At 49.0% G+C, this 118,086-nt stretch overlaps 1 protein-coding gene across 1 annotated transcript; it reads right to left on the bottom strand.

Annotated features, from left to right (window-relative positions):
* Positions 1-38,518: 38,518 nt before the first annotated feature.
* ZNF652 (zinc finger protein 652) lies at positions 38,519-97,769 on the bottom strand. Its single transcript, XM_055130428.1, has 6 exons — positions 97,375-97,769; positions 57,041-58,220; positions 54,421-54,568; positions 53,987-54,102; positions 52,986-53,130; positions 38,519-47,949 (listed from the first exon to the last, which is right to left on the bottom strand). The coding sequence occupies exons 2-6, from the start codon at positions 57,962-57,964 to the stop codon at positions 47,432-47,434; spliced, it is 1,851 nt and encodes a 616-aa protein (XP_054986403.1). The 5' UTR covers positions 57,965-58,220; positions 97,375-97,769; the 3' UTR covers positions 38,519-47,431.
* Between the last annotated feature and the right edge of the window lie 20,317 nt (positions 97,770-118,086).

The raw sequence follows: 118,086 nt of genomic DNA, 5'->3' as shown, positions 1-118,086 counted from the left end.
TGCTTGCCTCGCCTGTGCCTAACCCCAGTTATATCCTCAGCATCACTGAGGTCCCCCAACACCTCCAGGAGTGATCCCTGAGCACAGAGCCAGAAATAAGTCCTGAGCACCACACCCCTGAAAATAATAATTAAAAATAAAATACAGGGGGCCGGAGCGATAGCACAGCGGGTAGGGCGTTTGCCTTGCACGTGGCCGACCCGGGTTCGATCCCCGGCATCCCATATGGTCCCCCAAGCACTGCCAGGAGCAATTCCTGAGTGCAAAGCCAGGAGTAACCCCTGAGCATCGCTGGGTGTCACCCAAAAAAAAGCAGAAACAAAATACATACTTTCGCCTCTCAAAGTACCAGTGAGCAAGCAAGTTGAAATGAACTGGAAGAAAAGAAAGAAGAAAAGTGTCTGCTATAGAGGCAGGCTGGGGGTGGGGGGTGATGGGAGGGAAACTGGTCACTGGTGGTGGGAAAGGGACACTGGTGGAGGGATGGGATATGCATGACTGAGACCTGATCAGGCACAGCTTTTCAACTCACAGTGACTCAATTTTAAAAAAATGAATTGGAGAGTAGGGCAATAATCCCAAAGCTGGCCAGAGTGCATGCCTTGCACATGGGAGGCTTGGGTTTGATTCCTGGCACCCATAGCTTACTGCCCAATCTCCCCAGCACCGTGAGGAGTGGCCTCTGAGCATTTTAGGTTGTGTCTCCCCCATTTAAAAAAAAAAAGTGGAATAAAACTTCATCCAACCCCAGGAACAAAACCTCACCAGGAGCCACAGGACTTCCTCCTCCTGCGCAAGGCTTATCTTGGGACTTGGGCCAATGATCCGGCAGAGGAAAAGTGGAGATTATAGTCATCCTTGACGACAGGGACAGGTCCCAAGTGAGCCCTGACTCAGGTGCCCCGCATGAACCTTTGTAGGGCCCACTTGAGAGTGGAGCGATTAAAAAAAAAAAAATGGCTGGAACAATAGAACAGCAGGTAGGGCGTCTGCCTTGCATGCAGCTGACCCAGGTTCAATTTCCAGCATCCCATATGGTCCCCTGAGCACCGCCAGGACTAACTCCTGAGTGCAGAGCCAGGAGTAACTCCTGAGCATCGCCAGATGTGAGCCCCCAAAAAAACCTTTTTTTTTTTTTTTTACATTTTTTTTTTTATTGAGTCACCATGTGGAAAGTTACAAAGTTTTCAGGTTTAAATCTCAGTTATAGGGGCTGGAGCGATAGCACAGCGGGTAGGGCGTTTGCCTTGCACGTGGCCGACCCGGGTTCGATCCCCGGCATCCCATATGGTCCCCCAAGCACCGCCAGGAGTAATTCCTGAGTGAAGAGCCAGGAGTAACCCCTGAGCATCGCTGGGTATGACCCAAAAAGCAAAATAAATAAATAAATAAATAAATCTCAGTTATACAATGCTCGAATACCCATCCCTTCACCAGTGCACATATTCCACCACCAAGAATCCCAGTATAGCTCCACCCCACACCCCCACACCCCTAACCCCCCCACGCCCCTAGCCCCCCCACCCTTAGTCCCCCGCTCCCCGCCTGTGTAACTAATAAATTTCACTTTACTTTCATTTTGATTGCATACAATATTTCAACAAAACTCACTATTATTGTTTGGAGAGTCTCTCCCCTAAAGTCAGGCCTGCTGAAAAGGAAGCATTAGATAATTTGTATTCCATTGCTGAGGATGAAGAGGTATGAGGTCGAGTGACCCCACTTAGCGGCCTCTCGGTAAAAAAAACTTTTTTTTTTAAAGAGTAGAACTCTTGCCCAAGATTTTTTTTTTTTGCTTTTTGGGTCACACCCCAGCGATGCTCAGGGGTTACTCCTGGCTTTGCACTCAGGAATTACTCCTGGCGGTGCTTGGGGGACCATATGGGATGCCGGGGATCGAACCCGGGTCGGCCGCGTGCAAGGCAAACGCCCTACCCGCTGTGCTATCGCTCCGGCCCCTCTTTTCTTTTTTAAATTTGAGGAGTCAGAGCTCTTTATTTATTTATTTACTTACTTATTTTTTCAAGTCACAGATGGCAATGCTCAGGGCTTACTCCTGGCTCTTTATTCAGGAATTATTTCTGACGGTGCTCAGGGGACCATATGGGATGCCGGGGATCGAACTCAGATCAGCTGTGTGCGAGGAAAATAGCCTCCCCCAAGATTTCTATGTTAGCTCCTGATGGCCAGGAGGCGTGGATAAGAGGCCCAGGGGACAGGAGGGTATAAAGGCAGGAGGACTGGAGACCCAGAGCACAGCAACACTTCTGGTCGGCAGGAGAAGCAACAGCAAGAGCACTGGGCAGTAGAGGGCTTCAGGTCCTGGCCATGTGCTCTCCCTGGGCACTGATGGACTACAGCACAGTGCCCACAGGAAGTCTGGCAAGTAGGTTCCAGTATCTCACTTTTGACAAAGAGAGCATTAAGAGCTTGGTGAGGGCCAGAGCTATAGCACGGTGGGTAGGTGCTGCATACATACATAGGTGCTTGCCTTGCATCTGGCCGACCCAGGTTCCATCCCCGGCACTCCATATGGTCCCCGAGCACCACTAGGCATCACCCCTGAGAACAGAGCCAGAAGTTAGCCCTGAGCACCAGCAGGTGTGGCCCCCCAAACAAACAAAAAAACAATGGCTCAAGGCCCAGGCAGGTGCTAGTCAGAGCAAAGGCTACAGTCTGACTTCAGGGCCTGCGGGCTGGACCAGTGAGCCCTTGGGGGTCCTGCTCTGCAAGAACTCTGTCAGAAACTCTCCGGACATGGTGCAAGGTTTAGGGGCCAGCAAGCCGCTTTTCAGGTCTCTCTTCTCCTACCTAGAGCGGGGCTGCTTCACACCTCTCTTCTCATAACCTCTGTGCACCCCCCAAAATGCAGCATGGGCCGGCACTGACAGGGATCCCTCAGATTCATGAGGGACTGCATTTTGAATTAATTTTGGGCGGTTGCACTGTTCAGTGACCTTTCGCTGTTGCCACATTTTTTTACTGCCTACGTGGTCAGATGCTTGACCCCATATGGGGCCACAAACCACACAAGAAGGCTAAGGAGGAGTCCATGGAAGGGTCAGAGATGGTGCCGCAGCGGGGCACTGACCCTGCAAGCAGCTGACCCAGATTCAATCCCCAGCACCATATAGTAACCGCCCCCCCGCCCCCCTACCCCCCGCAATAGAAAAGGTATAAGCCTTGAGTAGTGTGGGGTTTGATGACTCTAGGAGCTAGAGAGATAGTAGTGGGTAGGGCAGTAGGACTTTTCCTCCTCTTCCTCCTCCTCTTCTTCCTCTTCCCCTTCCTCCTCTTCCTCCTCCTCCTCCTCCTCCTCCTCTTCCTCCTCTTCCTCCTCTTCCTCCTCTCCTTCCTTCTCCTCCTCCCCCTTCTTTTCCTTTCTTCTCCTTTGTTTTCTTTTTTGGGTAGGGCATTTTTCTTGCACATAGCCAACCCGTGTTCAATCCCTGGCACCCCCATATGATTCACCCCAAGCCCACCAGGATTGATTCCTGAGCACAGACCCAGGAGTAAGCCCAGAGCGCTGTTCAGGTGAGACCTTAAAAGCCCCCTTCCCTCACCTGCCCAAAATAAAGCAGCACTTGAAGAGGTGGGACAGCGCTCTATTCTTTTATTTTTTCAGAAACTGGCAATTGGACCCTGAATGTGGTAGAGGGACAGGATGGGGTGGTGGGGGAAACACTTTCCTTGCTTACACAAGGATACTTGCTTACATTAGGGTACTGCACCCCCTAATGCTGACTGCGATCCTCAGCACCGGCAGTCCAGCCTGCAGTGACCGGCTGTGGACTCGATCCTCAATGCGCACTGCTGGACGCACGTGCCTTCATCCCAGTCTGCCGCCTCCAGTCGAATAGCAGTAAATGCAGTAAAAGACCAGACACCCAGAAATCCCTATGGTTCCCCCCCCCCCCCCCGTCTTCAGAAGCAGTCTGCGTCTCCTTCCCTGTCTCCTCAGGAAGAGTAGAAGTAGAGTTCACGGCTGGAGACACAGATGGTACAGATGCAAGTTCAGGTCCTTGCCTTGCGTTTGCATTTGACCACTGACCCCATTTGATCCCTGTCTGCATATGGTCCCCCAGCTCTGCCAGGAGTGCCCCTGAGCACAGAGCCAGGAGTAGTCCCCTTCCCCCAAGCACCGCTGAGTATGGTACAACTCCCCCCCCCACTTAAGAGAACCAGAGCTCAGCATGACCCCCACACACCCACCCCTGGACTTAGGGGGATGGTTCTTATAAGCACAGACGCTCCCAGCTTGCAGCCATAAAGCTCGTGGAGCGAGCACCTGGCTGGAGGCTGAGGACAGCTCTGAGCACTGTTGTGGGCACTAGGCGAGCTGAGTCCTGCTGTCCAGATCTACCACAAGTCTTGGCTCTGGGAAAGCTGACTGGATCTGGTGAGTGAAGGTTCTGGAAGTGGCTGGAAAGATCCCAGGCACTGCGTGGTCCCAGAGCACTGCTGGGAGCTATCCAGGTCAGAGCTGGGAGCAGGCCTTGAACATGGTTGGGTGTAGCCCAAAACACAAACAGCAGCTCAGGGAGAAGCACAAACTTCTACCCCCTCCTGGCAGCACTCCGGGCCAGATCACGCTGACAGTCATTTTGCAATGGCAGCCGTGGCACCAGCTGCCAGAGGAAGAGTCTCTCAGCTTCTCTTCAAACTGATGATATGCATGCCAGTACTTTTGAAATAATAAACAGGGGCCAATACAGCCATCAGTGCCGAGGGCCCAGGGCTGCTCCTGGCAGTCTGGCCGAGCTCAGGCCCTGCCGGCCCTGGGGTCACCCAGCATATGGCACAGTTGTGCTCAGAGGCCCCTGGGCCACGCGGTGCCGGAGACAGAGCCCAGCCCTCCAACGTGCCAGCCACGTACCCCGCCACGCGAGTTCTCTCCCCTGCCTCCCTTTTCCCACCTGGAGATCTCTCCCGTTCCATTGGAAGGCACAGTTGTGCCATCAAAAGGGGTCCCCCTGTCGGGATTTGAGGACAATCTGTCCATCACTGAACACAGGCCCAGGACACACAACGGCAGGGCGGGTACGGGGCGTGTGCTGACACTAGATCCTCACCCTGCTGCTTGAGCCACGGGCCTGTCGCCCTCGCCCTCGGCAACATTTCTTGGGAGGCAGCGGGATTTGGGCCTCACCCTGCCTAGGGCCTCCGCCTGACTCTGTGCTCGGGGATCCCTCCTGCCGAGGCTTGGGGTAGGGACGTATGGGTATTGGGGATCAAACTGAGTCCACTGCATTCAAGGCAAGTGTCTTCACCCCTGTACTGTCTCCAGCCTGACATTTCCCCTCCCCACTTTTTTTTTTTTCCCAATAGGGACCTCCCGGGCTGGAGCGACAGCACAGCGTGTAGGGCGTTTGCCTTGCATGCGGCAGACCCGGATTTGATCTCTGGCATCCCATATCATCCCCCAGCACCGCCAGGAGTAATTCCTGAGTGCAGAGCCAGTGTGATCCCGAAAGAAAAACAAATAAATAAATAGGAACCTGCCCAGGGGTGCTTGTGGACCCAGGACCACTCTCGGCAGTGCCCAACCCGGCTTCCCAGGTCCTGTGTGCTGTGTGCCCACCTTCTGGGCAGTGCTCAAGAGCCATGTGGTACCAGACCTGGTGCAAGGGAGGTGTGAGCTTTACCCCTTCACGTTTTATCCCATTCCAGAGTTGCATTCTTACTCAGTATTCCACGGGGAGTTGCCTTCCAAGGCTGCGAGTCAGCGCCCCGCCCCTGTCCTCGGGAGAGTCTAGTGATTCCCAGGTCCAAGGCTCAGTTCTCCCAAGCGGTGTGTGCGGCTCCTGCTCTCCATCTTCCTCCAGGACAGGCTTTGCACGTTCCTGCTTCCACTCACTCCGTCCCTGCTGATCGCACCGGGTGATGGGACTTTGCACGAGACCCAGACCCTGCTGATGAGCCCCTGAGCAGCCAGAAGGCCTTCCTGAAGAGTGTCAGGATTTGGAGAGACTGTACAGGGGTTAAGTCTCATGCCTTGCACGCAGCTGACCCCAGTTCGATTCCTAGCACCACCGAGAGTCAGCCCTGAGCAGCACCATGGGTGGCCCCCAAACAAAACAAGCCAACAAGCACAGAGCACTAAGCCTAATTACTAAAAGCATGTCTGAGAAGGGGTACCTGTGTCACTGTGGCCACCACCTCAGCAGGTGAGGAGCCTGTGGGATGGGGGGGCACGCATCCCAAAGCGCCCCGTCCACACCCCTCTCTCCCCTGTCCCACCCCCGCCTGTTCTCAGCTGTCTCTGCTGGCTGGCTGTCCTCACATCTGTGCTCTCCCTCCCCCTCCGAAGCCCGGAGACACCCCAAACAGCTCCGCCACCCACATCTTTCCCTCCCTGTCCTCCCCTTCACAGCCGCCGCTGCCTACCCTGACATGGCCTGCGGAGCCATGTGCCTGGGAGCAGCCAGGGGGCGAACCACGCACAAGAGACCCCCCACCCCCACCCCTGTCTGCTTCCCAGTACTGTGGCCCATTAGGGGAGGTGGGGAAAGCAGCTGCCCTGAGCCGGAAACCCACCAGAGCTGACCCAGTTACACTCTCTGATGGCACTCAGATTCAAAGACCAGAAGGCAGTCCCTTCAGTCCCTTGATCTCGCAAAGGCCACATTCAAGAGGACAGGCACTTTCATGTCTGCCCCTGGTGTCCCCAGTCACCTCTCCTCTGGAAGCTCCCCCTTGGTCTCTGCTCTCACCACATCAGCCTGTCACATTCCCAAAGGTGCCACCTCAGGCCCTTTGCACATGCAGATGCCTCTGCCCAGTGACTTTTCACCCTTCCCTGTCCTCTCCCTGAGTCAGGGCCTAGCTCATAAGTCCCTTCTGGAAGGAAACTTGGAGCTCTGGGGCCAGCCCAAAGGGCTCAAGCGTGTGGTTTGCATGCAAGAGGCGCAGGTTTGATCCCTGATACCACCTGGGTCTCCAAACACCCCCCAGGAGCAACTCCCCAAACACCACAGTGGAAGAAACAAGGGGTAGCTTGACACTGGTCGAGCTCAATAAAATAGAATGAAATAATGAAAGGAAGACTGGAGAGAGTGTGTGCAGAGGACTGAGCTTTGCAACCTGGCACCTTGAGCACTGCTGAATGTGGCCTCCAAATGAGAACAAACAAAACCTAAAATAAGAGAAGTCTCGGGGCTGGAGCAATAGCACAGTGGGTAGGGCGTTTGCCTTGCACGCGGACGATCCAGGTTCGATTCCCAGCATCCCATATGGTCCCCTGAGCACCGCCAGGAGTAATTCCTGAGTGCAGAGCCAGGAGTGCAACCCCCTGAGCATTACCATGTGTGACCCCCCCAAAAAATTAAAAAAAAAAAAGAGAAACCTCTCTGCTCGCCTCCCAGATCAGGGTCCCCCGTAATCCCCCATCTCTGAAGCACACTATACCGTGCTCAGACAGTGGCTAGGCTGTTCCACCCTGCCACACTGTCACTGCCAGCTCCAAGAGGAGATGTTTGTTCCTATAGCATCCCCATATTTGGTGATGGGGTGATTTACGATTGTCCTTCTCCTTTTCCTCCTCCTCGTCGTCCTCCTCTCATTTTCCTCTCCCTTCTTCCTTCTTTTTCTTCCTCCTCCTTCTCCTTCTCCCTTCTCTTTCTCCTCCTCCTTTTTCTTCTTTTCCATTTTTGGGCCACCCACCCATCTTGGGGACTACACAGAGGCTACTCTCAGCTTGGTGCTCAAGGGTCACTCCTGGTGATGTCCAGGAATGGGACCTAGGCCTCCTGCATACAAAGCATGTGCTCCAATCCATCTGAGCTCTCTGTCTGTCTGTCTGTCTGTCTCTGTCTCTCTCTCCCCCAATTGCAGGGTTCTTAATCTAGTGTACTTGTATTGGGGTGCAGACTTTGCGCTGCGAGGAGACACACCTGCACCCACAGCCACTGTATGTCCCAGATCAGGACCGACAGAGCAAGGTGGTCGGCACTGGTGCTGGAAGCTGCTTCCCACCCGGCCGAGTGGACTAGCAAAGGCCAGGCCAGGCCCTCCTGTTCAAGGTCTGCTCTGCTCGGCTGAGGCCTGGAGGGCAGCTTGATGGGAACATTCAGTTCCTTTCGCTTGGTCCCACTGCTCGTGCCAGAGTAAGAGCCCAGCCCAGAGGAGGGGCACGTCTTTCTCGGGCACCGGGAGCGTCAGATGCTCTCTGCTTCTAAACACTGAGAGGGATCAGAGAAGATCGAGGTCGGACAGTTCCTAAGGTACCCAAGACCCATTAAACACAGGCCTCTTGTCTCCGAGCACGGGCCCAAACACAGCTTTTCTTTTTGGGTCACACCTGGCAATGCTCAGAGGTTACTCCTGGCTCTACACTCAGGAATTACTCTGGCGGTGCTCGGGGGACCATATGGGATGCTGGGAATCGAACTTGGGTCAGCCGCGTGCAAGGCTCCAGCCCCAAACACAGCCCTTCTGAAGCCAGTTTTCCTGAGATAATTTCACCAGGGCAAAGACCAGCTGCGGACCCGCCAAGGTGCCAAGAGTCTGGCCTTGGGGGGTGGTTGTTTGGCTCCGGTGTCCTCTCTAATTGTGTGTGAGTGCATCTATTGACGACAGTCCTTGGTCCTCACCTTCAAGGAGGCCACGGCCCCCTGGATTTTCAGTCCAGTCTGTGCCTTGTCCATGGGGCCTGGGCTTATATTCCGCCTTCTGTGAGTTTGTGTACAAATGAGGCTTTGGGTATAAACTCCAAGTTTCCATGTCTACCCCCACCCCTGCCACCCGGGTCACCTGCAGTCTGGCGCTCCCCATCTCCCCATTCAGGCATGACCCAGGCCCATGTCCATCCCAGACCCCCAAGACACAAAACGGTGTGTGTGGGGGACCACCTGACATGTCCAAGGCTCACAACTCGAGATGGTTCCCCTCGGGCACTTCCCTGGAGGGCTGGACAGACACACACCCTCACAGCCACACCCCCAGCTCCTGACCCCCCCCAAGAGACCCTTCAGCCGCCCCTCTGGCATCAGGAAACCCGTGGTACGACCAAGGTAGCGGCTGTATTTCCTGAGTCCCTGTGTGGCAGACACCCGGCACCTTATCTCTGCCCATCCCAGGCCTGGGTGGCCTGCCCGTCCCCACCCAGGCCTGGGACTGTAGGAACTTATGCAAGTCACAGGAGTGAGAAGAGGCAGAGCTGGATAAGGAGAGGCCTGGTGGGGACTGGCGGGGGGTGGTTTGAAGAAAGCTGAAAAACTTTCAAGTCTTCGGGGGAAGGCAGGAGGCTCGGGGCTCTTAGCCACTTAGGAGAGCTGAAGCCCAGGCAGGCATTAGGCTGACGTCATTTCTCCCTTCTGTCCCCAGGAATTTCTGGAGCATCTTCTCTGTGCCTATGACCCTGGGACAGGGCTCGAGGGGGGTCAGCCTCCAAGATGACGCCAACACTGCCCACATCCTGATGTCCACAGGGAGGGCCTGGGAGAGCTGCAGCGTGGGTGGAAGCAGAGGTACAGCTCTGCCAGCGTGATTGTGGCGGGCATAGCTCATGTTGCTCTCACTCTTTTGCTCACCTCCCCCTCCCCCCCTTTTTATTTTCTCACCGTGCTGGGGGGTGAACCCAGGGCCTCCCCCACACAAAGCAGGCCCTCTGTTGTTGAGCCACACTCCCTGGCCTGCACTCACTCATTCTGGATCCCAAGCTATAAAATGGAGGGCGGCCCTCGAGGCAGGCCTACAAAATAAGATCTGAGGCCTGTCACCTACCCGTGACGGAACCCACACATCTTGAGGCTCTGCTCCAGCCCAGACCAGCCCTAGTGGGGATTTGTGGCCTCCAGAAACTTCCTTGCACCCAGATTTGATCCCCAGCACCACTTAGGGTCTGCCAGAAATGATCCCTGAGCTCAGAGCCGGGAGTGAGCCCTAAGCACCACCAGGTATAGTCCCCAGACAAATACAGCAAAAGCAAACGAACAAAACTGCTGAGAGAAGTTGTGCTGTATCCCGCTGCTTGTGCCCCAGTGATCTGTGACTCACAGTAAAGAACCCAACCAGACATGAGTCTGTAAACAGAATCAGTGTGGCTCTTACATTCTGTACACAGAAACAGACCAGAGAGAAAATCAGAAAGTAGGGCCAGGCATGCATCCCCAGCATCCCTCTCCAAGAAAGAAAGAGTGAAAGAGAGAAAGAGAGAGAGGGAGGTAAGGAGGGAAGGAGAGAGGAAGGAAGGAAGGAAGGAAGGAATGAAGGAAGGAAGGAAGGAAGGAAGGAAGGAAGGAAGGAAGGAAGGAAGGAAGGAAGGAAAGAAGGAGGGAGGGAGGGAGGGAGGGAAGGAAGGAAGGAAGGAAGGAAGGAAGGAAGGAAGGAAGGAAGGAAGGAAGGAAGGAAGGAAGGAAGGAAGGAAGGAGGGAAGGAGGGAGGGAGGGAGGGAGGGGGAAGGGAGGGAGGGAGGGAGGAAAGAAAGGAAGGAGCGAGGGAGGGAGGGAAGGAGAGAGGGAGGGAGGAAAGGGAGAAAGAAGGAAGGAAGGAAGGAAGGAAGGAAGGAAGGAAGGAAGGAAGGAAGGAAGGAAGGAAGGAAGGAAGGAAGGAAGGAAGGAAGGAGGGAGAGAGGGAGGGAAGGAGAGAAGGAGGGAGGAAAGGAAGGAAGGAAGAAGGAAGGAAGGAAGGAAGGAAGGAAGGAAGGAAGGAAGGAAGGAAGGAAGGAAGGAAGGAAGGAAGGAAGGAGGGAGGGAGGGAGGGAGGAAGAAGGAAGGAAGGAAGGAAGGAAGGAGGGAGGGAGGGAGGGAGGGAGGGAAGAAAGGAAGGAAGGAGTGAGGGAGGGAGGAAAGGAAGGAAGGAAAAAGGAAGGAAGGAAGGAAGGAAGGAAGGAAGGAAGGAAGGAAGGAAGGAAGGAAGGAAGGAAGGAAGGGAGGAAGGGAGGGAGGGAGGGAGGAAGGAAGGAAGGAAGGAGGGAGAGAGGGAGGGAAGGGAGGGAAGGGAGAGAACATTCCAGATCATGTGACAAACCCTCAACTCAAACTGGCTACTTTGCTCCTACACCGACAGGCCTCCCTGGACCTGGCTTGGGCTCCTCCTTGCACAGTGGGTACAGGAGAGGGAGGCGGGAAGCTGGGCTGGCGCCATCCTCCTCGCTGAGCCCCAGGCTCCTGCCTCCCTTCCTGAGCTGGGTCTCCGCCCTCGGAGCTGGAGGGGGTTGCATGTAGTAAGCTCACTTTTGCTGCCTCCAGTTTGGGGCTGGAGGTGGTCTTGGAACAGATGCCAGCAGGGGAGACAGTGGAAGAAGCCTTCGGAGGACATCTAGGTGCAGGAAGACTCCATTCTGGAATCTTCTGGTTATTCGTGGAGATCAAGGGTCGGGTAATCTTGCTTCGGCCTCGCAGCTGCACTTGTAGGTTCTTGGCACATTCGCTTCCGGGAGCAAGCAAGATGCAGTGTGTGTGTGTGGGGGGGGGGTGGGGGTGTGTGTGTGTGTGTGTGGTGTTGCTGTTGCTGTTTGGCGCAAGGGGGAGTGGGAGAAAGGGGACACAGAGAGAGCTGTCACCTGGGAGGCACACACTTGACCACGGAGCCACAGCTCAAGCGTGTCTCTGGTCCCAGAAAAGTGCCAGACAGAGACGGGGCCCGCCAGTAGCATGCACCCACGCTTCCTCCCAGACTTCCTCCCAGAACTGCTGCCAGGAAGGGACCCGCAGCCGCGGAAGCCCTCGCCGGGTGTCCTCCTGTCCCTCACCCCAGGCCTACCTATCCTGCCCACGTGCTCAGCGCCCCAGGGACACCCCACATGCACGCCGCACGCTCAGCCACTGTATGTCCCAGATCAGGACCGACAGACGGGGAGCAATCCTGAAGCTGCAGCGGACAAAGGGACAGAACTCTGGAGACCGGGCTTCCTAGAAAACCCACAGGCACAAGGCAGCCAATCCTTGTGCCTGTGGGTCGTCGGAGACGTCGGAGACTGCGTCCGGTTACGCCTTTGTGCCTCCTTCAGCAGCTTGTCCCGGATGCCTGCTGTGGCCGAGACCAGGTGAGCAGATCCCAGGAACACCATGGACAGTGGCCTCCTACCCTGCCCAAGGGAGAAGTGCCTGGGTGGTGGGGTGGGGGCTTCAGAGCTGTCACGTCTGCTTCAAAAGCTGCAGGAATCACCAGGAGATTCCAGAATGAAGCCACAGTTACTGAGCCCGGGAGCCAGCAAAGCAGGAGCCGAGACTGGAGAAAGGGCACCACGGGTGCTAGAAACTCATCTTTCTTGGAGTTTGAAGCTACATCTGGCCATGCTCAGGGGATACTCCTGGCTTTGTATAAGAGATTGCTTCTGCAGAGCTCAGCGGACCCTACGTGGTGCCTGGGATGGAACCGGGGTCACCTGCCACGTGCCAGGCCAGAGCCCTCCCCGCCGAGCTCTCTCTCTCTCTCTCTCTCTCCAGCCCGGAAACTTCTGCTGCTATTGCCTGCCCAGCCCTTTCTCCTTCCCTGACCCTGTGGCTAAGCCTTTGGGTGACCATGGCCAGGCCACCCCTTCCCCGCCCCGCGGGAGGCTAATGACAGGCTCTGGCCTCCCTGTGCCCCAGCCCGCTCGACTGACTCCAGGCTCAGGTCTGAGGGAGGCTATATGGGGCTCTTGTGGCCGAGGGTTCCCTCCCACCCTGCCCACATCAGGCCGGCCTCTCGGGGGCTGGAGGGCTTCTCTGTATCTCCAGGGTGGCAAGGGGCCCCTCCCCAGACCCAAAGCACCCAAGATAACAGGGCAGCGTAGAAGCTGTTTATGAACACGCCGCCTCATGGGGGTGGGCAGGGCTGGAGGACAGGGACGGCCGCCGCCGATAGCAACCGGGGTGGGGAGGGAAATTATAGCTCCCAGAATAGCGGGGCCACGGGGAGTGGCAGGGCGCCCTCCGGAGGAAGCCCTGGCCGCTTGCCAGGCAAGACTGGGCTCCAGGCCCTGCCGCAGGCCGAGGTAGGGTGACCACAGCAGCCCTCTGCCCGTGGGGTGCCACGGATCCTTGGCCAGGCAGACAGGCGCTGGGGACAGGCAGTGGCTGGGAAAGAGCCAACCTGATGTGACTTGCTGTTTCATTTTGCCATTTGCGAGGCTTGGAAGGGCCGCACCTCGTGGTGCTTAGTGGCTACTCTCAGTTCAGTGCTTGTGCTGTGTCCTGGTTCTTGAGTGCAAAGTGTGTGCCCCAGCCCATTGGGCCATCTCCTCTGTCCACGTGTGACCTTCTGGAAGAATGGAAAGTGGTCAGGAGAGGGCAAGGCGGGTGGTGGGAGCAGGAACACCTCACCCTCCCCGGTCGGAGACGCCGTGGCCCATTGCTGTGGATGCTTCCCATCAGGCATAACCGACACACGAGCAGCCACTTCGGGCTTTGCTCTGCCCGGCCACCTCCAGGGTAGGGTCCGGCCACCTCCAGGGTAGGGTCCTCCCTCGCAGCTCCTCAGAGGTGGGAATCAACACCCCTCATGGATGACACCAGCATGGCCCATGGAGGTCAAGTACGTGACACAGAGAGGACGAGTAGCCGTGGACCTAGCTTGTGAGTCCGGTTCGTGGAGGGAATCCATTCGGATCCCTCGCATTCCCTTGTCTCCTCTGTCGCATGGGGCCTAGAATCACACGGGGGCTGTGTGACGTGCTGGGGACTCCGAAGGCCCAGCTGAACAGTGTGGTTTCCGCACTGAAGCCTTAGTGTTCTCTGTAAAAGGGGGGCCTCAGGATGGAGCGATAGCACAGCGGGGAGGGCGTTTGCCTTGCACGTAGCTGACCCAGGTTCAATCCCAGCATCCCATATGGTCCTCTGAGTACTGCCAGGAATAAGTCCCGAGTGCAGAGCCAGACCCAAAAAGAAAGAAATTATATATATATATGTATATATATATATGTATACATACATATAATAAAATAAAAGGGGGTCATCTTAGGTCCTTCCTAGGGTCCTCAGAGAATGTGATGAGAATATAAGTGAGAGAAGGTGTTTGTGTCTTGAAGGCTGAGTCCACCTCAGAAAGACCCTTCTCAAAGAAAAAAAAAAAAAAAGACCCTTCTCAGGCCTCTCGAGCTTGTGACTTCATGTGTATGTGTAAGCTGACTATTTATAAAAAACAAAGATGTCCGGCCCTGGGGCTGGAGAGACAGTGGGGAGGGCCTTTGCCTTGCACGTAGCTGGCCCAGGCTCAATCCCCCCCCCCCCAAGATGCCCCCCCAAGCTCTGCCAGAAGTGATCCTGGAGCGCAGAAGTACAGAGCCAGGAGCAAGACCTGAGTCACACTGGGTGTAGCCCCAAAACAGACACACTTTAAAAATGACTTCCAACCCGCAAGGGGTACTCACAAACGCACAGTGTCCCCCATGAGCAGTCTTTAAGAAGAAGAACCACACCCCCGACCCCCACCATGGGACCTTGGGCATGGTGGCTTATATATAAATATTGAAGCAGGGGCGCAATTGAGCATGGTGCTCGGAGGCTACTCCCGGCTCAGTGCTCAGTGGGTCTGCTGGGGAGCAACCCCAGGCCTGCAATATAAAGCACAGACTCAGCCGTGAGCTCGCTGTTCCCCTCTAAGGTGGCTTAAAGCCAGGCACACCTGTGTCCCTGTTTCCGTTTTCTCTGTGACTCAGCTGCCATAAAAACAGTGTTCACTTCCCCTGCATGGACCTGAGTTGCTGATTTTTTATTTTATTTTATTTTATTTTATTTTATTTTTGCTTTTTGGGTTACACCCAGTGATGCTCAGAATTACCCCTGGTGGTGCTCTGGGGACCATATGGGATGCTGGGAATCGAACCCGGGTCGGCCTCATGCAATACAAACGCCCTACCCACTGTGCTATCGCTCGAGCCCCTGAGTTGCTGATCTTAAACCAAGTTCTGAGGCCCCCTCATGTTGCCGGGACCAGCTACTTCCTGTGCTCAGGCTCTTGCCCAGGCACTGAGCTGGCCCCGGCTGACCCTGGTCCCCAGGCTGCAGCTGCCTCTCGGAGTCTCCTGCGCTCCCAGATGTGTTACCTCATGTCGTGCAAGATCCGCCACTTGGTCCCGGGGGAAGTGGTGCAACTCCAGAGGCTGGAACCTGCTGATTCATTGTGGGGGGGGGGGGAGCCAAGGGCAGGTTAAGGGCGCTGAGCAAGGGACACTTGGCCGGTGGCCTCACCAACACTGCCACCATGCCTGCCTATCTACTCTCCATCCTGGCCCCTGATTCAGCCCTGGAGACTGAGCACAGCGCAGGGAGCACGGTAGGGCCCTCCACCAGTCTCTCCAACCCTGCGGTGAGTGGACCCTTCTGAGGCCGGCTTGTCCCTCTGTTTCCAAGAGCCTTATTGTCCAACTGGAGTTGCTGGTTCAACCTGGCACGTGGTGCCTTCTGATGAGATTAGAATTGGGCTGTTCTGCCAGTGCCGTGGTGAAATCACACCAAGTTGTCTATGAAATCACAGCTCCGGGCCCACGTGCACACCCTCCGGGCCCCGTGGGATTCAGGTCTGGCGTGAGAAGCTACCTACAAGCCGATATGGGGGAAGTTGGGGTGGGGAGGGTTGTGGGACGGCAGCTTAGGAGGGGGAGGGAGAAGGAGCCATGAGTGTGGATGGGTGGTGAGACCACAGTGGGAGACAGTCTCGCTGATAAGGCACAGTGGGGGATCCTGCATGCAGAGCTGGAGGAAGAGGCTTCCGGAGAGGAGAATGTGGGGTCAGGAGGCCAGCACGCAGGCGGAGAAACGGAGTCGGGTGGGCTGTGACTGCTCGAAGGGTAGAGGTGTGATTTGTGGAGAAGCCCCTGGAAGTATTGGCGGATCTACGGCAAACACCTCCCTCAGCAGGGCCGGAGAGACAACACAGGGGCAGGGTAATTGCCTTGCATGCTGCCAACCCCAGTTAGATTCCCAGCACCACAGACGGTCCCTCAAGCATGTTAGGAAAGATGCCCAGAGAGCCTGAGTAGTCCCTGAGTACCACCAAGTATGCCCAACTCCCCCAGTGCCCCTCCCCCCACAGCCAAAGAATCTTGCTTAATGGGAACATAAGATCCTCAAGCAAGGAGCCTGATTAAGCTGGGGTGAAGGATTTGGGTCGTCATGTGCCACTTCTTTTTTTTGGCTCCTAAGTTTTATTTAAGAACTCATACAAAACATTCCAGATAAGAGATCTTTCCTCCTTCTCTTCCTCCTGCTCCTCCTCCTCTATCTCCTTCTCCTCCTCTTCTTCCTCCTCCTCTTCCTCCTCCTCCTCTTCCTTCTCTTCCTCCTCTTCCTCCTCCTCCTCCTCCTTCTCCTCCCCCTCCTCCGCCCCCTTCTCTTCCTCCTCCTCCTCCTTCTCCTCCCCCTCTTCCTCTTCCTCCTCCTCCTCTTCCTCTTCCTCATCTTTGTCCTGGAAGTAACGCAGCTTGTAGCTCTCTTTGCTCTTGGCCATCACCTGCAACCATCACATAGGTTATTCCTCTTCAAATATTTTCTGGTGGGATATTTCAAATACCTTTTGGAAAAAGACCCCTCCAATGTGACAGTGATCTTGCTCTTGCTCCCTTTGATGGTGACCGCCACCCAGATTCGCAGCTTTGCTGTTCACTTTGACTTGCTCCTGAAGAAACTGTTCAAAATTCGCAGCATCCATGATCCCACCTTCCACAGGGTGGGGGCAGTCCAAGGGGGAACTTCAGAACTTGCGTCGGGGGCGACCCCGCTTCCCCTGGAAGGTTCCTTTCCTCCAGTCCAGGCTGCCCACGTCCAGAGCCCACTCGCTTGCCTGCCCAGCCCCCCACGCACCCTTCTATTGTCCTCCTGCCCTTGTGTGAGCATAGGAGGGCAGGCACGAGCTTTCCACAGCTCGGAATGGATGCTAAGGATGCTAAGAGGTGCTCGGCAGGTCTCCAGGGAAACGTGGGCTTCCACCAGGAGGCAGAGGCTGAGGCTGCCTCTTTTCTCAGGGCCTCCTGACCCCATGCAGCTTCTCCCTACAGTTGTCCTCCATGGTAGCCTAAAGGGATCCGGGCCCTGGGAAGCCCCGGGGTTCACAGGCAGAGTTGGGCTGGAACTTCCGATTCCCTTCTCCCACCTGGGATTTGGCTATCTGAGTACCAGATTGCGGATGTCACTCACGATGAAACTGTGGTCAACCCCAGAGTTCCAGGGAGAGGCCACCAGGACTGCCCTCAGGCCAGGGAGGCCCCTGAGTTATTCCCCAGTGTCACTCCACCCCTACTTCCTCTCAGCCAGAACTCTGCTTTTGTTTATTTCACATGTATGTTTTCTAGGTCCTGTGTCACTGGGAAAGAGGACTGGCTACTAAGGAAACACGCAGTCTGCAAGACATTGGTGGAGACGAGGGGCTGGAGTCTGGTTCTGGATAGGACAGGCGTGGGCTGAGGTCTGGCCTCTTCTCTCCTCTCCAGACGGGTGAGGACCCCCCAGCCTCAGAACCGGAAGCTGCCGGAGATGGAGCAGTGGGTGAGGCGCCTGCCTGAATGCAGCCAACCTGGGCTGGTCCCTGGCACTGTAGTGCATAAGGTCCCTGAGCCCCACCAGAAATGCTCCCTGGGACAGTCAGGAATAAGTCCTGCGTGCCATCAGATGTGGCCCTGAGCACCCCAGAAAAAGTGGGGCTCTTTCACTTCAGTGCACAACACAGACTTGAGTCTGCAGACCTCATCTTGAGAAACATTTAGAATAAATTCCTAAAATTTTTTAGAATAAACTTCATATTTGATGGAGTTCAGACAGTAGGCAACAAATCATAGAGAGTAATATATGCATAATATATATATATATGTCACTGTCACTGTCATCCCATTGCTCATTGATTTGCTCGAGCGGGCACCAGTAACATCTCCATTGTGAGACTTGTTGTTACTGTTTTTGGCATATCGAATACGCCACGGGTAGCCTGCCAGGCTCTGCTGTGTGGTCAAGATACTCTCAGTAGCTTGCCAGGCTCTCCGAGAGGGGAAGAGGAATTGAACCCGGGTCGGCCTCGTGGAAGGCAAATGCCTTGCCCACTGCACTATCACTCCAGCCCATACACACACACACACACACACACACACACACACACACACACACACACACACACACACACACACCTACGTCTACTGAGAGTATCCTGCCCGCACGGGCAGAACCTGGCAAGCTACCCGTGGCGTATTCGATATGCCAAAAGCAGTAATGATGGGTCTCATTCCCCTGACCCTGAAAGAGCCTCCAATCATTGGGAAATCGAGTAAGGAGAGGCTGCTAAAATATCAGGGCTGGGAGGAATAGAGACGTTATTACTGGTGCCCGCTTGAGTAAATCGAGGAACAACAAGATAACCATGACAGTGATAGTGAAATTCCTAGGGTCAGAGAGATATTATAGTATAGGGTTGGGTGCTCGTCTTGAACACAGTTGAGTGATCTCTGAGTACCGAGCCAGGAGTAAGCCCTGGCACAGCTGGGTGTAGTACCCCAAAACAATCAACAACAAAAAATAAATACAATAAAAAGTAAATTCCTTCCAGAGAGGGGCCAGAGCAGTAGTATACAGGTAGGGTTCTTACCTTGCTTGTGGCCGACCCTGGTTCCATCCCTGGCACCCCATATGGTCGCTCAAGGACCATCAAGAGGGATTCCTGAGCAAAGAACTTGGGACTAAGCCCTGAGGAGCACCACTAAGTGTGGCTTAAAAAAAAAAAAAAGAAGATAGACTATTGTATTTTGAGAAGGATATATTATATGATAAACTAATAAGATAAGAGGAATGGAAGGTCTGAGGCAAAGGTGGGAAGAACACTTCTTTTTACTATATTCACCTAATCATTTGCATGCATAAATAAATGTACATTTACTTGAAAAATAAATTTAAGGGGCTGGAGCGATAGCACAGCAAGTAGGGCATTTGCCTTGCAGGCAGCCCACCTGGGTTCGATCCCCAGCATCCCATACGGTCCCCTGAGCACCGCCAGGAGTAATTCTTGAGTGCAGAGCCAGGAGTAACCCCTGTGCATCGCCAGGTGTGACCCAAAAAGCAAAATAATAATAATAATAAATAAATTTAAGATATCTAGAACTTCCTTCAAATTTAAGGTTAGGAATCAAACACCCCAGGCCAGAATGGTAGCACAGCGGTAGGTCATATGCCTTGCACACAGCTGACCTGGATTCAATCCCTGGCACCATCTATGGTCTCCCCAACTCTCAGGGCCATGAGTGATCCCTGAGAGCAAAGACAGGAATAAGCCCTGAGCACCACTGAGTTTGACCCCAAGCCCCAAAACAAATAAACAAGAACAAAATGCCCCAAATCTGAAACACACACTGGGTCTCCAGTAGAGGAGTGGCATGAAAACTGGGCGAAGGGTGGCAGATCCACCTGCCCATGTTTCCCTGGGGGAGGTGCCAAAGATGATAGAACAAAACCGAACCAACCAACCGACCCAGCTCCCCCGAGGGCTGTCTCTGTACTCGGCTTCTGCACTCTCGCTGGGGCGCGTTGCTTTACGGGGACCGCCTGGGGCAGTGGCACTAATCTGGGTCCTGACTGTTCCCTGCCTCCAGTCAATTCCTCCAAGGCAAAGACCATGTCCAGTTCCTCCAGTCCCTGTGCATGGACCAGGTGCCAATGCTGAGAAAAGTGGCCTCCGAGGCTGCCCCGTGCAGCTCGGCTTCCCGCTGTCCCGCCGGCACACATGCCCGACGGGCGGGGGAGGAAACAGGCTCTTGTCTTGCCTACCATTTGATACTCTGTGCTGTGCGCTACGCCAAGTCACTTCTCCGGGTTGCCTGTAAAGCCAAACAGGCCCACAGGCTGGGAACCCTGGAGCCAGCTCACGGCGGCTCAGCGGTCAGGAGTCAGAGTTAACCCCGCTTCTGAACTGAAATATCTGGTGGCTATCAGCATCTCCCTCTCTTTAAAAACAAAACTGGGGGGTGGGTGGGCTGGGCTGGAGAGATAGTACAGTGGGTAGGGTGCTTGGCTTGCAGGTGGCTGACCTGGGTTCCATTCCCAGCACCCTATATGGTCTTCCGAGCTTGCCAGGAGTAATTCCTGAGCACAGAGCCTGGGGTAACCCCTGAGCATCACGATGTATGGCCCAAAAACCTTAAAAAAATGAGGGGCTAGATGCTCTGGGGTGGCTCCCCATTGTGCCGGGCATGGGGTGACAATGCTTTGCCAGAGAGTAAACCCAGATTTCCTGCATGAAAGCATTTGATTTGACCTCTGGTACATTGCCTGACTTCTTTCTTTTGTTTTTGTTTTTTGGGCCACACCTGGCACTGCTCAGGGCTTATTCCTAGCTCTGCACTCAGGGGTTACTGCTGGTGGTGCTTGGGGAACAATATGGGATGCTGGGGTTCAAACCTGGGTTGGTTACATGCAAGGCAAGAGCCCTGCCTGCTGTTCTCTCTCTCCCCCCACTCTGTCCGTCTGTCTGTCTTTTTCTGCATGCTGTATTGTCTCTGTCTCTGTCTGTCTGTCCATCTCTCTCTCTGGCTCTGCCTGCTGTAGTCTCTCCATCTCTGTCTCTGTCTGTCTCTCTGTCTTTCTCTTATTTTTTAATTTTTATTTTAATTAGTTATTAATTTTTTGCTTTTTGGGTCACACCCAGCAATGCTCAGGGGTCACTCCTGGCTCTGCACTCAGGAATTAACTCCTGGCTGTGCTCAGGGGACCATATGGGATGCTGGGAATCGAACCCGGGTCGGCTGTGTGCAAGGCAAACACCCTACCCGCTGTACTATCACTTCAGCCCCCTCTCTTTCTCATTTAGAGGGGGCTCCAAGTGGTGCTCAGGGAGCTCTGGGGCCAGCTTGGCCGCACCCACCCACGGACGTGTGGTGCCAACCCTTCGGGGAGCTTCACTCCAGCCCTTGAATCATCTCCCCAGCTCAGCAGGGATTCTTGCAAAGGGCTGCTTTTTCTCTCCTTGCTCTTGGTCATCATTAGGAATGTAGCAGGACAGAGAAGACAGGACAGGTCAAGGCATATCTGGATGACTAATTAATAATTCTTGGGAACCAGTGTCCACAGGTGCTGGGAGGTTAGTATAACTGTGGTGGGGGCAAAGGAGGATCAACTTGATGCCAGGCAGCGGCCTGCAGAGAAGGGATGAGTCAGGACTCTGGACGCCGGCTTCCCCGGGGTCAGGCCCGTCATACTTAGAGGAAGAAAGCGGTGCCCTCAGTGGGGAAGGGGACTGCTCAGGTTCCGCTGTGAGACCACTCAGGCGGCCTTTAGCTGGCGACCTCAATAGAAATGTTATTTACCTATTGATTGAGGGTTTTGGGGGGGGTGGACTGGGCCACACCTGGAGGGGCTCAGGTTTACTCCAGGCTCTGTGCCCAGGGATCATTCTGGGCCGTGCTCAGGGAATCACATGCAGCTCTGGGGATTGAACCTGGGTCAGCTGTGTGCAAGGCAAGCACTTTGCCCACTCTACTATTTCTTGGCCCAAAAGACAAATTTTATGTGTTTACTTATTTTTGAGGGGCATTTGGTTTTTAGAGGGGCCACACCCTGAGCTGTTCCCTGCTCAAGGGGGTTGCTCTCAGCAGTTCTCAGGAGCCCATGTGCTGTAAGGGGACAGAATCCAGGTCTCCCACATTTAAAGCCTGCCCCCAGCCCATTAAGTCACCTTGCCAAGTCCAGAGATCTGACTAAGGACAGTGACCTCTTACAGACAGCGCGGGGCAGGGAAAGGCAGAGAAGTAAGAATTGGGGGCTGGAGTGAAAGTGCAGTGGGTAGAGCATTTGCCTTGCATGTGGCCAGTGGCATCCCATAAGGTCATCCATGCACCACCAGGAGTAATTCTTGAGTGCAGAGTAATTCCTAAGTAAACCCTTGAGCATCACCAGGTATGGCCCGAAAACTAAAAGAAGGGGGGTTGGGGGGGAAGAAAAGAAAAAAGATGTCGGGTGAGAGGTGGGGGAGGTAACCAGGGTGGAGGGGCAGAATCAGGTACCCCTGGCCACCAATCTTCCCGGCTTGGGGCTTGGGGTTCCAGGAGGCATTCCAGTCTGTCAACAGCGGCTGCAGCCAGAAAAAGAGCGTTTGGGGAGGTCAGATTCCGTTTTCTGGAGCCCATTCCGGAGTGTCAGACAGACGAAGGATAACAAGTCCCTCTCGCTTCCCTTATTGTCTCACTCGTGCTTTTGGGGGGGCCAAGTGACCAGCACACCCCTCAGTTTTGCCGTCCGTGCAGTAGGGTCACAGCCGCAGGCAGGCCAGGGCGGGCCTAGGAAGAGCAAGGAGGGGCGCGCGGATTTGCGCCTGGTTTTCCTGCAGCCCCGTTTGTTTCTCGCCCTCCCCCCACGGCCTGTGCCCCCAGAGGCATCTGGAAATTCATCAGAGCCAGCCAGTCTGGGAGCGAAACAATCGGCCGCCCTGACGGACGGCGCGGGGCGCGTCTCCCCGCGGCGCCGCCCGGGCTCCGCGCGCGTTGCCCTGGCCACCCCGTCCCCGAGCCGCGCCCCCGGGCCCCAGCGGCGCGTGTCACGTCCAGGAAGGACGCGCTCGGCCGACGGGCAGTGACCCAGCCCGGCCCCGCCTCTGCCGGCGCCACGTCCCGGGAGTGACGCCCGCCCTCCGGGGACTGCTCCCTGCCCGGGACCCGCCAGCCGGGCCTCGCCCCCCCTGCCCTCCACCCCGCCAGACAGACGCGGTAGCCTCCCGGGACGCGGGGTGCGGGCTCCTGGTTGGAGGGTGCGTGTTTCTCACCGACCGCCTGGACTTAACTGAGAGTGGACAGTCGGGGAAGGGGAGGGGAGTTCAAAAGCCAATGGGGAGGGCCAGAGAGTAGAGTGGGTCCCCAGCACCCCAGATGGTCCCCCGACATTGCCAGGAGTGATCCATGAGCACGGAGCCAGGAGTAACCCTGGAAATTGCCAGGGTCCCATCCCTCCCCAAAAAAAGCAAGTGGAACAAAAAAATCTTAATCCCCTTCCTGCCACTACCCTAGGTTGGGTCTGGGAGCAGAGGGGAGAATCAAACCCCAGGCCTAATGAAAGACGTCCTGGCCAGCCCTGTCTCCAACGCTCCTGCTCACCTCTCCACAAGGCCTGGGGTGTGGGTGGAGGCGGGATCTGATTGAACTGCTAAGCTTTGTCCACTGTCCCCACCAGTGACCTGCAGTCCCTGGCTGGTTTTGGCAGCCTGGCAGCAGTGGCCTCCCCAAAGCCCACTCCTCCCCTTCCCGTTCCCCCCACCCATGCCGTTTTCTTCCCTGGCACGGAGGAGTGGCAGAAATGCCCAGAGACCTGGTATGACCCCTCCGGCTGTGTTTTTCCTCTACCTTCAACACTGGGCCTGAGCTAGGAAGGTGGGGGTGGGAGGCGGAGTTGGGTCCTCCCCTATCCTCTGCTTCTTCTAGACAGGGGCCTAGCGTCTTCCTTTCTACCCGCAGGTACTTCTCAAGCTGTCGTCCCAGTTTTATTTATGTCATCTATTTGTTTATTTTATTTATGGTTCCCTGGGGGCGGAGGGAAGTTCCAGCGGTGTTTTTTTTGTTTTGTTTTGTGGTGGTGGTTGTGGGGGGGATGGAACCCAGGGCCTCCCACGTGTGTGGCCTATGATCTGCCGCTGGGCCACGTGCCCAGCCCCCTGGGGTTATATTTAGTTGTTCCTTCGTGCCCAGCCTTTCTGTGGCGACGTGTCAGACCCTCCCAAGGAGGAGCCCCTGCCTGAAAGTTCCACATCAGAAGTGGCTCTGAGCTCCGGCCCTGCTGGCAGACGGCTCAGGAAGCCTCCGTGTGCTCAGGCCTTTCCCGGAGGGTCGGGATGCCCGGGAGGGGTGGCTGAGAGTCTGGGTGAGCCCCGCCCACATGTGTGGTGGAGTCCATCACTCCACCCCCTTGGTATTCTTCGCCTCCATCCCCGTTAGGAGAGCTGCCCTGACTCCCCGCTTACTAGCCCAGCTCCGTTTCCTAGGGAGTTGCTCCTCTGGGTCAGATGTTTGGGACAGACCTTGGCAGGCGCCCAGAGGAAGGCCGGGTGCATCTGACCCCTGTGTCCTTGTGCAGTGGTTTATTTTGTTTGTTTGTTTCTGTTTGGGGGCCACACCTGATGATGCTTAGGGGACTCAGAAATCACTCCCAGCACCGTATGGTATGCCGGGGATGGAACCCGGGTCTGTGGCGTGCAAGGCAAGCGCTTTTCCTGCTATCCTATCGCTCCGGCCCCCTGGGCCAAGAGATCAGAGGTCAGCCATTTCCAGTTTATTCAGAGGCACGTTTCATGTTGGTTTAGGTTTTTTTCTTTAGTTTGATTGCTTTGGGGCCGTACCCTGCTGCTTACTCCTGATTCTGTAGGCTCCTGGGTCACTTCTGGTGGGCTCAGGGGATCAGATGGCATTCCAGGGCAAGGCAAACACCCACTGTACTACCTAGCTCCTTGTTTGTTTGTTTTAGGGCCACATCTAACAGTGCTCAAGGGTCACTCCTGCTTGGTGCTGTGGGAGTTTCAAAGACGAGTGTCAGTGAAATGAACTTGGAAACCTGTTGCTCTTTTCTGGAGATCAACTTCTGTATTGGTTCCTCTCCTTTAAAATATCACCAAAGTAGATTGCCCCATAGTATGTGGACTGGAATAAGAGCAATACTAGTATGATGGGGAAAGGATGAGAAAGAAGTGCTAGGGGAGGCCTGAACCGGCTCCCCCCAGGGCTGGAGCTCGTGGTCAGTCATGAACTTGCTGTGTGACCTTGAGGGGTCACTTTTCTGCAGGAGTCGGTTTCGTCCCTGATAAGACCAGGCTGAGGTCAGAGGTGCAGGGGACAGGAGCAGGGAAAGGAGTTCTGGCCAGGAATCTGGAGCCTGCCCACGTGAGACGGGAAAACAGTGTCTGCATGTGATCCAAGGCCCACACCCACACCTTTTGTTCTTTGAGTGAGAAAACAAAGAAAATTCTAGAACTGTCTAGAACACCAACAGGAAGGAAGGAGGAGAGGTCTGAGCAGAGGGGGTAGAGCCCTGGGGGTAGGGGGGCTGGTTTGGGGGAAGCAGAGGGGACTGGTTCTGAGGGTTAATGGCCAAGTTGATGGGGAAGACTGCACGGCCCTCATCCTCACTGGAGTAGGTTCCCATGGGATGAGAAGCTCAGCACCCCCCATCTCCCACCTTCCCCATCCAGGGGTCTCCTGAGCTCACGTCCCCAGCTCTCTATGGCCTCTCCCTGGGCTCTGGAAAGTTGGATCGCAAGGAGGTGGAAAAAGCCAAATCCTTTGAAAAAGGGCCTGTTCTTTCACTCAAAACAGGGCTGTGGGTCTCCGGAGATCCAGCGCAAACATGTCACTTCATCCCGAGCTCCCACTTCTATTCATCCTCCTCATGACCGCAGACTGGGCAGGAAGATGCCGCTCCCGGCAATAAAAGTCTTCATATATGACTGGTGAATGTTTGAGGTTCTAATTTTGTCGCTCTCTGGGCTGAGCAATATTTTGAGGTGTAGAATGGCCTGAGATATTATTTGCCAAGGGACCGTCCGTCCTCCACCTCAGCCCGCCTGCATTTCTGGTCAGAGTTTGGCTGCCACGGGCCTGTGCTGGGTCCATGCATCGCCCACCCAGCCCACAGGAGTGAAGGGTCATTTCCCTGCACTTCCCTGGCCCCCTCCGAGCAGCTCTGTGACTTCAGAAACGAATTTCGTGTGTGTGTGTGTGTGTGTGTGTGTGTGTGAGAGAGAGAGAGAGAGTGTATGTGTGTGTGTGTGTGTGTGTGCCTTTTCCTTTGGAGGTCTCACTGGCTCTCCATGGGGCCGTTGCCGACTCTGGGCTGGCAGGGAGGGTCCCTGTCACCTGGGATGGAGACCAGAGCTGCTGCTGCAGAGAATCTGCTCGGCCTGTGGCACCGTCTCTCCAGCACCCCTGCTCTCCGAATACCCCTGACCCCTCTCCAGGGCTTTCATGTCTGTGGTCCTAGCCTAGGGGGAACCTTCCTTGGGACTCAACCCGAGAGTCTGTGCCTCTGCTTCTGAGCCCTCCACGGGCTTCGTCTGGCTGCTTCACCGTGAGGGCGGCGTGAGTACCCCAGCCCCAGTCCCAGGGTCCTGCGGGTTCCCGTCACTCAAGACAGAGATAGAGGGGCTAGAGCGATAGCACAGCGGGTAGGGCATTGCCTTGCACGCGCCGACCCAGGTTCGATTCCCAGCATCCCGTATGGTCCCCTGAGCACTGCCAGGGGTGACCCCTGTGCATTGCCGGGTGTGACCAAAAAAGAAAAAAAAAAAAGACAGAGATAGAAGGAGGTGGACAGATAGCACAGTGGGGAGGGCACTAGCCTTGCCAGCACCCCATAGGGTCCCCCAATTCCTGTCAGACTATCTCTGAGCTCAGAGCCAGGACTAAGCCCTGAGCACCAGCAAATAGATTTTAAAAACCTCAGGGCTCTGTGGGTTGAGCACAGACATTGCACACGGGAGCCCAGGGTTCGAGCCCATCATGACACGGACTCCCCTGAACACTGCCAGGGGCCCTTAGCCACTTGTCAGGAGGAGCCCCTGAACACTGCCAAGAGTGGGCCCTGCCAAATCCAAGAAATCTCAGGGCCCAACCTTGATTTTGCGGTAGGCTCATGGTAGATGAGAATTCCACCGTGTGAGGAGCTGGGCTTTTCTGTGAGGGAGCTGGGGAGGAAATAACAGTGCTCAAGGAATGGGCTCTGGGGGTGCTCCCGACAGTGCCCAGGGGCCCCCGTGGTGCCTCCTCCAAGCCACGCGCCCCAGTGCTTTGAGCAATCTCTCTGGCCGGCTCTGCTCCTTTTGTTTGCTTGTGTTGTGGGCCACACCCTGCAGTGCTCCTGGCTTACTTCTGACCCTGTCCAGGGGTCACTCCTGTCAATCCTCACGGAACCGGCCCTAGGTGGTGCTGGGGCCAAACCCGGGTCAGCTGCACGCAAGGCAAGCGCCTGCCCCACGGTGCTAGCTCTCTGCCCCATCCTCACTCTTTTTTTACTTTATTATTTTTTTAAATTAATTTATTCTTTTATTGAATCACCATGTGGAAAGTTACAAAGCTTTCAGGTTTAAGTCTCAGTCATACAATGCTCGAACACCCATCCCTTCACCAGTGCACATATTCCACCACCAAGAATCACAGTATACCTCCCCCCTCCCCCACGCCTCCCCAGCCCCCCACCCCGCCTGTGAAACTGATAAATTTCACTTTACTTTCACTTTACTTTGATTACATTCAATATTTCAAAAAAAAAACCTCACTATTATTGTTTGGAGTTTCTTTTTTTACTTTAAAGTCCTGATCCTCAGTTTTGCTGCTCTGTGGCTGCAGAAGAGAGTTTTTCTCGTAAGCTGCCAAGCCAGTGCCTTTTCTCCTGCCGCCTGACTGACGAGCACGAACAGCTGCTTCCAACCATGCCCAAGGAGCCTCTCGCAGGCCAGACAGAGTTCTGCTAAGGGCATCGCATCCCGGTGCCAGGAACATAACCCTGGGAGTAGTCACTCGTCAGAGTAACAAGAGAAGGAAGTAGGACATAGAATCATGCGGTTGGGGAGCAGATTTTTTTTTTAATTTTTTTTTTTTTTTTGGTGTGTGTGTGGGGGGATGCAGCTTTAGAATTCTGCTTACCACAGTCTAGCTGCTTCTTTTTTTTTTTCTTTTTGGGTCACATCTGGCTTTGCACTCAGGAATCACTCCTGGCGATGCTCAGGGGACCATATGGGATGCTGGGAATCGAACCCAGTCAGCCGTGTGCAAGGCAAACTCCCTACCCGCTGGCTATAGCTCCAGCCCCAGTCTTGCTTCTTGAACTCCCCAAATTGACATCCCTCCCCAAAGCAAATTAGATTCCCGCCCCTACAAGGTTTAATCCCTGAGGGCTTAATTCTGTTACAGCATCAACTAAGAGTTCAACACCTCATCTAGATAGTATCAACTCTAGAGCCCCCAGATTTCATGATCTAAATCAGGTACAGATGAATTCCCTGGTTTTAACGCACTTCGTGCAGCTCCTGGACGTCATCCTCTCCAATAGAGATACTGTGAAGCTGCAGCAGGAAGAGAGCCTGGCCGTGTACTTTTGGGAAATAGTAGTCCAAAGGCATGAAGACCACATTCCTTTGACATGCAAATCCTAAGGTCTTTGGGGAGGAGAAACTGAGGAACCACCCAGATGCAGAAATCCAAGGCCCCACCCAGAAAAAATTAGAAGTTACAGAAAAATCAATGAGATTTACGGACAATGAGAAGACCATGAGATTATGAGAAGAGATTATGAGAATGATGAGGTTATGAGAATGATGAGATTATGGGAAGACCATCATCAATTCAAAGCTTTCCTATGCCTAAACACTATATTCACTTTTGTTTTTGTTTTTCGGGCTACACCCAGTGGTGCTCAGAGTTTATTCTTAGCTTTGTACTCAGGGATCACTCCTGGCAAGGCTTGGGGGGACCATGTGTGGTACCAGGGATTGAACTCAGGTTAGCCTCATGCAGGGCACGCACCCTGCCCACTTTGGCAATGGAGAGTATGCAAAACTCCAGGAAAAATGACTTGGAAGAAATGTATAAAATTTCCTCCCCCGAACCATTCAGGGCTTGCTCTTCAAGCCTGTGTCCCCCCTTGAACAGGATCTCACTTGCTTTCTCTTTCAAGCCTCTGCTTTTCCCATTCTGGTCAGGTCTGTGTTCTCTCTTGAATACTTGCTTCCTTTCTCTCCCCTCATATCTATGTAAGTTTTAATTAAAAAAATGATTTTGCTTCACTATGTCGCCTCCTTCTGAAATTCTTTCCTCTGAAAGAAGAAGACAAAGGCCAGAGTGATAGTATAGCGGGCAGGGCGTTTGCCTTGCACGCGACTGACCCGGGTTCGATTCCCAGCATCCCATATGGTCCCCCAAGCACTGCCAGGAATAATTCCTGAGTGCAGAGCCAGGAGGAACCCCTGAGCATTGCTGGGTGTGACACAAAAAGCAAAAGAAAAAAAAAAAGAAGAAGGCGACAGACCTGGAACGTCTGTGCCAAGGTTAGGCCTGACTTTCCTTCCGTACACAGAGCAATTCCTCCCTCCAGCCTGAGTCCGCTGCTCCCCCAGGAACTGGGTGACGGGGCTCAGCTCCCACAAGGTGCAGAACAAGCGGGCCTTGTGGGGCTGTGTCCTGGCTCTGTTGGTGCTTGTGGCCGACTTTGCCAAGTCCTGACCCACACCAGGCATTTCCCCAGGTGCAGGTGATGGAGATGGGTTGAGCAGAGAGGCAGAACCACTCTTCTTGAGTCTACCCAATATTTCTTTTTCTTTTTGGGTCACACCCAGTGATGCTCAGGGGTTCCTCCTGGCTCTGCAGTCAGGAGTCATTCTCAGGAATTCCTGGCGGTGCTCAGGGGAACATACAGGATACTGGGAATCGAACTCGGCTCGGCCGAGTGCAAGACAAACTCCCTACCCGCTGTGCTATCGCTCCATCCCTGAGCCTACCCACTTTTACCCAGCAACAAAGCTAAAGGAAGACGTCTTATGCCACACCCGCCCCCAGCTCCTCCAAAACAGCTCTGGTACAGGCACAGAGCAGGCCTGGTTCACAGCAGGGAGAGGGCGCGTGCAAGGCCACTGCCAGTGGGGAGGAACCTGGTTTCAAGGCCCGGGGCTGAGCCCTCCTGCTCTTGACTGCACCTGGGGCCTTGGAGCCAAGCCCTGAGTCACTCTACTTTCTTGGAAGGTAGCATTTGCAGCTGAAAGCTCTATCAGTTGATTTCTGTCCACAAACATGGGGTGGGTGGTGGGGGGGAAGGGGTGTATGGAAGACAGAGAGCTACTACGGGGGTTAGTGCACTTGCCTTGCACCCAGTTGGGCCCAGTTAGACCCCCAGCCCCACAGATGGACCTCTGAGCCCCACTGGGAGTGATCCCTGAGCACCTCTTGGTCTGGTCCACTCCCATCCCCAAACAAATTTTTTTGCAGTACCCAAAAACCTCCTTTTGTTTTTGACGGTCTCTTTTTTTTTTTTTTTTTTGCTTTTTGGGTCACACCCAGCGATGCTCAGGGGTTACTCCTGGCTCTGAACTCAGGAATTACTCCTGGCGGTGCTTGGGGGACCATATGGGATGCCGGGGATCGAACCTGGGTCGGCCGCGTGCAAGGCAAACGCCCTACCCGCTGTGCTATCGCTCCAGCCCCTGACGGTCTCTTTTAATCCAAGTTCAGTGTTTCCGTGGGTGTACACGTCTCAATAATCTCACGGACTTTGCATGAATTGTGCAGGAGATCTGAACAAAAGATTCACCCACACATCTTCCTGGGCTGATCCCCTCTTGGGGTTGATTTCTACTGAGAAAGCTGTGGGCACAGATGGGTGCTACCGAGAGGACTCCTCACTTGAGCTCTGTAAAGGATACCCCTGGGATAGAGTAACTTGGGTCTCTGCCCCCCAAATTTCTCTATGCTGAAGTCCTAACCCTCCAGTTCCTCAAAATGTGACCTTATTTCACGGTTGGAGCAAGAGTACAGCAGAGGACACTTGTCGTGCACACAGCCAACCTGGGTTCGATCCCTGGCCCCCATACAGTTCCCCGAGCCACCAGGAGTGATCTCTGAGAGAAAAGCCAGGAATCAGCCCCGAGCACAGCCAGGTGTAGCAAGCAAACAAACAAACAAATAAATTAAAATAAAAAAACACCAAAAGAGGATGTATCTTTATTTGAAAATAAGTTGTGGGGACAGCAGTTAAGCTCAATTCCACCTGGACACCTGGATTAGGGTGGACAGTCCAAAATGGTTACTGTCCTTCTGGAAAAGGGAATTGTGGGCTTGTAGGGCACATCCTTCATGTGTGAGTCCCTGGCTTCGATCCTTGGTACCAGAAAAAAAAAAAAATGAGAAGAGGGGGCAGGGAGTTGGAGCACAGACATGCCCACAGGAAGAACGCCATGTGAAGCTGGTGGCAATGCTTCTGTGAGCCGAGGAACAGCGCAGATGGCCTGTGTTCTGCCAAACCACCAGCAGCTCAGTCGTCAGAAGGAGCCACCCTCCTGCTGGCATCGTGGTCTGGGTCCTGGAGCCTCCTGAACCGTGGAGGAGACTTCTTGACTTTTTTTTTTCTTTCCTTTTTGGGTCACACCCAGCGATGCTCAGAGGTTACTCCTGGCTTTGCACTCAGGAATTACTCCTGGCAGTGCTTGGGGGGGCCATATGGGATGCTGGGGATCGAACCTGGGTTGGCCGTGTGCAAGGCAAATGCCCTACCCGCTGTGCTATCGCTCAGGCCCCTGGGACTGTTTATTTAGGCCAGTTTTGGGGAATCATTTCTGAATTGGGAGACGGGGCGGGCAGGGCTTACTCCTGACTCTGATCAGGGAACATATGCCATGTGAGTCACATGCAAGGCAAGTGCTCCACTCATGGCCCTATCTCCCTGACCTATCGTTTCTGAATTTTAGTGTTTGTTTGTTGGCTCTTCTAAGGGAGAGAGCCACACCCAGCAAATGCTTGAGAGCTATGGTTGGGGGTTATACCTGGGGATCATTGTGGGCCATAGGATCTAACCCAAGCCTCCTTTGTGCACAGCACATACCCAGCCTGATGAGCTCTCAGGCTCTGCTCTATGTTTGTGTGTGTGTGTGTGTGTGTGTGTGTGTGTGTGTGTGGTGCTGGGGCCGTAACCCAGGGTCTCACCTCTCTAAGTCACATGCTGTAACACTGAGCCACATCCCCAAGCTCTGAAGTTTTAGTCTTCTTACAAGCTGGGTGAGACTTTGCGAGATTTTCCCAAAACCATCGTGTTCTGATTGCTCTGAGTTCAACAGTCCTCTCCTTTCTTTCTTTTTTTTTTTTTTTGGGTCACACCTGGTGATGCACAGGGGTTACTCCTGGCTCTGCACTCAGGAATCACTCCTGACGGTGCTCAGGGGACCATATGGGATGCTGGGAATCGAACCCGGGTCAGCCGTGTGCAAGGCAAACGCCCTAGCCGCTGTGCTATTGCTCCAGCTGCCAACAGTCCTCTCTCTCCTTGGTTGCTTTGTCTCCTCTTCATCTCAGGACAGGCAGCAAAGAGAAACCAGACTTTGCCTAGAAGCCCTCCTGAAAAAACTTCATGCCCAGGCACGCTGCTTTAAGGGCGTTTCTGCACCAGTAGGCATGATTCGGCCATATGCCCTCCCTCCTGCTTCCAGTGACCTCTGGCTCCCAGGAACCACCCAGGCTTCAGCTAGCTGCTGTTTCTGACTCTGATGCTTTCTCCCAGGCAGTTGAGGATCACTCTAGAATTTTCCTCCCCTTTCTGTGGCCAGCGCGTCACTGACAGGCATGTCACTACTAAAGCTCTGTTCAGGGCAGCCTCAGCTTTTCTCCCACGCCCCCCACCGTCCCTCCAGCTCCTGCCCATCGCCTGTTTCCCAGCCCACAGTCACGTCCAGGGCCCCATGTCTGCGTTGGGGGGTTCTACCACTTTTTTTTTTTTTTTTGCTTTTTGAGTCACACCTGGCAATGCACAGGGGTTACTCGTGGCTCTGCACTCAGGAATTGCCCCTGGCGGTGCTCAGGGGACCATATGGGATGCTGGGAATTGAACCGGGGTCGGGGTCGGCCGCGTGCAAGGCAAACACCCTACCTGCTGTGCTATCGCTCTAGCCCCGGTTCTACCACTTTGTAGCAAAGAGTAAATAACTGTTTTGACTGTAGGTAATGGGAGGCTTTCAGGTGTGGGTGACCCCGAAGCTCACTCAGTGTTATTTGCCCTAATCTATAGTGACAGACATGTAACAGACTATGGAGCCACTTTCTATGGGCTGGTGTCCCTGTCCCCTAACGTGGCTGTTTTGTAGCACACACCTTGCTCTCCCCGCCAATAGTGTCCCCCTCTCCAGGGCCAACATTATTGTCTGAGCAACCGCACCCTTTTTGCAGTAAGGGGTGTCCCCATTCCAGCCACCGAGTATCAACTCTTCATTGCCAGGCCACTAACCAGGAGCTAAAACTTTACATATATATTTTTTTGCTTTTTGGGTCACACTTGGCGATGCTCAGGGGTTACTTCTGGCTCGGGGGACCATATGGGATGATGGGGACCAAACTTGGGTTGGCCCCGTGCAAGGCAAATGCCCTGCCAGCATTTTGCTCCACCCTCCTCCAAACTCCATTAAATTTTTTTTCAGAAGTTTAATCAAGGTCTGAGATTAGTTCTGAGGAGAGTTCTTCTCACTTGCCTGTTTGTTTGATTTCTGGGCAACACCCAGGGACACTTAGGGAACCTCCCAGCTCTGAGCTTGGAGGTTGGGTCTCCTGCATAAGGCTGAAGGCTGAGCTATCTCGCAGGCCTTTTTCTCCCCTATTTATCTTATCTTGCTATTCCCGAGCACCCCCACCGGTGCTTTTCTGTAACTTTCCCTTCACTTTTTCAGTCAATGGCTCATTTAAAAGATCCCATTCTGGGCTCGAGCGACCCCTGAGTATCGCCGGGTGTGACCCAAAAAGCTAAAATAAAATAATGAAATAAAAGATCCCATCTTGAGCTGGAGCGATAGCACAGCGGGTAGGGCGTATGCCTTACATGCGGTGCCTTACACGCGGCCGACCCGGGTTTGATTCCCAGCATCCCATATGGTCCCCTGTGCACGGCCAGGAGTAATTCCTTAGTGCATGAGCCAGGAGTAACCACTGTGCAATGCCGGGTGTGACCCAAAAAGCAAAAATAAATAAATAGATAAAAGATCCCACCTCCCACCCTCCCCCAGTTCATCAATTTCATTGATTTGCTCGAGTGGGCACCAGTAACGTCTCCATTGTGAGACTTGTTACTGTTTCTGGCATATCGAATACGCCATGGGTAGCTTGCCAGGCTCTGCTGTGCAGGCGGGATACTCTCGGTAGCTTGCCGGGCTCCCCGAGAGGAACGGAGGAATCAAGCCCGGGTTGGCGGTGTGCAAGGCAAACGCCCTACCCGCTGTGCTATCGCTCCAGTCCACCCTCCCCCAGTACTTTGCAAAATTTATTTCTCCACAAGGTGACAACAGACAAAATGTTTAATGTGACCTTTGTCTTTCCAAATGTGTGTAAGGTAGCTGTGACCTTTGCTCCTCTTCCCTCAGTGAGCTGTGAATCATCTATCTTCCTGTGGGGGGGCAAGTGGCATTTTGTTGTCCGGTTTTCCTTGTTCTCTCAAACCCCATTCTCCGGCAGGCTTCCCTGAACCCTCAGCACCTGTCGCCGAGCATGTCTCCGAGGTGCTCTCTGAACCCCAAGAATCCAAACCTACAGGGTTCTCAGGCAGGTGGGGCTCGGGTAACCCCTGGTGGAGAGGGCAGGAGTCGTGCTCTACCCTGGCTGTGATCCCTGGCACCCACCAATTAAAATCCAAACAACACAAATCCCCCTTGGAGAGTCTTCAAGGAAGTTGGATTGAAGCGAGGTCAGGCCAGGCGCAGGGCTGAGCTATGATTCACCACAGAGGCCTCAGCTGATCTGGCAGCTGAGCTCAGGGCTGGCGCCTCAGAATCACCACGCGCTGAGGCAACAGGCTTATTCCTCTGCCTCCAACAGTCACCGGACAGGACAGCCTGGAAAGGGGAAGTGGGGACTTTGTGGCTGTCCTCAGCTGAGAACCGTCGCAAGAGGTGAGCCTCAGCAGAGTAGCCAGAAGGACACGTTTCTTGGCCCTGAAGGGTGGGGGACAACATGTGGACAAAGCACAGGCCCCAGGACAGTGTGTATCTTGGACAATGCTGAGGGTCTCAGACAGTGCTCCCGAGTATCTCCAACAGTGCTCACGGAGTGCGTCTCTGAGAGCTGGTATCCAGGCTTCGCATTCACCATCTCTTGGTGCTTAATAAATTACCTCTGATCTGAGCCACTCCAAACCCACAGACATCAATGATCCTGCCGTTTCTGTGGCTGGTGAACCTGACTTCGGCCTCCATGGGATTTCCGGTTGAGGGTCTCTCCTGACGTAGTCCCCCAGCTTGGGTGACAGACCCCGTGTGACGCTGCTCTGGCTGGCGAGTGGGCTCACGGGATGGTTCACGACCCTCAGAGGACCGGTTCTCCACTTCACTCAGGCGGCTTCGGGCTAGCCTGGGGAGAGGGAGGGCCCTCACGCGTCCTCCCCCCCCCCCCCCCCGCAGCTCGCCATGCTGGGGTCCTTACCTCTCCAGCTGTGTCCCGTTCCTGAGAATGGAGGCCTGGAATCCTGTACCAAGCAAGGGGCGAGCGGGGCCGGAGTGACAGTGCAGCGGAGAGGCACTTGTCTTGCAAGTGTCTGACCAGGGTTCCATCCTCAGCACCACACAGGGCCTCCCTGGGTCCTGACCTGAGAGGAGCGATCCCTGAGTGCAGAGCCAGGAGTAAGTCCTGAGCGCCACCAGGTGTGAGCCCCAGAAATTGAAACTGAAGTGGGGGGAAAAAAACTGGTTTTTGAGACTTCCAGTGGGTCCTACCTCAGCCCCAGAATGTGGAGCCTGGTAACCTCCTGTTTTGCTTCCACATTCCACCTCAGCTGCTCTCCTTACCAAGATGTTACTGAGGGCAACAGACCTGCCACAAGAGTTAGAAACAAAAAGATCTGACCACAGACCCACAGGTTCCCTTCTCTCCTCTCTTTCAGGCATTTGTGTGTCTGGGAGCAAATCACCCAACCACTCCAAGCCTATTTCCACATGTCTAGGTGAATCTAGCTCCCGGGGTGCTGACAGGCGGACAGCTTTCAGGTGACCCCTGGACATGGCACCCTTGTCTTTTTTGCTTCCCCCCCCACCGCCCCGCTCTTTTTTTTTTTTTTTTTTGGCTTTTTGGATCACACCCAGCAATGCACAGGAGTTACTCCTGGCTCATGCACTCAGGAATCACCCCTGGTGGTGCTCGGGGGACCATATGGGATGCTGGGAATCGAACTCAGGTCGGCCATGTGCAAGGCAAACGCCCTACCCGCTGTGCTATCACTCCAGCCCCCAGCCCCCACTTTTTTTTTAAATTTTTTTTTTTTTTGCTTTTTTGGGTCACACCCAGCGATGCACAGGGGTTACTCCTGGCTTTGCACTCAGGAATTACTCCTGGCAGTGCTTGGGGGACCATATGGGATGCCGGGGATTGAACCCGGGTCGGCCGCGTGCAAGGCAAACGCCCTACCTGCTGTGCTATCGCTCTGGCCCCTTTTTTTTAAAATTTTGAGGCCACACCAGGCCGTGCTCAAGGCTTACTCCTAGCTCTGTGCTCAGGGATCACTCCTGACAATACTTGGGGGAACCATGTGTGGGGTGTGGAATGGAAATGGGTGGCTGCATGCAAGGCAAGTGCCTTAACACCTGTATTATTTCTTGGGCCTGAAAACTAGGCCTTTCCTAACTCAAAAACTCAGGAATAGAATTGGGAACACAGGAGAGCAAGGCAGAAGACTGAGTGATGTAAAATTCTGGAATGGTTGGGCTGTTGGTGAGGCCGACCACTGACAGGGGGGAACTTTCTTCCTTTCTGATAGTGCTAAGTAAGGATGATTGGAAATAAGCATCAGGGACCTAGAAACGAATAAACGGGAACTATTATTCAGTCATGCCCCTCAGTTATGCTCTTCTATCTATGGGAGTTACTGTTCAACCAGAATCCGAGGGCCATTCCAAGTGACCTGAGGACTGTTCTAAGTTACCTGCCGAGGAACTGTGATGATTTCTAGTGATTCTCATTGGCTGTGCGGTAAATCCTCTTCCCCCTGGGCTGCTCTGCATGCATTTGGCTGCGGAGTCTAAGATGCTCTCTCCTACATGTGGAACCCTGGCTAGGGACAGCTGGGGACCCCGTTTCAAGCAATCTCTCATGCTTCAGGGGACTAGTCTGAGCTGCAGAGTCTCTCTCTCTCTCTCTCTCTCTGTTACACCTGGCGATGCTCAGGGTTACTCCTGGCAGTGCTCGGGGGACCATACCATATGAGATGCCGAGGATAGAACCAGGGTCAGCCGCATGCAAGGCAAACACCCTACCAGCTGTACTATCATTCTGGCCCCAGGAGTATCTTGAGGCCTCACCCCAGAACCCACCCCTCCCACACACACAATCGAAATTTGAAAGACACTGATTTGGTGTACATGGGGGTTGGGATATCTGTGTTGTACCCACAAAAGACAATGGGTTAACATCCGTATCTAGTCAGACACAAAGCGATGGACCCAGAGAATGGTAATTCCTCTTCGACGTGCGCCGTTTCCTTCCTTTCTAAGAGGTTTCAAACAAAGGGAACCTTCAATGTCTGATTTCCTTTCCAGGCTGGGCACACACAGCTCCGTGGCGGGGAGAGAGCTGAGAGGCCTGAGCTCTGCATTGGATCTGTAGTGCCACCAAGATACTTCCTTTCTGTATGCTCACCTCCTCACTGGACATGTAGAGGGAACCAAATAGGGTGGAACCCGGTGGGAAAATGCCCATGAGAGAGACCAGTGAGCTCCAAGCCGCACAGGGAGTTTCCCATCTGCTGCTGCAGAAGGCCGTTATTCGCTGGGAGATTTTCCTGAAGGGGAAACATCTGTGGGAGCTTGAACCCCATCTGCTCCGTGCCGAACCCCTACTGGCTACAGCAGTGCCTGACGCCTGTAGGAACTTGACAGGTGGCGTAAGCAGATGAGTGCACGAATGAACCTGGGGTGGGCTGGGGGCCCAAGGGCCACATTTTACAATCATTGATTTTCACTCAACATACTTGTACTTCGTGAGCTATTTCCAACTGTGTTTCTTTATTTTTACTTTATTTATTGAATCACTGTGAGACAGACCCTTACAAAGCTGTTCATGATTAGGTTTCAGGACACAGTGTTCCAACAACCCATCTCTCCACCAGTGTACATTTCCCCAGCACCAGTGTCCCCAGTTTCCCTCCCACCACCCCACCCCTACCCTACTGTGTTTATTTTCGTCAATGGCTCAAACAATCCAATCACGGGAGACTGGAGAGATAGGATAATAGGTAGGGTGTTTGCCTTGCATGTGGCAGACCCGGGTTCAATCACCAGAACCCCAGATGTTCTTCTGGGCCCGCTAGGAGTGATCACTGAGTGCAGAGGCAGGATTAAGCCCCAAGCACTGCCAAACAAAGACAGCAATAAAAACCCAGTGACAGCCTCTTTTTCAAATACTGTTTTCTAGAATATGCTCCGGGAATTGCCCAGTTGGACAGAGCAACGTTACTGAAGCCAATTAGCGCTGGGCCAGGTAGCACAGGATAAAAAAGGACTAATGATCCTAAGTTGGCCAACAGCCTTGAAAACATGTTGTCCTTTCTAAAGAGGCCCACAGGGGGCTGGGGCGATAGCACAGCGGGTAGGGCGTTTGCCTTGCACGCGGCAGACCCGGGTTTGATTCCCAGCATCCCATATGGTCCCCTGAGCACCGCCAGGGGTAATTCCTGAGTGCAGAGCCAGGAGTGACCCCTGTGCATCGCTGGGTGTGACTCAAAAAGTAAAAAAAAAAAAAAAAAAAAACCCAATCAATCAATCAATCAATCAAGAGGTCCGCAGGGCTTGTGGGCCCGGCAGCCCATTACTGATTCAGTTGTTGGAGGTTGTTCACTTCCCGGGAGGAAAAGGCAATTCACTGAGCAAGGGGAGCTCAGAATGGTGTCGACTGGGACTAAGGAGGAGATGAAATGAAGACAGACACAGTGGCTATGGATACTGTTCTTTTCATTTACTTTCAACATTAGCATTAAGTCGGTTACCGTACACATCCAAAGGCCCAGCATCTCAGAAAGATCATGAAGTGGCACACTTGTACCAGAGTCTCATAAGAATAAAATAGACAATGCTACATCGAGTGGTTAAAAACACACACACAAAAAGTAGTTTTAACAGTCTTAAGCTTTTTTTATACTTAAAATCATGATTGAATTGAAACAAAAAAAAAAGTGCATTTCAATTGTTAAAAAAAAATATTGGTGTAGTTAACACAAAGGGGGGGTGATCAGCACATGGAGGGGTCTAAGGGGGACTGGGAAAGGGTGACCCCAGGGTCGCTGGGCTGGTTGGGGGGTCAGGTGGCGAGCTCGGCTCCTCTCTCCCAGGGTCTCCTGTCTGAAGAGACACCGTCGCTGTCCTACCTCCCTGTCACCTCCCCCAGGCTTCCTTGCAGGTGAGCGGGGCTGTACACTGGACTGTCCTCTGGTCTCGCTCCACGGCCTCCTCCTCAGGGCCTCGCGCACAGACCCCCCACCCAAGCAGCTTCTGTTCCGTCAAACTCCTTTGGACAAATGTTCAACATTCAACAACGAGCTTTGTAAACCTAACAAACAATTTCCTGGCAAGCAAATTGGATTTTCTTTTTCTAAGAGAAGAGAAAAAGTGCAAGTGATTTCAGTACTATTGTGGGGGTGGGGGAATGGGGGGGAACAGGAGGACAAACAAAAAAAAATAAAAGCAAGCACGTCACACCTGGTCTCTCCCGACCTTCAGCCTCACATTTTGCTAAGTGTTAAAGAGTTTATTAAGAGTTCCGAGCACAGACTGTATTGCTCGGGGTCAGCCTTGGCCAGGGAAGAAGAGAGAGAGTTGGGACAAGGCCACGCCAGCTGAGCGGGGGAGCGGATGAGGCCTTGGTTTCCCGTCCCTGGGCTGACCTGCTTAGTGTGAAGTGCCACAGCGAAGCCAGCGGAACACTAACACCACCTGTGGCCAGAGAACTCAAAGAAACACGGGAGCACAGAGAAGGGGCCCAGAGATGTGCTAGGCGCCTCCAGGGAACAAGCACAGGCCAGGAAGAAGCCTCGAGCAAGACCCCCTGGACGTGACAGACAGACGTCTGTTTGGAACAAAGAAGGCAGGAAGCATCTCCTCCCTCACACTTGGCGCCTCCACTGGCCTGCTCCTTCCCTGAGCTGAGACTGGTCTGGGGTCTGGGAAGAAAGAAGGGATGGGGGGTGGGAGGGTCTTCCTGCTCTTCATTTAACATACAACAGAGTCCCCAGGAGGTCCTGGCTGAGAAGACGCCCAGAGGGATGGACGGTCCACACAGCACATCAACCTTCACTTCACAGAGGCTGAGAGAAACTCCCGAGACTCAGAAACAAGGGAAAGCGCCTGAAAACCAAAAGGCCTAAGAAGGACTGAGTGGAAGGAGGCCGGCCACGGGCGGGAATAAGGACGCTGAAGTACTCTGCTGCCCTCGCGTGGACACAGACGCTAATGCCACAAGACAGACTGCCGCCGCCAACGCCCGTGTGTTCTAAGGGAAAATGTGCGGGAGAAAGAGTTTTCGGATGCTGCAACTTTGGAGAGCGACGACCAAAGCACATCACATGGTTGCTTTCATTCTAAAAAGCCGAATGAGCGGAATAATCAAGTACAGAGAGGGCATTTCTAGGAGGGACACCGATTCTAGAAGAGTCAAACATTTCCTCAGAACGGTCAAGTCTGAGGTGAATCCCTGGCTCTGTCCCTCCCATCCCAAGGTCCCTTTTCACCTGAAGAAGGCAGGGTGGGCGGAAGCTGTGTCGGGTCCAGTGGTTGGATGCTGAGAAACAACTGGCACGTTTCGTTACAGACAGACTCTTTGGTTACTCAAAGCCAGCAAAGCAAATATCGCTTTTCTTCTGAAGTCAGGCAAGACTCAAGCTTTTCCCACTCTTGCACCAGCCCGATTTCCTAATGTTCCTTCCAAGTCATTTTAAGTCATCTGTAGTACTCTCCCGAGAATCTCAAGTAGTGAGAAGGGAACCTGGAGTTAGGGAGCGGAGGGTAGTGTCTTGGAACAACACTCCCTGTAGCATTCATGCAAATGTACTGTCCTGTGAGGCCAGGCTCTGCCTCAGGGCCCGGCCACCACTCCAGGCTTAGGGTCATGCGTGTTCCTAAGTGGTAAATTTAGGTAAACTTCCAGGTCCATCATAGGGAATTATCGAGGCCAATTAGAGAAAAAAAAAATGTTTACAACCAGAAATTCTCATTATTTCTGTAAAAATCTACCTTCTACGTTTTGTAAACTCGCAGTAAAGACCTTACCTCACCTTGAATTGAGATCACTTTCAAACATCAAGATTCCACACTGCCCCATGGATAAAAAAGGATGACAAAAATTAACCACTGCCTTCTTCGTGGTTGCTTTGGGGTCACATCTGGAGATGCTCAGGAGTTACACCTGGCTCTGGACTCAGGAACCTCTCCTGGTGGCGTTCAGGGGACTCTACGGGGTCACAGGGATTGTACCCGGGTTGGCCACATGCAAGGAAAGTGCCTGACCCACTTTACCATCTCTCTGGCCCCGACGACTGTCTTTCAGACTCCCAGTTGGTGTGACCATTACCGGTCGTGAAAACCTGAGTATCGGAATTGTTCACTTGAAGGCAAGAGCCGTGGCATTTTGAGGAAGGGCAGTCTGACCAAGGCTAAAACACTCCAGAGCTTTCACTAAAAAACAAAACAGACCTTCTGCCTCGGTTGAAAGAGATCTGCACTGAACTCTGGAGGAACTGGAAGGAGAACAAAAGACGCAGACCCAGCACCACTTGAGTTTTGGCTGTACAAGACTAGCCGGCTGCTAAGAAGTTCCACCCATCAGACGCTCCAACACCAGCAGGACACACACAGCAAGCCCCTTCCCCCCACTTTCCCGACATCCCTCCTATATTACGGATCAATGCCACTCAAAAAAGATTAATCTGATGAAAACAGGTAGAGATGAAAGTGACCAGAAGCTTCTGCAGTACTGGCGGCGGAGAGGTCGAAGGAAAACCAGCCAAGGATGTTTGATCAACTTGGAACAACTTTAAATAAGCTTAACTAAAATTAAATTGTGGGTACAACCTGACAAAAGTGTTTCTGGGGAAGGGAAGACACTGCAAGAGGAGCACGTGGGGTCCCCATTGGACAGGGGAGGCATTCAGGAAGACCAAGGGGACGAAAAGACGTTTCAAAGAATCTTTCATTGTAAAGGAGCGTCTGAGTTTCCGGCAAGAGAAAATACGTGAACAGTAGTCTAGGGGTGAAAAAATCTCTCGTTACCAGATATGTAATCTATGGAACAATAAAAGCAAGAATTTAAACAGCAAGCTAAAATGACATAGAGAAACAAAACAGAAGCAAGTTCAAACCCCAGGTTTTAGCTGGTTTCAAGAACCAAACCAGCAGAAATAAAGGTGGGTTCCAATACTCATGGAAAATGAAATTATCAGAGGTAGGATTTAGACCGGAAAAGAATATTCCAGGATGCTGGCTTTTTGAAGGCACTCAAGAACAGAGTGAGAGACTGGAGTGGCAGTGAGACTAAGAGAGGACTAGAGAGAGGTCTAGATCACTTACCTGTCCCAAGGAAATAAAAACAATTCCAGGAGCCTTGAGACAATACATATATTATTGAGTAATACACAGAGTAACAAGGTAGAAATCCACTTTATGGGGAGTTCCTAACAACAATATAGCTCCTACTTAGGGAATAAGAAAGAGAAGTCTGTTTTCAAGATATGCAACTCTGCGACAGACATAGTTCTGACTTAAATGAAGAAGTCAATCAGAGGTACATCATATGGTTCTTTAATCAAATTTACTGAAGCTAAAGCTTCAAAGGTGGCATGACCAAGGAGTTTGATTTTCCTTTGAATCTTGCAAAACCTATCCTCTAAAACAAAAAGGATCTGATAATAAAGTCTATAAAAGTCAGAGTATAAAAGTATAGAACTATGAAAGTGGATATATTGATGGCAATTTTTATGGCTTCCATACAAAGTGTAGAGAGGATCTCTGGTTTGCTTTCTCGAGGTAGTGTCCAGGGTTAGAAGGTCACCATCATATATTATAAACGCTACGATGACAGAAGCAGGTAAGGGGGGGTGGGGGTTGTTGTTATTGCATAATAATGCCACCATCTCTAATGGCTCATGACCTTTCATTCCTGAAAAAAATTGTCTTTTGGGAAATTTTCTATCTTGACTTCAGCAAAGGAAAATTAAAACCCACTATTTACTTGCTCAATTTTTTTAGTCTGAAGAATTCCAAGTTTGTTTGTGATGGTAGATCGCCAATAAAATCCTTAAATGTAACTTACTCCCTTTTATATGGCATATGTCCAATACAGTCTAGAACAGCCTTGAAACTGTATGTTTCAAGTATATGAAAACTTAAATGAAACATCCATAGATCAGCACTGTAATACAAGTCATTTTTTTCTACACAGTAGCTCAAACAGAAGGGTTTCTTTAACTTCGAGTTTCTTCTCTTTTTATTTTTAACTATAAAACCCATTCTACCATTTGTTTTACTGACAAAAATCTGCAAGATGGGCTATATCTATATACCTACATGTAGATATATTTATACTCGCCGTGGATGGCTATTTCTGCTTGATCATCTCAAAATTTAAAACTTCCAGTGAAATCAAACTAAATATACATAGCCATTTAACAAACAGAAAAAAAAACATTAAGAAGTAGCAAATTCAAAGTTTACAAGCATCTCTTCAGAGCATTTTTGTCTTCAGTTAGTACACTAGGAATAATCCAATTATAGGGAGCATTCTAACCACAATGAAAAGGTACAGCCAACAAATGTAGTACTTAACATCTTGGTACAACTATAGTAGTGTCCATACTCAGTCATTAATTTAGAATAGTTAATGCAAATGACAGACTTTAAAGCATATGTAACTGATTCGCAAAGGTTTCTTTGAACTACCATGTAATAAAGGTTTATCAGTGGACCTCCATGCTTGCTAAAATTAAGAACCGAAATCACAAATATAGGTGAAAATGAAGCCACATGCCTCTAGACCATCCATCTTACTTTTTTCATTCAAATTTTAAAATCAAACTCAGTCTGAGCCCAGTAAGACTCAAACTCAGAAAAGCAGCAAACAGCCTTTCATTATGGCTAAGGAAGAGTTTACATTTGAATGATGAATGTCCAAGAAAAGAACAGAAAAATGTAAGGGGGCAGGGACAGGGAAGAGCAAAGCCAAATCAAAACACCCTCTGGAATCTTTCTTAAGAAAACCCCTAACCCTCATAATGCTTCGAGCCTTTGAAGACCGTAAAATTCAGTAACATGAAGCAACCTCAAGTTGATAAATGTGATACTAACATAAAGCTGAAACAGGAGGCCCGGGGCCTTTGAAAGGCTTATTTAAGGACTGATAAGGTCTGAGAACTCAAACTCCTCCATAGCTCAAATTTTCAAGTTGAGAGAGCAAGTAGCTGGGAGGAACTCCATGGGGTTCCACACCACCACAGCAAGGCAGGGAAAAACGCCACAGAATGCCCCTTTTATCTTAGTGTAGGACCCCCAACACATTTTCAACCCTGAGTTTGAGTCTTAAGCATGTTAAACCTGATGCACATTTACAGTTAAGGCTTAATCCTGCAGTTCTTAATATTCAGAAGCAGAAACATTACAAATATTCTTAATGCATTTTATTCTTCCCATGTAATGGGACACGGCAGAGGAGCCACTACATTCTGAGCAGTTTTCCTGAAGACCACAAATGCTAAGCCATGGAGGATGTACTTGTCCGGGGGGTGCATGGGTTAAGGGTGGGGGAAGTTTCCACTATGCTTCACAATACCTTTGACCTATCTGTATTGTGTACAACAGTGACTTCTTTTTAAGTCCTTTTTGCTTCTGTTAAGGGTGGTGGTGATTATTTGCTTAATACTGGTTTTCCTATGTTACAGGTTTTTCTTATGGCTATATTCACTGAATGACAAAGATGACTTCCTGAATTTCCCAGAGTACAACTAAAGTCCATCTCATGAAATGGTCCATTCACTGGTCTCAAGTCTAGAATTCAGAACTGCGGCCTAACATTGTAAATTTGCTTAGAACAAAAAATAACTAAGCTGCAATTTACATTGTTTTTCAAAATCCTCTTAATATTAACATGCTTTGACCATGAAGTAATGATATGTTTACATAAAGCTTGTGTATAAATTCACACACTTGCCGTGGAATGCAAAAGAGGTTGTGGGAAAAGGGGAGGCAGCTACTAAAGATTAATTCATTTTTTTTCTTTTTGGGTCACACCCGGCCGTGCACAGGGGTTACTCCTGGCTTTGCACTCAGGAATCACTCCTGGCACTGCTCAGGGGACCATATGGGATGCTGGGAATTGAACCCGGGTTGTCTGCGTGCAAGGCAAATGCCCTACCCACTGTGCTATCGCTCCAGCCCCAAAGATTAATTCATAAACAGATAATTAACTTTCCTTATTGACAGGGGTACCTGAATGTTCAATGAATGTATACCAAGACTTAAAAATAACATTCCCATGAACTAATATCCACCAACCAGAAAGAAAAATACAGTCGAGATATTTTTCTGCTTCTCTCCAAAACTTTCCTATGCTTGTTATCCAAGAAACAAAGGCAATAATCAGAAGGAAAAACAGTCTGGAAATAGTAAGCCAAAAAGTGAACTGAGAACGTGGTACTTTAAAAACAGGGACTTCTTTAACTTCCACTGAAAGACTTCCATATTTCTCCTATCATAAAAATCATCTGCCGGGGGAAGTGCTTGAAGCATATCTGTACATTTGATATTAAATAAAGGCCAAGATTCTGATGCAGGCAGTGGTTTAAGAGCCCGAGGAAAGGAAAATAAAGGAATTTCAAGATTAAGAAAGAGACAGAGATGACCTTAGTTTGGAATTCCGTTTTCTATTAAAACATTTTTTTTCAGCCGTATGTAATGTGGAAAAATTTGACCTGCTAAATATTACCAAAATGTTAGCCCTTCTGTTTAGTCTTTCCTATAAGAAGCTCTTGATCATGCTCTTCTGAAGTTCCCCAGACTGGAAACAGCGGCCTACCCGACCGCTTCAGCAAGCCCTGCTCTACTTGTCACTCAGGATGCGGCTGCCGTGTTTTCTTTCCCTCACTGCAGTGTCAACTGTGTTCGAACTGCTCAAAGTTGTGGCTAAGTCCAGTGCTACAACACTTAAGAACTCGGAATCCAACTGTGTTCGCCTGCACGGGTCTGTGCTCCTCGAGACAACATCGAGGGCGTGCTTGCAGTGTACCTCGTTCATCTGCCTGGCGCTTCTACCAGCCCAGGCCACCTCAGAACGTGCAGAGTCACGCGACTTCATAGAGGCATCCTCCCAAAAGCTGCGCCTGGTCACAGCTGTGACTGAGATGAGACAATCCCCACTACTTCCTCCTCTAGACTGTCAACGGAGTCATTCAGAGTTTTCAGTAAGTGCAAGCTTTAGCTGACATTTAGCTGATGCTGAAAAAAATGTGAGCGTTCGCTGGAAAAGGTCCAACCCTCTGCCAAGCATTCATTTACCACAATAACTGAACCAAGTATAACATGGAGGGTAGAAGCATGTCAGTGAGCCAGACCACTGAGCTTTTTTTTTTTTTTTATTTTGGGGCCACACCTGGCGGTGCTCAGGACTCTCTCCAGGCTCTGTGATCACTCCTGGCAGGTTCAGGGGACCACGTGGGTTGCCAGGGATTGAACTCAAGTTTGATATGTGCAAGACAAGCACCTTACCAGCTGTACTATCTCTCTGACCCCATAACTGAAAAAAAAAAATTTTGGTTTTTGAGAATGGGTGGCGGTTTGGTCCACACCCAGCAGCGCTCAGGGGTTGGCTATTCCCTGCTCGGTGCTTGGGGGCTGCTCCCTAGCAGGTCTTGGGGAACCATGTGGCATTGGGAATTAAACCTGGGCCTGCCACATACAAAAGGATGCACACTAGCCCTTTGAGCTATTTCTCCAGCCCCTAGACATTTTGAGTATGAAGCAGAGATTTAAATACTACTAAGAACTTATGCCAAGTTCTAGAGACAAAACCTCATTTCTGCAGTGACCTGGACACCCTCTCAGATACACCCAGTCTCTGAAGCACCTTTCAGTTGTACGGATGGAAGGATAACTTTTAAACTATAGAAGTTATATATGCATCTTTAGGAATCACATTTTTATGATTATAAAAACATTTTTTTTCTATTTTACAACATAGGTCCAGCTACACTGAAAAAATTACACCGCTTATTGAAATACATTTTGTTTTAGAAACCGACTACTAAAGAAGTCTATACAAAAAAACTCTAAAATAATTTCTGTAGTAAAATAAAGAGTGCGTTAGGAGAGCTACACCAAGGAGAAAATTCCCGTTTTCCTCTATAATGCTTGATATACTGTGAAACACGGCTAGCTCAGCCTGGGAGGCCAGCACCAAGAGATGAGAGAAGGATTTCATTACATACACAGGGATACAATTAATGCTCTGGATTAATCTCACAGCCTTTCCGATTAGTACAAAGGAGACCAGGCCTAACCCCTCTTTGAGGGGAAGTCGAGGATATAAAAGCAAGCATACCTCATCAGCTGATATGAAATTATAAAATCCCGCAGGTCTGCGTATTCCAAATTTATAAAAGTCTGACCAGAAAATGCAAAGCGCGGCAGCCTTGCACTGGGTGGCTCCCCTGGTTGGGCCCACCATGTCCTCTGAGCGGTAGGTAGTCTTGCTGCTCCCGAGGACACGGCGGGGCGGTGCCCCCCGCGACCCCTGCAAGCAGCGGGAGCCGCGGGGCAGCGCAAGCGCGCGCGCGCGCACACACACACACGCGTGGGGCCCCGGGCCCGGGCGTTAGTGGTGCGGGCCCGAGCTGTTCTTCTCGGCCAGGTGCCGCAGGAAGGTGTCCTCGCCCTGGCCCCGGTGGTTTAAAGGCTCGCTCTTGAAGAGGGCGGGCGGCGGGGGCAGGTGCGGGACGGGCGGGATGGGCAGGTGGTGCGCGGGGTGCGGGTGCGGGTGCGGGTGGATGTGCAGGTGCGAGAAGGGGTGCGGCAGGGGCCGCGGGGGCAGCGTGCTCACGGGGTTCATGTTGAGCGGCGGGGCGGGGGCGGCGGGGGTGTTCACGGCCGACGGGGCCGCGGCCACGGGGGCGCTGGTCAGGGGGATCTGCACGGCCGGCGGCACGTTCACGGGGCTGGTCACCCTGAAGCACTTCTCCTTGTGGGCCTTGAGCATGTTGGAGAAGCGGAAGCGCTGGCCGCACACGTCACAGGGGTAGGGCTTCTCGCCCGTGTGGGTCCGGCGGTGCCTCTTCATGTTGGGGCGGCTGGTGAAGCTCTTGCCGCAGATTTCACAGATGAAGGGTTTCTCTCCTGGGAGGGACACAGGCCAAGAGACGGATCAGCGCCCGCCCCACCCTCCTGCCTCGCCTCAGCTTCCTCGGCTGGAGTCATTCATGGCTGGGACTCCCCAGGCTGGGGCTGAACACAAGCGGGCAGATACGGGCAAAACTTCACCTCTGACTTGGGGTGGGAGCGACAGGGTGGCATGGGGGGCGCTTGCCTTGCAGGAGACCAAGCTGGGTTCGACCACCAGCATCCCATATGGTCCCCCACCAAGCACCACCGGGGGTGATCCTTGATTGCAGAGCCAGGAGGAACAACTGAGCATCTCTGGTTGCCACCAAAAACAAACAAACAAACAAACAAACAAAAAAACCCTGCAAGACTTCCATAGCACCAACGTAGGGGCGTGGTTTACAAAGAGGGGGAGTGATGGGCCGGAGAGAGGACAGTGGAAAGGCGCTCTCAGCAGCAATGGAATGGCAGGGACCCGGCACATCCCAGCAGAAGGGTAACCCACAGATGGAGACTGGCGCCACAGATGAATCTGCCTCAAAATTCAGGCGCATTTATCGTTGATCGACTTCTGAGTTCCAAGCCAGAGTAAGACTGTGGAGCTGGCATGTCTCTTGGGGCCTCGTCAGCAGGGAGCTGGCTTCCTGGTTCTGGCGCCCAGAAGCCCAGCCTGCCTCACCTTCTGACAAAGGGCCCTGCTCAGCCGGCAGCCTGTGCGCCCTTGGGAGCAACAGGCAGAACCTTAGCAGCTGGGGGAGGTGGCACCGAGGGTCATTCAGCATTAGTGTCTGTAAGGACCCCAGGAGGTTCTGACTGTCAAAAATGGCCCACACCATTTCCCAATGTCCGTGGGCCCAGGGCGGGCTGGGGAGAGCCATGTGTCACTTTACCGCTCCCTTCTCCACTGCAGACAGTCCTCTTCACGCCTGACAGCAACTACTCGCCATAGGAGGTAGGGCTGTTAGCACTCTTTTCTGGTGTGGGGGGCACACCTGGCTGGGCTCAAGGGTCACTCCTGCCTGGTGATGCTCTGGGGGGAGCGGGTGGCACACCCAGCGGCGCTCAGGACTTGCTCCTGGCTCTGCACTCAGGGATCACTCCTGATGGGCTCTGGTTGGCCACGGACAAATCAAGTGCCCCTCTGTATTCTATCGCTCTGGCCCAGAAATACCTACTTTTTTTTTCTTTTTGGGTTGCACACAGCGATGCTCAGAGGTCACTCCTGGTTCTGCACTCAGGAATTACTCCTGGTGGTGCTCGGGGGACCATATGGGATGCTGGGAATCGAACCCGAGTTGGCCATGTGCAAGGCAAACGCCTTACCCGCTGTGCTATTGCTCCAGCCCTGAAATACCTATTTTAATAGAAAGCTAGGAAACAGGGGCTGGAGAGATAGCACAGCGGGTAGGGCGTTTGCCTTGCACTCGGCCGACCCAGGTTCAAATCCCAGCATCCCATGTGGTCCCCTGAGCACGGCCAGGGGTAATTTCTGAGTGCAGAGCCAGGAGTAACCCCTGTGCATCACCAGGTGTGACCCAAAAAGCAAAAAAAAAAAAAAAAAAAAAAGAAAGCTAGGAAACAGTCTGTTGGATTTTACCGTATCCATTAAGTTCATCGAGGTAAGTAGAGAACAGTGTATGATAAGTGGAAAGATACAGCCTAATTCTTTTGTTTTTTGTTTTTTGTTTTTGGTGGAGGGGAGGGGTTTTTTTTGTTTGAGTTTTTGTTTTGTTTCATGTTGGGGGCCATAGCTGGTGATGCTCAGGGGTTACTCCTGGTTCTGCACTGAGGAATCATTCCTGGTGGTGCTCAGAGGACCAAGGATAGAATCCAGGTTAGGCCCATGCAAAGCAAGAACTATACTATACTATACAAGTACTGTCTCTCAGGCTCCCTGTCTAATTTTTACATGTAGCTAAAGCTCACCTAATTGGAAGAAATCGCCCTGGAATGAGTATGAAGTAAAAATAAAAAGTTTTATAAATGAAAACAGAATCTTCTGGGAGGAAGAAATAAAGCAAGAACCTGGCTAATTTCCTTCTGCACTGTTGAAACGAAAAAGCAACCTGGGCAACAAATACTGCATTCTAGTCCCTTACTATGAGTATTGCTGGTTCCACTACTACCCTCTATTCCTCTGATACCCTTTAAATTTAAATTTCTCTCTTTGTCCACCAGTCAAACTGCCTTTGGATTTCTTCACCGAAAAGCCCCCACAGGTATCTCAAAAGCTGTCAGGGCAAAATTAAATCCTACTGTCTTACCCAGCAAACCTGCTACCTTCCCTGCCCCCAAATTCTTTGCTGATGAGAATTTACAACCCTAAAATCTGGGATTAACCTATGATTTTTCCTTCCCACACTACTGAATCCAGTCAGCCACCAAGATCGTTCAACTCTACTTCAGCATCACTTTCATTTTACTCACTGTTAATATACCGCAGTCTATATCATAACCATCCATCCACATTACTGCAAAGTCCACCTGCCCGGCTTCACCAGCTCTGCTCTAGACCCCTCCACACGAATCCACCTAATCCACCTCCACACGAACCTCCAGATACGTTATGTCACACTCTACCCAAACTATTTAAGGATGTTCCACTGTCCACAGAATAAAGGCCAATCATTTTTACGTCTTGTATTTTGTCTCCCCCACACCCTGCCTTCTCACTAATCTGTACCTGCTTGTGGCTCTCTAATGTCATGTCTTAAAATATTTCCTGCAATGCCCTACCCCATACCCCTATCCATCAAACTCTAGTCAACTTTTTTTCAGTTTCATGTTCTTATCACCAAACTTTGACTTGTATATCACCCCAACCACAATCTAACTATAAACTCTGTAAACCTAGGGAACATTTAATTTTTGCTTACTACAGTAGCATCACTTTGTGAGTTTTTAATAACTTTATTAATATTTATAAAATTCATTCTTTTTTTGGGGGGATGTCAAACCTGGCAGTGCTCAGGACTTATTTCTGGCTCTGTGCTCAGGGATCACTCCTGGCAAGGTTTGGGGAACCAGACAGGGTGTTGGTAATCGAACCCAGGTTCAAGACAAGCACATACCCACTCTCTCATCTCTCTAGCTAGAAATAATCACCAACTCTAGGGCTAGCATATGCCTTATAATAAATGCCAGGTCAGGACTTAATCAGAATGGTTTTTAAGCAATAAGACAAGTTTGTCTTATAACCGGAGCTTACTAGATTTGGCAAAATACGCTACTTGCCGTTGAAATCACTCCATTACCTTCCTTGGCTGTAATTCCCTTGCCCTAACAACTCCTTAACATATTTTACCCTGTAATACACATTTTCCCTTAAGCAGAATACACTACTGACCACACAGACTTTTCAACTTTCCACTACAAATACACTACAAATAATTTCACTACAAATAAAATGCAATTTCACTACAAATAAAATGCAATTTTATTTACATGTCATTAACTGGAATGAATATTATTCATCACAGGTTGACTTTGATCCTGGTCTGCTTGAGTAGTACCCTGACAAATCCCGGAAGCTTAGAACCAGGCTATAGGCTGGTACCTTTTGCTCTTGTGATGTCTTCGTGTCCATGTTTCCTCCTATTATATGACATGCTACAGAAAATTTATATTAGAATCATTAAGTATGTGGTGTTAAGAGTCACGGGCCTTGGGACTGGAGCGATAGCACAGCGAGTAGGGCGTTTGCCTTGCACGCGGGTTCAAATCCCAACATCCCATATGGTCCCCTGAGCACCGCCAGAAGTAATTCCTGAGTGCAGAGCCAGGAGTAACCCCTGTGCATCGCCGGGTGTGACTCAAAAAGAAAAAAAAAAGAGTCACGGGCCTTGGAAAGATTATTTAAATTCTGAACCTCAAAGCCTCCTCATCTGAGAAATGAAGGTAATAATAGTTGGTTGTTGTGATAAGTGGGAAAGAAAAAATGCTTGGAGCATTACCTGCTAGAGTGGCAGACAATGTTATTTTAGCCGCTGCTGTTTTAAATAAAGTATTTATCATTATTACCACCATCACTACCTTTGGACTACATTCTCCTTTAGCAAGGGTAAACAAAAGAAGCATGTGTGGGCCGGAATAGGGCACTTGCCTTGCACGTAGCTGACCCTGGTTTGATTCCCAGCATCCCATATGGTCCCCTGAGCACCACCAGGGGTAATGCATGAGTGCAGAGCCAGGAATAATCCCCGAGCATTGCCAGGTGTGACCCAAAAAGAAAAAAAAAACACCCAACAACAACACAACCCAGAGAAGCAGCAGAAGCAGCAGGGGATCACTCATCCTTTGTCCCCTGAACGGTCAGTACTGTGCATGTGCGGGAGCAGCTGCAGTGACTCTGTTGCTCTAGACCTGTGTCCACCCCAACTCAGGAAAGCAGTGCGCTACGAAGTACCATCTCTTGTGGTTCTCGGCAGCTGGGCTGCTCGACGGACTAACAGAATCTAGAATTCTACAGTAAGAGTTTACTCAGAACACTGGAAAACTCTTGTTACTGTTCAGTCTGTGTACAGAGTTGATCTAACAAAGGAAAATTTAGACTGAGAAATGATGATAATTATTACTTTAGCCAGTTGGATAATCAAAGGCTTCCCTGATTCAGATCCATGCTACAGAACATATACCTCTAACTACAAAACAGTTAAAAATTATTTTAGCCTCATTTAATGGAGGTAATCCTGAAGTAGTGACTTTTGGTAAATCAAATTCAGTAACATTAAAAAAAAAATACTGAGAAGCTATTTCAGTTCAAGCAGTGTACTCTAGTTCTTAAAGGTCTGGAATCTTTTCCTTAGGGAAAAAAAAAATAACAAAAGCCAAGACACAAAGCAAGTTGTATACAATTTCAGGAGTTCCTGTTCCCCAAGTAAAGAAGTACAACAACTCGCTTAAAAATACTTACAAGGGCCTAAGCAGTTTTACTTAGAATAGAATTTTCACTTAGAATGCAGCTTTGCGGTTTAGATTTTTTAATAAATGACGCAAAGAGGAGCATCAATCAATGCCTGCCACCTCCAGTCCTGCTCCCGACCAGCTCTCACCAGTGTGTGTCTTCATGTGTTCGTCGAAGTACTGCTTCATGTTGAAGTCCTTGCCGCACCACTGGCACATGAACTGCTTGTGTCCGATGTGGATGCTCATGTGGGAGCGCAGCTGGTACTTGTACTGGAACCTTTCGTCACAGTTCTGCAGGGGACAGGGAGGAGACTTGAGCAGAGTTGCCAGGAGGAGCTTTCCTTGCGCCCATCCTACAGCGTCCTGGAGACCTGCTCCAGTTTTCACACTCAACTCTGCTTCTGTCAGTTATTTCTGCAGCTCAGTGACGAATAACAAGGAAATGGGCTAGAGAGATACACAGCAGGCAGAGCGTTTGCCGTGCATGTGGCCAATCTGGGTTCGATTCTCAGTACTGCATATGGTCACCTCAGACTGCTAGGAGCACTCCCTGAGCACCACTGGGTGTGACTCCCCCCCCCCAAAAAAAAAAGAAAAGGAAATGTTCTCATATAATTATTACCAAAGTATACCCAATCTCCCTGAATTACTGAGAAAGGAAAAATAGCTCAAAGAACCCTATTCCTAAATCTAACCTAAGAGTGAACAGCCTGTTGGAAAATGCCATCTTCGGGGGCAGGGAATGGGGTAGAGAGCCTGCTTTGCATGAGTGAGGCCTTGGGTTGGATCCCCAGAACAATAAAACAGAGTAAGAGAGTCAAGGAAAGAGCTTCGGGCGGGGTGGGGGGTGGGGAAGGGCACGGCTGGCACACTCGAAGCCCTGAGTTGGATCCCCAGCACGGTGTGGCCCCTGCCAGGCATGACCCTGGTGGGTTCCTGAGCACTACTTCATGCAAGGCAAAAAATAACGATGAAAATAGGAGTCACCATGTCACCATACAGAAGCATGGTGACACGCAGCACTCAGAGCAGGCCCCTGCCGGCTCTCAGGCTTGTGGGCAGCTCCCTGAGCCATGCACAGACCCCCTCTCTCGCCCTGCCTCACCACACACACGGGGGCCAGCCGCGGGGGTTGCACGCCCCTTACCTCACACCTGAAGGGTTTCTCTCCAGAGTGCTGCAAGGAGTGCACCTTGAGGGACATGCTACGCTTGAAGGATTTTCCACAGGTCTCACATGTAAATGGCATGTCTTTTGTGTGCGCTGCAACACAGAGTATACTTGTTTTCAAAATAAGCACCCGGAAGCCGAACGACAGAAGACAGGCGTCCAGCGGTGACTCTGCGCCCGGGACCGTCTCCCTGCTCCTCCGCCTGCGGTGTCCCGGGAGGGGAACAGAGCACCGTGTGGGACGGAGTGAAGCCTGCTTGCTCGCTGTGGGCCGCACACCAGCAGTCTGCTACGGCTTCCTGGGTTAAAGCCCAGGAAACGAAGGCCGTGACTATATCCTGCCCCGTCTGGAGCAGGGAGCACCCCGAGGGACGGGGGGAGGGCACGTGTGGGAACACGGGAAGGACTTACCAACCATGTGTTTCCGCACATGAGCCATGGTATAGAATTTCTTCTCACAAATTTCACAGGAAAATTTCTTTTCTGCGTATCCATGAACAATCTTGATATGTTCATGAAGGGACCAGAGTTTCTTGAATGACTTGTTACAGGACACACACTGAACAGGATAAATAGAAACAGTCTTTATGTACAGGGGATAGCAGAAGGCCACGCCTGCCTCCTGGCAGATGAAGGGGGTTTGCGTTAGCATCTCGTGGCACAGGGCAAAGTCCAAACTATTTCTCCAAGGAGTTCAGATTCCATTACCCACACCTCTAGAGTCTACTGTCCAAGGCACATCTTTCAGAGAATTTTATGACAATGTCAAAAAAGTAAGGCAAGAAAGAATGGCAAGTTTATTAATGGCAAAGAGTTGATTGCATTGATCCATCAGTACTGTACCTATGAAGGAAACTTCCAATTTCTCAAATATCTGAATTAACAACAGTGCTTACCTGCCACACATGGGTCATTACGCTGTTAACAGGTGCATACCAGGGAATATAGACTCATTTTAAATTAGCATAAATAAAAACAAAGATGAAACACATATAAAGGGCTAAAGATCAACAGAAGCAGAAAAATGACTTTGTACCTCAGATGGTGCATAATACACGTGGAGCCTTCATCAACTTACATCACTGAGATTTTACTATACTGCATTTTCCCCAAATCTAATTTACTGTACTAAGCATTTCCCTCTGGCAGAGTATAATCTCTATGCCGTTAGCATCTTTCTTTTCCTTCCCTTAACGCCCAGTTTAGAGCTCTCTTGAATGCATCAGTAGGAAACACACACAGCATTGCCCAGTGCCTTGTACTACAAATCAGGAGTGACTAAACCTGAGGTTTTCAACCTTCTTATACCTGCAGAGTGGCAGAGTCCAGGATGAGAGCTGAAAACCACTGGCATAGAATAAATATATGGTGGTATGTGTGTCAAAATGAAACACTTTCTGGCTAAAACAACATAATATGAAAAAGTTCTAGGGAACTGTCACACTCGAGTATTCTGAAGTTTCGGAAAAGGTGGAATTCACTGAAAACTACTCTGGCTTTAGAAAACAGGACCCAGAGAAAACATAAAAAAAGATGAACCTCTCACTGAACATTGCTCAAGAAAAGACTCCTCCTGTAAGCCACTCTACCTGGAGGGTTCTAATTTTCACTTGTTACTAGACCATCAGGAGCTCCTTGTGAGAATACAGCATGGCAGTCTTCAGAAATCTACAGAGAGCTCATTTAACAGAATCCACAAAGCCTACCCACCCAGCTTAAACACATTACAGTAAGGAAATAGTAAGGAAAGTTGCCCTCCCCTAAAAAATGATTTGCAAAATGTTTTATTTTCTGTAACTTTAGTGAGGCAGATTTAAATGTAAAAACTATTAAAACTATTAAATACTATTAAAAATGGCAATAAACAGCAATGAATCATGACCATGCCTAAACCTGACCCCAGGGGGCAGTACTGTGCCGTGTGCGCCATTTGCCTGAACTGCAGCAACCAATTTATCACCTGGTGCACTGGAGGGCACAGACACGATTCAGCCTTCTTTTATCGACCCAGTGTGTCGGAGAGCAAGCAACAACTGATGAACGAAAAAGCTGTTAATTTTCAGCAAATACAACATCTGTTAAGAATATTAAAACTCAAAACCAACAATCTGTTGATTAAAAGAGGACATTAAAAGGAAAAATAGTACTCAAGAAAATAAACCAAAACAGTTTCAACTTTTAAAAGAAAGTTCAGCTTAAACGTGGCATAAAAGTTCTATTTACATAGCTTATGGAGACATTAACTTACCTTTCACGAATATTCACTAGTATGCAATCACAAGTGCAAACCAACACGGCACACCATAACAGAATCCACACAAGAAGACAGATTGAGCATACCACTTAACCCATCACAACACAGTTCTCTGCAGATGCCAACCTGGTTTGAACATCACTTTTTGTTACCTTATCAATACCGTGCAGTAGCATAGTGTAACCCTACTGCCAGGCGGGCACCATTTCCAACCAGCTCAGCCTCTGGTTATGTTTGCATTTTCCCATGGGCTCAGCCTCTTGACAAATTTAGTGTTGTCATCTCTCCACTGGTAAAAGCAAACTCACTCCTGGAGATCTTCCATTTCCACCGGTCTGAGTCCTTATGGTTGTGGTCCCCATCAGCTGCACTAGGATCTGGCTTCCCTTAAACTCTAGCAAGGGACCACGCTCTACTCCTGACCTTTGACTCGACATCTCCCACCTTGATGGAGAAGATGCCAGAATAAATTCTACGTGTGCTACAACAGCGACTCTCGGTGCAAAGTCAGTGCTGACTTTACCCCTGGCCTAGAACACGTCTCCCTTCCATTGCACCTGGGCTCTCGCTAGTCCAGCGGCAGTTAAACTTAATGCTTTTGAAATAACGTGTTAAGCCTGGGTTTGGAAAGGCCAAAGCAGGAGCTTTTGAAAGGATAAACTGGCGAAATCTGTCCTTTCGGCCTCTACCGTATTTATTCTCTTGGGCAGATACCAGATGAGTCTGAACGGCCAGGTTCTAGCCTGGAAAGTTTGCCCTCTCGGTGGTGAGACCTACCTGAATATTTTTTTCACAGTCTGTTTGCTGGTGAAGAGACAGCTCACTTTCCAGCACAAACTTCTTGCCACACTTATCACAAATCTGCATGCGCCTATGAGTAACGTTCATGTGCTTCTCCAGGTACCAGCGAGTATTAAACACCCGGGGGCACTTCTCACAGGTCAGCGTCTCTTTCTCTTCACACTTAGCTTTCTGAACCGGCGCTTTGGGCTCCTTGGCAGCCCGCTTCTTCCGCTTCGGGGGCTCCACACTCTTCCTCCGGCCCCCGCGGGTCGTCCTGGGTGTGGGGGAAGCAGCAGCCGCGGCAACCGAGGCAGCTCGCCGGGTTCTCCTCTGCGTGACGCTGACTTTCTCCACGCGCTTCTCCTTTTTCTTCTGTCTTTCATTCTCTCCATAGTCGTGGCTGTCGTCGGTGGCTTCTCCCTCGCTCTCCTCCTCTTCCTCCTCACTGCTCGTCTTAAGAACAGGAGTCTCTTTGGACTGAGAAGAGACACCCTTTTCCCCTTTAGAGACATTTAATGTTTGATTATTAAGGTTTACCTCCACTATGATCTGCTCCCTTTTGTAAGAGACTTCCTCCTCCTCCTCCTCCTCCTCCTCCTCTTCCTCCTCTTCTGTGTCATCAGAATTCTCCTGGTCTTTGCCAGCACGCCCGTCCGACACGGCTCTTGTCTCCCTGAAATACGGCTGTTCCTCTGTTTCATGGAGATGCGGCTTGCTCATCTTGGCGTCCACTAACACAGAATAGGGACTTCCTGTCTCCCGCTTGTACACTTTGGTGGACAGATCAAGCTCTTGGCTGGCACCATGATAAAAGGTCGACGGCACCTGAGCGCGACAGCTCTCTTCTTGTGCCATCCCCACTGCATGCGCAGCACAGTTTTCAGCCAGCTCCTGACAAGAACTGGCAGCCTGGCTCATTGGTAAGCGGCCCAATTGATTAAGCAGTTCCAACTAAAGAGAACTTGCTCTAAACAATACGACTCAAATCTTTTTTTTTTTTCCCATCCACAAAGAAGCAATCACATGAAAAAGAAGGGATTTCTGGAACCTGTGTGCAAGTCTTCCAGTGTTGCAGCACCAAAGCGTAAGTCAAGAAGGTCTGGTTTGATGGCAAGAGCAGGGCGCTAGTGATTTTTCTTCTGAAGATAGCTGCAAGCAACTTGGAGCATCTTATCTACAAAGAAAAGCAAAGAGAGAGAGAAAAAAAGATCAGATACCACTAACTTCCTTCTTATACTATGAACCTACACTAGGAAACAAACAGAGCTTAAGTGATTAACTTCTTTACGTAAACAATTTTCTATCCTGTTTAATTGGGTCACCACAGACCGTTATTCTATGGGCTTGCACGAATTCAACAAACATTTTGCTAAACATAAATTGTAAGACAGCAACTGTTACCAAGTCTAGTTCACCAAGAGCTTAGAGCTTAGCATAGTGTTGATTTCTTCCTAGATGGTCAATGTCTATTTGATGACTGAATAAATATCTGATTTTGCGCTGACTCGTCATCCACAATACTGTGGGGCAGAATGTGGCAGAGCATATGGTCTCAGTCTCTAAGAAATACATGTCCTGGGGCCGGAGAGACAGAACAGCGGGTAGGTTTCTTGCACTGCACACGCCGACCCAGTTTCCATCCCCAGCATCCCATAGGGTCCCCTGAACCCCAGGAGTAACCCCTGAGCACTCCCAGGTGTGGCCCCGAAACAGAAAGAAAAAAAGAAAAAAAAATTGTATGTCATGCAGGAATCACCAAAGAGTTTTACACCTCCTGGCTTTCTTGTCACCATGGGTCACCACCGTCACCCACACTGAGAGCTCCCAGAATGAAGGAGGTGGTAGGCTAGCCACTGTGGGCTGGGAAAATACAGCAGCTAACTGATATAACTGCAGAAGAGAGAACAAATGCCGCTAGCTTTAAAAAAATCTAAAAACTGTGTGTGTGCTCAGGCACACATACAAACTCTAGATGCTGTTCTTAGTTTATTAGAGTAATTTCAAACTTGCTAAATGTTTTTAAGTTAGCTCTATGCAAAACTCACTGGGCCTGTCAATATCTGGGTGATTTTTCATGTGTCAGTTTTACAGACATCTAAATTCTAAGAAACAGTAACCATCAAGCTGATAGGGTTCCAAGAAAAATAAAGCTATCCATTAAAAAAAAAAAAAAGACTAGAAGGGCACACAATTTGTTTGTGACATACCTCACATTGCTGTTTAGCCAACCACCTAACCTGAGTCATATAAATATTACTGCAAGCACATACTCTGGTGGAAACTAAGGCTTACTGAATATTTGCCTGCACTATGCACAGACGTTATAAAAGGTACTTATTATTATTTCAACTTAATATCCGCCACAAAACTCTGGGGTTTACTTTTAAATCACAAAGCACCAACCACATGCACACACAGATACATGTATGTAATATATACTGAATAAGGGGTGTTCCAGACCAGTGTCCTGGCTGTGCTAATTAGGAGAATTACGGGAGGTGTTACTATGAGATATTATTGTATGTTTTGGGGCAATTTCCTGGGAATTTATCATTTATTTCAGATTTTTTTTGCCACATCTGGCAGTGCTCAGGGCTTGCTCCTGGGTCTGTGCTCAGGGATCACTCCTGGTGGGGCTTGGAGGACCATATGGAGCTAGGTCAGTCATGTGCAAAGCAAGCATCCTACTCACCTGTACTCCTGTTCCAGCCCTTATTTCAAAATTTAAACTGGATAAACCTATTCACCCCCTGCCCCAATCAACATAGGATTCCAGTATCTCCATGTATTAGTCAAGACGTGTTATTGTCTGTTTCTTTTTGTTTTAGGCATCTAGTGGGTAGGATGCGGTAGCTCATTGTGGTTTAGGTTTGCATTTCTCTTATGATGAATGATGTTGAATGTTTGCTTTCATCTGCTTATTGGCTGTTTGTGTGTTGTCTTCTTAGTGGCGACCCATTTAAATGCAGAAACTGCTTCAAGAACAAGCTCAAGTTATGCGTTAGAGATAGAACCACAGGCATAAGGGAGCATGCAGTTTACACTCAGTACAGCTTCTCCGTCCCTCTTGGAGAGCCTGGCAAGCTACCGAGAGTATCCCGCCCGCACAGCAGAGCCTGGCAAGCTACCCGTGGCGTATTCAATATGCCAAAAACAATAACCCAAGTCTCACAATGGAGACACTACTGGTGCCCGCTTGAGTAAATCGATGAACAACGGGATGACAGTGCTACAGTGCTTAATTTTATAAAAGTAATCATTAAAAGAAAGAGGGTGGACAGGTAGTAGAGTGGGATAGGCACTTGCCTCACACACGAATGACCCAGGCTCAATCCCCAGCACACTATAGGACCCCCACCCCAAGTCCTGACAGAAGTGACCCTTGAGTGCAGAGTGATGAGGGAGCCCTGAGCACTGCTGAGTCATGGGCCAAAAAGGAAAAAAAAAAGAAAAATTAAGAAGGATAAAAGCATATTTTCATCTATCAAATACACTGCAAGGTGGGGCTGGAGTGATAGCATAGCGGGTAGGGCGTTTGCCTTGCACTTGGCCGACCCGGGTTCAAATCCCAACATCCCATATGGTCCCCTGAGCAGGGCCAGGGGTGATTCCTGAGTGCAGAGCCAGGAGTAACCCCTGTGCATTGCCGGGTGTGACCCAAAAACCAAAAAAAAAAAAAAAATACACTGCAAGGTGTCAAAACAGGTATCAAAACATTTATCTTCTATTCCATCTGAATTCTACTCAATTATTTCAGTCATCCTTTTACAGTCCTTTTTCTTGCTTTGTTTTTGCCCCATACCTGGCAGTACTCAGGGGTTACTCCTATCTCTGTTACTCCTATCTCTGTCTGCCCTCAGGGATCACTCCTGGCGGGCTCAGGGACCATATAGAGATGCCAGGGATCAAATCTGGGAGAGCTGTGTGCAAGGCCAGTGCCCTGTCCACTGTCCTATCACTCCAGCCCTCCCACCCCCTTACTGAGTTCGATATTTCCAAATAATATGATCATATTTCCATTTGTTGACAGTGTCTTGACATTTTTAGATATCAGTGATTTTCACACTATAGCTTTCTATTTTTTTTCTTTTTGGGTCACACCCGGCAATGCACAGGGGCTAGAATTACTCCTGGCGGTGCTCAGGGTACCATATGGGATGCTGGGAATCGAACCCTGGTCAACTGTGTGCAAGGCAAACGCCCTACCTGCTATACTACTGCTCCAGCCCCTATAGTTTTTTTATCCTTTGTTTTTCCCAATTCTCTTTTCTTCCTTCCAATATAGTGGTATAATTTTTTGTAAAGTGCTTATTTGCTTACATTGTTATGATTATAGCAAGTAGAGTTTGGTATGTTTTATCATTGCTCTGTTGTCTTCCAATTTATTTGAACTTATGGATTTAATCTTTTAAAAATATTTAATAGGCTGGATTACAGGGGCACTCATTTTACTTGTTCTGGTTTTTTTTTTTTCTTTTTTCTTTTTAGGTCACACCTGGCGATGCACAGCGGTTACTCCTGGTTCATGCACTCAGAAATTACTCCTAGCAGTGCTCGGGGGGCCATGTGGAATGTTGGGAATCGAACCCGGGTCAGCCGCGTGCAAGATAAACACCCTACCTGCTGTGCTATTGCTCCAGCCCCAGGGTTGTTTCATTTTAAGAGTACTTGTTTTAAATGCAGTCAATCATGGTTTGACCTCCAGCACCCTGTGGTGCTCAGGGACTATTCCAGGCTCTGTGCTCAGAGTAAGCCCTGATCATCCTCAGAGGACCATACGTGGTGCCAGGGATTCGAGCCAACGTCAGCCACATGCAAGACAACCACTGTACCTCCTGTACTATCTCTCTGGCCAGACAACTATATATATTCATAAACTCTGTATTTATATGAGAGGAAATTATGCCTCTCAGAGGCTAAATAATTTGTCTAAGATTATATATCTAGCAACAGAAGCCATGCTAGACTCCAGGCTTGATTCCAAAACTCAGTCTTTATACTTAATAAGTAACACTCCAAGATAATTTAGCTCAATTATTTATGTAAAGCATTTTTTTTCTTTTCCTTTGTACCATGCATGGCAGTATTATATGGTGCAGGGGATTGAACCAGCGTTAACCATGTGCAAGGCAAAGCCCTTAACTGCTGTACTGTCTGACCACTGTTTAAAGCATATTTTTACATCGTACCATTTCACACTTCATATTTTAAGTAGGAAAATATCAGTGGCTCTGTTCAGAAAGTGCCAAAGTTCTGACCCAAATAATGTAAATGACTACAAACATTATCAAATATACTTACAATGATTTATCTCAAATTAGACAAGGAATGATATAGAGATAATCATTGTCACTGTCATCCCGTTGCTCATCGATTTGTTCGAGCGGGCACCAGTAACGTCTCTCATTGAGAGACTTATTGTTACTGTTTTTGGCATATCCAATACACACAGGTAGCTTGCCAGGCTCTGCCGTGCAGGCAAGATACTCTCGGTAGTTTGCCGGGCTCTCGAGAAGGGCGGAGGAATCGAACACAAGTCGGCCTCGTGAGAGATAATAAAATTCAATTAATCAGAAAAGCTAAGAATTGAATGTCAGGGACTTAACTCAGTGATAATGCACATGCTTCATGTGTGAGGCTCTGGGTTTGACCTATGGCACCAGTAAGAAAGAGGAAAAAATGCTGGGAATGGACAAAACCTAAAAAGTGAAAAGAAAAAAAAAAAACAGTAAAAAAACAATGAAGCGAAGAACTAGCTTCATGGTAGTCTTTTTTTTTTCCACAATTTTTCCTCAGTGAAGTAAGATCATTTTTATTGAATAAGCTTACTTGGGAAGATGTGAGGGCAGGAGGAAAGGAATACGTGTTTTAAAGGAGCACAGGCATGAGACAGCAAGCCGGCAGAGACGCAGATAGACGTGTTCAAGGCCGTCTTTACAAATATGTTCTGCCCAGAGATCGCTGGCTCTAGGTCTTCTGCACGTGGTCTCACCCTGCCCGCTCCTCTGAGCCTGGCCGAGGGGCTGCCGAGGCCTTTAGACAGCACACTGCGAGCAAGCACGGCGCTCAGATGGCACGGGCATTCTTCACCCAGCATGAGAAACTCCACACCTCTCTTCCTCTGCCAGAGGCAGCAGGCTTCAGGTGACAATCTATCACCACTCCAACCTGGATCCCACAGGAGAAGCAGTGGATGGGCAGGGGGGAGGAGGGGAGGGGATTGGCCCACACCTGGCGGTGCTCAGGGATTCCTCCTGGCGGTGCTCAGGGACCATATATAGTACCAAGGATTGAACTGGGGTTAGTGGCATGCAGGGCAATCGCTTTAACCCCTGCACTATCTCGCTGGCTCAGCAGCGAATTTATTTTTGAAATTCTTTCTATTTAACCTTACACAGAATGTGATTTAAAGGCTGCTTAGATCTTGTGTTGTTTGATACTAAAGCATTCTCTAGCTAATTCTTACCCTAGCTAGTACAGGTAGAATCCAAGAGTGGGATTCTGTCATCAAAAGATCGAAAATATATGAAAAAGGTTTAGGAGCTAGGTGGAAGAAGGTAAGCAAGCAAACAAAAACCGGAGGTGCGGCAGCTCAAAGGAGAGCAACTCAGTATAGTGTTGAAATTATTGGCAAAGCCATCACCTAATTATCTCAGTAGACAGAAGATATAGCACAATAATTTATAGCTCTAGTGGAAACATGGGCTACTATTAAGAGAGTATGTTGATTACTGTTGGCTATATTTGACAAAGTATTACACAGAGGAAAGAAGAGATTACAGCCAGGAATAAAACATGTCCTGGACTGAAGACAGCTCAATGAGCTGGGCCAGTGCTCTGCAGGCATGAGCCCCGACCTCAAAACAAAACACAAGCAAACAAAAAGAAGGCAGACTTTGACCCAGGGACAGCCGAGTGGTAGAGGGAAGAGGCCCAGAGTCCTATCCCCAGCACCAGCTAACACACAGAGCGTAATCTGAGCAGCGCTGCCATCTGGGACCCCTGGCACCACAACAAAATGTGTGAGATCTCGGGAACCTCAATCAACTGTGCAACTTTCAGGTCATACCACAAAAGGGAAGGGAAATGAAAAGGAATTTCCTTTTCGTTAAAAGTTCAGTCTTTAGTCAAGGTTCAAATATTTGGTCTGCAAAAAATAAAATTGGGGGGCTGGAGCGATAGCACAGCGAGTAGGGCCTTTGCCTTGCACGCAGCCGACCCAGGTTCGATTCCCAGCATCCCATATGGTCCCCTGAGCACTGCCAGGAGTAATTCCTGAGTGCAGAGCCAGGAGTAACCCCTGTGCATTGCCGGGTGTGACCCAAAAAGCAAAAAAAAAAAAATTGGTTGTCACAATCATTGACAAAGCTTTCTAATTGACTAAGGTGGTACCTAGTAAAATAGTGTTTTCTAAAAGGAGAGGCTGGAGTGATAGTACAGGGGGAAAGATACCTACTACCTCCAAGCACCTTGGGCATGACCCATACTGTTCTCAAATCTTTTTTTTTTTTTTTTTCAGCAGGGGGCCATAGCCAGTGGTGCTCAGGGGTTATTCCTGAATCTGGGCAGGAGACTGTATGGGATGCCCAGAAATGAACCCAGGTCAGCTGCCTGCAAGATAAACATACTACCCACTATACTATTGCACGGGCCTTTGGTTTTTTGTTTGTTTGTTTTGAGTCATTAAAGATGAGATTCTCTCACCAAAGAAGTCTTATTCTGGGCCTGAGCAATAGCACAATGGGTAGGGTGCTTGCCTTGCATGTGGCCAACCCAGGTTCAGTCCCCAGCATCCCATTTGGTCCCCCAAGACCCCTGGGGGTGATCCCGGAGTGCAGAGCCAAGAGTATCCATGTAGCATCACCAAGTGTGCACCTGGCCAAAAAATTTAAGTCCTAGTCTGTTTTGCTACAAAGCATATTTCTCTGATGTAAGTAAATTCTAATGCTATCAGTAAAATAGCAAAACAACGTCAGTACAACACAGGTGTGATGTTAGTTTGATGTTGAAAATGATCAGAAACAAGCTTTCTCGGTCAAAAGTAACTTGTTAGCAATATATTAAGACCTAAAGAAAAAAGCTGAACTTCCTGGTGCTGAGCCTTCTTTTTTTGTTTGTTTTTGAGCCACACACAGTGGTACTCAGGAGTTACTACTACCACTACTACCATCACTACCACTACCACTACTACCACTACTACTCCTACTCCTACTTAGTAGTTACTATTACTACTACTACTACAGGAGTTACTACTAAGCTCTTTGCTCAAGGGTCACTCCTGAAGGGTTCAGGGGACCATACAGAGTGCCAGGGATCAAAGCCGGGTCAGCTGCATGCAAGGTACATGACATCCACTATATTGTGTCTAGTCCCATGCTATACCTTCTTTTATTTTAGTTTTGGTTTTTGGACCACACCCAGTGATGCACTAGGTGATGCACCAGTAATTCCTGGCTCTGCACTCAGGAATTACTCTCCTGGTGATGCTTGGGGGACTATATGGGATGCCTGGGTTTGAACCCGGGTCAGCCACATGCAAGGCAAGTGCCCTACCTGCTGCACTATCTCTCCAGCCCCTGTTATACCTTCTTTTAGCAGAAGTAATGCAATTTTGAATGGTCTGCTCCAATCCTGTTTTTTCATAAGCACTGTTTCATGTACAGTTTTTCAGAATGTGAGTTTTTCCCACGAAAGTCTATCTTTAACATAATAGAAATACCTGCATTCAAAATTAAGTCAATTGAATCAATTGTGCAGAGTTATAGAGAAAATCTAGAGTATGTTCAGAAAAAACAAAAACAACAACAAAAAACCCTCTAAATGTGACTAGGGCACATGCAATTGACTAAAATCAAGTAAGAAAGTAAGTTCATTACTTTTTTTCTTTTTGGGTCATACCTAGCAATGCTCAAGGATTCCTCCTGGCTCTGCACTCAGGAATCACTCTTGGAGGTGTCCAGGGGACCAAATGGAATGCCAGAGATTGAACCGAGGTTGGGCATGTGCAAGGTAAATGCCCTCCCTGCTGTGCTATCACTCTGGCCCCAAATGCAGTACATTTTTGAAGGCTACTCTGTCAAAAAGTTACCACCAGCCTGGGAGAAAAGAGACTGTGATTATTCAAGATGTTTGGGTTCCCAAAATCCATGCAGAAATGGGGTCCAGAACAAAGTTGTTCATCCCCTGTAATGGGGCATATTCCTTTGTGGCCACTTTGGATGCCACAAAGAAACATAATAGGGAGAGAAAAGAAAGAAAATAGGTCCCCCAGGGCTGGAACAATAGCACAGCAGATAGGGCGTTTGCCTTGCATGCGGCTGACCCGGGTTCGATTCCCAGCATCCCACATGGTCCCCTGAGCACCGCCAGGGGTAATTCCTGAGTGTAGAGCCAGGAGTAACCCCTGTGAACCGCCGGATGTGACCCAAAATGCCCCCCCCAAAAAAAATAAAAAGAAGAAGAAAAGAAAAGAGAGCCTGGGAGGGGAAAAAGCCCAAAGAGTCCAAGAGGAAAAACCTAGTTAGCAAAGAAAAACGGACAGAATTACTCCTGGGAGGGGCAAACTCAGGTCTATCCCAGACATTCCCCAGCCTGCAGGCCGAGTCAAGCACTCCGCGGGGGGATTCAGAGCTGCTTCAATCCATGGACCTCTATGCCTCCTATTCTTTCAAACAGCACCACGTATTTATTATTCTATCGCCAGGCACAACTGTGGATTGTGGATACATACTCTTCCTACTTCCTCCGTAGGTTCTGGATCAAGAAGAGCAACACCGGGGGGCTGGAGAGATAGCACAGCGGGTAGGGCGTTTGCCTTGCACGCGGCCGACCCGGGTTCGAATCCCAGCATCCCATATGGTCCCCCTGAGCACCGCCAGGGGTAATTCCTGAGTGCATGAGCCAGGAATGACCCCTGTGCATTGCCGGGTGTGACCCAAAAAGCAAAAAAAAAAAAAAAAAAAAAAGAAGAGCAACACCGGGGCAAGAACCAGACCATAGTAGAGGTAGGGGTGCCTGACTTACATGCAGCAACTCAGATTTAATCCCCAGCACCCCATATGATCCCCCAATACTCCAGAAGTGGTCTCTGAGCTAAGAGCCAGGAGTAAGCCCTGAGCCCTGGAAACAAAGAAAGAAAGGGTGGTGTACAAGGCCCCAGATTTGATCACTAGCACACTGTGTGTAGTGTGTGTGTGTGTGTGTGTGTGTGTGTGTGTGTGTGTGTGTATGAGAGATGGGGGAAGACAAAGAGAGGAGAGAGAGAGAGCACACACATACACAATAGAGAGAATAGATTATTATTTCTTTGGAAATGTGGCTCAGCAGTAAAGCACATGCTTGCATAAGAAATAGGTTTGATCCCCAGCACTAGTGGAATAAGGAAGAAAGTAATTCAAAGGGGACAGGAAAATGGCTCAAAAGGCAGGAGTATAGGCTTTGCAAACTGGAATCCTGAATTTAATCCTTGGCACTGCATGGTCGGCTCAGTAGTGCTGGGTGTAGTGCAAAAAAAATATTTTTTTTAAAAAAACTACTAGTCTAGTAGCTAGAACAATATTTTAAAATACTTGAATTGTGATTCAGAAATCTTTAAAAAATGTGATACTTATAATCTACATAATGCTACATAATCTCCCTACTTAATAACTCATGCCCACAGAATGTTATCTGATTCAGCCTCTATGGAAAGCAATTATGAAGAAGATCTCAACAAACAAAAGATAGGAATAGAATTCTCTTACATGATACCACTTTTTGGCATCTATGCCCCAAACTCAAAAATCATTGATCCAAAAGCATATATGCACACCAATGTTCATTACAGTGCTTAGTACAACAATCAACATACGGAAACAATCTAAATGCCCAACTGGAAATGAATGGATCAAGAAGTTGTGGTAAAGGGGCCAGAGAGATAAAACAGAGGGCAGGGTGCTTGCCTTGCAAGCAGCCAACCCAGGGTGCAACCCCTGGCACCCCATAATATATCCCAAGCCCTGTCAGTAGTGATCCCTCAATGTACATCCAGGAGTAAAACAAGAGCACCACTGGGTGTGACAAAAAAAAGTTTTGGTAAATACACACAATGGAATACTATGCAGTGCTAAGACAAAATCATGCAATTTGTCATGGTATAATATAGATGGAACTAGATATCATGCTGGAAAGATAAAACAGTGGGTAGGGCATTAGCCTTGCACACTGCTGACCCAGGTTTGATCCCCGGCATCCCATATGCTCCCTCGAGCACCACCAGGAGTACTTTCTGAGTGCAGAATAAGCCCTGGTGCTCACTCCCTGCAGTGTTCAGGGAACACAGGCTGTGCCGAGGATTGAACCCTAATCAGCAATGTGCAAAGCAAGTGACTTAGCCCTTGGACTCGCTCTCTGGCCCTCCATTATTTTTATTCACTTCTTTTTGCAATGAAATTATGGTATTTTCCCAATAAATTTGTATATTTAAAACTTGGTGTGTAGGGGCTGGAGCAATAGCACAGCGGGTAGGGCATTTGCCTTGCACGCGGCCGACCCGGGTTCGATTCCCAGCATCCCATATGGTCCCCTGAGCACCGCCAGGAGTCATTCCTGAGTGCAGAGCCAGGAGTAACCCCTGTGCATCGCCAGGTGTGACCCAAAAGGCAAAAAAAAAAAAACAAAAAACCTTGCTGTGTAAAATGGGAATTACAGACCCAACATTTACGGTGGAAAGGATCTACGTCACAGGATCAGCTGCGTGCTTATAAAGTCCTTCATCTACAAAGGTACTCACAGATCTATCTGGGATATGTGCACCAGAAAAACTACTAATACCAATGGTACAAGTCAACTTCACAAGAAGCAAACATTCAAATGACACAGATTACTGGGCCATAGCTTAGGTAAACAGAAAGTGTTCTCAGAAGCAAATATTTTACAGAGTTCAAAAATGCAGTTAATAACAATGCAATCTCATTGAACAAAATTTATGTTAACTGTTTTTAAGCCATCCACCTAATCCATTATCTGTATGGAATGAAATTAAGAAATGTCTACCCTTCGGGGCTGGAGCAATAGCACAGCAGGTAGGGCGTTTGCCTTGCATGCAGTCGACCCGGGTTCGATTCCCAGCATCCCATATGGTCCCCTGAGCACTGCCAGGAGTGATTCCTGAGTGCAGAGCCAGGAGTAACCCCTGTGCATCACCAGGTGTGACCCAAAAAGCAAAAAAAAAAAAAAAAAAAAGAAATGAGACAGTGAAGAAAAATTAAAGATTTGAAAGGCTTTGTGAATTTTCCTTTAACTCCAAAGGTTAGAACTCAGACTGATTTATGAGTGTTCACACAAATGGCACCTATAATGTGAGCCACTGGTCTTCAACTGTCAGTCCATGGCCTGGTGCTGGTCTGCAGGCGTAGAAAGGTTGAAAAAAGCTCATCTGCCTCCTTGGTTCCAACTGTGGTATGGAAGACACATGCCAGTTCACAAGTATACAGAAAGGTTGAAGAATGCTGATGCACAGCACCGTGAGAGACACATGAAGCATCTATTTAATGAGATCATCAAAAACTTGATCATCTTTGGACCTTTGGGATTTGAGGTGGATGGCCTTGGATAAACTGATCAATCTTCTTGTTTGTTTTGGGGCCAAACCTGGAGGTGTTCAGGGGTATCTCCTGGCTCCACACTCAGGAATTACTACTGGCAGAGTTCGGGAGACCATCTAGGATGCCAGGGATCGAACCTGGTAAGCGGTTCTTCTTACCCAATCTCAGTGTGTTCTCCCAGAGATCTAAAAACAGCGCCCACAGTGGACAATGGGGTAACACAGGCAGAGTCCCTGCACAGAGGGGATTTCTGTGCTGGCTCTTTCCTGCTTCCTATTTGTAAAGATCTTTCTTAAAGGAATTATGGATTATAAATTGCAGAGACTTATGTAATTTTAGAATGTTGAAAGCAAGTTAACATAGTGAACATGAGCCACTGAAGATAAGAGAAGGGGGTGGGGGAAGCTAGGAAAGGAAAGCAAGCTGGGAAAAAATGGAAAAAGGACTGAGGATTAGCAGATGGCAAGGTACATTTGCCCTGCATATGTGAAGCCCCAGGTTTAATCCCTGGAATGGAAAATGAAAAGAGGAATAAAGGAAGGAAGGAATTTTTTTGTTACCTGGTTGACCATGGGCAAGACAAGTGCCCTATCCACTATATTATCACTCTGGACCCAGAAGGAAGAATTTCTTCACAGACATTGTACAAATGGCCAATAGAGAGGGGGGAAATACTCAATATCTTTAGTTATTAGAAAAATACAAAATCAAAACCATAGTAAGACACCATTTCACAGGCGCAGAGGGTCCGATTCTCGCTCAGCGGCTCCGGATTTATCTGGGCCGAGGGCGTGCCGGTTACGCCCCCTTCCCATGAGTTCCTGGGAGCCCCGAAAGTAAAAACCGAATACCTGTGGGTTTGGAGTCACAGAAGATGGTGCCTGCCACGCGGGTGCTGCCAGGCCGCCGCTTTCCATGCAGGAAGGCAGGGTGGGGAGGAAAAAAATCCACCCCCGGCAGCACAGAGTTGTAGCCCAGTTCGCAGTCCCAATGCATCGCTATCGGATGCTGCGCTGGATGCCCGAATGTGTTACATCTCTGGAATCAAAGTCTTTAGGCGCAGAAGACACCATTTCACAGGAGCTGAAGATACCAGGACTCCTGGTGGTGGGGGAGGCAGCAATGGGGGGGAGGGGGAGGGAACGGACTGGTTCTTCCCAACTCCAGGCCTGCTCAGGGTCCTGACTGTCACGCCCACGAACTGCCTCTGGGCACCATCTCAGCGCATTACCGGCCTTGACCCAGAGACTCACAAATGAATCTCTAAATGGACTAGCTCCCTACAGAGATGTCTCTGCACCCCAATCATTTACAATTTTAGAACTCCTGGAGCGTGCGGCTACAAAAGCAGCCGTGCAACCTCATTCATGATTTATGTGTGTGTGTGTATATATATATATATATATATATATATATATGTATAACAAGCAATATAATAAGCAACAGAAAATAAAGTATCTAGCATCTGCCTGTGGCAAGCAGGCTTGAATGGTGGTGGGACTGGTATTGAAACACTGAATGTAATCAATTAATGTGAACAACCTTATGAAAATAAAATTTAAAAATTAAAAAAAATCCATTTTTACTAAAAAAAAAGTCACCATTTCATACATGAGAGGAATATAGTAAAACTGAATATAGGGGCCAGAGAAATAGAACAGCGCTAGCCTTGCACATGACCTGCTAAGACTCAATCCATGACACTGCGTATGATCCCCTGGATCAGTAATGACCCCTGAGCCAGCAATAAGCACTGGGAGACTGGGGTATGACTCAACCAGCCCCCATCAAATTAAAGTGGAAACATAGCAAGCAGTGCCCAGGGTGTGGAAGAAACTGAAAGACTTATGTACTGCTGATGGGTACAGAAAGTGGGTACAGTCCCTTTCAAAGAACAATTCGCAGGTCCTCCAAAAGTTAAATATAAGAGTTACCATATGACCCAGTAATTCTACTCAAGAGAACTGAAAATACATGTTTATATAAAAATTTGCAGAACGCACTATTCAAAATGGTCAATAAGCAAAAACAATCCTAATAGCTCAAAGTGATGATGCTTACTATGTATCCACACAATGATATATTATTAATCATATAAAGACATATGTGGTACAACATGGATGAATTCTGAAAGCTTTATGCTAAGTGAAAGAGTCCAATGATATGAAGTGTTCAGATTAAGCAAATCCACGGAGACAGAAAGTAAACGAGTGAGAGGAGCTGGAGGTCAGGGGAAATGAAGTGACTGCTAACAAGGCCCATTTTACTCTTTGGGTGATGAAAACACTCCAGAGTAAGATATTGGTAATGGTTCTACAACCCTGAGAATGTGCTAAAACCACCGAATGAAGTGTACCTTACAAATAGTAAACTATATGGTAGATGAATTACATCTCAATTTGAAAATAATTATATGAAATAGACTAATAGTTCAAAAGTATTATTACCTTTGAAACAGTATGATCCTCTGAAAATAGTATATACAGGTATATATATATATACATATATATATATATACACACTCACACACACACACACACATATGAATTTGCTGGTGCATTCTCTGGTGGTCACCCACATCTCAACCTGAGACGTGTCATTCCTTCTACGATATGGGGGATTCTCCACCCTGGGGGTTATCAGCATCTCAACGTGAGATGCACACTCAGCTCTCTCTCCTCTAGACCTGTGTTGTCCTCTCTTGAACATATTTCTTTTGCTCTCCTTCTCTCTTTCCATCTCTCTCTCATACTGACTCAGTGGACAGGTGAGAAGCTCTAAAAGCAGTGAAGCAATGGGACTGGGCGGGAAATGAAAAACGCCCACAATGCTGAGTCCGAGGGTCTGAATGGAGTCACGTCGAACTCTGCCATTTCTCATCCATAGTTTCTCCACTATACACTTAGGGATTCTCTCCCCCCGCCCCCCCCCCCACTGGCTTTTACTGATTATATTATTAGTTTCCATTCTCTAGTCTAATTTTGCCAGTTTATTGGTGCTGGGAATTGAACCCAGGGCCTCAAGCATGCAAGGAATGTGCTCTACCACTGAGTTCTATTTTCTGCCTTCATCTATTCACCTGATGCCATACAGCAACTTACAATATTGTTTTCCACATTAAGGACTGTGGCATACTTTCCTTTTCCTTTCCCCCTCAGCTCCACAAAGCTCCCAAGGAGCACTGCTACTAATTTTGCATTTGTTTTTAGGCCACACCTGGCTCTGCCAGGGGTTATTCTTGGTTCTGTGCTCAGGAATCAACCCTGGCTGGCTCAAGTGCCCACATGGGTGCCGGGGATTGAACCCCAGTCATATGCATACGACATCAGTGCCTCACATGCTGTACTCTCTCTCCCAACCCAAAGAGTACTGTTTTTAAAACTTTGCAGCCTCTTTAAAAGACCTCTTTCCCACCAATTCTCACTTCTGTTTCTCAAAAAGAATTTTCCAAAACCAGTATTATTGATCCTCTGGTAGAATTTTTTAATGTGTGGTGCCAGGAATCAGACCCAGGGCTTCATATATGCAAAACACTCGACCAAAAACCTTGCTCTTTTTGGCTTTCGGGCCACACCTACCATTGTTTGTAGTGCTGGGATCCCCTGATCCTGCATGCAAAGCATTGCTGCGGCCCCTGAAGACATCTTCTTACTTCCTTTAGTTAAATTTTTTGTTTTTGAGCCATACCCAGCCATGCTTACTCCTGATTCTGCACTCAGGGATCACTCCTGGAGGGCTCAGAAGACTGTATGGGCTGCCAGGGATCAAGCTGACCTGCTGAACTCTCCAGTCCCACCCCTCTTGTTAAATTTTAAGGAAGAAAGGCTGGAGCAATAGCACAGCGGGTGGGGCGTTTGCCTTGCACGCAGCCGACCTGGGTTCGAATCCCAGCATCCCATATGGTCCCCTGAGCACCGCCAGGAGTGATTCCTAAGTGCAGAGCCAGGAGTAACCCCTGTTTATCGCTGGGTATGACCCAAAAAGAAAAAAAAATTTAAGGAAGAATAGAGCATAGCAGTTATGTACCAAACTAGTTTTCAACACCACATCCTCTACTACTGCCCTCATTCCTTCCATCATTGTCTCAGTGTCCCACACAACCGTAATACCTGCCTCGTCCCCCTGCTATGGTAAGCTCAGTTCTGTAGAGGTTTCAGGCTCTATTGCCTTTTATAACCACATTTTATTTGCATGTATATCCTTTTTTTTTTAATTGAAGCACCATGAGATACAGTTACAAAGCTTTCATGATTGAGTTTCAGTCATAAAATGATCGAACACCCATCCCTCCACCAGTATACATTTTCCACCACCAATGTCCCCGATATCCCTCCTGCCACCCCCACCTGACCCCACCCCCTGCTTCTATAGTAGACAATTTCCTTCTTACTCTCTTTCTACTTTTGGGCTTTATGGGTTGCAATACAGATACTGAGAGGCCATCATGTTTGGTCTACTTTCAGCACACATCTCCCATCCTGAGCAACCCCTCCAACTATCCCTTCTCTATCCCAGCTGCCTTCTCCTCCAGCTCATGAGGCAGGCTTCCAACCATGGAGCAATCTTCCTGGCCTTTGTCTCTACTGTCCTTGGATGTTTGTCTCATATTATGTATAAACACATTCTTAAGGATACTGTCCAACATAATGATAGAAAATTTCAGAGAGATAGAAGAGGGAGGGGTTAAAGTGCTTGCCTTGCATGCAGCTGACCCTGGGGTTCTCTGAGCAGCGTCTCAGATACAGCGTCTGACAACAACCCCCCCACACACACCCCACACACCCCTATTTCGGCATTGACATGAGCTACTGTAAAAATCCCATGGTTTTGGTGGGTAAGGGATATAGCTTAACAGCAGAGCGTTTTCCTTGAATGTGTGAGGTCCCAGGTATGACCCCTGCCACCACAAAATATAATTCGTTGATTTTGAAAAGGAAGGTATAAGCATATTTTAATAAATATCCACATTACTAATTAAAATCTTTTCCACATAAAACATAAATAGACAAAGGGGAATTACTTAGTCATAATTCTTAGGCCTCCTGCAAAGCACGTGCTCAGCCTGTTGAGCTATCTATCTCTCCACCAGGCCTCTCTGGATGGACAGTATGTGTGATCATGTTTGTTTGACCATGCTAACCACACACAGGTTACTTAAAAAAAAAAAAAGTAGGGGCTGGAGTGATAGCACAGTGGGTAGGGCGTTTGCCTTGCATGCAGCCGACCCGGGTTTGAATCCCAGCATTCCATATGGTCCCCTGAGCACTGCCAGGGGTGGTTCCTGAGTGCACAGCCAGGAGTAATCCCTGTGCATCGCCAGGTGCGACCCAAAAAGCAAAAAAAAAAAAAAAAAAGTAAGCAAACAAATATTTACTCAATTTTAGTGTTTTATTTTGTACATCTATTTATATCTCTTGTATTATAAAGAGTTATGGTTTTCTTTAAACATTATATAAAACACCTCCCTACATTATGAAATTGCTTACAGCTACTCATTTGTCTGCATGCCAGAATTAGCTCATTTTCTCATGGGTTTACAGAGTCTTTGCAGTTCTTAAGCTCATATTCTAGACATTCTAGCGCAGTTAAAATCTGGTGCTGGAAAGATAGTACTTGCCTTGTATGCAGATGACCCAGGTTCAACCTCCTGCACCCCTTAAGGTCCACCAAGCCCTGCCAACGCAGAGCCAGAAGTAAGCTTTGAACACTGCCGGGCATGACAGTAACAACAAAAAAATTAATTAGTAATACTGCACTATATACACAAATATGTATGCTATATATACATATGTACACATATTTACATGTACACATACATATATACTTACACATACACATATATACACATCTGTATATACATATGTATGTATACACAATATATGTATATAGTGCATATAAATTAACTTATTTTTACCTTAAAAATAATTTATCTTGGGGCTGGAGTGATAGCACAGCGGGTAGGGCGTTTGCCTTGCACGCGGCCGACCCGGGTTCTAATCCCAGCATCCCATTTGGTCCCCTGAGCACCGCCAGGAGTAATTCCTGAGTGAAGAGCCAGGAGTAACCCCTGTGCATCGCCAGGTGTGACCCAAAAACCAAAAAAAAAAAAAAAATTTATCTTGGCTGGAGCAATAGTACAGCTGATAGGGTCGACATGGGTTGGATCCCCGGCATTCCATATGATCCCCCAAGCATCGAGTGGAGTGATTCCTGAGTGCAGAGCCAGGACTAACCCTTAAGCATTGCTGGGTGTGACCCAAAACCAAAATAAATAAATAAATAACTTCTCTGAAGATACAGCATCTTGAAACAGTTCTCTTGCACACATCTGTGAATGTTTCGGATTTTGTCTTACTGAAGCATGCCTGCCATTCATACCTTAACACAGAGTACCATTTATTTTTGGAAGGTAATTAAGAATTCTGTATGGAAAAAAAGTACCTTCAATTATTCTCCCAGGAAGTAGCTAGCCGAGGGTAACTTCATATACTGGAAAGGAGCTTTTGTCCTTATACGGTGTCAAATTGTCATATGCTCTACAGTTAAGCCTTGCTTGAGTGAAAGCTTTAGTGCTAAGTCACCAACAACAGGTTTGTATCCCTGGGATGTTGCGTGGAGAGTGTGTACACCTGAAAAAAGGTCCAGGCTTCTGGGTTCCTTCCCGGGTTTCAGCACCAAATAAATAAGGTCCAGGGTTTATTCCCCATGTGAAGAATTGAGCTGTGTTGCAGCAAAATGTGTGGATTCCACCCGTCCTCACCTTGACGGTTTTCTGCCACTTGGTCTTTTAAAAACCTTGCTAGAAAGTTGGAAGTCCTTGAGAGCAGTCGACACTACACTCAGAATGAAACTAGGTTACAGCTTCTGCAACAGGCAGTGGGTTGGTATCAAAAGCTGTTTGGGGCTTAACTCTGAAATTATTCCTTTCTCTTTGAAGTGGTCAATTTGGAGTGACAAATTCTAAAATACAAATTTTAGAATTTCCTGGGGCATAAAGATTTTTTGTTTTAATATTTTCTTACGTGGCTGTTGTACACAATTTATAGAAAAATTATCTCCAAACAACAAATTTTTTTGAAGACACTCTAAAAGAAAACAAAATACTTCAGATTTGAGGATTGCAGTAAACGGGCATTTAGATAATTTCGGCAACTACATTCTAGATTCTTTTAGTTTTTAAAATATCTGGGTTTGGGGGCTGGAGTGATAGTATAGTGGGTGAGGCGCTCACCTTGCATGTGGATGATGTGGGTTCGATCCCCAGCACCCCACACCACCCTGAGCCCTGCCAGGAGTGATGCCTGAGCTCAGAGCCAGGAGTTAAGTTCTGAGTACCACAGCTGTAGCCCTAAAACCAAATAACTATTTTATTTTTAAAAAAGAAAGTAAACTCTTTGGGTTTTGCGGCTGGGGGAATAGCACAGCAGGTAGGGCGCACCCAACCGGGTTTGATCCCCTGAGCACTGTCATGAGTGATCCTAAAGCACAGAGCCAGGAGCAAGGCCTAAACACTGTGGGTGTTACCCAGAAAGTGAAAATGGTGCTAATAAAAATGGGTTTGGGGCAGAGGGTGTGGTTTGGGTACTTTGAACTGTATTTTAATACTGGAGTCTTCATAATATAATCAAGAGAAAATTGAACTTTCCCCTTTGCTGTTACTATTACTGTGTGCGTGTGTGTGTGTGTGTATTATGTGTCCATCTTTTTTTCTTTTAGTTGAAATGAGGTAGAACTCAGGTTGTGCTTTTTATTTCTATGTGTAAATTTTAATAGTGGGAGGGATTCCTATGGGTGGAAGGGACATACCTGTCGCCCAGAACTGAACTCAAGCCCCTGTACAGGCAGGCATGGTACACAAACCCACTGGGTCATATCCCCACTTCCTGAAATTTGTTTTCTTCCGCCCCCCCCCCCCCCCGCCGCTGTCCCTTTCTTTAGTAGTGGTACATGGGGTTTGGTTGTGGTTCATCTGGATCACGCAAGCAGAGGCAGGGTCACAAGTTGTAATGTGGAGTGTGCTGAAGACTAAAGCAGGAGCCTCATGTTAGGTCTTTACCACTGAGCCACATTACTGGTGCTAGGGATTGAACCAGGGTCACACACACATCAGATACGCACTCTATCACTGTGCTACACTGCTGGTCGAAGGATTGTTTTGAGGTTTTTATTTGTTTCTTTGTTTTTTGACTATTGGGGGAGAGTACATCATCAGTACTGGAAATGGGGCCATGTGATGTCAGAGATCAAACCCAGGATTCCACACATATCTGTGATATATTCTCCATCTGTTTTTGTTTTTTGGGGTTTTTTTTTTGCTTTTGGGTCACACCTGGAGATGCACAGGGGTTACTCCTGGCTCATGCACTCAGGAATCACTCCTGGTGGTGCTCAGGGGACCATATGGGAAGCTGGGAATTGAACCCGGGTCAGCCGCGTGCAAGGCAAATGCCCTACTTGCTGTGCTATGGCTCCAGCCCCTGTATTCTCCATCTGAACCACATCCCTATCCAAAATCACTCCCACCACATACACACATGGGCATGCTCAGGACTTATTCCTGGCTGTGCACTCAGGGATCACTCCTGGCGGTACTTGGGGGAACTATATAGGGTGTTGGGAATCAAACTCAGACCCATGTGCATGGCAAGCACTCTATCCACTGGACTACCTTGCCAGCCTCCAAATCACTTTTATTTTGGGGTGAAGGTCTGCACTTGGCAGTGTTTAGAGACAACTCCTAGAGGTGTTCAGGAGACTGTGTAGTGCCCGGGATCAAACCTGGGGCTTCAGCATACAAAGTGTGGGTTCCAAGTCCCTGAGTATCTTCCAGGTCCCCAGCCACAACCACTCTTAAGATTTTTCTTTGACTGGATGAGGCTGGAGAGATAGTACAGCAGGGAGGTTGCTTGCCTTGCACATGGCTGACCTGGGTTCTAACCCCAGCATCTTACGCGGTCCCCAAGCACTGCCAGGAATAACTCTTGAGTGCAGAGCCCCAGGAAAAACCCCTGAGCATCACCTCTCTCCCCCCCCAAAAAAAGAAGAAAAGATTTTTCTTCTGTCGGAAAGGTAGGACAGGGATTAAGGTACTTGCCATACATCCTGCTGACCCTGGTTCTAATCCCTGGCACCATATATGGTCCCCTGAACACAGAGCCAGGAATAGCCCTGAGTAGCACCAAATGTACTCCAAACCAGCACTACAGAGTACCACCACCCCAAAATAAAAGATTTTACTTTCATAGAGATGGGGATGTAGCAGCTCAGCACTTGCCTCTCACGTGAGTCCCCTGCACATAATAAAAGAACATACAATGATTTTTCTTTTGTTAACACTGTTGTGAAGGCCACTCCCAGGAGTGCTTGGGGAGCCACGAGCAGTGCCTTAGGTCACAGAGTGCCAGGACTGCCTTCCTGAGCTTCCACATGCCCATGCGTGCCCACTTAAGCCACGTCCCTGGTACATACAGTTTTTTAGTTTAATGAACTACCTGCTACTAAAATGAATCCAAAGGGGCTGGAGTGATAGCACAGCAGATAGGGAGTTTGCCTTGCACGCGGCCGACCTGGGTTCGATTCCCAGCATCCCATATGGTCCCCTGAGTACCGCCAGGAGTGATTCCCGAGTGCAGAGCCAGGAGTAGCCCCTGTGCACTGCTGGTGTGACCCAAAAGCAAAATAAATAAATAAATAAATAAAATGAATCCAAAGTGCGTTCTTGTATCTTTTGTGAAGAGATGATTCTTGGGGGGCTGGAGCAATAGCACAGCGGGTAGGGCATTTGCCTTGCACGCGGCTGACCCAGGTTCGATTCCCAGCATCCCATATGGTCCCCTGAGCACCGCCAGGGGTAATTCCTGAGTGCAGAGCCAGGAGTAACCCCTGTGCATCGCCAGGTGTGACCCAAAAAGCACAAAAAAAAAAAAAAGAGATGATTCTTTGGAATTAGAGGCTGTCTGTTAAGCAAAATATATCAGGGACGAAGGACAAATGCTAGATGGTCTGACTTACAAAGAAAGGGAAAGGACAATGGTGAATGAAAGCAAATTCTTTTACTCTGACAATAGAACTAAGGCTACCAAGTTGGGTGGGGAGAGGGAAAGAGATGGGAAGGGATGGGGCAGACAGCATTAACACTACTCCAAAATAATATTTTAAATATGTGTGTAAAAGAGATGATTCTTCCCATTAATATTTTTTATTTGTTTGGGGGCCACAACCAGTGGTACTTGGAGGCTACTCGGACTGAATCAGGCCTCCAGCATGCAAAACATGCAGTTCGTCCTTTGTGTTCTTTCTCCACCTCCCTAAACACATACACACACACACACACACACACACACACACACACGTCCAAGCCCCTCCCATCTTTTAAAAATCATATTTAGACCTTCCCTTTACTGGGAGCTCCACAGCAGCTTCTATTCTCTTTCCATCACAGCATAGCCTGGCTGGCTGAGGGCCCCAAAGAGAGGAAATGACCGGCTCAGAACTCAGCCATGCCTCAACCCATAATGATACTGCTCATGACCATATTTTTCTACAGAGGGAGGCTGGTGGCAGCAGAAGAAGCCTTCATGTTGAAGAGTTATTTGGTCTCTACATTCAGTGGTCATTTTTCTCTAACATGCACTCTTTTAGCAGTAGTTGATAATGCTGGTGAGTTCTCTTTTTTTTCTGCATTTTAAAATTTCCCCTTTCTTATTGGTCTATCATTAGTTATCAAAGTACTACAGAATTCTGTGGGGCTGGAGAGATAGTACAAAGAGCTAAGGTTCTTGCCTTGAACATGGCTGACCTGGGTTTGATTCCTAGCATCCTATATGATCCCCCAAGTACCATCAGAAGTAACCCCCTGAATATCGCCAGGTATGACCCTTCTATAAAAAAATCTAAAAAACTAAAGTATTTCAGGAGGACAGCTAGACATTGAGCATCCAAAGGAAACCCACAAACATGGGGTGATTATACAAACATCACAAAGACAATGACTCTGACCAAGAATTAACTTTTTTTCTTATCACCATTATGAATGATATTGAGTGAAAGAACATTATGTAAAACGGTATTGATAACTGTTGACGTATTGATAACTGTCCAATTTGGGAGAAGTATTTGTTAGGGTGGTCATACTTTTCTTTCTTTTTGATATTTGAAAATCTTATATAATACTGGAGGTTATTTTCAAAAACATCCTTATTTTCTATGTAAGATAAAAAAAATAGTATCACAATTTGGAACATAAACAGTAATACCTAACAAAAATGAATAAAAATATTTTTTATAGCAACTAAAATTTAACTAAGAAATTAGAGGAAGTAAAACGCAGTGTAAAAATCCTTCTACATTATGACTTTATACAACTTAAATTGTATCTCCTAACAACTATGAAGGAAATCAGCATTTCTCACCAGGAACCATATGGCACCTTCACAACCCTTCTGGATATTCCAAGGAATACACGTGAAAAATCGCATAAAGGGGGGTAATGGCATGAGACTGGGAGGCCAAGCAGTAAGACAAGGGAGTCAAAGGAAGGAAATAAGGTCAAAGGTTGGGGCCCGATCAGAAAAAAAAAAAAAAGAACATCTAAGTAAGAAACGTGCTATGTTGATTCAATAACTTTAATCCCTAATATGTTAACATAATCAAGATCAAAAAGAAAAATTCAATTTATTAAAAGTGCAACAATTTGCCTAAGTAGTTATAAGAATCTAATCTTCTGCAGAGTAGGCACTAATGAGTTCCAGACACTTAATTTTTAATTTTTCAAGGACATACCTAAACCAAAACAAAACTGTCTCTTAGCAGAGCCCACAATGAACATCTGTTGAAAGGGAAGCTTTCTCTGTACCACTTGAGTCTGTCACCCGTGCTGTGGCGGAGGCTAGTTAAAAGCTGATTTCTGGGACTGGGGTGACAGCACAGCAGGTAGGGCGTTTGCCTTGAACTTGGCCGACCCGGGTTCAATTCCCAGCATCCCATATGGTCCCCCAGCACCACCAGGAGTAATTCCTGAGTGTAGAGCCAGGAGTAACCCCTATGCATTGCTGGGTGTGACCTGAAAAGCAAAAAAAAAAAATGCTGATTTCTGTGTTCTTAGCTGACACTTGACACAGCATGTCCTGCCACCTTCACATATACTAGGGAACCATGCTCAAACAAAGACCACAGGCATGTAGGAGGAGACAGAATAAGCAAAGGATGGGGTTGAGTTGGTTTGCTTTGGGGGCCACTCCTGGCTATGTGTAGGGGTTATTCATGGCTCTACACTCAAGAATCACTCCTGGCGGTGCTTGTGGGATCTATATGGGATGTCGGGGATTAAACCCACGTTGACCATATGCAACACAAGTGCCTTAACCACTGCACATCTCTCCAGCCTTAAGAACTCCCACTCAGCACACTCTCCGCCGAGATGCGACCCGGGTGGCCACACGTTTGTGCTGTTGCTCTGATGCTGATCGACCATGATCCGGAGGCCAGCTAGACTACTTTTGGTATAGCAGCTGCTTGCAGAAATGTCTCTAGACTGTGAACTAAGCCATAGCCCCATGCTGCCCCAGGAAGGGAAATGATGCAATTTCTAACATAAATCTCCCTGGACTTAGTTACTAAAATAATAAAATACAGAACTCCCTATCGCAGCCGTGCGTCTTCATATCTCTTCATTCTCAGCAATGGAAAACTAATTATCTAATGCTTCCTTGTTAGCAGGGCTGTTTTTTTGGGGAAAACTCCAACAATAGTGAGTTTTGTGTTGAAATATAGAATGTAATCAAGGTAAAGAGAAAGTGCAGTGAAATTTATAAGCTACGCAGGTGGGGGTGGGCGAGTAGGAGATATACTTGGGTTTTTGGTGGTGGAATATGTGCACTGGTAAAGGGACAGGTGTTCGACCATTGTATAACTGAGACATAAACTTGAAAGCTTTGTAACTTTCCACATGGTGAGTCAATAAAATAAATTAATTAAAAAATGTAATGCATGATAGAAAGATGAAAAAAAAAAGAAGGGCTGGAGCGACAGCACAGCGGGTAGGGTGTTTGCCTTGCACACAGCTGACCCAGGTTCAATTCCCAGCGTCCCATATGGTCCAGCCAAGCACTGCCAGAAGCACTTTCTGAGTGCAAGGGCCAGGAGTAACCCCTGTGCATTGCTGGGAGTGACTCAAAAAGCAAAAAAAACCAAAAAACAAAACAAAAAAAACTTCCCACAGTGACAGTGACTCTAGAGCTATCTCCCCAGCCCCTTAAAGCTTTCTTGGCCACCATTTAAACCATTTTTTTTTCTTTTTGGGTCACACCCAGCGATGCTCAGGGGTTACTCCTGGCTTTGCACTCAGGAATTACTCCTGGCGGTCCTTGGGGGACCATATGGGATGCTGGGGATTGAACCCGGGTTGGCCACGTGCAAGGCAAACGCCCTACCCACTGTGCTATTACTCCAGCCCCCAAAACCATTTTTTTAACCATTTAAACCTTTAAATAAAAAGATTCTTTTTCCATTTTAAGACTTTTTTTTTCCTTAAAAAAATGTGAGTGGAAGGAATATTCAAGAGTTCCATTAAATGTGAGAGTGTGATTTTTAAAATCCATTATCTACTTTAAGTTGTCAAAGTCTCCCTCTTCAGTGAACTAAGTTGCTGGGTTCAATCCCTAGCACCATAAATAAGATAGAAATTAAGTCACTTCAAGAAATAGTTCAAATTAATACAGTCAGTTTGGTGCCATAGTTTGAATCAGGAGGGATTCTTTGAATTAACAATGTGGAGTGAAAGATACCTAAGTATGATTCTATCTATAATGATCTTTCGACTCAGGGCCAGACCCCGCTTCTCTTTCCCTGGTACCACATGACCCCTCAGTATCAGCAGGAGCTATCCCCTCAGCAGAGAGCAGAGAGTAACCCCTAAGCACCGTGTAGTCCCAAAGTCTTCCACCAAAAAAGAGTCACCCATACACATGGATGCAATGTGTACAATCATACTAACAGATATCTTTGGACAGAATAACTAACTAATCCTTAATTTTAAATGGTACTTTTCAAAAAATAAATAAGCTATTCCTTTTAATCTATATAGAAGTAATTGGTTTCACATTAAAACAAGATGTTATGGGGAAGTACCTAAATGTATAACTCTGGAAGTTAGTCTCTGGGGCTGAAGAGATAGTTCAATGGACTAAGCACATGCTTTGCTGAAGGAGGCCTGGGTTCAATCTCTTCAATCTCGGCACCACACAGTACCTAAGCACCACTGGTAGTGACTCCCAAGCAGAGATGGGTCTAGCCACTGAGCATCTTTGGCTGTGGCCCAAGAAACAGCAGAAACAAGAGTGGTGGTAGGAGTTGGAGTGATAGCACAGCAGGTAGGGCATTTGCCTTGCACGCTGCCACCCCAGGTTTGATTCCCAGCATCCCATATGGTTCTATGAGGACCGCCAGGAATAATTCCTGAGTGCAAAGTCAGGAGTAACCCCTGAGCATCGCCGGATTACTAAATAGCAAAAAAAGAAAGGAAAAAAAAAAAAGAGTGGTGACTAGAAAATGGGTAATTAAAAAAAAATTACTACAATTTAAAAAAAATTACAAATTGGGGCTGGAGCAATAGCACAATGGGTAGGGCATTTATTTGCCTTGTACGTGGCCAACCCGGGTTCGATCCCCAGCATCCCATATGGTCCTCCGAGCATCACCAGGAGTAATTCCTGAGTGCAGAGCCAGGAGTAACCCCTGTGAATCACCAGGTGTGACCCAAAAAGAAAAAAAAAACTTACTACAAACTATGACGCTAAAAATATAAGACTCACACACACGCATATGTAAGTAAGCTCAGGAATTAATACTGACTCTGCACTCAGGGATCACTCCTAACAGTGCTCAGAGGACTCTACATATTAGAGATCGAACCCTGATCAGCTAAGTGCAAGTCAAGCACATTACCTGCTGTATTATCTCATCAGCTCCCCAGAAATAGTTATATTATAAAAACATCAGACATGAGTCAAAAGTCTCTAGGGGGAGCGGGAGGGATAGCACAGTCGGTAGGGCATTTGTCTTGCAAGCGGTCAACCTGGGTTCGATTCCCAGCATCCCATATGGTCCCCTGAGTACCACCAGGAGTAATTCCTGAGTGCATGAGCCAGGAGTAACCCCTGTGCATCGACGGGTATGACCCAAAAAAAGTCTCTAGGTTGTCCATTTAACTGCAACATTAATCACAAAAATCTAGCTTACAAATATGACACAGTCATAGTTTTATTATGTTTAGGGTCAAAGGAGCTAAGAGTGGGATTTCTGGATTACTATGCTGGGAAAATACTGATATTTTTAGCTTATAAATGTCAAGTTATTTCATATGGACTCTATTTTTACAAATATGTATACTGCTTAGAGTGTTTGTACTTTTTTTTTTCTTTTTTGGGTCACACCCGGCAATACACAGGCATTACTCCTGGCTCATGCACTCAGGAATTACGTCTAGTGGTGCTCAGGGGACATATAGATGCCAGAGGTCGAACCAGGTCAGCTGCGTACAGGGTAAGTGCACTACCTGCTATACTATCTCTCCGGCCAGAGAGCAGTGGTTTCCAACCATCAGTCCGCAGACCAGTGCTGGTGCAGATATAAAAAGACTGAAAACCACTGGTCTACTGCAACAGATTTAAGCTGTCAATCCACAGGTATAAAAAGATTGAAAACCACTGCTCTAGAAAAATGAAAGCTTACATTCCCCCAGAAAGCTGTCCTCAAACCTTACAGTGGTTCTGATCCTAAGCATCAAAATCAGGAACAATCCAGTCCTTCGACTGGTCAGCTGATAAAAGCAATGTGTGCTACATGCAGATGGTGAAAAAAAAAGTTATTTGCGTTAAAATACACAAAATGAATGAACCTCGAAAGTTGCATGAGGATTGAGTGATAAATGCAGAATGAAGTTTGATAAAGTAAAAATATAAGCAAACATATAGTACATGTAAGTCTGGGCGTTGAAATGAAAGACAAGTCCAAACAAGTAACTTAACTCCTGTCCTTCTAATGATGGTTTTTCCGAAAGAGCTATCTCTGAAATACAGTCCAAGTCCAGAGCGTGATTTCCACACAGAAGTAAACATTCACTGCTGAGTCTGCCTTGCTGTGCTTTCACTCTGTGACCACGCTATATGAGCAAATTACTGTTTAAGCCAGGCTCTGTATGAAAGGTTATATGATAGTTTTTTTAAAAATCTTTTTTTGTTGGGGCTGGAGAGATAGCACAGCGGGTAGGGCGTTTGCCTTGCACGCGGCCGACCCGGGTTCGCATCCCATATGGTCCCCTGAGCACGGCCAGGGCTAATTCCTGAGTGCAGAGCCAGGGCTGGAGTGATAGCACAGTGGTTGGGCGTTCGCCTTTCACACGGCTGACCCCTGTGCATCGCCAGGTGTGACCCAAAAAGAAAAAAAAAATCTTTTTTTGTTGTTGTTGCTTTTTTTGGGTCACACCCGGCGATGCACAGGGGTTACTCCTGGCTCATGCACTCAGGAATCACTCCTGCCAGTGCTCGGGGGACCATATGGGATGCTGGGAATCGAACCCGGGTCGGCCATATGCAAGGCAAACGCCCTACCTGCTGAAAAATCTTTTTATTTATTAACCTTCTCAGTTCTTCCTAGTTCAATGTATATACATAGGTGAGATGTGCATGCGGTGGTGCATGCATAAGTGTTTATGTCTGTGTGTATGTATGTGCATGTGCGTGCATGTGTGTGTGTTAAGCATGAACAGGGGCATTGCCTCTTAGAAGGTCAAAGTTTAAACACTAGAAAAAATGAGATCTAACCTTGACCCTACTGGAGTTTCATGTCTTTAAGAATTAACCCATATGTGTAGTTCTGAAGTATGTAAATTTGTTTTCCTTTGTGCCATATTTCTTAGCTTTCTTCTTCAAACCCCTATCTTTAAAATTACCTTAGGCCCTCACATTGAACCACCAGCTGTCCGGGCCGAGAACTGATGGGAGGTCACAAACCTCGTGAGCACCCCCGGGTGGGTTTCCTTTCACACTAAGGTTAAGCACTTAGAGTTATTTTACCATGCAGGGTTGGACAGATAGTGCAGTGGGTAGGGCATTTGCCTTGCATGTGGCTGACTTGAGTTCGATTCCTGGCATCCCATATGGTCCCCTGAGCATCGCCAGGAGTAATTCTGGCGATGAATGAAGAGCTAAGACTAAACCCTGAGCATAGCCAGGTATGGCCCCAAAACAAAACGTGAGCAACAGTTATTTTACAATGGATATATTTTCCAAATTTAAATGTTTTGACACTTAGAAACATTCATTTTTTAAAAATGTAACATGTTATACAACATTTATTTTTTAATTTATTTTGATGGTAAGGGGGAACATATCTGCATTTGGAAATGCTCAGGTGGTCATGGGGTGCCAAGGACCAAACCCAAGCCTCCAGCATGTAAGGCATGCTCTCCAGCCCATTGAGCTGTCTCTCTAGCCCCAAAATATTTTCCATCAAACAATTAAAACTTGGGCTGGAGCAATAGCACAGCGGGTAGGGCGTTTGCCTTGCACGTGGCCGACCCGGGTTCGATTCCTAGCATCCCATATGGTCCCCTGAGCACCGCCAGGGGTAACTCCTGAGTGCAGAGCCAGGAGTAACCCCTGTGCATTGCCGGGTGTGACCCAAAAACAAAACAAAAAAAAAAACAATTAAAACTTTCTCTTTGAGGGGCTGGAGAGATAGTACAGCAGATAGTACTATTTGCAAAGAGTAAAGCAAACAGTTCTATTTGCCATATACATGGCCAACCCAGGTTCAATCCCCAGCATCCCATATGGTCCCCGAGGACCACCAGGAGTAATTCATGAGTGCAGAGCCAGGAGTAAGGCCTTGAGCATCACCCGATATGGCCCAAAAACAAAATCAAAAATCCACCTTTCTCTTAGAGCAAAGCAAGATAAACATTAGGTCAAATATATTTGCTTTTGAAAAAATGACCCTAAAAGCCTCTGCAGTATAATACAGAAAGACTCTTTTTCATAATCTTTTAGATAATAGCTATATTCCAAGATAATCGGGATTTACCACGAGGAGACTAAAAATAGTCTATATTAAAACCAATTTTTTTCAGGCCAAAAGAATATACAGGGGTTTAGACACTTGCTTTTGCACATAGTCCATTCTGGCTGGACCCTCGGCACCCTATATGGTCCTCCAAGCCCCCCACCAGGAGTGCTCAGATCCCCGAGCACAAAGCCAGGAAAAAGCCCTTAAAACAGCTGGGTATGACTCAAAATATCTCCCCACCCCAAATGATCTGCCCACCAAAACTTATACTAAAATCAGTCTTAATTTTAAAAAACCTATTACTAGTTAAAAACTATCTACTACTGAAATAGAGTACAGTGAGTAAGGTGCTTACCTTGCATGCAGCCAACCTGGGTTCAATCCATAAGGACCCTATAAGGGCCCCTAGTCATCCCACAAGGACCCCTGAGCACTGCCAGGTGTGATTGCTGAGCACAATGCCAGGAATAACCCCTGAGCATCACCTACTAGCTTATTTATTCTCTAGATAAATTGTGTATGAGTTGTACCTGCTAAATCTAACCAAGTCAGCGCTGAGACCCTTCCCTGCCTAGTAGCCATCAGTTTAGTGACTGGTTACTTCACAGCCAGGTGTCTCAACTTCAGCGCTGCTGACATTTCAGACCAGACCTCTGCTGTGAGATCTGTCCTGACCTCTACCCAGGAAGTGTCATAGCATACCCGAGGCCACACTTGTGATAATTAAAGATGCTTCCAGACATGGACAAACATACCCTAAAGGCAAAAACCATTTCTTGGTTGAGAACCACTGCTTTACAGATTTATACTTTAATCTTTATTTCCTCTTTGGGCAGAAAGAGGAGGGAAAATAGTAACATAATGCTATTAAAGCAATTAAATGGATCAATGCAATTTTTAGTAGAAATGATTGTGTCTTTGCAGCTGTGAAAGTGCAAGGATACACACAATTATAATCCACCAACCAAATGGCTAGCAGTCTGCCAAATCTTAAAATATTCACTATCACTATTACTATCATCCCGTTGATCCTCGATTTGCTCGAGCGGGCCCAGTAACGTCTCCATTCGTCCTAGCCCTGAGATTTTAGCAGCCTCTCTTTACTCATCCTTCCCAGTGGTGCTGCATTAGAGGCTCTTATAGGGTCACAATGAGACCCATCATTGTCACTGTATTTGGCATATGAATACACCACGGGGAGCTTGCAGGCTTAAAATATTCGAGATTAGTTATATGTGAATTTTTCATGTTGCTATTGTATAAAATCCCAGGTTACCAAAAAGTCTACATATATAAGTTATATAAACTACACTAATTTTAAATATTTCTAATGGCAAAGAAGAAAGGATTGTGATTTTCGTATTATACGAAGACAGCAACATACTTTGCAACTTCAAGGGTTATTACTGGGTCTGCTCTTCCTGATGGTGCTTAGATGACCATATGAGATGCCAGGGATCAAACCCGGGTTGGTCACATGCCAGGAAAGAACCCCACGGTACTATTGCTTCAGTCCCTAGAAAACATATATTTTAAGAGTTACAATTTTTAAAACATTTTTCATCACAGTTAACCCTTCTTTACTGAAGAATAAAACAACGTGGGGTTTGGCTTGAGAATGCTCTTATATAATTGTAAAAAGTTCTTTAAGAATATACTAAAAAGGGGCTGGAGCAATAGCACAGCGGGTAGGGCGTTTGCCTTGCACGAGGCCGACCCGGGTTCGATTCCCAGCATCCCATATGGTCCCCTAGCACTGCCAGGGGTAATTCCTGAGTGCAAAGCCAGGAGTAACCCCTGTGCATCGCCAGGCGTGACCCAAAAAGCAAAAAAAAAAAGTACTAAAAAGCTGTTTGAAATTATTTTGTTACCCTAAATATTCCAATATCGAAAATCAGGACACTGCAATTTTTCTATGAATCAGATATTTTTCTTTTTCTTTTTTTTGTTTTTGGTTTTTTTTGGGTCACAGCTGGCGATGCACAGGGGTTACTCCTGGCTCTGCACTCAGGAATTACCCCTGGCGGTGCTCAGGGGACCATATGGGATGCTGGGAATCCAACCTGGGTCGACCGCGTGCAAGGCAAACGCCTTACCCACTGTGCTATTGCTCCAGCCCCAGAAAATAATTTTAATGATATAATTCTATTACGGACTGGAGCGATAGCACAGCGGGTAGGGCGTTTGCCTTGCACATGGCCGACCCAGGTTTGATTCCTCTGTCCCTCTCAGAGAGCCTGGCAAACTACTGAGAGTATCCCGCCCTCATGGCAGAACCTGGCAAGCTAAATGTAACATATTCAATATGCCAAAAACAGTAACAAGTCTCACAATGGAGACATTACTGGTGCCCATTCAAGCAAATCAATGAACGGTTCAACAGTGCTACAGTGCTAATTCTATTACATAAATACATCATAATTGATTTCACCGATTCTGTACTAATAGATGTTTAGGGTGTTTTTTTCCCCAAAAGAAATTTTTGTGGGGTAGGGTTTGGGCACACTGGTAAGTGTTCAGGGCTTACTCATGGCTCTGAGTTCAGGGATCACTTCTAGTGTGCCGGGGGCCAATATGCAGTGTCAAGGATCAGACCGGGCTTGGCTGTGTGAAGGTGAGCACCTTAACCCCTGTACTATTTCTGAGCTAATTTAAATAATTCTGTATGCCTTACAAGCTAACAAGAAAAATCACTGTATCACTGTCATCCTGTTGTTCATCAATTTACTCGAGTGGGCACCAGTAACGTCTCTATTACACTCAGCCCTGAGATTTTAGCAGCCTCTCCTTACTCATCTTTCCCAACGATTGGAGGCTCTTTCAGGGTCAGGGGAATGAGACCTATCATTACTGATTTTGGCATATCGAATACGCCACAGCTAGCTTGTCAGGCTCTGCCGTGTGGCGAGATACTCTCGGTAGCTTGCCAAGCTCTCTGAGAGGGACGGAGGAATCAGACCCGGGTGGGCCGTGTGCAAGGCCTACCTGATGTGCCAAGAATCAGGCCATGGAATCATTCTCCACATGATTTCAACTTGTTTTCCAATAATCCCTTCCAATTGGACTCTAAGAAACAAACAAAAAAAAGCCTTTTTTCTCCCCTTTTTTGGGGCCACACCTGGCAGTGCTCCTGGTTACTCCCAGTGATGGTCAGCAACTATATAGGATGCTGGAAATTAATCCAGGTTCAGCCACGTGCAAAGCAAGCACGCTACCTGCTGTACTATTACTCCTGCCCCAGTTTGTTTTTTGGTTTTGTGGTGTGTTTAGCTGTTGTTGTTTTTAATAGCACCTCCTCCAATACCCTTCTTCAAAAAAAAAAAGCAGTTGAGGAACAACAAGTATTTTACTTAGCCATTTAGTCTGGTCTCACATATATAAAGGCTATCATACATTCTGGCAAACATTAAGTTTGTCCAAGTCCTCTGCAAAATCTAATTTGCAGTGTCTGGGACTGTAGCGATAGTACAGAAGGTAGGACGGTTGCCTTGCAAGCAGCAAACCCAGGTTCTATCCCCAGCACCCCATATGATCCCTCCAAGTACTAGCTGGTGTGATTCCTGAGAACAGAGTCAGGAGCAAACCCTAGACACCACAAGGAGTGGTCCAAAGATTTAAAAAAAATTAAATAACTAATTTGCAGTGCTTCACAAAGTGAGTGATACTGCCCCCCCCCCCATCCTAAGGGGGTGACAATGAAACAGTCAGCAGGGGTGGCAGCAGCCTCAGGTAAAATTGGGGGCACTTTCCCTAAAAAGTCAGATTTCCAGAGGGGAGCTGTATGAGTTCTTTCCTGAAAAGGAGACAGGAGACCAGTCAATTTGGGAACCTTAGCAAGGGAAAGATCATTCTTTTCCAAACCCTCTTTGTCAGCAATTCAATGCTAGCAACTCCTTCCAATAATGGGCAAGTCCCTTGGTGACTCAATAATAAAACAAGAGGGTCATAAAGAGTACGGCAAACGGTGCTTTCCTTGCCACGTGGCCAAGCCAGGTTGGATCTTTGGCACCCCCTATAGTCCCCCAAGTACCACCCGAAGTGACCCCTGAATGCAGTTCGGAGTAAACTCTGAGCACAGCCAAATGTAAAGCAAATGCCGAAAGCATTAATTAAATTCAATTAAAATAAGACTAACAGATTCCTTGAGGTAAGTCCAAATGCACTACTGACATATCTACCTAGTCACGTACTTTTCACAATGGTATTCTGTAAAAATGATAGAATAATTAAATATCAAGAAATCCTCTTTTTAAAGCTATGTATTGAATAATTGTAACATGAGCTTAAAGTTACTTTTCAAAGTAATCAATATTCGGGTTAGAGTGATAGTACAGTGGGTAGGGTGCTTGCCTTGCACACGGTCAACCTGGGTTATATCCCCTATATACATATGGTCCCCCAAGCCCACCAGGAGTAAGCCCTGAGCACTGCTGGGAATGTCCCAAAAACAGAAAGAATGGAAGAATGAAAGAATAAAAGAAAGAAGGAAAGAAAGGAAAGAAAATAAATGTAAAGCCACATTTTATCACAAAGCTATCTTTTAGCCTAAAAATAAGACTACAAATTGCACACACAATCTATAGGTATAGGTCTAACATAGTTAATAATATTTGACAGGCACTTTTCTTTCTTTCTCTCTTTTTTTTTCTTTTGCTTTTTGGGTCACACCTGGCGATGCACAGGGGTTACTCCTGGCTCTGCACTCAGGAATTACTCCTGGCGATGCTGGGGGACCATATGGGATGCTGGGAATCGAACTCAGGTTGGCCGCGTGCAAGGCAAACGCCCTACCCACTGTGCTATCACTCCAGCCCCAAAATCTGACAGGCACTTTTCTTTTCCACCAAAGCAGAAATGCCCAAAATCTTCAGATCTACAGCCCTAATAACATTTTATAATCAAAACATCAGATAAGAGATTTTTTGCAAAAATGTTCATAGATGCTTTTAGAAATAAAATGTTACTGCTATTTTTTAAAAAAAAGTTATTGTGGGGCTGGAGCAATAGCACAGTGGGTAGGGCGTTTGCCTTGCACACAGCCAACCCGGGTTGGATTCCCAGCATCCCATATGGTCCCCTGAGCACTGCCAGGGGTAATTCCTGAGTGCAGAGCCAGGAGTGACCCCTGTGCATCGCCAGGTGTGACCCAAAAAGCAAAAAAATAAATAAATAAAATAAAATTTTAAAAAGTTATTGATATATAAACAGATTAACTAAAATGAGCATCTGATACATTCACTGATTCTATTGAGCACTTCACAGTTTGCATTAGCCATGAAAATTTACACAAGACTTTGCACAATTCTACTCTGAACACAGAACTCATTGAGATAAATCAGATCCTAAAATACCCCTTTCACCATACAAGCTCTGAATAGGCTTAAAACAAGTACGGTCTGTGCAGAACGCTGTCAATTTGGGAGCTTGATTGCATTGTCTCCACCAGGTTGAGTCAGCCATAGAGCAACAAATCAAAGTTCCAATAAGCACTCTGCACCTGCAGGACTTAAGTATGCTCCAAATCAAATATTTGCGATTTTTTCATCCCAAATCTGCACAAATAAAAGTATGCAGAGCCCAGTGCCAGACCTCTAAATCTTTTAAGCAAAATGATCTGTGTTTCACTCCCACAACACCTGTGCCCTACCGTTTACCGAGTCTTAAATAAGTACATGTGCCAGGAACTGTGGTAAAGCTTACATACATTATCTCTAATCCTCACAACAAATCCCACCTGCGGATGAAGAAACTGAGGCGAGAGAGGTCAATGTAACTTGCCCAATGCCATAAAGCCAATAAATGGTGAGGCGACAACTCAAATCTAATTCAGCCTGACTCCTAGACTGATCTCTTCTGATCCTCACTCAAAGTCACTAACTACAAAATCAGTTCACCTCTATCAAAACGCATTCAAGTACTGTCTGAAACGATGCTAGCAATAGCTGGAAAAGAAAGATACCTAAAACCATAGCACAAGACCCAAGGGTTCCCAGTGAGGAAATACAGTTCTCTCCTTTGGAATAACTAGTTCCAAAGACTGGGGTCCCTGATACAAGAGAAGCCATAGGACATTTTGTTGTTGTTAAGCTGTGCCTTGACTGACGTTTTAAAACAAGGGAAACGAAACTCAAAAGTACACTCAAATTTTGGGTGTGATTATAAAACTTTTGAGAAGGTAAGATTGAAAATAACAACAACAAAACAACTAAGTTGTTCAACAGTTTACTTCTCCCCTAGGCTTCAGGCATTCGGAAACAAAATTACAACAGCAGGACTCCTGATCAACTTTTTCTACAAACTTGAAAAGTATGTTTCTTACCACACTACAAGTTTACTTCCCGCACTGAGAGCAGAAAGGGAAACATTTCTGGATGCCACCAGTCAGATCTTGAGGCCACCACTGCAGAAAGCAGACGCTGTTTCCCTTGAGCAGGAACTGCTGATCTGAAACCTCCTCAGGGAAGGGTGTCTGGAGAAGTGTGTTGAAGAAACTAAAGCGAGCTGTTTGCATTAACGAGTGAGCTGCTGGCACCACTACTGCTTCCTTAAGCGTTCCACTGCTGGGCGATTGTTTTCTGGCTTCCAGGCTCTGAATCTGGCAGTGAGAAGGCTCCCACAGTCATAGGTGTTATATGATCAGCTGCTCTGCGGTGAGTGGGTGTTTAACTAGGTAAGTGACTGGTGAGAAGCGGTTCTGCAGTAGTAAATCAAGGAAGCACACTGTCCCCTAAGCCCCTAATGCTGGGTCACTATATATGCTGACAAAGAAAAGTAACATATTTGCAACTTTGAAATGGATTGGGCTCAGATAAGGCAAATAATTTCCAACAGTAAAACTTCAGGCATCACCAAAAAATATAACCTGCAATAGAAGGCCATTTTCAAGCACATTTATGAGATAATAAAGTGTTACTTGCAATCTCAGCAAGCTTTCAAATTTAATAGGGCACACTACATAATTATTAGAATAAATGCTATTCTTCAGGTGTGTGGAACAGGTTCTGTGTAAGATTCTTGATCTTCCTTGCCCTCCAAAAATATGCCAATACCAGGAATTCCTTAGCCTCTAGAACGCCCCCCTCGCAAACATTCTACCCGTCTCAAAGAACTCTTTTAGTGAAAAACATTGTCAGAATCCTAAACTCCTGCAGAGCTGGAGACTGTTTATGTCAGTGCTGATCACAACACGATTACAAGGTGGAATAAATGTCTCTTGATTGAAATGGGATCACAGGCAAAGACTGGGTGCCCAGTGACTGAAACAGGAATAGCTGATATCTATCCCCTGCTTACTAACAGATTGGTAAAACTTTTATCCCCAGTTCCTCATTTTAAATGAAGAAACTAAATTCCCTAACTACAATGAAAATCCTCCATTAAAACAAAACTTGAAACATACGATTCTCTTGGCAATGTGTCGACCTTAATAAAGACATGAAAGATATTTAATTAAGTTTAAAAAAAATAGAACAAGTGCTCTACTATGAGAATGATAAAGCCTTCTTTTTTTTTTTTTTTTAACTTTTGGGCCACACCCAGATCTACTCAGGGCTGTCTTCGGCTCTCTTCTAAGGAAGCACTCCTGGTGGGTTCGGGGTCCAAATGGGGTGCCAGGGGTTGAAGTGGGTTGGCCGGGTGCAAGGAAAGAGCCCCATGGACTGTACCATCGCTCCAATCTCCGTATTATAAAAGGCTCAGACCGACATCAATCAACACAAAGATTCTAAAGCATCACTGACTTTGCTGTCAAATTTTGCTACATTTAAAATATAGAGTGCAAGGTATGTACATTGTCAATTGGTCAAATCAAACAAGTAACTTTTAGTCCAGTTTTAACTTTTTCTGAAACACTCAAGCATCTCCATTTTCACAGGAAGACAGAAAAGGATACACAAATACCTAAATGATTGTAATCAAAGAAGGAAGCACAGGGTACACACATAACCTACTTTGTTGCTTATTGCTCAGAAGCAGACAAGGTAAATGCAAATCCTTAAGAAACAAAGCCAAAAACACAAAACTCAAGTTCCTTTCACTTTTGTGCAACCCAGAACCTGCCTCAAGACTAGAACTGCATACAAAGTTGTCTGTTTCACTGCTGGGGGGGGGGTTCTTCCTAGCAGCTTTGCCATCCCCCTAAGAAAGGTTAAGAAACGCTGAAGCAGCCATTTCCAGGAGGATCACTAAAACTCTGGGGAGAACATTCTAAGCAAAATCTTACTGAATTCAAGTGCACTTGTGATACAAACAACCCGGCTGTGGAACAGCACAGAAGACCCCGGGGCAGTCACCCTGCTCACATTAGCCCTCAGCAGGAACGTCACCCGCGCTGGGCACACACACCCAGCCACCGCAGTTCTTCCTCCTCAAACAGACACATGTTGTCAACAAAGCGTGCCAGTTACCATTCCCTGAACAATACGGGGCCTGGACATCCCTCGGGGGTGAGGGGAGACCCGATCCCAGACACTCGTCCCCAAATACCTCTGGCTGTCCTACTACTGGCGCACTCTGTCTTGCCCACCCGGCGTTCAACACTACAATGTCACCGCGATCCCAATACACCATGTGGAGCTCATTCACAGGGGCCAAGCATCACTCCGATATTAATTACACTGAGGGTCGGGACTGAGAGGTCGGGAGAGGGGAAAGCACTGCTTGGCCGCTGATGCTTGAACCTGGGGGCCATGCGGGAGCCAGCACAAGGCCGACTCAGAAAGAACATCCTGAGACTACGGTTGCGGCAAGCAGCCTTCTCCAACGGCAAAAAAGCACATTCCTTTGATTGGCACGGCTATTCTTTGACAATGGCGATGACAGGGGCTGCTCAACAATCAGGAAGTGTGTGTGTGTGTGTGTGTGTGTGTGTGTGTGTGCGCGCGCGCGCGCGCGTCTGCGTGTGGGGGGGTGGGGGAGGGACCCACGAGATTGATCAAAGACTGGCCCTCTTCAAAGAGCATATGGGATCGTCAATCGCAGAGCCCGACTTCGTGCGGGGGAGGCAGGGGCTTCCCTCGACAATGAGCACGGTACAGCTGCACGGGGGTGTCACTACATTTCGTGTCTCCCGTCGAGGCATCTGAAGTTGGAGTCTGATTGGAGGGGAGGCGAAGGTGGGGGTGGCGAAAGGTCTGCACAACCCTCTGGGGTGAGCGTGAGGCGGGTGTACACGCGATGCATTTGATCTCCGGAGGCACAATACTCCCCGGGGTGGGAGGCTTGGGCGCAGCCGCAGGGCGGGGGAGACAAGGGGTGCAAGCCACCAGCTGCAGGGCAGAACGCTCGCCGGAGGAGCGGTGCAAACCTCCCCCCTCGGCCGCTAACCCGTGCTCCAAGCTCCCATCCAGGCCTCCGGGCCAGCTAACTCCCTGCAAAACTGGAGCCCAAGCCCGGGTCCCAGAGAGGAAAGGGGCGGAAGGGGCAGAGGCGGGAGCCCCCCACCCCCCCACCCCTCCCCGGCCCAAGCTCTGGGCCACAAGAGCGCGGCGCCCCGGGCCTCCCCACCGGATGGGGGCTGCTCCGGCCTAGTGCACGCAGCTGCCTCGGCATAGGGTGAACCCTGCGCGCAGAGCCCCGGCCGGCCCGGCGGGCAGCGGGGAGGAAGAGGAGGCTGCAAGGGGGTGCAGCCGCCACTGTGGCGTGTGCGTGGTGGGGGCTGGGGGTGCAGGGGTTCCTACTCACCCGGGCCGGCCGCCTCCGCCTCCGCCGCCCCGACCGCCGCCTCGGCGGTCCATCCCTGCGGCGGGGGGCCTGTAGCCGCGGCGCTCGAGTAACAACCGCCGGCCGGGCCGGCCCCTCCCCCCCACCCCGCCCAACGTCTCTCCTCAGGGCCGCTCCACAGACCCGGCCTCGGCCGCCGCCGCCGCTGCCGCCGCCGTCGCCGCCGCCGCCGCCGCCGCCGCCGCCGCAGCGCTACGTGGCCGCCGCTCCGACGTCTCGCGACTCCCTTCCGAGCGCGCGAGGGCGAGCGGGGCCGGCGGGGCGGGCGGCGCGCGGGGAGGGAGGCAGGGGAGGGCGCGTGTGTGTCTGTCTGTGTGTGCGTGTGTGTGTCTGTGCGTCGGGGTGTCTGTGTGTGCGGAGAGGGGGGCGGGGAGCGAGGGCGAGCGGCGGCGAGAACGCGCGCGCGCGCGCCCGCGGCCCCTCAGCGCGCCGCCCCCCCCCACTCCGCCCCACTGGGCTGCCGACGTCTCCCTCCGCCCGCCCCCTGGCATCCCGGCCGCGGGGCGCGGCGGCGCGCATGCGCAGCCCGCAGGGCCGGCCCGGGCGCACCTTTTTCTCCCTCCTGCCACCCCGCGAGCGCTCGTCCGCCCAGATCAACCGCCGGCCCGCGCTCCACCCCCGCCTCCCCCACCCCGCCCACTCCGCCCACTGCCGAGCGCCCAGGTAAAGGCGTGGACTGCGCGTGCGCGCCGCGCGCCCTGGGTCTGGGGGCGTGGTTGCTGAGAGGAAGCCCGGAGCTGGAGTCCGGACGGGCTTGGGGCCCGCGGGGTGGGATCCCGGGACCTGAGGGAGCCGCTCCGGCTTGAGGAAGGGTCCAAGGAGAAGAGGAGAGCCGAGTGAGGTGGAGACGTAGAAGCACCTGGATGAAACAAGGGGTGTGTGTGTGTGTGTGTGTGTGTGTGTGTGTGTGTGTGTGTTGGGCGGGGAGGGGGATCCTGACTGGCCTCCTTGGGACTCGAGGACGTGCGTGAGTGAGCGACAGGACAGAAATACCGGAGACTGAACACAAGCCATAGTGTCACTCAGCAGATGAATGAGGCCGCTGATTCAAAACTGCAGAAACTGAGAGTGCCACAGTGGCCGGGAAATCGAGAGCCACACTGTGCTCACTAGCCAGGAGGGGAATGTGCCTCAGAGCTGTTGCGAGATAGGAAATCTCCATTGTGCATTACAGTACTATGACTAATTAGCTATTAATCATTAATATAATTAATGCTGCTGTTAGCTAACAAGGTAGCACTTATCCAATTTCAGAGGCACGAGAGGGTGCCCCTAATGGAAAAGTTTGGAGTGCCGAGGGAAGATCTCAGCAGTTTGAGGGGCAGAATGACCATCAGAAACCCAACTTCTCAGACGTTCTCCAAATTCTATCTTAACTGAAGTGCCTTATCCCACTTCTATTATCTAAAACACACTGAACAAATATTCTCCGCTAAAACTCACTTCCTCATTTTCAATACAGACTTCTACCCAAAATAGCACTTCCCCTCAGGGGAAAAAAGATCCTATAGGAAGTAAAATGGCCTGAGTTTGGGACAAAGTTAGGGAAGAGATTGAAACCATAAATAAAGGGGTCAAGGGCTAACTCTGTCGTTGGCCCCTTTCTCAAACAAATGCTTGGTTTCTGTTAGCCTTGGACTCCACCCCCCAGGAATCATATTTGGCAACTCTGGGTCATGTTCTTTGGTGGTCAGTGTCTTCAGGGTATAAGTACTTAAAATAATATACTGTTTCATCGGGCAGAGAGAAGAAAATCTTTCCTCAGAACAGAAGCATAAGCAGTAAAAGACTTAGGTTCAACATAAAGAATCTGACACCCGTGAAGGGTGATGAGCTCAGGATCTCTGCCTGAAATGCCATATTTGCCTTCTTGAATCCAGTCCCTCAGTCAGGGCTCTCCTAAGGGGTGTGCAGAGTGGTAAGAGGTGACTGTCCCCATCTCTGTGACTCTCCCATGAGCAACCTGCTGAAGGGCTCCCAATAATTAGAACAGTAATATTCTTACCCTCCATTTGATGAGTGCTTTATAGGAGGTTAGATCCATTATCTCATCCTGTCTTCCAACCACCCTGAGAGGCAGGCAGGACAGGTATATTCCCAAAGAAGGAAATTTGTGCCAAGGAACACTTAATGGCTCAGCTAAAGTCACCCAGCCCAGTCAACCGCTCCCAAACAGAAAGAAGCCCGGCTTCCCGCGATGGGGCTATGCTGCCATCTTCCAAAAAGTTTGATAGGCTCACTCTGAAAATCCACTACTCCCAGGGGCCAAACACATACTGTCTTGATGTGGGATGGATGGATGGTTATAACAGTCAGTTCTGTGTTGGCCATCCTTTAATTTATGTTTCAATTGTTTTTTGTTGTTTTTTTGTTCTATTTCTTTCCAGGACTCTGGGACTTACTCCTGTGTTTCTAAAGCCTTTGTGACTAATACTTTGGAGTACTTTGGAGGGTACTTTGGAATCTCGGCCCTTAGTGCTGGCAGGGAGATGCCATCTTCCTTACTCTACCAGACCTCTTCTCCTTCACAAACTTGCTGAGGGGGGCTGCCAGTCATTGTCGTCGCTAATCATGTACAGAACAGGGCTCTGGTCTTTGGCGGCACCAGTGCCTCTGTTTTCTGTATTCTGGCCCTACAGTCATGTGGCATAAGATCCTCAGGAGCTACACTGCACACCCACATCTGACCATATTGGTGTCATCCTGGCTTTTTTTTTTTTTTTGCTCCTTAGATCATACCCGGTGATGCACAGGGGTCCTCCTAGCTCTGCACTCAGGAATTACCCTTGGTGGTGCTGGGAATCGAACCTGGGTCGGCCTCGTGCAAGGCAAACGCCCTACCTGCTGTACTATCACCTCAGCCCCTATCCTGGCTTCTTGGGCTGGAACAAAATGTTTCTTCAAAAATGTTTTCATGGGCTAGAAAGAGAGTACAGCAGGCTGGGCACTTGCATTTGCACATGACCAATCTGGGTTCAATCCCCAGCACCCCATTTGGTCCCCCAAGCACCACCAGGAATGATCACTGAGTATAGAACCAGGAGTAAACCCTGAGCACTGCCAGGTGTGGCCCCCAAACAAAAAAATTAGTAAAAAGATGAATAATATTGTAAATTATGGTAACTAAAACAAAATATTAAAAAAATAAAAAGTTTTGGAGTCAAAGCAACAGTACAGTGGTTAGGGTACTTGTCTTGCATGCAGCCGACAGGGTTGAATCCTTAGTACCACCTATAGTTCCCTAAGCCTCACCAAGAGTGATCCCTGAGTCCCACTAGGTGTGGCCTAGAAACAAAAAATAAAATTAAAAACTTTGGTAATAGATTCTATACATTCTGGCAGTTTTGAAATCTCTTGCAATAGCAGAAGAGCTGTCTGATCTGAGAAGCTGAGCCCCGATGGCCTGGAAAGTTTCCCCTTTCACTGCTTTCTCTGGATTCCCATGTCCGTGAACCTATCCCCAAGCAGTCTTGGTTCTTACCATCTGGTCTTATTAGGGACAATGCCTGTGGTCTCACCACCAACCCATTAACTAGGACCACCCCCTTCACCTGCACCCCACTCAGATTCAGGGCCCTGATCACAGACTCCTGACCCTCTCTTTGAAGTGCTGTGAATTTCACACAGTCAGTTCACCTGGGATTGTGTGCTCTGAGCATCTTCCAGGCTGAGACCTCAGTTGGCTATAGGTCGAATTCACTTCATCATTTCTTTCCTAAGTATAACTCCCAGCTCTCACCCTGAAGGCCTTCCTAAAGGATACTGCCCCTTTACAGAATGAAGAGTTATCCTCGACTCTCCATTTACTCATTTCCCATATCCCTTAAGTGAAGGTATTTAGCAGCAGTATAGAAAGCTGAACTCTTACTATTCTGCCATACAACTTGTAGACACATATGTATGGTCATACAAGAGTTGTTCTAAGGAGTGTTCAAAGCAATGATCAGCTTCCTCTGTGTGCCCCTTCACCTCCCTTATCCCCATTTGAAGTTTCATGAAAAGTTAAATAATAAGGTTGGAGAGATAGTTAGGGGTTTAGGTCTTGCCTTGCATACAATCAACTCTGGCTCAATTCCTGGCACCACATATGATCCCCTGAGCCCTGCTGGGAATGGCCCCTGAGCAGCTCTGGTTGTGGCCCAAAAATGAAAGAAGGGAAGGAAGAAAGGAAGGGGAGGAGGGAGAGAGGGAGAAGGAAAGAAAGAAAGGAAAGAAGGAAAGAAAGAAGAAAAGAAGGGAAGGAAGAAAGGAAGGTTGGTTGGTTAAATGTTCCAGTTTACCCTACAAGGAAAAAAAGATGAACCAAAAAGGCAAACATGTGAGTACATTTGTTTTGCCCCAGGGCTGAGATGAAGAAGGCTATTAGGACAGCCAGTTACATGTCTGTCTTCAGCTTTTAACTATTGTCTGGAACTGTCACTGGTTTTCACAGGTCCCTACAGTGATGGACTCTGGGTCACAGCATCTCCGTTTCAAATATCTTAAGAGTTTCGATTTGGATTACTCTGCTCCCATTAGCGTTAAAATGCATATCATAATTTTGTAAAGCCATGCATCTGACAATTTCTCTAAGTTTTTCTCCAGCATGCCTCACTGAATCCTTTCCCCAACCCTAGAAGAAAAGCTTGTTCTCTTCTAGGTGTTCTCCCTGTTTTTTTAAACAGCAAATGGTTATGTGTTCCAGATTATAAGGGTCATACCCCCAGAGCTAGCACATTTCTCCAGGGTCCAAGTCCAGGACATCTCAGTGACATTGTACGACAGCCCTTTGCTGGACACCATACAAAGCAAATTGAACAGCTGTGGTCTCTGCTCCCTGGAAGTTTGAACTCAAGTGGAGAGTAACAAATCCAGCAAACATGAAAGAACAAAGTGATTTATAGCCAACTCACATACTGAGTTCAATAAATACAGGAGTTAGATAGATATGGAAAGTCATGTTTACCTGGTGCACTTTTATTTTTTTAATTTCAGGTGGGTAGAAAAAAACAATGTTAATGAGGACAAAGCATTGGCTCAATCAAGTCTGCTTCCTTTGTCCATGCATATAATGCTTTTAACTGCACTCTACTCATTCCTCTCCTTGTCTTCTGCATTCTATCAATTTTTTTTTTTTTTTTTTTTTTTTTTTTGCTTTTTGGGTCACACCTGTCGATGCACAGGGCTTACTCCTGGCTCTGCACTCAGGAATTACTCCTGGCGGTGCTCAGGGGACTATATGGGATGCTGGGAATCAAACCTGGGTCAGCCGAGTGCAAGGCAAATGCCCTACCCGCTGTGCTATCGATCCAGTCCCCGCATTCTATCAATTTTCCTGAAGCATTTACCAACAGTCACACAGTGTGAGAAGCAAGACTCATAAATAAGTCTCTCCCTTCAGGCAACAGCCATAATTTTCCTCTTTCAAACCAGGGACCTGAGCCATAGTACAGAAGGTCAGGCATTTGCCTTGCATGGGGCTGGCTCCAGTTCAAATCCCTGTCACCACAGGTGGTCCCTGAGCATTGTCAAGTCAAGATTCACTCCTGAGCATAGACCAAGGGATAGATCTTGAGCACTGCTGGGTGTAACCCAAAACCAAACAATAGCAACAAACCGACATGAAGAATTAGTTAATCCTGCGAATCTGGCATCCCTGGAAAAAGGGACAGTTCGAATCAGCCCTATACCTATTGTGAGAGGCCAGAGACTCATCCTTATCTCTGCAAGATGGCTAGTTAGGACAGTTGTAGAGATGGACTTTGGAATGAGGAACATTTGTCCTATTTTGGAAAAACCAGACACCACATGACTGCAATAGTTTAACTTTTTCGATATTCAAATCAAGGCAGGGGAAAAAAAAATTCTGGCATGAAGGAGTTTCGGTAGCTGGGGGCAGGGGCCTGGAACTGGAGAAAGTCTTCCTATCTCTCAGGGACTGTTCCAGCCCAAATCCTCCCTGAAGTTTCTGCCTCAGGGTCCGTCTACAGCAGAGTGATCTAAAGCAGTGAGGCCTGGATTGTGTTTGAGTCTTTACAAGGGCTCACATTCTTTTAGGCAGCATGCTTAATTGTTGTCTGTAATTGATGTGACATATGCCCCTAAGGCATGTACTGAGGGCCAATTGAAGAGGTTTTTTTTTTTTTAATTTGGACTTAATTAATTAAAGAAAGCAGCTGCTTGGGGATGGGAGTCAGTGCCAAACTCTGTAACCCTAAACCAGCCAACCCACCCAACCAGCCTCACCACCCCAGGAACAACCCCCAAGTTCTCACGGAGGTGGGCTGGGGAAACCTGGGAACTGGTTTACAGGAAGTGGGGGTTGCAGAGCTGGCTGCAGTAGGTGGGAACAGGCTTCTGGGAGTCCCTTTCTTAGTTTCATGACCCCGCCCCCCCAAACTTTGGGATTTTTAGAACTGGGGATAGAAATAAATATTGGGGGTGCGGGGTACTAGAAAGCCATAGAAAAAGAGAAGGTAAGGTTGAAGGCGGTATGTGAGATTATGGGTAACCTGGGGGGGGCAGAGGTTGGGGGAGCGGGAACTGGACCCAGAGGAAGCTGCTATAGGCAGTGAAGCACTCCAGGGGGGACCCTGTGGGAGGAGCTCAGAGGAGGTGGAACCCAGATGCGGGGGTGGGAACAAGGCGCCTGGGGCCACTGGCATGGAGAAGTATTAATTAAACCCCTGACCTGAGGTCATTAACAAAGCAATGGCAGCATTTCATAGGAGTTGGGTTCATAACAATAACAACAACAATAATAACAATTAACAATAATGAGGCCTTATCTGCAGCAAGTTGTTCCTAGAGCTTTGTAGGAATTAAGTCATTAACTCCCTACCTCCCCAACCCTCAGGCTGCCTTTTATTGAGGAGTGAAAGTGTGAAAGAATGCAGATTCTGGGGCTGGAGAGATAGTACAGCCGGATAGAGCATTTGCCTTGCACACATCCGACCTGGGTTCGATCCCCAGCATCCCATATGGTCTCCCAAGCACTGCCAGGAGTAATTCCTGAGTGCAGAGCCAGGAATTCCTGAGTGCACACCCCTGAGCATTGCTGGGTATGGCCAAAAAAGAAAAAAAAAAAAAAAGCAAGTTCTGTTCTTAGGGCCACCTTTGACTCTCGTTCCAACGCAGAAGATAAATCCCCTAAAATTCAGGGGCCTTTTAGGATTATGGTCTTGGAGCACCAGTTCATGGAGCAGTATGGGTCCACAGTAGTGAGATTGAAAATATTTGGTGTACTGCCTTGCTTATAACTAACTATAGGTCTGTGGACAAGTGTCAGCCTGCAGGTGTGAAAATGGATGAAAGATGCTGCTTTAGCAAGCTTCTAAGGGGCTGGGGTGATAGCACAACGGGTAGGGTGTTTGCCTTGCACGAGGCCGACCCTGGTTCGAATCCCAGCATCCCATATGGTCCCCCGAGCACCGCCAGGAGTAATTCCTGAGTGCATGAGCCAGGAGTGACCCCTGTGCATCGCCAGGTGTGACCCAAAAAGCAAAAAAAAGAAAAAAAAGAAAGCTTCCTAAGAGCTCTTTTGCACTTATTTAGAAAGATGTTTTCAGTGGGATGGATGAGAAAGAAAGGGCTGGAGCGATAGCACAGCGGTTGGGGGTTCACCTTTCAGGTGGCCAACCTGAGTTCGATTCCTCTGCCCCTCTCGGAGAGCCCTACAAGCTACCGAGAGTATTGAGCCCACGCGGCAGAGCCTGGCAAGTTCGTATTGGATATGCAAAAAAACAGTAACAATAAGTCTCTCACTGAGAGACATTACTCGTGCCCGCTCAAACAAATCGATGGGCAACGGGATGACAGTGACAGTGACAGAGAAAGAAAGAAATCCTTTGCCAGGTGCCTAAAACACCTTAATGGGAAAACTCTAATTGCACTGGCAACATCAGGCTGACAATAGTTACTGGCTATGAGATCAGGCTGGAGGTGGGTAACCATTCCCCGAAACCCTATCTAGTGGTAGAACTGAATCAGATGGGAAACAAAGTGCTGGGGGGCTTCAGATGTCCCTCCACAGACCAGAGTTACCAGGGCTACAGGATGTAAACTGAGGACGGGTCTCTCCAGATGAGGGAAGTCACAGGAGGTGAATGCTGGGACCAAATCCATCAGCACCTCAGTGCCAGCAGTGACTGTCTAGCAGATTGTAACCTTTTGGGGGAGGAGGAAGGAATGCATTTACATATTTCACTTAACAGTGGTTTCTATGAATTATTTGCATCCAATCCAAAGATAGACTTTCATTTGCTTCCCATAGATGTTAAACCTTCATGATTATCCTAGCCAAGATCAAAGACAACTTTATAGGACATTGCATAGTACCTTTGTCAAAAAGAAAAACCTTCCCCGTGGTCGTCAGGCCATGGAATAGCAGATGTGTGTTGTGCTCCCCATTAATAAAGGGGTGGAGGATGGAGATGCAGGATCTGAGCTTATCTGAATCTGGTCACAGATTCAGGCTAGAGCGATATAGCACAGCGGGTAGGGCATTTGCCTTGCACGTGGCTGACCGGGTTCGATTCCCAGCATCCCATATGGTCCCCTGAACACTGCCGGGAGTAATTCCTGAGTGCAAAGCCAGGAGTAACCCCTATGCATCACTAGGTGTGACCCAAAAAGGAAAAAAAAACACCTTGAATCTGGTCACAGCTCAAAGACAGGGTAGAAGGAATCAGTCCCGGTCCAGGAGGCGGCTCCTGTGGCTGGAGCACATACTCTGCAGTGCCGGAGGCCTGGCATCAGTTCCCCAATATTGCAGAGTTCCCCGATGCTGCCCAGAGTGACCGCAGACACCAAACTATAGTGTAGTCTCTAGAACTGCCACACTGTTGTAAATAGAATAATGACTTGTTCACATCCTTACCTGGGACCTGTGACTAAGTTACTTCCCCTGACAAAGGGGCTTTGCAAATAGTTAAGGAACTGAGCTGCAACCGGATCTTGGATTCATGGCCAGATTGCTAATGCCACTAGACTGCTCATTCCTTCAAACAGTGAGATAGGAAGGAGCTTCAGAGTCAGAGGCCTATTGCTTTGGACCCTGGCTTCAAAGAGAGGACTGGGGTGTGAACCAGGACACATGGCAGTCTCTGGAACCTGACAGGTACCCCAGAAGGAACATGGACTGTATAACCCGACCACACCTTGATTCTGACCCTATAAGATACAGATCAGTGTTGTTTTAACCAGTGTAGTGGGGAGGTGGGCCAGTGCTTGAGGAACCACATGGGGTGCCAGGGGTTGAACCAGGATTGACCACATGGAAGGAAAGTGGCCTGCCCAATATACTGTAATATACTAATATGCATCCTGTGCCCATCTGTTTTGGCAACAGCAGAAAACAATCATAACTTCCCATTGCCTAAATGGAACCCAAACTGCTGCTCCCAGTAATCAAAGCCTTTTTTATTTTAAAACTACTTTTATTAGGTCCTGTGATTTAAGGTACAGTTTTGTTATTTGTACTTTTCATGCATCCATCATCCCAACCCCACACCCGCCACCAGAGAGCTTGCTTCCCTCCATCACTGTCCCAAGGACCCCTCCCGCAGGTAAGCTCAGCTCAAAAATAGATGAAATCTACAGTTTTGATGACTGTTCTTCCCTTATGATGTTTCAATTTTTAAAAATCTCTTATATGGGGTAGATCTCTTTGTTTGGGGCAGGCAGGGGCAGGGGGCATGTCCAGGGATGCTCAAGGGTTATTCCTGGCTCTATGCTCAGGGGGTTTGGGGGACCAGTGGGGTGCTGGGGATCATGCCACATGCAAAGCAAGTGCCATACCTGCTATACTATCTCTCTGGCCCCTCTTTTTGGTTTTTTAATTGTGGAGATGGTGACACACCATATAGGTGAATAGAACTAAACTCTTTTGGAATTCCACAAAAAGAGTAAATCAAGGGGCTGGAGTGATAGCACAGCGGGTAGGGCATTTGCCTTGCACACAGCCGACCCGGGTTCGACTCCCAGCATCCCATATGGTCCCCTGAGCACCACCAGGAGTAACTCCTGAGTGCAGAACCAGGAGTAACCCCTGTGCATTGCCAGGTGTGACCCAAAAAAAGCAAAAAAAAAAAAAAAGTAAATCAATGCTAAATTGATAAAGAAAAAAATTTTTTTTCCAAAACAGTATCTTTTTTTATGGGTATATAAGGCTTTGTGGTATCTGCTCTCCACACCACTGCCCAGCTGCCTACTCCTCACTCTGCTTTGAAGCCGAAGTCTCCAGGATCCTAGGCCTGCACTTCCCAGCTCCCACCTCTGCTGCCTCCACCTGGAATTTCCTCTTCTCCCTGACTTGTCTGGCACCTTCCTCATCCTTTCCCCGCTCCTCTCCAAACATGCCCCTTCCTCTTCCCCCCTAGAGTTCAGGGCTCCATCCCCAGGCCTCTGGATCTCAGAGCCTCGCCCACCTAGGAAAGCCCCTGCTGGCTTTCAGACCCATCTGTTCCCTCCCTGGACTAGAAGCCATCTGAGGACACGACACCTGCCTTTCCACTTTTATTCTCCCTCCCTCAGAACGCGGAGGTTCCTGGCTCAGCAAATGAAGGTGCCCAGAGACTAGCACTCCTCTCCCAACCTGGGCTCTGGACTCGACCCAGTACCCCCAGCCCTACCATTTCCCAACTGAGATGAGGGAGAATCAGCCCTTTGTCTCCCCAGTGAGAGGCCAAGACAAAGACCATCAGACATGGAAGTGTTTCGAGTTCAGGAGAGAATCGGGCGCTGGTCCAAGGTCTGTGATGGTGCACCTGTGCCCCAGCGGATGGACGGAGCCGTGGCTCAGTGTCTTAGCTGGGAAGTGGGGCTGGAGACAAGCTCGGCAATGTGGGCTGGGCTCGCTCCCTGCCCTGTGCCCTGTCCTTCCACTTCTGAATTCTCTAGTGTTGGCTGGTGTGGGTCTTCCCCACCTCCTCCGCCTTTCTGGTTCCTCTCTCGTGGGCACGCTGGGCTGGAGGAAAGGCCTCCCCCCCTGCTCACTGCATTCACAGAGTGAGCTGCATGTGTTTGAGTCAGCACGGCCTCCTGAGCCTCCACACTAACCCCAGGGCTCTCCCAGGCGCGCCTCAGACACAGGACCCTTTCCGGGAGGGGTTTTCTCCTGGACGAGATGGCTACTCCACCCAACTAAGGGCTTATTCACCTGCAGTGCACATAGAAATTTCTTTGCCCCTGCCCGAATTCTCTGATGTTTAATGAGAAGTCAAAAGCAAATGAAAGTCTCAATAAAGGCGTCGTGTTATGTGCCCGGTCCTCCGCCTGGCTCTGAAGGTTGCCAGGGCAGAGAATGGGCTCTGTTTGTTAGGAGACAAGTCTGGTGAGGAGATGAGACAGAAGACAATCGTGTCCAGTCATCAAGTTTGCTAGAAGTGAAGGGGATTCGGGGTCCTCTCTTGGGGAGAGTTCTGCCAACGGAGACCAGCTAGATGGGAAAGGCAGCTTAAAAGTTGGCAGACCTGAGCTCAGCCTGAGTGGATGGTAGAAGTGAGGATGGAGAAGAGAAGGGAGGTGGGTGCTTGGAATATGACTCTACAGAAACAACAGATTCCTGGAGGGGCTCCATGTTTTAGAAACTTGAGGGGAAGGTGGAAGGAAGAGTAGGAAGGAAGGGGGAGCGTCTTTCCCTTGCAGTTATTTGCCCTTTGATTTAGGAAACTCCCTCAAACATAGGGCAGCTGCCTCCGTAACTTTTATTCCTCTGATGCTTTCCCCATTTCAGAGCTGAAGCCACTTTCACTTTTATCAGGCACCCCTATAAAGGAACACTTAGCTGCACATCACGTGCACAGCCCCACCTCACCTACCAGCATTCTTGGGGCCCATTCCAGTTCCGGAAGCAGGAGTAGCACCCAGGTGAAAGAGGCAGCAGAGCAGAGAAAACTCTCCCCAGGAGAGGACTCTGGGAAACCCCGGGGTTTCCGAATGGACTTGAGCATGTTGGAGCACTGTCTTCTTTCCCTACCAACACCGTCTTTAAATGATTCCACAGGGCACCCACTTGGAGAGAAAGAACAGGAGTTAACATACTTTGCCTTGTGTGATCCTAGCTCGATCTTCAGCACCATGTATGGTTCCCCCAGGAGTGATCCTTGAGCATAGAACCAGAAGTAAGCTCTTGAGCACCACTGAGTTGACTCCCCAAAGTGTCTATATGGGACATTGACACTTACAGAGAATGTGTGTATGTGTGTCTGTGTGTATGAGAGAGAGAGAGAGAGAGAGAGGATGGGGGTTGAAGAGACAGCTCAATGAGCTGAGGGTACCACCGTTTCCCTCCGAACACTGCTGAGAGCAACCTCCCAAGTACCAGGAGAGGGGAAGAGAGAGAGAGAGACAGAGAGACAGAGAGACAGAGAAGATCCAAGGCTTTATCATCTCAATTTCATGGAAAATTCCCCACCTTTCTGGGGATCCCAGATTGTGGGGCTCTCATGATCACTGGGACTAAGATTCAGGCTTGCCCTAAGAACGTTTAAAGCCACTGATGCTTCTGGGCTTTTGCTGGGGCTTTCGGGGTCCCCTCAGCACTCACTGTAATGCAGAGACGGGAATTCCCAGCCTCATGCTTGCTCACAAGCACTGCTTAAGCCTTGAAGCCAGCTTTCAGGCTCTGTTTTTTCTTTTTCTCTTTTTGATTTTTGGGCCACAGCTGGCGATGCTCAGGGGTTACTCCTGGCTCTGTACTGAGGGATCATTCCGGGTGGTACCAAGGGACCATAGTGGTGCTGGGGATCAAACCAGGGTCACTTGTGAGCAAGGCAAGTGCCTTAGCCGCTGTACTATCAAGCCACTGTACCATCATTCCGCCCATTGGTCTCTGGTCTTATAGAAGCTTTCTAGGAGCATTCAAAGTAGAGAATATTTGATGATAACTTTCCTCATTTTCTTCCTCTCACAGAGGATGGTTGCATACCAGCCAGAGGTGGAATTTGCAGTGTCTGGCCTTGGTGAGACAGAGGACTTCTCTGCCAATTATAGTGGTTAAACACTGACTCAACATCCGACGACTGAAGGAGTGGTTGGACACTCACTACTGCATAGGCTGGGAATGAAGCATGAAGCATCCCCTGTCCTAGAAGTTTCCCGGGAGAAGGGAAGAAGGGGGATTTCACACCCGCCAGCATGGCAGCTCCTGGACAGGTCACTTCTGCGTAGGACCTGAAGAGCTGGTTCCTGCTTGGAATCCTCAGGCTCTTAATTTGGCTCCTGTATCCTGTACCCTCCCTAGACTAAAATTGGGAAGAGAGAGAATGAACACAAACACACACATACACACGCACGCACGTACGCATGCATGCACACGCATGCACAGACACACACACATGACTGGTGGCAGATGCCATTTGGGTGTTACTAGGTGAACAAATGAAATATTCTCTACCCTCCCCAGCAAGGCCCACTCTGCCCTGTGAAGGGCCCAGATAAGATGGGGCCGGAGCGATAGCACCAAAGGTAGGGCATTTACTTTGCACACGGCTGACCCGGGTTCGATCCCCGGCATCCCATATGGTCCCCCAAGCACCGCCCAGAGTAATTCTTGAGTGCAAAGCCAGGAGTAACCGCTGAGTGTTGCTGGGTGTGACTCCCCCCCCCAAAAAAAAAAGCAAAAAAAAAAAAAAGAATAAAAGTGCTCAGTAGCTGGCTGGGAAGAGGGTTAAGGGCTAAGATTTTTTTATGAGGGGTCTTTCAGGTGGTGTTCAGGAGGCTCTGTCACTCCTGGAGATACTTGACCAGGCCTGCCAAAAGTTCAGTGGAAAAACCCAATGATGTAATAATGCTTGTGTCTTTCGGTCCTGGGAACCTGAGAGCCACACCAACAGAGGCCTCCAAGCTGGCATCTGGAGATGCTCAATGGACCATGTGGTGCTGAGGAGAGAACCAGGTGCAGTGCCTGAAGTTCATGCACCCTAACCTCTTACTCTCTTGGCTTCGTGTTTTGCATTCAAGAGGTCTGGTTCAATCCCTCAGCACTACCAGGAGTGACCCCTAAGCACAGAGCCAGCAGTAGACGCTGAGCGCCACTCAGTGTGGTCCCAAATCCCCCGTCTGTCCCAAAGAGCGCAACAGAGCTGCGTGAAAGTACACACAGGGACCAGAGAGCACAGTGGGAGAGTTACCTTGCACACAGCTGACCTGGGTTCCATCCCTGGCATCACATATGGTCCCCAGAATCCTGCCAGGAGTAATGCCTAAGCACAGAGCCAAGAGTAAGCCCTGAGCACCGCTGAATGTGGCCCCAAAATTATAGATAAAATAAATGTTGAGATTGGCCAATTGTTACCAAAAAGTTCAGACAGACTCTTGGGGACCCTGAGTAGTTGTCCAGGGCCCTCCACCCATACACACCAGGCTATTGTTGGGCTCTTTGGGGCTGGGGGCTTGTCTGTCCCTCTCAGAGTTGCCCTGGGCCTGAGAGAGTACAGGAGTGGAGGTGCTTGCCTTCCATGCCCTCAGCCCCAGTTCAATCCCCAGCACTACACGATCCCCGAGCACCATAATCCCTGACTATAGAACCAGAAGTATCCCCTGAACAGCATCAGGCGTGGCCCCAAAGCCCTGACACAAAAGCAAAGATAGTCGCTCCAGGGCTGGAGCAATAGCACAGCGGGTAGGGCGTTTGCCTTGCACGCGGCCAACCCGGGTTCGAATCCCAGAATCCCATATGGTCCCCTGAGCACCACCAGGGGTAATTCTTGAGTGCAGAGCCAGGAGTAACCCCTATGCGTTGCCAGGTATGACCCAAAAATAAAAAAAATAAAAAATAAAAATAATAATAATAAAAAAAAGATAGTCGCTCCAGTCCCCATCACAGCACAGGTCGACAGCCATGACCAGGCAGCAAAGGTCTGGGGTGTGAACCCGTCAGAACTGTGGCTGCAGTTCCTTCCAGCATCCATTCTCGCCAGATGCAGGGAGACTTGCCCCAGGTGGGTGTTCCAGGGCCGGAAGGGGGACTGTTGGGTGCTAATGAGAAGAACCAGAAGCACACATGGAACCCTGGGAAATAGCCAGAGTTCACGAGGCATCTGGCAGGCCATGCATCCTTCAGGTGGCCCGAAGGAGAAGGTGAGCAGGCCGGTGTCCTGCAGCCCCTCTGAGTGGGAAGACGACAGGCTCACCAAGGAACAGTGTGTGGGGCAGTGGATCCCTGTGGCCAGCTCGAGCAATGGCTTAGATGCCTAGAGGTGTGATGTTCCACCTGGGGAGGTGTGGGGACAGCAGCCTATGAGCCTGCGAGCCTGCTCTGAGCCGCAAGCCCAGGGAGCCGGTGGGAGGCTGGTAGCCGGGGCCACAGCCAGCAGAACAGACGTAGGTAAGAAGCTGACGATCTCAGTCCAGGGTTCTGGGCTTGTGTCAAGGGGGCCTGGATCTGAGGCATAGATACCCAGCCCGGCCAAGTGCCTCGTCCAGATCAGCCGCTCGTTACACCTGGGCTCACAGGACACAATGCAGCTGTGTAGCTGGCGCTGAGGCAGCGAGGATAGGAGAGCCCGTGGCTGCCCCCACAGCCCTGAGGACAGTCCTCCATCCTCCAGCGGCCTCAGCCCCCTCTTCTGAGGTGTCCAGGAGATGACCCCAAAGGTGTCCTATCAAGGTCCTTGGCAAATAGCAGGGATGGGCACGCTAGCCCCTCCCTGCTGGTCTCCGTCTGCAGCCGGTCTGGCTCCTTGCTCCCTTCTGGGGGTCCCCACTGCCAGACAGGACCGGTGTGCCTTTGGTGGGAGCCCCTCGTACCCCTGTCCTTAGGTTGTCATTCACATTTCCTTCTGCTGTCTCTTTGATCTCATCTTAGCAGGCAGGGACAAGTTCTGCTGAAAGGCCACTGTGAGCAAATGTGGGAGCCCCACCCCCCTCAGTCTAGGAGCCATTGTCTGGCCCTCTGCCCCCAGGCCCAGCCCGGCCTGTCTCTAAGAGGCCTGGGCTCTTTCTCTCCCAGGACGCTGCGCTGAATAAGGCCTCTGATGCCAGCCCGCTGGGGGCCTTGGTGAGTGGCGTCCTGCTCCCTCGGGGCCTGGGGGGAGATCCGCCCTTGTGGCAGAATCTCCCAGAGAGACGCGAAACCAGGAGCCTGACCTCATGATGCCCGCAGCACCTGGCAAGGAGGGTACCTGCTCTGCAGTCCTGGCCCAGGCCCAGTTCTCTCTTCCAGAATCCACACCTTTCCTGGCTCCCCTCCAGGCTGACAAGATCTGCCCCAGTTGGGGGAGGACAAGCATGGTCTAGTGCACAGGGATTGGCAGGGAAGGGAGCGTGAGGGGGAGCCTTTCCCCCACAGGAGCACCATCAAGTCCTTCCCTGGCTCTGGGCCTCAGTGTCCCCCCTGGGGAAATTCTCCCCATGGTTCTGGGGCTCAGCACTTGAAAAGTCCCAGAGCTCATGGGGGGGGGGGTGGGGGGGGCGGAAGGCGAGAGAAAGCGCAGTCAGTCAGTCACGTGGTGTTCCCTGCAGGGAGCCATCCTCGCTGCCCCACCCCGCAGGCTTTGCTCATGAGTGACGCGCAGGCCCAGCGAGGCCGGGTCCTGCAGGCTGAAAGCTCGGAGCAGCCAGAGCAGGACTAATAATGATAATCATCAGTCATGGCGTCTTAACCATCCAGGAATGCAAGGCCCCACGCCCTGCACGCCCCACACCCCAAGACACTCCGAGGCTCCTCTCCCTTCATTTTATTGCCGCGATCCCACACTCTCCCCTTCCCCGCCCAACCCCTCTGGGTTCCCAAGGACAGAGTCCGGCTCCCGGCCCATCCTCGGCCCAGGCTCCATGGGAAGATCCAGCTCGGCAAACCCCAGGCTTGGACGCCCTTGCTACTTGGAAATTGGGTCCAAGGTTTCCCAGAGCTGCTGTCTGCTTGCCTGTCTGGCCTGAAGCAAGTTCCCACGGACGCATCTGCGCTGGTCAGTGTGAGCCCAGCAGCATGGCCTGTGACAACACAAATCTGGTTCCCAGTCCCGCCTGAGTCACGGCCAAATTCCCCGCCAGACCCTGGACATGTTGTATTGTTTTCCATTTCTCTGTGCTCAGTACATTACCTGCCCAGCCCCTGTCCAAGCTCCCATGTCACACGAGTCACAGCGACAGTAAGCCCTGGGCCTCAGAACATGGCGTGCTGCTCTTTCATATTTGGACCTTGGGGCCAGAGAGAGGGCTCGGGTGTTCAGGCACTTGCCTCCAACTCCAATTCAATCTCTCTTTTTTTTTTCTTTTCTTTTTGGATCACACCTGGCGATGCACAGGGATTACTTCTGGCTCTGCACTCAGGAATTACTCCTGACAGTGCTTGGGGGACCATATGGGATGCTGGGAATTGGACCCAGATTGGCCACATGCAAGGCAAATGCCCTACCCGCTGTGCTATCGCTCCAGCCCATCCAGTTCAATCTCTGGCACCAAACAGTCCCCAGAACCTTGCCAGGCGAGGCCCTGGAGACCCCCCCAGCACTGCCATGGTGGTACGGGGATCTCTGGCAATGCAGGGTCTAAGCAGCACCATGTCCTCTCGGGCCCTGGCATTGAACTCCCGGCCCAATGACGGGGAATCACTTGAGCACAGCTTGGGAGGCCTCCCCAAGTCTGACTCTAACGGAGCTTTCCAAACTCACTCTTTCCCCTCTAGTTAAGCCTTCTATTTCTTTAAAAAAAAATGCATGTGGAAGGCACATGTAAGGTCCACATAGGACATAAATGGTGGTGAATTGCCAGTCACCCCACCCTTGTAACTTCCCATGTGAACACGTTTTCTCCTCAGCTAGTTGCTGGTTCCATCTGATCTGGACTCTGGTAACCGATGGGTTCTTCCCTCTTTTAAGAAGGGCAGGCCCACCCTTTTTGGGCCTCTGCTTTCCAAGTCCACTCCCCCCCCTCCAGGGACTCTGATCCCCATAGGACTCAGAGGTCAGAACCCCCATTGATGTGGCGTGAGAGGCGAGCGGTTGGGTGTGTTGAGAAACTGTTCCTGGATCCTTATTAGCCTCCGAGTGCCACTGCCCCTGTGTGTTGTTAATAATAGTAACAATAACTTCGGCAACGCCTTGTATTTATTTTAATGCTTTCTCTCAGGAGATGGGCTGAGTTTCCCCTCATCTCCGGGAGGAAGAGAAGAAGCAAGGCGATGAAAGAGCCGTGAGCCACGAAGCCCGGTCTGGAGCACAAGCTCCCTTTGTTCTGAGTTCAGATGTGAGGTGCCGATAAAGCAGGAAGCTCATTCAGTCCCGGATCCGAAACCGGTGGCTCAAGAGGCTTTGCCCAAATCAAAACCTGTGTGAGACGATGAGATGACCACTCCCTCACCTGAGTGAGATGACTGTTCCCTTACCTATACGAGATGACCATTCCTTACCTGTGTGAGGTGACCTTCCTTACCTGTGAGATGACCAGTCCTTTACCAGTGTGAGGTGACTGCCCTTTATTTATTTATTTATTTATTTATTGACTGCCCTTTATTTGTGTGAGATAACTACTTCTTACCTGTGTGAGATGATCAGTCCTTTACCTGTGTGAAGTAAAGGACCGCCCCTCACCTGAGTGAGATGACCATTTCCTTACATGAGTGAGAAGACTGTTTCTTTACTTTTACCTATGTAAGGTGACCTTCCCTTACTCATGTGAGGTGACTGTTCCCTTACCTGTATGAGGCGATTGGCCCTTACCTGTGTGAGGTGACTATTTCCTTCCGGTGTGCAGTGACTGGCCCTTACCTGTTGTGAGATGACTACTACTTACCTGTGTGAGGTGACTCTCCCTTACCTGTGTGAGGTGACTGCCCCTTACCTGTGGGTGTGAGGTAATTTCTCCCTTTTGAAAAGATGCAGCACCCTGGTCATCAAGTAAGAGTGTGTGGCCTTCGCCCCAGCCACTCACCAAAGGAAGTGGCCCTTGGAGACGAGCTCTTGAGGCAGCTTTGGCTGGCCTCCCGCAGGACCCAGCACCGCCTCGTCCATGTGGAACTGAAACTCAAGCCATAGGCCAGAGCTCGGCGGCCCCAAGCCACACGCACGGACACTTATAGCAACTGAGCAGGCCATCAGCCCTCCAAAGCGACATGCAGTGGTCTGCAGACTAAAATGTGTTGGAATCCTCTGTGTAAGAAACACACAAAAAATGAGTCTGTGGCCTTGGGGCTGGAGCGATAGTACAGCAGGTAGGGCGTTTGCCTTGCACGTGTCCGATCCGGGTTCAATTCCCAGCATCCCATGTGGTCCCCCGAGCAGTGCCAGGAGTGCAGAGTCAGGAGTAACCCCTGTGCATCGTGGGTGGGACACAAAAGGCAGAAAAAAAAAAAGAGTGTGTGGCCTTTGTAATCAACTGTTTGCTTCCAAAGGGACTGGAGAGATAGGCACTTGCCTTGCACGAAGCCCACCAGGGTTCAGTCGTCCCTGGCACGACATATGGTCCCCCAAGCGCACCAGGAGTGATCCCTGAGTGCAGAACTGGAGCACAGCCAGTTCTGTGGCTGTGTGTGCCCCAAACAAAAATTATTATTATTTTGTTTTAAAAATAAACCAAGGCTGGAGCGATAGCACAGCAGGTAGGGTGTTTGCCTTGCACATGGCTGACCCGGGGTTTGATTCCCAGCATCCCATATGTTCTCCTGAGCACTGCCAGGAGTAACCCCTGTGCATTGCCCGGTGTGACCCAAAAGGAAAAAAAAAACCCAAGTTATGTGAGCAGCCCATTATCATCAATTTCTCAAGATCTAAATAGTCCTTTTTTCCTCTTGGCTCTGTACTCAGGAATCACTCCTGGTGGAGTTGGGGGACATATGGGGTGCTGGGGATGAACCTGGGTCAGCTGCATGCAAAGTAAGCACCCTACCTGCTGAACTCTGGCTCTGGCCCCGTCTCCCTCTTTTTCATCTAATTTGTGTGTAAAGGATGTATTCTGAGGGAAACACCAACTATGTTTTATCATTCTGGAGGGATGGGACACACTCAGTGGTGCTTAGGGCTTATTCTTGACTCTGTGCTCAGGATCACTCTCACTAGGGGCCAGGGGATCATATGGGATTCCAAGGAGGAAGCATGGGTTGGCTGCATGCAAGGCAAATGTCCTATTTACTTTACTATGTTTCTGGCCCCTCACTGCTTTCTTTTTCTTTTTGGGTCATACCCACGATGCACAGGGGTTACTCCTGGCTCTGTACTCAGGAACTACTCCTGGCGGTGCTCAGGAGACCATATAGGATGCTGGGAACCGAACCCAGGTTGGCTGTGTGCAAGGTAAATGCCCTACCCGCTGTGCTATCACTCCAGCCCCTCACTGCATATCACTACATATTTCTTACTGTAATTTTAATTGGATCCCAGTTCCCTGTGGAATGTTGAAATGAGTTGATGGCCACATTTAATGTGGGTATTTTGTCCTCAGGAGATACACATTAAGCTGAGTGAATATCTTGACTGCTGTGGATAACTATATCTCATAATAAAGAAAGGCTTTGGAGAACTCTTAAAAACAAACAAACAAAAATAGTCCTTGGGGGTGAGGTTCATTTTCATTTTGTTTTGTGGTGGGGGATTGCTCTTCAGGGGTTTCTCCCAGCAGTACTTAGGGACATGTGGTGCTGAGATCAAACCTGGGTTTTGCCTGAAAAGCCGGTGCTCAACTCAATGTTGTTGCTCCATGAAGTTGATTTTACACAAGGATAGAAGTGGAGCCCAAGCCAGAAAAGTATTTTCCAAG

This window comes from Sorex araneus, chromosome 3 (assembly GCF_027595985.1).
Source record: "Sorex araneus isolate mSorAra2 chromosome 3, mSorAra2.pri, whole genome shotgun sequence".
Taxonomy (NCBI): Eukaryota; Metazoa; Chordata; class Mammalia; order Eulipotyphla; family Soricidae; genus Sorex; species Sorex araneus.
This window is presented reverse-complemented; position numbering and strand designations above follow the sequence as displayed.

What these genes read in the sequence shown, in the direction of transcription:
- ZNF652 (XM_055130428.1), bottom strand. Translation starts at nt 57,964, where the DNA reads ATGAGCCAGGCTGCCAGTTCTTGTCAGGAGCTGGCTGAAAACTGTGCT. An exon ending in AGAAACCCTTCAGGTGTGAG is followed by an intron (nt 53,131 to 53,986) that starts GTAAGGGGCGTG and finishes TGTCCCCTGCAG; the next exon opens with AACTGTGACGAAAGGTTCCA. An exon ending in ACACATGAAGACACACACTG is followed by an intron (nt 47,950 to 52,985) that starts GTGAGAGCTGGT and finishes TGTCCCTCCCAG; the next exon opens with GAGAGAAACCCTTCATCTGT.